General features: G+C 48.5%; 6 protein-coding genes across 12 annotated transcripts; 2 read left to right on the forward strand and 4 right to left on the reverse strand.

Annotated features, from left to right (window-relative positions):
- The first annotated feature begins 42093 nt into the window (after window positions 1–42093).
- ARAF (A-Raf proto-oncogene, serine/threonine kinase) lies at window positions 42094–52873 on the forward strand. Of its 2 annotated transcripts, none has more exons than XM_034649379.1 (16): window positions 42094–42225; window positions 43542–43696; window positions 43856–43959; window positions 44729–44831; window positions 44925–45079; window positions 45187–45285; window positions 47151–47292; window positions 47395–47422; window positions 47512–47657; window positions 47752–47954; window positions 49681–49857; window positions 49960–50006; window positions 50471–50589; window positions 50826–50957; window positions 51924–52058; window positions 52296–52873. In XM_034649379.1, exons 2-16 carry the CDS (start codon window positions 43601–43603, stop codon window positions 52428–52430), a joined length of 1821 nt encoding a protein of 606 aa, XP_034505270.1. In that variant the 5' UTR covers window positions 42094–42225; window positions 43542–43600; the 3' UTR covers window positions 52431–52873. The 2 variants fall into 2 exon arrangements, with proteins under 2 accessions (XP_034505270.1, XP_034505269.1); XM_034649378.1 differs by having other exon boundaries at window positions 42095–42225; window positions 43502–43696.
- An 844-nt stretch (window positions 52874–53717) lies between these two features.
- Window positions 53718–100222, reverse strand: SYN1 (synapsin I). 2 transcript variants are annotated; one of them, XM_002917774.4, is made up of 13 exons: window positions 99846–100222; window positions 88872–88929; window positions 88674–88765; window positions 86639–86795; window positions 86391–86480; window positions 58557–58619; window positions 57663–57805; window positions 57487–57561; window positions 57287–57389; window positions 56124–56270; window positions 55722–55809; window positions 55042–55627; window positions 53718–53965 (listed from the first exon to the last, which is right to left on the reverse strand). In XM_002917774.4, the coding sequence occupies exons 1-13, from the start codon at window positions 100220–100222 to the stop codon at window positions 53830–53832; spliced, it is 2115 nt and encodes a 704-aa protein (XP_002917820.3). In that variant the 3' UTR covers window positions 53718–53829. The 2 variants fall into 2 exon arrangements, with proteins under 2 accessions (XP_002917820.3, XP_034505262.1); XM_034649371.1 differs by having other exon boundaries at window positions 53789–53927.
- Window positions 62570–66366, forward strand: TIMP1 (TIMP metallopeptidase inhibitor 1). Its single transcript, XM_002917776.4, has 6 exons — window positions 62570–62834; window positions 63624–63752; window positions 64479–64558; window positions 64724–64850; window positions 65112–65236; window positions 66090–66366. The coding sequence occupies exons 1-6, from the start codon at window positions 62585–62587 to the stop codon at window positions 66258–66260; spliced, it is 882 nt and encodes a 293-aa protein (XP_002917822.3). The 5' UTR covers window positions 62570–62584; the 3' UTR covers window positions 66261–66366.
- A 4467-nt stretch (window positions 100223–104689) lies between the features above and the next one.
- Window positions 104690–114666, reverse strand: CFP (complement factor properdin). 3 transcript variants are annotated; one of them, XM_019798117.2, is made up of 11 exons: window positions 114346–114666; window positions 110703–110812; window positions 110209–110304; window positions 109975–110125; window positions 108384–108559; window positions 107757–107927; window positions 107425–107616; window positions 107058–107231; window positions 106634–106825; window positions 106358–106469; window positions 104690–104922 (listed from the first exon to the last, which is right to left on the reverse strand). In XM_019798117.2, exons 1-11 carry the CDS (start codon window positions 114633–114635, stop codon window positions 104757–104759), a joined length of 1830 nt encoding a protein of 609 aa, XP_019653676.1. In that variant the 5' UTR covers window positions 114636–114666; the 3' UTR covers window positions 104690–104756. The 3 variants fall into 3 exon arrangements, with proteins under 3 accessions (XP_019653676.1, XP_034505268.1, XP_002917843.2); XM_034649377.1 differs by having other exon boundaries at window positions 113325–114473; XM_002917797.4 differs by having other exon boundaries at window positions 114273–114472.
- A 30-nt stretch (window positions 114667–114696) lies between these two features.
- Window positions 114697–129276, reverse strand: ELK1 (ETS transcription factor ELK1). Of its 3 annotated transcripts, none has more exons than XM_019798118.2 (6): window positions 129103–129276; window positions 121101–121374; window positions 118031–118480; window positions 116942–117388; window positions 116167–116268; window positions 114697–116081 (listed from the first exon to the last, which is right to left on the reverse strand). In XM_019798118.2, the coding sequence occupies exons 2-6, from the start codon at window positions 121308–121310 to the stop codon at window positions 115983–115985; spliced, it is 1308 nt and encodes a 435-aa protein (XP_019653677.2). In that variant the 5' UTR covers window positions 121311–121374; window positions 129103–129276; the 3' UTR covers window positions 114697–115982. The 3 variants fall into 3 exon arrangements, with proteins under 3 accessions (XP_019653677.2, XP_034505271.1, XP_034505272.1); XM_034649380.1 differs by lacking the exon at window positions 129103–129276 and adding an exon at window positions 126027–126255; XM_034649381.1 differs by lacking the exon at window positions 129103–129276 and adding an exon at window positions 121969–122003.
- A 1178-nt stretch (window positions 129277–130454) lies between these two features.
- UXT (ubiquitously expressed prefoldin like chaperone) lies at window positions 130455–138393 on the reverse strand. The gene is made up of 7 exons (XM_002917772.4): window positions 138273–138393; window positions 137989–138095; window positions 136920–137001; window positions 136713–136780; window positions 136327–136434; window positions 130760–130823; window positions 130455–130554 (listed from the first exon to the last, which is right to left on the reverse strand). Exons 2-7 carry the CDS (start codon window positions 138084–138086, stop codon window positions 130501–130503), a joined length of 474 nt encoding a protein of 157 aa, XP_002917818.1. The 5' UTR covers window positions 138087–138095; window positions 138273–138393; the 3' UTR covers window positions 130455–130500.
- Window positions 138394–140563: the final 2170 nt, after the last annotated feature.

Below are 140563 nucleotides of genomic sequence, written 5' to 3' on the forward strand. Positions count from 1 at the left end.
CCACGGAAGGATTACCAGGCCCAAGGGCATAACCTCCCTTAAGGTTTCTTATCTACCTGCCAAGAGAATATTCTTTTCTTTCTAAGGGAGTTGTTTTATACTCCCAGCCTGCATTTTACTCCATCTTCAGCCCCAAATATCATTATTTCTAATTAATGCTACGTTGACATTTGAAAATGATTGTTTTCTGGTGGTGGTCATTTTCATTTCTTTTTTCACTTGTAAGATGATTATTTTCTCATGGCCCAATACTTGTTTCTTTGATCACGCCCTTTGGCTCTTTACATTTGGGGTATCTCCTGGTATCTTTTTAAAATTCTGCTAAATTAACTTTTAATGAGTTCCTACATTGTGTCATTTAGGAACGGTGCAAGGCCACTATGGTATAGACATGAAGCCAACACTTGCCTGACCCTTCAGATGACACGCTTTATGGGAAAACAGGGCTCCTAACGAGATCATTTTAATACTGTAATACGATAAAGGTTTGCATCAGGCACAGGGAAGGGGAACACGTGCCCCTGAAAGAAAATACTGGAGCCAGGTACGGACAAAGTAAGAAGGAACCAGGGCATCTGGGTGGCTCAGTGGGTTAAGCGTCTGCCTTCGGCCCAGGTCATGATCCCAGGACTCTGGGATCGACCCCCACGTTGGGCTCCCTGCTCAGTGGGGAGCTCGCTTCTCCCTCTCCCTCTGCCTGCTGTTCCCCTGCTTGTGCTTTCTCTCTCTGTCAAATAGATAAATAAAATCTTTTAAAAGAAAAAAAGAATGAACCAATAGAATTCACAGACAGGACAGCAGGAATAAAGGCCCAGGGGCACAAAGAAGCACTAGGTAGAGAAGAGCCCACCAGCTGAGGGCTGAGGTCGGAGGGCAGGAGGGCTTGACCGATGAGGCAGTTGGGGCTAGGAGGGGGCAGAATATGAATGGCCTTGAGCTCTCCTTAAAGGAGCTTGGGCCACTTTTGGAGAGGAGGAATTGCTATTGGACGGCTTTTAGCAGGAGAATGATGGGGGAATATTTGTCTTGAGATCCGATTCCCTTGGCTGCAGTGTTGAGCATAAACAGGAGAGGGAGCCCAAATAGAAGGGCCTGTTAGTTTGCTAGGGCTGCTGTAACTCTCTGGGTGGCCTCGCAACAGAAATGTATTGTCTCACTCCCGGAGGCTGAAAGTCCATCAAGGTGTCAGCAGGGTTGCTGCCTTCGAGGTTGTGAGCAAGAATCTATTCTGTGCCTCTTGCCCAACGTCTGGTGGCTTGCTGGCGATCTTTGGTGTTCCTTGGTTTGTGGAAGCATCACCCCAAACTCTGCCTTTATCTTCCCACAGTGTTCTCCCTATATGCGTGTCTCTGTGTCCAAATGTCCCCTTTCTTTTTTTTTTTTTTAAAGATTTTATTTATTTATTCGACAGAGATAGAGACAGCCAGCGAGAGAGGGAACACGCAGGGGGAGTGGGAGAGGAAGAAGCAGGCTCATAGCGGAGGAGCCTGATTGTGGGGCTCGATCCCATAACGCCGGGATCATGCCCTGAGCCGAAGGCAGATGCTTAACCGCTGTGCCACCCAGGCGCCCCCAAATGTCCCCTTTCTATAAGGACATCATATTGGATTAGATAATAACCTCATTTTTTCAAAAGATTTTATTTATTTACTTGAGAGAGAGAAAGAGAGAGCACGAGGGGGGGCAGAGGCAGAGGGAGAAGTAGGCTCCCCACTGAGCCCAGAGTCTGATGCAGGGCTCGATCCCAGGACCCTGAGATCATGACCTGAGCCTAAGGCAGAGGCTTAACCCACTGAGCCACGCAGGAGTCCCCTAATGGCCTCATTTAAACTTGATTAACCCCCCCCCGGGGGGGCAGGTCGGGGAGCCTGGCTGGCTTAGTCGGAAGAACATGAGACTCTTGATCTCAGGGTCGAGAGTTCAAACCCCATGTTGGGTGTAGAGATTCCTAAAAAAATAAATAAACTTAAAAAAAAAAAAAGAAAAAGAAAAAGAAACCTGATTATCTCTGTAAAGACCCTATCTCCAAATACTGTCACATTCTGAGGTACTGGGGGTTAGGGCTTCAACATGTGAATTTTCCAGGGACACAATCCAGCCCATAACAAAGGGGGAGATAAATTAGCAGCCTAGGACTTGAACTAGAGCCATGGAGGGACAGACAAAAAAGGAGGGACTAGAACAGAATTTACCTGTGGATGTAAGATCCACAAGTCTTGCTGATTTTTGAAATGTGAAGGAAGAAGAATTTCAGGGTTATCTGGGTGTTAGTATCAGAGGAGCAGGGGGGAAGGGAGCAGAGGGGGTTGGGCTGTAAGGCGACAAGATCATTCTCGATTTACTGGACCTGAAAGGTCTATGGGACATTCCCATAGGTCAAGCAGGAGTGAGATCAGAGCTGGAGACTACATTTGGTAGTGAGAAGCGTGTAGGTTGAAGTTTAAAACACGGAGCAAGGACGCGAGTGCCCGAGGAAAGCAGGTAGAGAAAAAAAACAAAGGGTCAAGAACAGAAGGTTCAGGAACCCACAGCTATAAAGATTCGTATAAATTTATCAAAAATTCCAACGAAAGCTACCTTTCATGGGAATGTTGGATCCATGGGAAAGCGGACTCTGTCTGACTTGCTTGCTGCTATGTATTTAACTACCTAGAACAGTGCCTAATACAGAGTAGCTTTCCAATAATTATTTGATGAATAAAGTTTTAAATGAAGTACTGAGAGATGTATGAAAAATCAAGAGCTCAGTGCCCCAGAGCCTTGGGAGTGATTCTATCACCTCTACCATACCTAACTTTAAAAATACTCTTATGGGATGCCTGGGTGGCTCAGTGGGTTAAGCATCTGCCTTGGGCTCAGGTCATGATCTCAGGCCCATGTCAGGCTCTGGGCTCAGGGGGGAGGCTGCTTCACCCTCTCCTTCTGCCTGCTGCTCCCCCTACTTGTGCTCTCTCTCTTTCTCTCTCTCTCTGTCAAATAAATAAACAAAATCTTTAAAAAATAGTTTATTAAAATAAACAAAAAACCAAAAACACTCTTATATGTTATTGACTTCAGTGACTTTCAAATATGAGCCATTTGTAAAAGGTTTCTTTTTTTTAAGTTTATTTATTTAAGTAATCTCTACACCCCATGAGGGTCTTGAACTCATGACCCGAGATCAAAAGTCACATGCTCTTCCGACTGAGCCAGCCAGGCGCCCCAAGCTGTTTGTAAAAGGTTTCTGAACTTGATCTGTAACATCATAAAACACTTCAACAGAAAATACTTGTGCGTGGTGTTGGCATAGATGGTATAAATAAACTCGATATCATCCTTCAAATGCAAGGTCTTACTTGAATGATCAGAGCAAAAAAACGATTATATACTCCTTGGTATACAAATGTTCATAGCAGCTTTATTTGTAACAGACAAAAACTGGAAATGACCCAAATGCCCATCAACAGATGAGTGAATAAACAAACAGTGGGAGAGCCATACAATGGAACAGTGCTCAGCAATACAAAGAATGAATAGTGATACACACAATGGCATTGATGAATTTCAAAATAATACTGCTGCATGAAAGAAGTCACACAACAAAGAATACGTATTGTATGATTCCATGTATATAAGACACAAGCTAATCTATGGTGACAGAAATCAGATTAGTGGTTTCCCAGTTAGGGGTGATGGTTGTGGGGACAGGGAGGAGCAGAAGGCAGTGATTAAAAGGGGGCATGAGACGCCTGGCTGGCTTAGTCAGTACAGCACGCAACTTTTTTTTTAAAGATTTTATTTATTTATTTATTTGAGAGAGAGAGAGGGAGCATGGGCCAGGGGGAGGGGCAGAGGGAGAAGCAGCCTCCCCGCTGAGCAGGGAGCCCGATGCGGGTCTCAATCCCAGGACCCCGGGATCATGACCTGAGCTGAAGGCAGATGCTTCACCCACTGAGCCCCCCAGACGCCCCTCAATGTCATGACTTTTGAAATGGGACCCCCAATACTGTTTATTCAATCGTGGTATCTTTACATAGTTTTGTTTCATTTTTTTTTTTTTTAGTCCCTTAATGATGGTAGTCTGGTTTGCCTGGCAACAGGGGGAAACGTGGGTTGGGCCAGATGCAGTGTCCACACAAACAAGGCATCTTATTCGGGGTGGGGGGGACCCAATATCATCAAATTGCCAATCCCTCACTGGCTGGGAACTCCAGTGATGGCCCCAGATTCTTTTGGTAGTTGCCTTGGGTGTTGTTTAGAGCACACGGGACATATTGCTGCGTTAAGCAAGTCACCGTACTTCAAGGGCAATCTGGCATCCTTGGCAACACACCAACCTACTCGGGCACCGGGGTGGCCACTCTTTCTATGCACCCGACCTGCCGTATCCACTGAAGGGTCAGTAGCTGGGGCTCATACCCGTGCTTAGGGCCCCAGCTTTCTCGTTGCCAGCGGGGTGTCCGTGCCATGAAAAAGGGAGGGCTGTTTTAGGGTCTTACAGGCAAACTCGAACGTCTTTTCACATACATCCTGACCCCACGAGGGCTTATTTATGATTATTTACCCCTTGGCTTTCCACTGGCCAAGATGTAGAATTAATCCCTTTAGAAGAGCCCAACAGTCAGGGCAAGGAGTTAACGCAGTGGGGGGGAACTCAAGAGTGATCGCCGGCCAAAGCACTCGGAGCCCAGCCCATTGGCTGCTGCACTGGCTGCCGTGTGAGGGGTTCTCCCTGGAGGAGCACTGTGTACCCTGCTAGGAGCTGCTGCACTGTGGGGTATATGGGCTTTCTGCCCCCTTCCAGAGCTGGGACCAAATCCTAGGGGTCCTCTCCCCTCCTGTTGTCTGCACCGTAGTGCCTGACCCAAACCTTCTGGGGTCACAGACACATCTAATTCAAATGGTTGCCCTGCTCGGGAGATGCCCAGAGCTTTAATCTCTTTTGAGAAGGCATTTGTGCCTTCTCCGAGGTGGCTTACCGCTCTGATCCCCAGTCCCACGTGGGCCCTTTCATCACCAGGCAGCATAATGGATGGAGTCACCGTGCCAGGTGTGGAATGAAAATCTTCCCAGACCCCAAAATCCCTACAAAGACTTGCACCTTATTAATCATAGCTTTAGGGACAACGTGAGTCTTACTTGACCAGATGACACCCAAAGTCTTACAGCAGTGTCTGGGCCTTGAATTTTCTGTGGGTTCACTGCCCATCCTTTCCCTCTCAGATGCCCCAGCAAAACCTTCAGGGCGTCCAGCAGCAGAGGCAAATCTTCACATGCTAACATAATATCATCAATGTAATGGACCCATTTTATGGATGTGGGGAAGAAGAACAAGGACAGGTCTCGGGCTACCATCTCATGATATGTTGTGGGGCTGTGCGGGTAACCTTGGGGACGCACTTGGGAGGTTCATTATTCCTTGCCACATGAAGGCACATTGAGCTTAGTTATCAGAAACTTGTCAAAGTCTTTTCCGTGAATCTCCTTAACGATGAAGCACTTTTGCAAAAATGTTTTCTGCCAAAGCATCAGAGTAAAACGGTAACTCTCTGCAAGTGACAAAAAACTTACCATGGCCATGGTCAAAGACCCGGTGAGAATTCATGATAATGCAACTGACAAAAGAATTTGGGTATTTCTGTGATGTACATTTTAAAATTATGACTGATAACACTCTATCAGGACAGGGGCGCCTGGGTGGCTCAGCGGTTAGGCGTCTGCCTTTGGCTCCTGTCATGATCCCAGGGTCCTGGGATCGAGTCCCACATCGGGCTCCTTGCTCAGTGGGGAGCCTGCTTCTCCCTCTGCCTGCCGTTCCCCCTGCTTGTGCTCTCTCTCTCTCTGTCAAATAAATAAATAAATAAAATCTTTTTTTTTAAGATTTTTTTTAAAATTTATTTATTTGACACAGAGAGACAGCCAGCGAGAGAGGGAACACAGCAGGGGGAGTGGGAGAGGAAGAAGCAGGCTCCTAGCGGAGAAGCCTGATGTGGGGCTTGATCCCAGAACGCTGGGATCACGCCCTGAGCCGAAGGCAGACGCTTAACGACTGCGCCACCCAGTCGCCCCAACAAATAGAATCTTTAAAAAATTGTATCAGGACATATCCAATTTTAGGAATTGCATACAAATATGTCCTTACAAAAAGTTCAGCATCCTTTTTTGACATGCTTCCCATGAAATGTAACATATACAAAAAGTTGCATAGTTGTAAAAAAAAACTTAGCTCTTTGAATAGAGACGACTCAGTTTTTTAAGTAATCAAAGACCAGAAAAAGACAAAACAGAATCTTTGTTTTTCAAGCAGATTATATTAATGGTAAAGAAAAACCGTTGTTTACAGTTTCTTTTTTAAAATGATTTTATTTATTTATATTATTTTAGAGAGAGAACACACGAGGAGAGGCTGGGGGGGCAGAGGGAAAGAATTTCAAGCAGACTCCCCGCTGAGCACAGAGCCCGACATGGGGCTTGATTCCATGACCATGAGATGATGACCTGAGCTGAAACCAAGAATCGGATGCTTAACCCACTGAGCCACCCAGGCGCCCCTACAATTTCTTAAATCAGAACAGGCAGTAATCTAAGAAGACTTTGTCCTCTTAACATAGAGAAAATCAAATTCTAATTTGGCACCAGTGTATTTTGATACTCTCCTTATTTTTTCTTTTTAACTTACATAAGTCCATTCCAATCTCTTAGCTTGACTACACATAAAATTCCTTTCTCTATATTCCTTTTCTGCAGACCTTCTGAGACTTTCTTTAAAAAAGATTTTATTTATTTATTTAGCAGAAAGCATGAACACAAACGGGGGGAGCGGCAGAGGGAACGGGAGAAGCCAGCTCCCCACTGAGCAGGGAGCCCAATGCGGGGCTTGATCTCAGGACCCCAGGATCAGGAACCGAGCCGGAGACAGACGCTTCACCGACTGAACCACCCAGGTGCCCCTGACCTTCTGCAGCTTTCTATCCATTCAGTTCTCACCCCAAAGCTCTAACCACAAATCAGGTACCCAGTCACACAGCTAAAGCTTTTTATTGATATTTGTGACCTTATGGAGGCTTGGAGTGAATTTGGGGCAAGGGAACTCCTGCAGCGAAGTGTATTTTAAAAAGCCTCCCCTTTCTTTCTTTGGTCTCTGTGGTCAATGTTTTTGTTATCTCCTGGGGTGTTTATGTTTCAAAGACATGATACAATTTACAGCTTCCTGGGACAGAGAAAGAATGCAAGTCTTCTCCTAAGAGTGTTGGGGTAATTACTATTTAAAATTTTCCTTGGTACAAGGGGTCAGAAGGCACGGAGCATTCCATGCATTTCTGCATCAATCACCACTCCATCCTCCTCTTCTCTTTCCTAACTTTCCCAGAGATTCCACCTCCTAGCCTCCTAATCAGGCTTCGCCGCAAGTACCCAGATCGTAATCTGAGGCACGTTAGGCTCTCCTAGCTTTGCCAAACGGCACGCAATAAGACCTCTAACTCAGGGCTCCTGGCAGGCTCAGTCGGTGCAGCATGTGACTCTCGATCTTGGGGTCGTGAGTTCGATCCCCATGTTGAGTGCAGAGAGTACTTTTAAAAAAAAAGACCTCTGACTCCTTATTCCGTTCCCCCACCTGGTCTGCCAGCCCTGAAGCTAGCAGAGCAGCGCACGGCCATGCGCCCCTCTCTAACCTCAGCTCTTCTTCTAACTCTCTAACCTGAGCTTCCGTCTTTAGCTGGGCATCGGCGGCCAGCCAAGCTGCCCACAGGAGAGGCCAGCCCACTGTGGCAACCATGCATTTCCCGTCTTTGCTGCCGTGTGCTCTGCACAGTTCCTCAAACAAACCCCTTAAAGCAGTCAACGTTTTCGGGGTGATCTTGTAGTCAGGTGGCGGTCCACAGCATCTGACCCCTCCCCACGTAGAGGTCAATGGCCAATTCAGGATTACCCCATGGAAGCCTCCTTCCCAAGGAGCTGGCTCACCAACTGTTGGTTTATAAGCTCCTTGGGAGGTTCCCAGGTGTAATCTGAAACTGGCTCCCAAACGGGGAGGGCAGAGAGTGACAGAAGAAAGAGGTGGGCCACTCCAGACTGGTAGGTGACAGGTTTAATAAAGAAAAGGAGCTTACATACCAGGTTTGTCTTGGGCTGCAGCAAATGAGTGGATCCCCACACCCACCCACCAGATCTTCTTTTTTTTTTAAAGACTTTATTTATTTATTTGAGAGAGAGAGAGAGAGAGAGAGAGAGAACACAAGCAGTGGGGAGGGGCAGAGGGAGAAGGAGAAGCAGACTCCCCGCTGAGCAGGGAGCCCAACTCGGGGCTGGATCTCAGGACCCCGGGATCATGACCTGAGCCGTAGGCAGATGCTTAACCGACTGAGCCTCTCAGGTGCCCCCACACACCAAATCTTAAAGTTTATACAGAGGCCTTAAGTAGGTTCAGTCTCATATGCCATTGCACACAGTCTCAACACCACATCACTATCTCAAGGGTGTGTCCTTGGAGCAGCCTCTGCAAGAAGGAAAGGTAAGGAGAGCCCACATTCCAAGCACAGGAGTGGGGGTAAGGAGCCTCCAATTGCCCAGGTCCTTCGACGGGTCAACTGGCAGTCATGTCTCTTCCATGGTCTTCCCCAAAAGACTGGGAGAAAATATTTGGAAAAAACATATCTGATAAAGGACTGCTGTCCAAAGTATACAATCTCAATAAGAAAATGAGCATCCTGATTAAAACATGGGCAAAAGATTTTTTTTAAAGATTTTAGGGGCGCCTGGGTAGCGCAGTTGTTAGGCATCTGCCTTCGGCTCAGGGTGTGATCCCGGCGTTCTGGGATCGAGTCCCACATCGGGCTCCTCCGCTGGGAGCCTGCTTCTTCCTCTCCCACTCCCCCTGCTTGTGTTCCCTCTCGCTGGCTGTGTCTCTCTCTGTCAAATAAATAAATAAAATCTTAAAAAAAAAGATTTTATTTATTTATTTGACAGAGACAGCGAGAGAGGGAACACAAGCAAGGGAAGAGTGAGAAGGAGAAGCAGGCTTCCCGCCAAGCAGGGAACCCGATGCAGGGCTCGATCCCAGGACCGATGCTTAACGGCTGAGCCACCCAGGCGCTCCTGGGTGAAAGACCTTGAACAGACATCTCAGCAGGGAAGACATGGATGGCAAATCAGCATATGAAAACATGCTGCACATCATGTGTCATGAGAGAACTGCAAATGAATGCAATAAGACACCAGTACACACCTATTAGAACAGTGAAAATCCAGAACACTGACACCACCAAATGCTGGAGAAGATGTGGAGCAATGGGAACTTCCATTCATTGTTGGTGAGAATGCAAAATGGTACAGCTGCTCTGAAAGACAGTCATTTAATTCAGTGGTGGATACATGTCATTATACATTTCTCTAAACCTATACAATGTACAACACCAAGAGTGAAGCCTAATATGAACTATGGACTTGGAGTGATAATGATGTGTCCACGTAGGTTCATTGATTGGAACATGTACCACTCCAGTGGGGGCATCTTGTTAGGGAAAGAGGTTGTGTGTGCGTGGGGGGGGGGCAGGGGGATATATGGGAATTCTCTGTGCTTTCTCCTCAGTTTTACTATGTTCCTAAAACTTCGCCAAAAAAATAAAGTCTATTAAAAATATATATAGCGGGGCGCCTGGGTGACTCAGTCGGTTAAGAGTCTGCCTTGGGCTCAGGTCATGATCCCAGGGTCCTGGGATCGAGCCCCATGTCAGGCTCCCTGCTTCGCGGGGAGGCTGTTTCTCCCTCTCCCTCTGCCACTCCCTCTGCTTGTGCTTGCTCTCTCTCTCTCTCCCTGTCAAATAAATAAATAAAATAAAAATGAAAAATAAAAATATATATAGCTTCTACAATAGCAGTCCAAAATATAAGAACCTATAACTAAATCTAGGAAAGAATCACGAAAATAATTATAGCAACTACCACATGCCCTGCACAATACCAAGTACATTACACAGATTACGCGGTCCTATGACATAAGTAATGGTGTTATCCCAACTGGTAGGCGATGATGTTATAACCCTGAAAGCTTGAGTAACTTTCCCACAGTCAAACATCCGAGCAGAGTCAGGATCTTGACTCACGCAACTGTCTCCAGAGTCCACTTTGAAGGCCAAATTATGACATTTTCTGGAGAGACAGAAAAGGGGACCCAAATAAATGAAGAATAACACCACATTCATCCACAGGACTTCACGCCAATAAGAGGTTGAGACTCACCAAATTAACCTTCCGTTCAATGCACTTTCAGGCAAAATCTTAAAAAGTTTACCTGAGGACATTTCAGGCTCTTTCCATAATTTTTGTATCCTTTGGGTAAGTAGAATGATGAGTGGAAGAAGTGGTATGTATATGGATATACGATGGAATATTACCCAGGCATGAAAAAGGATGAAATCTTGCCATTTGCAATGATGTGGATGGATCGAGAGTGTATTATGCTTAAGTGAAATAAGTCAGTCAGGGAAAGACAAACACCATATGATTTCAATCACATGTGGAATTTAAGAAACAAAACAGATGAATATAGAGGGGAAAAAAAAGAGAGGCAAACCAGGAAACAGACTCTTAACGATAGAGAACACAGTGAGGGTTGCTGGAGGGGAGGTGGGCGGGGCAAGGGTGAAATGGGTGATGAGGGTTAAGGAGCATGCGTGTTGTGACGAGCACTGGGTGTTGTACATAAGTGAGGAATCACTCCATTCTACCCCCGAAACTAATATTACTCTGTATGCCAACTAACTGGAATTTAAATAACACGTAAAAGAAGAGAAGTTTCCCGAGGACCTTCACAAGCAGACTTTAGAATTTACATGGAAGTGTAATGGCCTCAGACACTCTTAAAAAAGAATGAGATGGGGAAATTGCCCAACAGATTTCAAGATTATAAACATGTAGTAACCCAGGCAGTGTGATAGTGTTGAAAGGAAACACAAACATCCCAAATAAAGGACAATGCCCAGAAACAGAACTGTCTAGAGCCGTTTGACTTATGACAGAGCCAGACAGCAGATCAGTGGGGAAAGAATGGATATCTTAATTAACAGCTGGGATAATCAGGTCTCCATATGAGGGGGAAACATAGGAATAGATCCTTACTTCACATTTTACATGCAAATCAGTTGTAGAGGGATTGAAACCTAAATGTGAAACCCAAAACTTTAAAAATTAGAGTAGAAGTTATAGGGGAATACCTTTAGAAACTTACAGTAAAAAGAATTTCTTTATTTTTTAAGATTTTATTTATTTATTTGAGAGAGAGAGCAAGAGAGAGCATGAGCCGGGTTGGGGGGGTGGTGTGGATGGGGCAGAGGGAGAAGCAGACTCCCTGCTGAGCAGGGAGCCCAATGCAGGACTCGATCCCAGGACCCTGGGACCATGACCTGAGCCAAAGGCAGATGCTTAACTGACTGAGCCACCCAGGCGCCCCCAAAAAAGAATTTCTTCAATTAGATATAAACACACAAACTATACAAGAAAGATCATTTGATTCTCTGATTTTCAATTTAAAAATGTTTGTTAATCAATACATACCACTGGGGCGCCTGGGTGGCTCAATTAAGCATCTGACTTTCGCTCAGGTGGTGATCTCAGGGTCCTGGGATCAAGCCCTGCCTTGGGCTCGGAGCTCCACATGGAGTCTGCTTCTCTCCCTCTCCCTCTGCCTCTCCCATTCATGCTCTCTCTCCCTCTCTCTCTCTAAAAATCAATCAATAAATCTTTAAAAAAATCAATACATGCCATTCAAAAATGAATAATACAGGGACACCTGGGTGGCTCAGTCGGTGAAGCGTCTGCCTTTGGCTCAGGTGGTGATCCCAGGGTCCTGGGATGAGCCTCACATCAGGCTCCCCGCTCAGCAGGGAGTCTGTTTTTTCCTCTGCCCTTCCCCCCCAACCCATGCTCTCTCTCTCTCTCTCAAATAAATAAATAAAATCTTTAAAAAATGAATAATACAACCTGTGGGGTGTTATTTGTACTAAAACCAAGAAAGGTGTAATCTCTAGGAAATATGTTGAGAGGAATAAGGCACATCGCCTAAGAACACATGCACTGACATCATTTACATAACGTTTAAATACTTGCAGAAATACTCTTAAGTTCAGGGATTTTTCTTAAAGATTATTTATTTATTTATTTATTTGTGAGAGCGAGACCTAGAGAGAGAGAGAGAGAATGAATGGGGGAAAGGGCAGAGGGAGAGGGAGAAGCAGGCTTCCCGCTGAGCAGGGAGCCTGATGCGGGGTTCGATCCCAGGACTCCAGGATCATGACCTGAACTGAAGACAGGTGCTTAAACAACTGAGCCACCCAGCTGCCCCAAGTTCAAGGATTCATACATATTTTGTAAAAACGTAAAAAAAAAAAAAAAGGAATGTAGAAAAACAGCAACTTTAAGAGTTAAGTCTGTTCTTAGGAATGTGCCCCCCAGGCAGATGTCCAGGAAGGGGTATGGCAATCTCCAATGGAGTCAGACCCTTGTGACCCCCCAGCCTTGGCAGGCCCAGGTTCCTCAAGGTTTTTGTCATGGGCTGCCCAGGAAGGCCCAGAGATGGACAACGTGGAGCCATGTTGACCTCACTGGGAGCAAAGGGGCCTGGGTGACCCCAGCCTATGTTTTGCTCCTTTCTGTCCTCCCTCATCCCCTCCCCATCCAGCCCAGGAGAACCACTTGCTGTGTATTCGGGGCACCCTCTCCTGATCCGGGCTTCGCCAGGAGCTGCGGGACTTTGGCCAAATCCTTGAGCCGGTCTCTTCATTTTGAAATAAATGCCACGTGCTAAAGAATGGAATTAGCCTCCTATCTTACACCACCCATGAAAATCAACTCAAAATGGATTAAAGGCTTAAACGTAAGACGTGAAACTGCAAGATTCCTTAAAGAAGACATAGGGGAGAGGCTCCTTGACATTGGTGCTGGCAACGATTTCCTAGATTTGACACCAAAAGCACGGCAACAAAAGTAAAAATAAACAAGTGGGACTGCATCGGGCAAAAAAGTTTCTGCACAACAAAGGAAACAATCAACAGAGTGAAAAGGCAACCTGTGGAGTGGGAGAAAATACTGGCAAACCATCTATCTGACAAGGGGTTAATATCCAAAATATATAAGAATTTAAAGAAGGGGGGGCACCTGGGTGGCTCAGTCAGTTAAGCGCCCGCCTTTGGCTCAGGTCTTGATCTCAAGGTCCCGGGATGGAGTCCCATGTCGGCGGGCTCATCAGGGAGTCTGCTTCCCCCTCTCTGTCCCTCGCCACCCCCATAGCTCGTGCCCATCTCGCTCTCGCTCTCATTCTTGCTCTCTCTCAAATAAATAAACAAAATCTTAGGGGAAAAAAAGAATTAAAAAAAAGAGTTTCCTACAATTCAATAGCAAAAAACTCAAATAACCCAATGTAAAAACGGGCAGGACTTGAACAGACATCTGTCTAAAGACATACAAACGGCCAACAGGAGCCCAAAAAGATGCTCAACGTCACTCATCATCAGGGAAACGCAAATCAAAACCACAATAAGATATCACTGCACACCTGTCAGGATGAATATTATTTAAAAAAAAGATAACAAGTAAGAGTGAGGGTGTGGAGAAGTTGGAGCCCTCGTGCACTGTTGGTGGGGATGTAAACTGGTGCAGCCACTGTGGAAAACAGTACAGAGGCTCCTCAAAAAGTTAAAAATAGAACTACCCTGTAATCCAGCAATCCCACTTCTCCGTATTTATCCAAAAGAACTGAAATCAGGATCCTGAAGAGATGTCTGCGCTCCCATGTTCATTGCGGCATTACTCACAATAGCCAAGTTACAGATACAACCTAAGTGTCCACGGACAGATGAATGCATAAAGAAAATGTGGTATAAGCGGGTAGTTTTGGGGCACTTGGGTGGCTCAGTCGGTTAAGTGTCTGCCTTCGGCTCGGGTCATAATCCCAGGAACCTGGGATCGAGCCCCACATCGGGCTCCCTGCTCAGTGGAGAGCCTGCTACTCCCTCTCTCTCTGCTGCTCCCCCTGCTTGTGCACTCTCTCTCCTTCTGTATCAAATAAATAAATAAAATCTTTTAAAAAAAAGAATTTAAGAAAGTGGTGTATACATACAACGGAATAGTATTCAGCCTTTGGAAAGAAGAAAATCCTGCCGTTTCCGACCACATGGATGAACCTAGAGGACGTTATGCTGAGTGAAATAAGCCGCTCACAAAAAGACAAAGACTGCGTGACTACACTTACAGGAGGCCTAAAATAGTCAAGCTCATAGAAGCAGAGGGTAGAATGGTGGCGGCCAGGGGCTGTGGGTGATGATGAGGAGGAAATGGGGAAGTGTCGCCCAATGGGTATTAAATTTCAGTTATGCAAAGAGGAGTAAGTTCTAGAGATCTCCTGTATAGGTAACTATATATGTCATATATGGTTAACAATAAGGTAATGTACACTTTAACCTATATTCAGAGGAGGGATCTCATGTTGAATGGTCTTATCACCAAAAACAAAAAACAAACACACACACACACACACACACACACAAGAACACAAGGAAACATTCGGAGCCAACGGCTATGTTTAGCATGTTGCTTGCAGCGATGGACATCACGAGCGCAAGCGTATGTCCAAACTCATCAAGACGCGTAGGTTGAATACGTGCAGAATTTTGTAGACCAATTCTACCTCAATAAAGCTTTAAAAAAAAAAGAAAGAAGGGTAAATATATGAGACTTCATGAGGTTTTAAAGGACAGGACTTGTATCCGCAGCGTCCCTGGTGGCCGGCGCTCAGTAAGCAATCAATACTGTCTTGCGTATTAACAAGGGGATAAGGGTTAACTCTGCATCCTCGCAGCTCCCTGAAGCCCCCCCCCCCCGACAAGCGCCGCCCTTGTCGCCAAGAGCACAAGTGCCTCAAATGTGCCTCCCGGGCTGCGGAGTCTGTCCCCGCGGCGCCAGCTGCACCAATGAGAGGCACACGAAGCGGGGCGGCGGGGGGGGGATCACGCAGGGCTGGGGGAGACCTAGGAAGGAGAGACTGGGGTGGGACGTGAACTGAACAGCGGCCGGAGGTGCCCAAGGAGACCCGAGAGGCTGGGAGAGAGGGATGGCAGAGGGGCGGAGGGTGGGGGATGCTGGAGCGGGCGACAAGGCTCCAGGGAGGGAACACCCCACGGCGGGGGTGCCTGGCTGTTCCAGGTCAGACCCTCGGGGGTCCAATACCCGCAGTCACTTGACTGAATGCCAGCTTCCAACCGGGCGAAACGGAAATGCACCAATGGCTCGATCAAGCAGCCTCCTTGCTCATCGAGTAAACCAACCCCGCCCCTGAGCAAACTAAGGCATTCGTTCGTTCAGCCCTTAGATCTTTCCAGAACCCTCCAGCTGTGTCTGGGATTGGCCAAGCGCAAACTCACTCCCAGAGCCAAAGCCATACTTCCTTAGCGACCAATGCCAGGGCGAATGGAGATGGAAAGCCGGCGGGGGCATCAGGTGCTGCAAGAGGAGTATTTCCTGTGATAGGAGGCACATCTAACCTTGGCCTTCGCACACCTTCTAGCTGGAAAAGCCGTGTTGGAGCTCCAGGGGGATGAAGGGGTGTCTGCTGCCCCCCCCCCCCGTTAGTGGTTTCTAGTGGATCCTAAATGGTTTTGCTCTCTGCAAAAGGATACAGGGCTTTTTGGAGAAATCGCTTATTCTAGGGCTGAGCAAGGGAAGTACAAGATGAGCTTGGAACATCTTGTGCCAGAAAGTAAGGGAATGCTCAGGAATGCTGGGGACATATCAGAATGATACGGGAGGCAGCTCGAAGGGGCCCGCACTGGGTCAAATCTGGACCATTTAAGCGCCAAAATAAATAATATGACTTCTAGTTCCCACCAAGTTGGAGTAGCCCCATTCCTCCCTCTTAGAACTAAAAACCCCTGTAAGTAACAACAAACATAGAAAGACTCCGAACGGTGGAAAGAAGACAAAATTCTTAGGGAATCCAGGGCTTGATAAATAACGCAACCGTGAATTTCTTCAGCTTCCAATTGCCACCTGTGGATCCTGGACAGGGGTTCCAGAAGCCTCCAATTCCCAACTCCCAGCAGGCACTGAGGAGAAATAAAAAATGAAAAGCTACAAGGAAAGCTGGTTCGCCTTAGCCATAGGTCCCGGAAAACAGGTAGAGTAACAACAGAAAACGTTTTAGACAATACCAGCCCTGCACCAGCCAAACACAATGGAAAATCCACAGCACCGCCCACCCCTCGCAAAAGCCAGATTTCCTCATTTCATCAGGGGACCGTGGAGCTAATGCTGCACCCCACCCCCCAACAGGAGGAAGTGACCTAAGTCTCTGTCCCCACCCACCTAAACAGATGTGAGCGAGGTCTGATCAGGATTCCACATTCCCCAAACCTCTGGAGTCTGCAGGCAGGTGAGCTCACAATCCCACTCAGAGATAAGGAGGTGGTGCATGTCTGTGCCCTAACTTGGCTGGCGGCAAATTTCCTGCCGAGGAGGAGGTAAGTCTTCACCACACTCACCTACTTTGGAGGCGGTGTGCGTAAATGCTCCACCTTTGCTGGGCACTTGAAAAAGAATGAGTATTCTGCAGGGTGTTGGGTGCGTCACATCATCCATATACTTGCTGAGTTCTTGTCTACTAGTTTCGTCAATTGATTAAGAGTGGGTGTTGAAGTCCTCAGCTGTAACAATGCATTTGCTTATTTCTCCTTTCAGCTCCATTGGGTTTTATTTTGTTTTTAAAGATTTTATTTATTTATTTGACAAAGAGAGACAGTGAGAGAGGGAACACAAGCAGGGGGAGTGTGAGAGGGAGAAGCAGGCTTCCCGCTGAGCAGGGAGCCTGATGCGGAGCTCGATCCCAGGACCCTGGGATCATGACCTGAGCCAAAGGCACATGCTTAGAGACTGAGCCACCCAGGTGCCCCCCATTGGTCTTTTTAAAATTACTATTGAAGTATAGTTGACATACAATGGTACATTACTTTCAGGTGTACGACATAGTGATTTGACAATTCTATACATGCTGCTGTGCTCAGCACAAAAAGCATAGCAACCATCAGACACCATACGTTATTACAATATTATTGCTTATTTCTCTCTGCTATGCTTTTTAACCCTACAACTTATGTATTTTATAACTGGAAGTTTGTACCTCTTCATTCCCCTCACCTTTCAACCGTCTCCCCAGCCCCCCTCCCCTCTGGCAATCACCAGTTTGTTCTTTGTATTTATGAGTTGTTTCTGTGTGGTGTTGTTGTTTGTTTCTTTTGTTTTGTTTTTTAGATTCTGCATATAAATGAAACCATATGGCATTTGGTTTTCTCTGTCTGACATATTTCCCTTAGCATAATACCCTTTGGGCCCATTCATCTTGTTGTGAATGGCAAGATTTCATTCTTTTTATGGCTGAGTCATATTTCATTGTGTGTGTATATCTATCACATCTGCTCTATCCATTCATCTATGGACGGACACTTGGGTTGCTTCCATATCTTGCCTATTGTAAATAATGCTACAGTAAACATAGGGCTGCAGGTATCTTTTTGAGTTAGTGTTTTTGCTTTCTTTGGGTAAACACCCAGTAGTGGAATTACTGGATCATATGGCAGTTCTATTCTTAATTATTAAAGAAACCTCCATACCGTTCTCCATAGTGGCTGCACTAATTCACATTCCCACCAATAACGGATGACAACACTAGTTATTTCTTGTGGTTTTGATACTAGCCATTCTGACTGGTGGGCATCAGTTTTTGTTTCATGTACTTTGAGGCTCCTTTGTTTGGTACTTTCATATTTAGGATTGTTTTGTCTTCCTGGTATATTGGTCCTTTTATAATTATGCAATATCCTTCATTTTTACTAAGGTTTTTTTTTAAATCTGATATTAATATAGCCACTCCTTTTAAAAAAAAATTAATGTTTGCATGGCATACCTTTTTCCATCCTTTTACTTTCAGTCTACCTATATCATTGTGTTTGTAGTGAATTTCTTGTAGATATTATCTGATGTGGTGCTCAATGTATGTAGAGAAAAGATTTAAGACAATTATATTTAAAAAGTGGGAAAGGGGGCACCTGGGTGGCTCGGTTAAGTGTCTGCCTTCTGCTCAGGTCATGATCTCAGGATCCTGGGATCAAGCCCCACGTCAGGCTTTCTGCTCAGTAGTGATTCTGCTTCTCTCTCTCCCTCTGTGCTCACTCTCTCTCAAATAAATAAATAAAATAAAATAAATAATAAAAAAGTGGGAAGGGTGAAAGAAGTAAGGTTTCTATACTTCATTCAGAGTAGTAAATGCTGATACCAATAGATAAGTTACATACCTACTGGTTACCTAGAGAAACCACTAAGAAATCTATACAAAGAGATATACTCAAAACACTATAAATAAATCAAGTTGGAATCCTAAAACATGTTCAAGTAACCCACAGGAAAGTAAGAGAAAGAAATAAGAAACAGAAAACACACAAAAAACATATTAACATGGCAGACTTAAACTGTAACATATCTACAATGACCTTAAATGTAAATGATCTGATTCATCAATTAAGAGAGATTGGCAGAGCGGATTGAAAACATGATCAAATAACATGCTAGAACATACAAAGAACTCTCAAAACTCAACAGTAAAGGGGCACCTGGGTGGCTCAGTTGATTAAGTGTCCAACTCTCTTTTTTTTAAAGATTTTCTTCATTTGTTTATTTTAAAGAGAGAGAGAGAAAGAGTGTGAGCTAGCGAGGGGAAGAGCAGAGGGGGAGGGAGAGGGACAAGCAGACTCCATGCTAAGCGTGAGCCCGTTGCGGGGTTCGATCTTATGAACATGAGATCATGACCTGACCGAAAATCATGAGTCAGATGCCTAGTCAGCTGAGCCACCCAGGTGCCCTAAGTGTCTGACTCTTGGTCTCAGCTCAGGTCTTGGTCTCAGGGTCATGAGTTCAAGCCCTGTGTTAGGCTCCACACTGGATGTGGCGCTTACTTAAAAAAAAAAAAAAAGCCTCAACAGTGAAAAAAAAAAACAATCCCATTAGAAATTGGGCAAAAAGTATGAAGAGACATTTCACTGAATGGGATATGCAATGACAAATAAACACATGAGAAGTTGTTCAATACCATTGTCCATCAGGGAAATGAATATTAAAACCGGAATGAACTATCACCACACAGCTATCAAAACGGCTAAAATAAAAAATAGGAATACCAAATGTTAGCAAGTATGCAGAGAAACTGAATCACTCATACACTGCAGGTGGGAATATAAAATGGTACAAGCACTCTGAAAAACAGTAGGGCAGTTTCTTATAAACTAAACATGTAATTACCATACGACCCAACAATTGTACTCTTAGGCATTTATCCCTGAGAAACAAAAACTTATGTTCACATGACAAAATTGTACACAAACGTTCACAGAAGCTTTATTAGTAACAGTGAAAACGTGGAAACAATTTAGATGTCCTTCGACAAGCAAACAGGTAAACGAACTGTGGTCCATCCATATTATGGAATACTACAGAGCAATACAAAGGGACAAAATGTTCCAAAAGGAAAACACAACTTGAATGGATCTCCAGGGAATTATGCTAGATGAAAAGAGCCAAACCCAAATGGTCATATACTTTATGATTCCATTTGTATAACAGTCTCAAAAATGGCAAAATGATAGATGTAGAGAACAGATTAATGTCAGGGGTTAGGGACATGGAGGAGGGGATGGAGGGTGAAAAGGTAGCGGATGTGGTTATAAAAGGGCAGTAGGAGAGATCCTGTGAATTATATCACTGTCAATTCCCTGGTTGTGATATTATACTATGGTTTTGGGGGGTGTTACTATTGGAGGAAACTGAATAAAGGATCTCTCTGTATTATTTCTTGCAATTGCAGGTGAATCTATAATGATCTCAAAATAAACAAGTTTAATTTTTAAAAATGCACAGCTCACATTTGATGGTCATGTATCTCTGGTCATGGCTACAAAGTAGTAACCAGAGGGTAGTGAGAATAAAGTGGGGAAGGCAGAAATCTTCTAGAAACAGCAGAGAAAAACAAGCAAGCACGTGGTGGCAGGAGCCACATGGCTTGGGCTAGAATCTTGAGTCTGCCACATACTTGTTCTACAGCCCTGGCTAAGTTACTCCCTCCTCCATGCCTCAGTTTCCTCATCATATAAAATGTAAATGAGTTAATATGGGTAAATCACTTAGAACAGCACCTGATACATAGTTAGCACTCAAGGATTTCTTATTATTTCTATTATTTCACTTAGGAAGGATAATGCTCAACTTCTGACATTGATTCTCCAGCCCACTAAAAAAAAATGCTGGGTTACATCCTAAAATAGTACCATAAAATCACATCACGTGAATATGTAACTTATGAGAATTTCATTATTCATGCTCTGGGGATAGCTAACATATATTATATATAACCATTAGTATGACTATTCAGATTTGCTGTCTTCTTTTTTTTTTTTTAAAGATTTTATTTATTTATTCGACAGAGATAGAGACAGCCAGCGAGAGAGAACACAAGCAGGGGGAGTGGGAGAGGAAGAAGCAGGCTCACAGCGGAGGAGCCTGATGTGGGGCTCGATCCCATAACGCCGGGATCACGCCCTGAGCCAAAGGCAGACGCTTAACCGCTGTGCCACCCAGGAGCCCCTGCTATCTTCTTTTTGTATTACTTCATTCTTCCCCATCTTTATCCTAATTTGTATAATAAAAACAATATTAAATTTAAAAAATCAAAATAAATACAAAAGTAACATAACTCATAGAATAAAATAGGGCATCATGAGTCGATACTGATATAAATACATGAACAAATTAAATATTTGATGAGGGAGAGGATATCTGCATGATCTCAAAGTGACTCTCCATAAATTATGTATTAATTACAAAGCAGAAAAGAGTAGCTTTACAGTGGAGAAGACTGACAGATCCATTTTATTTTATTTTTATTTTATTTTTTTTTAAAGATTTTATTTATTTATTTGACAGAGATAGAGACAGCCAGCGAGAGAGGGAACACAAGCAGGGGGAGTGGGAGAGGAAGAAGCAGGCTCATATCAGAGGAGCCTGATGTGGGGCTCGATCCCATAACGCCAGGATCACGCCCTGAGCCGAAGGCAGACGCTTAACCGCTATGCCACCCAGGCGCCCCGACAGATCCATTTTAATCAAGCAATTGCAATAAGTGTTATCGGTAATGGGACAAATTGGGGACAAAAGGGACAAATTGACATTACGTGCCACCTGATTGGATGCACGCAGGACACAGCATCGCCTCTGTGCTATCCCTGACAAAGATACATAACTTGAACCTGATCATGAAGAAACATCAGACAAATCCAAATGGAGGGACATTTCACAGAATAACTGCCCTGTAATCTTCAAAAGGTTATGAAAGACAAAGACAGACTAGAGAATTAGTCTTGATTGAGCAACACCAATAGACATGAACACATACTCCTAAACTGGATTCATTTGCTCTAATGAACACTGTTGGAACAATAGGTGAAACCTGATGGGGTTTGAGGATTAGATAGTAGGAGTGTTAATTTCTTAATTTCGCTGGCTGTCCTATGGTTATGTAGGAGAAGGTCCTCGTTTGTAGAAAACACTGAAGTATTCAAGGACGATGGGGCATCACATTGACAGCATACTTTCAAGGGGTTCAGAAAAAAAGTCATTTTTATTGAACTTGCAGCCTTTCTATAAGCTTGTGATGGTCTTGGAAAAAAAACTATTACAACAAAGCAAAATAAAATCTATTCATCTAAACACCATCAAAAAATGAAAAGAAAAGCCACAGACTGGGAAGAGATATTTTTTATGCATCTCACGGACAAAAGATTAGAAAATATCCAGAACATAAACTGTCATTAAGAAAATAGATGGACAAGGGCACCTGGGTGCCTCAGTCGGTTAAGTGGCCGACTCTTGGTTTCCGCTCAGGTCATGATCTCAGGGTGGTGAAATCGAGTCCTGCATTGGACTCTGGGCTCAGCACACATTTTGCTTGAGATTCTCCTTCCCCCTCCTCCTCTGCTCTTCCCCTTGCTCACGCTGGTGCTCTCTCTCTTTCTCTCTAAAATATACAAATACAATCCTTAAAAAAAATAAAATAAAAAAAGAAAAACTGCATTAAAAAATGAACAAGAAATTGAAACGGGCAATTGACAAGAGAGGCAACTAATCGTATAAGAGATGCTCAGCCTCAGAGAGTGAAACCTCGTGCAGAACCAGGGTTGGGAGTCAATTATCCTATTAGTCCAATACTGGAGATTCTGCAATACCATGAAACCTACTAAATAAGAAAGGATTATTTTTATTATCATACATATAAAAATGATTCATAATTAGCATATTCAATGTCATATATGAGTAGATGTAGCTACAGTGTCTGACAATAGTTTAATCTTCATAGTGATTCAAACCCGTCCAGCAATATGTTTTTGTTGTTTCTCTTTTATTTTTATTTATTTTCCCTAGCTGTATTGAGATATAATTGACACGTGACATTGTGTAAATTTCAGGCGTAGGATGTGTTGATTTGATACATTTATAAATTGCAAAATGATGATCACCTTGGTATTAACTACGACCTCCATCCCATCACATAGTTACCATTTCTGTTTTGTTTTGTTTTTCTACCATTTCTGTTTTGTGGTGGAAACATTTACAATCTACTCTCTAGGCAACATTCAAATATGTGATACAGGATCATTACCTTGAATCACTATGCGCCACCTTACATCCTCCGACTGTTAATCTTATAACTGGAAGTTTGTACCCTTTGACCAATATCGCCCCATTTTGCCCGCCTCTCTACCCCTGGTAATCAACACTCTATTCCGTTTCTCTTTGTCTTTTTTTAGATTCCACATATAAGTGATATCGCAACAGTATTTGTCTTTCTCTGTCTGACTTATTTCACTTAGCATAGTACCCTCTAGGTCCATCCAGGTTGTTGCAAATGGCAGGATTTCCTTCTTGGCTGAATAATACTCCATTGTGTGTGTGTGTGTGTATTTTTTTCTTTATCCATTCATCCACTGATGGACACTTAGGTTGCTTCTATGTATTATAAACAATGCCGCGATAAACATAGGGGTACATAACTCTTTTTGAGTTAGTGCTTTCATTTCCATAGGATAAATACCCAGAAGTGCAATTGGTAGGATCATATGCTAGCTCTATTTTTAATTTTTTGAGGAGCCTCCATGCTGTTTTCCACAACAGCTGCACCAATTTATATTCCCACCAACAGTGCACGAGGGTTCCCTTCTCTCCACAGTCTTGCCAACACTTGTTCTTTCTCGTCTTTTTTGGTAATAGCCACTCTAACAGGTGGGCGGTCATATCTCATTGTGGTTTGGATCTGCATTTCCCTGATGATGAGAGATGCTGAGCACCCTTTCACGTACCTGGCAGCCACCTGGATGTCTTCTTTGGGAAAATGTCTACTCAGGTCCTTTGCCCACATTTGAATTGGATTGTTCATTTTTCCCTTTTGAGTTCTAGGAGTTCTTTATGTTTTAAATGTTAATCCTTCATCAAACACATAATTGCAAATATCTTCTCCCATCCCATAGGTTGCCTTTTCATGTTGGTGGTGGTCTCCGTTGCTGTACAAAAGCTTTTTAGGGGCGCCTGGGTGGCTCAGTCGTTAGGCGTCTGCCTTCGGCTCAGGGCGTGATGCTGGAGTCCTGAGATCGAGCCCCGCATTGGGCTCCATACTCCCCTGGGAGCCTGCTTCTTCCTCTCCCACTCCCCCTGCTTGTGTTCCCTCTCTCACTGGCTGTGTCTCTCTCTGTGTCAAATAAATAAAGTCTTTAAAATAAAAAAAATTAAAAATAAAAATAAATAAATACAAGCTTTTTAATTTGACGTAGTTCCACTTGTTGATTTTTCTTTGTGCTGTTTGTGCTTTTGGTGTCATATCCAGGAAATCACTGCTGACCAATGTCAAGGAGCTTTTTCCTGGTGTTTTCTTATGTGAGTTTTATGGTTTTGGGTCTTAAACTTGAGTCTTTAATCCATTTCGAGTTCATTTTTGTGAGTGTTGTATGTCCAGGAATATTTTTTTTTTTACCCAACAGCTTTACCTCGCAAATGGGTAAAGGAAACACATATGATAGTTAGTGGCCTTCCATTCTGTTGGTTCAAAACCAGATAGCAAAACTTACTTGGACTATTACTTCAAATGACTCTTCTCTTATAGACTCAAGATGAAGGCAATGAAAGCCTTTTTCTGCCTTACCAACTTGGAGATTTTGATGCCAAAATAGCATGTATTGGGTGCCTGGGTGGCTCAGCCAGTTAAGCGTCTGTCTTCGGGTCAGGTCACGATCCCAGCATCCTGGGATTGAGTCCTGCATCGGGCTCCTTGCTCGGCAGGGAGCCTGCTTCTCCCTCTGCCTGCCGCTCCCCCTGCTTGCGCTCTGGCTCGCAAGTTCTCTCTCTCTCTCTTTCTCTGACAAATAAATGAAATCTTTTAAAAAAAATAGCATGTATTGCCAGGTGCTGTGGCTTTTCCCTACTCAAGTAATGTTCTGACATGCTTCTATTTTGGGCGGTGATTAATTTAATTGCCTGTTCTGTGGGATTTCTTCCTCTGCATCTCACTGCTTATAAAACAGCAAATATTCAAAGGGTTCTGAGAATTTTCTTTGATGAAAAGTCTTCACTGTTTTCCCTATATGCTATTTTCTGCACAAGTTCCAATGAATTTCAAATATTTCTAGCGTATGTAGTAGTTATTTGGGGGGAAAAATGAAAACTCAAGATCTATCTTAATCCACATACCAACAGAAATTCCGTTGGGATAGAAGCTTTAAATGCTAAAAACAAAACAAAACAAAACAACCCAGACAAACCTAGAGAAAAAAAAACCACATTGGAAGTATTAAATTAAAACAAAGGCGAAGATTTTTATAACTGACAAATCAGATGTCATGAAAGAAAAAAGATCGCTAAATTAGGCCTCCTAAAAATATAATTGTGTATGCTTCTGAGCATTTAGCTGTTCTTATACCAACATAATTTTTTTAAAGAAAATGAGATCAGTGAATGCTTATTGCTTTGCAACTTATTTTTATTCACTTGGCAATAAAATAATGACGTCTTTCCAAGTTAGGGCCTTTGTTTCAATGGATGTAGAAATATCTCATTACATTGAAATCGAGAATGTATTCTCTTTCATATTCTTCTCTTTTGTTAATATCTTAACTAACTAGGTTACAGGAGAAGCAAAGAATAAGCCTACACCAATATTTATAATGCCTAGAGAGTCTTACCAAAGGGTTTCAAAGCACCTAGTCCAATGGTTTTGTGACATCCTCTGCTCCTGTGCATGGCCGGAGATAAAGGATTCTGAAAAAAAAAATGTTGACAGTTACAGAACATATATTTTTTTCACCACCCCCAGGTGGATATGAATTTTAATATTTAAAAAATAGTAAGATTCTGAAGACAATAAAGTTGTGAATATTGGAAAATTTCATAGTTTTGCTTTCCAGAGTGATGATAAAAGTGTGCCATTTTAGTTACTAACTTTGAAAAAGAAACAACACATCAATACATGTCAGGTGTTGCTAACAAAAAGGAGAGAGGGAAAATGAGCTAACTTTATGATCTGAATATTGTATTCTCTAAGCAGTTTTCAAAATGCTAGCAAAGTCAAACGAATACCTCGTTGTTTTCTTTGGGTCTCAGGATTTTTCCCTTACCCTGGCCATGGCCAGTTTCTTTCCAGAAAATTCCCTGGATGGGATTTTGCACATAGCCCAGTAGAGGGCCGGGTGTTCTGAGCCGCTATCAGGCCTATATTTAAGACACTGCAGACACCAGTTAGGAACTCAGGAATGAGGGCTTCTAACCTCCCACACTCCACCCACGGGGCTATCAGTTTTCAGTTCCAGCTGTTCGGCTAACAACAGATGGCTTCTGCGCTTCCTTTTAATCAAGGAGGCAGAAGAAATGGTTTCTAAAAATAACTAGCAGCTTGGGAAAATATCCCCATAATGTGAATTACCATGCAAGTATTTTATATTGCAGCTTTTATTCCCCTAAGATTCCTGGCCTCATTTTAAAATGTATTTGAAAGCTATATAGACACATAATATGAATGCTTAGGAGAAATACATTAAAAAGGAAGACATCACAATGGTAAATGATGGTCATTACTGAAGAGATTATGGCTGATTTTGCCACATTCTTTTAGTTTCCTGATTTTAAAGGTAGCACATTTCTTTTGTTTTGAATATTCCATTTTCCAAAAAGAGAACACAGAAGAAGGAAAAAAGCAAGTCAATCTTCTCAAAAAGATTCAAGGGGTGCCTGGCTGGCTCAGTCGGTACAGCATGTGACCCTTAATCTCAAGGTCATGAGTTCAAGCCCCAGGCTGGGCGTGGAGCCTACTCCAAAAATAATAATAATGAAATTAAATTAAATTTAAAAAATTCAAAACATTTAGATTAACTTTTAAAAATGTTTATTAAAAGCATTTTAAGAACAGTATAATATACTGCACATGAGAATGACTCGTTTAGCCTTTATTTAATTGGCCGTTTTTAAATTATTTATTTATTTATTTCAAAGATTTGTTATTTGTTTATTTATTTGAGAAAGAGAGAAGTGCAGAGGGAGAGGGACAAACAGACTCCGTGCTGAGCACTGAGCCCTACCCAGCTTCATCCCAAGACCCTGAGGTCATGACCTGAGCGGAAACCGAGAGTCCGCCACTTAACCGACTGAGCCACCCAGGCGCCCCTAATTGGTCATTTCTATCCTTTCAGCAAAAAAGTGGAAGAATGTGCTTATGTGAAGAAGGCATGGATCACTTTTCCAGAAGGACATTTTATCTTGATTTCAAGGAGGGGGGAAAAACTGTCTGAGGACTTTCTGTCGTTTAAGTATGTTTTGAATTACAGGATCATTTACTTATTTTTTCCACAAATATTCACAAATTCCTTTTATGTACCAGGGACTTTTCATTCCATTAATTCTCTCCCTACCCCCACCCCCAAAAAGATTTGCCTGCCTAATCGAGATCACAAGCCTTACTTCTCAGGAAACTAGCAGTTACTATTTTCACTCCCTCTGGTAGATCTTCTGTCCCCCCAACCCCAGCTGTCACTTGGCTAAGGCCCCTTCATTCCTTAGCTCTTCAACTATTCTTCAGGGAGAACTCCTCATGTCTCCGTCGCAGCTGGCTTCTGCCCTTCAGGCACTGGCTTTCTCAGTGCGCCTGGATAGGTGCCTTCATCAAACTCCTTGCAGACACCAGGTCTTCTGCTTAACTCTGGGCACCAGGAAGGAAGGCCGGGAAACCCTGGAGCCCAATCTACTGATATGGAAGTCCCATGAAGACATAGGTGGGCTGTACTTATAGAATAAGTAGGTTTGTAGGCATTCCCTAGTTCCAAGATCAAATAGTTCTTGTCCCCACCATATTTTATTTTACATTTTTTTAAAAAGATTTTATTTATTCATTTGACAGAGAGAGAGACAGCCAGCGAAAGAGGGAACACAAGCAGGGGAAGTGGGAGAGGAAGAAGCAGGCTTCCCAGCGGAGCAGAGAGCCCGATGCGGGGCTCGGTCCCAGGACCCTGGGATCACGCCCTGAGCCGAAGGCAGATGCTTAACGACTGAGCGACCCAGGTGCCCCTATTTTACATTTTTAAAGAAGATTTTATTTATTTATTTGAGAGAGAGAAAGAGAACGAGCCAGGGGGGAGGGACAGAGGGAGAGGGAGAAGCAGGCTCCCCACTGCACAAGGAGCCTGATGTGGGGCTCGATCCCAGGACCCCGAGATCATGACCTGGGCCAAAGGCAGATGCTTAACGACTGAGCCACCCAGTCGGGTGCCCCTATTTTACATTTTTAAATGTTTATTTTGGAATGATTTTAAATTTAACAGAAAACTTGCAAGACTAGTACATAGACACTTTGATGACAAGTAGGATGTTTTGTAGACTCAAACTCCTCCCTCCCATTTAGTATTCATTGATTATTCTTGCATATTTATTTAAATTTTTGGTTTGTGTTATACCTTTTCTTTTTTTTCTTTTTTAATTTAAAATTCAATTAGCCAACTTATAGTACATCATTAGTTTCAGATGTAGTGTTCAATAATTTATCAGTTTCGTATAACACCCAGGGCTCATCCCATCACGTGCCCTCCTTAATGCCCCTCACCCAGTTCCCCCAACCCCCTACCCACCTCCCCTCCAGCAACCCTCAGTGTGTTTCCCAGAGTCAAGAATCTCTCATGGTTTGTCTCCCTCTCTGATGACTTCCCCTTCTGTTTTCCTTCCCTTCCCCTAGGGTCCTCTGCCCTGTTTCTTATATTCCATGTATGAGTGAAACCATGTGATAATTGACTTTCTCTGATTGACTTATAACTTTTAAATATCCATGTGGCCTGTTTTTGCATTTTTGCTTTAGGACCCGCTAGGAGTGGGCTTAGATTGTATAGATGTTCTTCTTGAAGATGAGCAAGTTTGGAAGACTTGTTCCACCAGGTGTCAGAATGTATATAAATTAGGGCAGTGTGGTAATGGTGCAGGAATAGACAAGCAAATAAACGAAGCTGAATGGAAAGCGAGGCAACATGCCCAGCATAGAACCTTGATCTGTGATCAAGGTGTTACTACAGAGCATTGGGGGAAGGTAGGCCTTTTCAATAAATGGTTCTGGGCCAATTGTGTGTCTATATGGAAAAAAACCTGAAATTGGTTCCCTATTTCACACTATCTGCCAAACATCAATTCACAAGGCATTATAGATCTAAATAAGGGGGCGCCTAGGTGGCTCAATCAGTTAGGCAACCGACTCTTGATTTTGGCTCAGGTCGTGATCTCAGGGTCACAAGACAGAGCCCTGCATCAGGCTCAGCGCTGACCGTGGAGCCTGCGTGGGATTCTCTCTCTCTGCCCCTGCCCTTCCCCACTCATGCTCTCTCTCTCTAAAACACCCCCCCTTCCAAAAAAAGATGGTAACTATGGAAGGTGATGGATATGTCACATAGCTTGGTTGTGGTAATCATTTCATAATGTATATCAAATCATTACGTTGTCCATTTTAAATATATATAATTTTTATGGTCAATTATACCTCAATAAAGCTAGAAAAAGTCCCCAACCCACCTATGCTGGATACTCTGATGTGTGCCTAGATGTCCCTTCAAGCAAGAACTTGTGGCCCCAGCCACTGGGAGCACTGGGTGCACAGTCCTCAGCCAACAGCCCCTGCAAGGGTGCTCATGGCTGCAGAGAGCCACCTTGCGCAAGGCCATGCCCTCCCTAGGGCTGTCCACACCCAGTCACTGACTAATGAGGGGGTAGAAAGGCCTGGCTATCTTCCGCCCAGCTCTGGAAATCTCTGATGGGCCACCCTCCATCCAGAGCTTCCCTGCGTGATCAGCCAAGGCTGTCCAAGGGACTGCACATAACGGCTCAACTTGTCCTTCAGTCCAATCCGGCCTCTCCCATCTCTTCCATGTGCACCGATGCCAAGAACATTCGCTGAACTCCACAGCAAGGCCTGTTTATTGGAAAACCCAACTTGCAAGATCACTTTTCGATCTTGCGGCCTATGCTGTCAGATTTTAAAGGAAAGGACAGACATCGTGACTACCTGATCAGATGGACGAGTCCTTCGCTTCAAAGTATATGGTTTCAATAAATTTCTGTATATAATACAGTTAATATTGTGTATCTAGATTGAACCTCAAGCTGCAAAGCTTCAGCCTACTGTGAAATGTGTGCATTTTGAAAGAACACATAAATGGAAAAAATCCTTTAACCTAGTTTAGATTAATATTAGTTTGCACAAATACTAAGGCACACGGACTCTTGGATTAAACATGAAAATTTGCCTGCTAATTGTGAAGAACATTGGTGCTCTAGAAACGTTTGTAAGGGTTTTATATGAATTAAAACCTCATATGGAGGGGGTCCTGGCTGGCTCTGTCGGTGGAGCACGCGACTCTTGACTCTTGATCTCGGGGTCGTGAGTTCAAGCCCCAAATTGAGTGTAGGGATTACTGACAAATAAAATCTTTAAGAAAAAGCCCTCAGGACGCCTGGGTGGCTCAGTTGGTTAAGTGTCTGCCTTCAGCTCAGGTCATGATCTCAGGGTCCTGGGATCCAGACCTGCTTCTCCCTCTCCCTCTGCTGCTCCCCCTGCTTGTGCGCTCTCTCTCTCTCTGTCAAATAAATAAGTAAAATCTTTTTTTAAAAAAAGAAAAAACCCTCATACTGAGGATAAAAGTGGTTTTCACCGTCTTAGCCTTTTTTGTTTCTTATTCTTTTGTATGACATAAAATTTAAAATTACTCTGAATAGAAATGTTTAATATCAGAGTAAAATATTTGCATCTTCTTGAAATTGTATTTGAGTACAATACACATGCAATATAAATGACATCTTTCGTGCAATATAAATATATATTTATAAAAATATAAATTTTTAGTGCAAGTCTCTTGAAATCTTTCAATAGTGCCACTAGAGGGCCTACCCTGAAGCAAACATTTGGTACCATAAACGTTGATAGGTTTAGCAATTGCTGGTTTTAAGAGCCTTAAAAGCTTTTTTTTTTTTTTAAAGATTTTATTTATTTCTTGTTTATTTGAGAGAGAGAGAAAAAAAGCACAAGCAGGAGGGAGGGGCAGAGGGAGAGGGAGAAGCAGACTCCCCACTGAGCAGGGAGCCCAATGTGGGACCCAATCCCAGGACCCCTGAGATCACGACCTGAGCCCAAGGCAGACGCTTCACCGACTGAGCCACCCAGGCGCCCCCTTTCTGAATTTTTCTAATAGTACTTTTTAGAAACTTTATAAATTTTTTATAAGTTTTTAATTCCAGTGTCATTAACACACAGTGTTATATTAGCTTCTGGTGAGTCAACGCTTCCATACAACACCCGGTGCTCACGGCGAGTGCGCTCCTTAATCCCCACCCCCTATCTCACCCATCCCCCACCCACCTCCCCTCTGGTAACCATCTGTTTGTTCTCTATAGTTAAGAGTGTTTCTTGATTTGTCTTTTTCCCTTTGCTCATTTGTTTTGTTTCTTAAATTCCACATATGAGTGAAATCATGCTTATTTCAATTAGCATTATACCCTTTAGCTCCATCCATGTCGTTACAAATGGCAAGATTTCATTCTGTTTTACGGCTGAGTAATATTCCATTGTATCTATGCCACTTCTTCTTTATCCGTTCATCCATCAATAGACGCTTGGGCTGCTTCCATATTTTGGCTACTGTAAATAATGTTGCTGTAAACACCACGGTGCGTGTATCCCTTTGAATTAGTGTTTTTGTATCTTTGGGTAAATACCCAGTAGTGGGATTGCTGGATTGTAGGGTAGCTCTATTTTTAACTTTATGAGGAACCTCCATACTGTTTTCCGCAGTGGCTGCACCAGCCTGCATTCCCCCCAACAGTGAGCGATTGGGAAACTCAAACCTTTAAAGAGAAAGTTTTGACAGAAACTCGTCCTTCTGAGGCGTTCTCAATAGCTTTGGCACCATTTGTCTTTAACACCAATTAAAATTCTTCTAATATTACAATACAAATTACATTACGTCGGGAGCAATACTGGGAATAAAGGAGTGGACACACATTTAGAGACCTAGGCTCGGCTCTACTGGGAAAGGCAAGTCTAGGTCCCCTCATTCTGTCCTTGGCAAGTTCAGCTTCCTTATCCTTGAGACCAGGGAGGGAAGAAGAGGGGTCTGATTTTCTCACTTACCTTTGCCGGCCTCTGACTGGACTGATCCCCAGTTGGGACATCTCACTACATTAATGCCGCAAGACATCTCTTTTCCTTCTGTATTGGAAAAGGGTGCCCATGAGATAGAATGACATTTAGACTAGAAAAATAGGCATCATCTATAAAATTGTAAAGATTTTCAAATGAGTGTGCATTTGTGAGTATCAAGAACATGTTCCTTTTTAGTGATTTCCCAAAAGAATCACTGATAAAAAGACGTTTTGAATAGTTTCCTTCCATGCCATTTCATGATATTGTCTTTGCTCGTGTAGGTATTGGGAACGTGAGTCTGAAACAGGAATGTGTAATCTAGAGGAAAGAAATGTTCCCAGATTCCTATCCTTGGATGAGAAAGATGGTGTATCAGTCTTCTGGAACCGCCATACCAAAATACCACAGATTGGGGGGGGGGGGCTTAAACAACAGAAATTTCTCTCTCATGGTTCTGAAGCCTGGAAGTCCAAGATCAAAGCATTGGCAAGGTAGGTTTCATTCTGAGACCTCTTCTTATGGCTTGTAGATGGCAACCCTCTCATTGTGGGCTCACAGGACCTCTTCTTTGTGAAGGGGGAAGAGGGAGGCAGGAAGGGAGGGAGGGAGAAGGGTGGGGGTGGGGAAGAGAGTACATGAGTGTTCTCTGGTGTTTCTTTCTTCCTATAAGAACACTAATCCATCAGATCGGGGCCCTACTCTTACGACCTCACTTAATCTTAATTACTTCCTTGAGACCCCATATCCAAATACAGCCACACTGGGGGTTAGGGCTTCAACATATGAATTTTGAGAGGACACAACATTCAGTCCAGGGCATACAGTGGGGATGCCCACATTCTCTTCCATAAATAGGTCAAATGTAGTACACGTGTCTGCTCTCCATAAATAGATTGGTAAGTCTCTTTAAATATTAAGGCTGATGATGGAATTCCACAACATGGGAAAATTTTTTTCAGAAGGTTCAGAGAGTATTCATTCTATGCCTAAAGGTATTTGTATTTCAAAATTGCTGATGGACAGAAATATTATGTGGAAGCCTATGGTACACCTAGACTATTTCTTTCTTTTTTAAGATTTTATGTTTAAGTAATCTCTACAGTCAACGTGGGGCTCAAATTTACAACCCTGAGGTCAAGAGTTGTACCCTCCACTGACTGAGCCAGACAGGTGTTCCTAGACTATTTCTATATCAAACATTAAACTGTGAACACAGCATTAAACCCAGGGATGACAGACAGGTCTTCTCAAGAGGAAGAATGTCCTGTGTAGAGAAACTTCTGCCAGTGGGGGGTGGGGAGAAACAGTTTCGGGGAAACAGCAGCTTTTAAAGAAACTGAAGCCAGTTATATCATTATTTTGGAAAAAGCACCCAAGCTCTTGGTTTTGGGGATTGTGTGGAGTCATTAAGAAAAGGAGTAAACACCTCTGTTTCCAACCAAGATGAAGTAACAGGGAATAAATATAACCTCCCATCTGAAAGAACCAAAAAATCCCAGACGATATAAATAAAACAATGGTTTTTGAGATACTGGACATCACGAAATGAAGGACAGTGATCCCCAAGAAACAGGAAATAAACAAGGTGAGCCCTGTGATTGCCCCAGTTTACTGTCTTGAGAGTTTCCAGACCCAGCAAAGGGCCAGGGAATGAGATGGAGCCCAGTGGACTCCTTGAGCTGAGGAGATCTCCTGCTTGCGGCAATATACTGCAGCTTTGCAAGATGTTACCGTTGGGGAAAATTTGGAAAGGGGAACACAGATCTCTCTGTATGATTTCTTACAGCTGCATGTGAACCTACCATTATCTCAAAATGAAAACCTTAAAAAAAACCTTAACTTTAAAAGTAGGAAAGTGGGGGGCGCCTGGGTGGCACAGCGGTTAAGCGTCTGCCTTCGGCTCAGGGCGTGATCCCGGTGTTATGGGATCGAGCCCCACGTCAGGCTCCTCTGCTATGAGCCTGCTTCTTCCTCTCCCACTCCCCCTGCTTGTGTTCCCTCTCTCGCTGGCTGTCTCTGTCTCTGTCGAATAAATAAATAAAATCTTTAAAAAAAAAAGTAGGAAAGTGGTGTCTAGGTGGCTCAGTAGGTTAAGCTTCCGCCTTTGGCTCAAGTCATGACTCCAGGGTCCTGAGATCTGAGCCCCACATTGGGCTCCCTGCTAAGCGTGGAGTCTGCTTCTCTCTCTGCCACCCACCCCCGGCTTATGCTCTCTCTCTTAAATAAATAAATAAATAAATAAATAAATAAATAAATAAATAAATAAATCTTTTAAACAGTAGGAGAAATAAAGTTGCTTTCAGATATACAAAAGCTGAAAGAATGCATCACCAGCAGACCTTCAGTACAAGAAATGTCAAAGGATGTCCTTCAGGTAGAAAGCAAATGATACCAGATAGAAATCAGGACCCACACAAAGGAATGAAGAGCACTAGAAGTAATGACTATATAGGTAAATAAACAAGATTTATATAGTTAAATCTCTTTAAAATGTAACTTAAATCTCTTATTTTTTTTAAAGATTTCATTTATTTATTTGATGGGGTGGTGGCAAAGGGAGAAGCTGGCTCCCCGAGTGGGGAGCCTGATACAGGACTAGATCCCAGGACCCTGGGATCATGACCTGAGCCAAAGGCAGACACTTAACCGACTGAGCCACCCAGATCCCCCTACTTAAATCTCTTTAAAAGATAGTTGCCTGTTTAAAAATAATCATAGTAATGTGTTATGGGGTTTTAAACATATGTAAAACTATAATGAATGACAGGAAGAGCATAAATCTCAAGAGGGGAGTAATAGAAGTATCCTTTTGTGAGGTTCTTGTACTGTATATGAAGTGGTATACTGTCACTCAGAGGTAGATGACGATAACTTAAATATGTTTATTATAAAGCCTAAAGCAACAGCAAAAATAATAAGTTCATAAGTCTGCAAAGGAGACTAACATGGAATCATTATGAAAATACTCAATCCATGGGGCGCCTGGGTGGTTCAGTTGGTTAAATGGCCAACTCTTGGTTCCAGCTCAGGTCATGATCTCAGGGTCATGGGATCAAGCCCCACATCAGGCTCCGAGCTCAGTGGGAAGTCTGCTTGTGGATTATCTCTTCCTGACCCTCTGCTCCTCCCCCTGCTCATGCTTTCTCTCTGCCTTTCTCTAAAATAAATAAATACATAAATAAATAAATAAATATTTAAAAAATACTCAATGTGGGACACCTGGTTAAGTGTCCAGCTCAGGTCATGATCTCATGGATCATGGGATCGAGCCCCCCAGTCAAACTCCAGACCCAAAACTTAATGTTTCCCCAACTCAGTACTTTCTAAGCTTGTAAGATTTCTAGAAACCTGTGAGGCCAAGGATACCTATAATTCTTGACTTCTCCCAAGCTTAAATCCTTCCGTTCTGCAAGGAAAGAATCACTGCTCTCAGAGACCCAGTCCCAAGTCCTCAGAGACCCAGTGTCCTTGGATCTACAAGATACCTGCAGCTCTCCAGACCCCAATACCCAGAGTACCCTAGTATCCCCCAAAATGAGCCTCCAAAACCCCTTGAGACCCAGAATTCCCTCAGCCTCCCAGCTCCGGCCCCCAGATCACCCCATTCCTGTCCCTCCAGATTATCTTTAGGGTGGGCCGTGGCTATCTGTCCCCAGACCTCCCCTCACTTGCTCTCTCTCACTCTCTTGAATAAATAAATAAATCTTTAAAACATCTTGAAAATATTCCTACAAGGAAAATTCCAGGCTCAGGTGGCTTCACTGGTGAATCTACCAAATATTAAAGAGGAAACAATAATTCTACGCAAACTCTTCCCCAAAATTGGAGAGGTGGCAAGACCTCCCAACTCATCCTATGAGGCTGGCGTTACCCTCCTACCAAAATCAGACAAAAACATTACCAGGAAAGGAAAAAAAAGAAACTACAGACCAATATCCCTCATTAATATAGATGCAAAAATTCTAAACAAAATTTTGGCAAATCAAATTCTATAATATATTAAAATGATAATACATTATGACCACGTGGGTTTTATCCCAGAAATGTAGAACTGGCTTAGCATTTGAAAATCAGTGAATGGGGGTGCCTGGGTGGCTCAGGTCGTGATCCCAGGGTCCTGGAATCAAGCCCCAAGTGGAGCTCCCTACTCAGAGGGGAGCCTGCTTCTCCTTCTCCCTCTGCCTGCTGCTCCCCTTGCTTGTGCTCTCTCTATGTCAATAAATAAATAAGTAAATAAAATCTTAAAAAAAAAGAAAATCAATGAATGGAATGCACCACAGTAAACACAATAGCAAACTAAAAGAAAAAACCATATGGCAGAAAAGCATTTCACAAAATCTAACACTTATTTTCATAAAAACTCCCAGAAAATTAGGATAAAAGGGAATTTTATCAACCTTCTAAAGGGTATCTTCCAAAAGGAAAAGGAAAGAAGAAATGGAGCAGACCTTCTCAAGGCTGTAGCACAGGCTGAGCCAGTTACCTGAAGGCCCCCAGAATGGCTCAAACGTCTGTCAATGCTGGAACTAAGCTGTCTGAAATGAAACTAGCATTCATATTGGATTCTTTCGGATGTTTAATCTTCTGTAATCCTGTCAGCATCCTTGAACTTGGGTCATACAAGTTCTGCCAGGGGACATAGATCTTTGCTTTAATACGTTAATAATACTGATGGTAATGATAGTGATAACAGGAATAGCTAATAATTACTGCTTAGTCACTGTACATCGGGTACTGTGTAAAGTTTGATATAGATTAGTTCACAGAGGCTTACAACCTATGACAGAAGTACTTAAAAAATATTCAAGATAAGGCTGAGACACATGGAGAGAGGAAACAACTTGTCCAAGGTCACACGGTTACATAGCAGGACATGGGGATACTGGCACGCTCTAACTAGACAAGTGGTCAAATCCTAAGGCATTCTAGGTAATTCTAGAATTGATTTTCTCAGACCACATGACCATTACATACATACATAACATTTACGGAAGTGGCATAAAAGCTATGAGGAATTTTTTTTATATATGGAAAGGACTATATATAATATGCATATTATATATAGTATATATATATACTATATCAAGAATGATATAGTAAAGACCATATATGGGTCATTTAATGAATGAAATAATGAAAACTTACTTGGAGTACATTTGTGTGAAATCTCATTTACAACAGTTTTAGATATTGACTAGAAATTTATTAAATATGTGTGATGTATAATATCATTATATTAAAAATTTTTTCCACCTATGATGGGCTGGTAGGTCAGTGTATATGTGCTTGAAATAAATGTATTAACCTTGAGAAAATTTTTTCCAGATGCATTTCTGAAGAAATCCAAAGTAGACACTTCTGAACCACTTCCTTTGGGGAAATTAATTTTTGTTTGCTCCTTCTTTGCTTCTTTAATTAATTAAAAATTTAAAAATAATTGCCAACCATTTTAAACTGTGGTCCCTACCTAGGGAGCTACCAAGGAGGACCAGAGGTGTATGTTACTGTCCATGGCACCTCTAAAGGTGGTTCCATCGCTCAGTTTGTAGGTTTATATTGATCCTTTTGCTTGACTACTAAATATTTTCATACTTGACTTTTGTTTTATTTCTAAGAAATAAACACACTGACCAAAGGATTCCCTCATCAGAGTAAATTTTTAATAACAATTACAGGACTCTTATTTGCTTTAATTATTTTCCCCCTCTTTATCGAGAACTAATTGACTTTTTTTTTTTTACTCCTCTGATCCTTAGCTTTGGAGATTGAAGATACACAAACCTGCATGTTTGCTTAATCTTATGAAATCATGGAAATTCCATATGTAGCATATAATGAACTCAAAAATTGTTTTTTTTAAAAGATTTTATTTATTTATTCAACAGAGATAGAGACAGCCAGCGAGAGAGGGAACACAAGCAGGGGGAGTGGGAGAGGAAGAAGCAGGCTCATAGCGGAGGAGCCTGATGTGGGGCTCGATCCCATGACGCTGGGATCACGCCCTGAGCCGAAGGCAGATGCCTAACCGCTGTGCCACCCAGGCGCCCCCCAAAATTTTTTTAAACACAAGAATCCTGTGTTGGTTTAATGGTGTGTTTTTCATCAATTTGGATCATAGGGATAGCAAATTCAAATTCCTGCTCGATGCATTTTGTTAGAATTTTTAATGAGGAAAATTTGTTAGAAGTAATGTTTTGGTTCACAGGTAAATTCCCCACGCTTCTTACCCCTGGGCTGTATATTAAAAATCTCTTCAAGGAATATTCGCAAGTGGAAACTTCCACACTCTGCTTAAGATGGACCGATTACAGCTGCATTCAATTACAGCTGCATAGCCATTAATTTAAAAGTAACGTGAAGTTGCTGGTTTGTAGCAAGTCTCGGGTTTGCATCACCTCCCATTGGCTGGGATGGCCCAAAGCCCACCTCCTGGGCGTGGCTATTGGTTTGTCAATGGCACCTCGGCGTCCGGACGTCCCCTCTCTTCTCATTCTTAAACGCCCGGGGTTGCGGTAGAACCTATCAATGCCCGCGGCATCCCAAAGCCCACCCTCCTCTCCATTGCCATTGGCTGATCTCGACGCCTGCCGAGGGCCTGGAGCGCCGAGTGTGCCCCGCAGACCACCAGTGGCCTAGGGGAGTCGGTAGGTGAGGGTCCCGAGTTAGGCCTGTGGGGCGCCTAGCCAAGTCTCCCTCCTCAGTGAAATGTGTATATACGTGGTCATCTCTTCCGAAATGGATAGCTGAGAGGGAGGCATTGCGATCGGGTCTCAGAGATGGCATTCTCCAGGCGGCGACAGTGGGGGGGGGGGCGGAGGGTCAAGGGCGTTGGCTTTGGGAAATGGGCGTGGCAGGTTCTAGACACGGGCCTTAGGCCGTCAGGACTGCTGGGGTGGATCCAAGATTCCTTAAGGAGGTGACCCTGACCTGCATCCCTGTTAAACAGTTTTTATCAAACTTGAATTCCTGGACTGAGCTCTCCTCCCTCTCCCTCCAGTTAGGGCGGTCTGAATGTCAATTTGCTCAGTTGGAAAATGGGTAGCATTACAACAGCAGTTGGTGAACACTTCAAATTTTATATATAGTTTTATTTTTTTTTAAGATTTTATTTATTTATTTGAGAGAGAGCACAGAGGGAAAGTGAGAGGGAGAAGCGGACTCTCTGCTGAGCAGAGCCCCATGTGGGATTAGATCCAATGACCCTGGGATCATGACCAGAGCCGAAGGCACACGCTTAACCTACTGAGGCACCCAGGAGCCCTGTGATTTTATGTTTGTAGACACGTTTCTAAGACTTCTAAATCAACAATAATAAAAACCAACAACCACTTTAAAATCGTTTAAAATTTCTAGCTGGATAATTTCAAAAAAATCATAATCAGTTCTGGTTTTAATTTTTGTTTTAACACATGGTGCTTCTGATGGTTTTAAATGTATGATGACGGTGATGTGAAAACCCCTAATCACTTTAAAGGCCTTCATGGCTTGTCAGGTACCTGTGAAATACTTGGCTGAAGTCATGCCGGTTGGGATGGGTTCGAAGTGAGTCTATGAGTCCTTGGGAGAGAAAGGATTGCCCTTTTTCCACCATCCGTCTCCTCCTCCCCACCTCCCCCCAGAGCCTGCGCAGTGAGTTTACGGAGGGATTTTTTTTTTTTTTTGCAAAGGTCGTGCAACACAGCGAGAAGTCTGTCTTCAAATACTGTCTAGAAATGAACATTTTTAAACAAATTAAATAATACATAACAATAATATTTCAATGAATTGAAATTTAAAATGTATTCCCGGGGCCCTGGAAATTATTCTTAGTTGGAGTGAGTATTTTGGGCTGTGGCACTGAGGTGGCTACCAGGGCTCTTGCCCTGAGAAATGGAGATTGGGGCCCAGGGATTCAATTTCAGAAAAGAGAATTTTAAAAAATTTCTCTAACCAATAAGAATTTGTAAGAAATCAAGATGCTTGGAATTATGTTTGAAGCCACTTTTTGCCATGCGTTTTTTATGAGGTATGTTTTACATACAATAAAATGTCCCCAGTTTCAGTACAGACTTCAACGAGTTTTGACAGATGCATACTGAACAGTCCAGTCACCTCCAAAAGTTCCTTCCTGCCCTTCCCAGTTTTTCTCCCCTAAGACAACAACTAGTCTGAAATCCCTCATTATGGGTTAGTTTTGCTCGACTTAGACTTTCATACAAAGGGAATGATACAGTATTTCTCCTTTGAGTCTGGATTCTTTCACTCAACTCTATGTCTATGAGATTCGGAGACATAGGAAGTAGTTTGTTTCCTTTCACTGCTGAATAGTATTCCATGATCCCATTGTTGCGTTTCTTGTCAATTCTTCTGTTGCTGGACACCTGTGCTGTTTCCAGTTTTTTGTTATTATGAATAAGCTAATATGAACATCTGAGTGCAAGTTTTTGTGTGGGCATATTGCAATCACATGCTGTGGATGGCTTGAGCCGATTTTGCAAATCTCAGCTGTGGTTCAGTGATGTCATATTAGTAGCTTGAAATAAGTCATGGTGGGAGTGTTTACACCATAGTTGGCAAATGCTACAAAGCAGAAGTTTTTTTTTTTTCCTGGAGAGCTGGTTGTTAAACATTTACCAACACATCACTGGACATATGTTCTTATTCCTTTGACTACCTAGGAGTCAGATTGCTGGATTGCATGTATTTACCTTTATAAGAAGCTTCCGATCTGTTTCCAAAGTGGTTCACCATTTTACACTCCCAATAGCAATGCTTGAAAGTTCCAGTTGCCCCACATTCTCAAGGACATGTGGTATTTATTGTCAGTCTTTTTTATTTTTGCCATTGAATGGTGAAAATCCAAATAGAATGGGGTGATGGGAAATGGAGGTTATATGACAGCCCAGTAAGCCAAACTTTTGTCTCTCTCTTTATAGGCAGAGAAACATTAAATACACATTGAAGCATGTTGACGTCTCCATACCTAGTGACTTTGCTCTGCTCTTTCCCATTTCACCACATAAGGATGCTGAGGCTCCAGATAGGACAATGTAGCCAGTTCAAACACCACAGGCCGTTCTCTCTGTCGGGGAAATGATTAAAAAATTAAATCTTGTGCCAGCCTGTGAATCCTCTCCACAAAGGTAGGAAAGAAGGAAACAGTTTTATTTTCGAATAAACACTAAACCAGACTGCAGCGTGCAACTCAAGCAACGCGCTTAGGAGCTTTCAAAGACAGAAAGAAACCTTATCTTTTACGCAGTTGGGCAGCTATAACCCGTTATATACATGTTCTCAAGAACGACAATAATTTGTCCTCGAGCAAGAGAACTTGATAGCACCATTTGCTATACATGGTTCATCTCCAATTTACCTGGAGATCGGGGTAGCCATCTGCCTTGACCCAAAGGAAAAATAAAACACCTATCTCTTCGACAAACAGGTAACAACTCGGGGCCAAGAGCCTAGGTCAAATTCCTACCGAGATGGGGAGATGAGGAGATAAGGGTGCTAGACTAGTTGATGTTTACATTTCAAAGAGATGGCTCCAAGGCCCTTCAGAACAACATTCCTGGGTAGTGAAACCGACTGGAGGCCTATTAAACTTTTACAACATTTACATACATCAGGAAGGGACAGGGAAACTTTTTACAAGTTTTCTAAAGGAAATGCTCTAAGGGAGGATGGAAAGCCTCGTTCACTTTTGACACCAGGGAAAATTCAACTGTTGAAAAATTTGTTTTGCCCTACAATTGCCTTCACACATTTCCCTGCTCGGTGCCCTATTCCAGGTCCACACTTCCCTCGCCTCTTGAATAGGGTCATCTATGACTATAGGCTCTCAAAATCCTTACCAACTCCATTCCTAAAGTAAACTGCCCAGAACAGCAGGCCGCTCCTCCCAGGGCCAGACACTCCAGCCCCGGCCCCACCAGAGGCCCGCTGTTATCAAAGGCTATGACTACAAGTTTCTTAGAACTGGCAGACGTTGCAGTTCTGCGGTCTAATTGTTACTCATTTCAAATATGGTAAAACCGACACACAGGAAAAGCCCAAATGGGTACCTAGGGCTTCGGGTCCCTGGCCAAAAAAGGGCACTTAAGGATTCCCCGCCCAGATTCAGGAGCCCCTCAAGTCAGCCCCAAGTGACTGAAAAAAAAATTCCTGCTTTACTCCCCCACGGTAAGGTTGGGGTTAAAGTCCGCGGCACGCAGGTCTCCACCCGACTGCGCCTGCGCGAGTCAGGACGTGCGAATTCGCCTCCGACCCTGACTTTTCAGGCGGCCCCTCCTAATCCGGAACACGACCCACATTCCGCCGGTCCTGCCTTGACAGGCGTGACCTAACCCAATAAGGATGGAGGGCTGAATCCAGCGGAGCCAATGGTGAACGTCCGAGGGGCGGCGGAGGCGGACTCTGCAAGGAAACAAGAAGACAGGCCCAAGATGGAGGCGGCGGTGGCCGTAGCGGCGTGACAGGTGAGGGCGGGTCCGGTGGGGTTGGGTTTCTGGAGCGACCGCCGGGCACGGGCAGGGAGCCGGGACCGAAAGCTTAGCCCCAGGATGGCTTCGCCTGGGCCCCGGCGCCCCCCGCCCGGAACCGGAGGAGTGGTTTGACCCGGGGCGAGACCATCGTCGGCAGCGGGGGTGGGGTGGGTAGACAGGAATAGGGGTGCAAGGCTGCGGGGGATGGTTTCGCCCGTCGCGTGTGGCAGTGCGCCTGCGCAGAGCTGGAAGGCCCTCGGTAGGCGGGGCCGGGCTGAATGGGGCCTGGGCTGTGGTGTGGTGCCCGGTCTCCCTCTAAACCTCCCTGAGGTCTCTTGATGAACCTGCCTTGCCGGCAACGGGGAGTGCGTGGAGCTGTGGTTCGCTAGTCGCGACCCATTAGGAGAATGTTTGAGGATTCCCCCATTACTTCTCTTTATCCCTCCCCAGCCTCCTTCCATTGTCACCAGTAATATGTCCGTGACCCCTTCGTTAGTTAGGGGGGATTTTCGACCCCTCCACCCCTGCTTCAAACCTGTTTATCTCACCTGGACAGTGTTCGGTAATGCACCATTACCCTCCATTCACCCGTGACAATGTCTGGTGATCTCCATTATCCACTCTTCTCCCCATTACAGTCCCTTCAGCACAGTTTCTGCTGAGTCCCTGTGAAGTCCCCATCACAGTCTGGTGACTGTCGGTAGCCACCTAACACAGTGTTCCAGAGCCTGCCATCGTGACAGCCCAGGACTTAGGGATTCCTGCAGGGCCCTTAAGAACACTGGTGCAATTCCCATTTCCCCCCAACTAAGGGCAGTATCTGATGATCTTCCGTTTCTTTCCCATCATCCGGCTGTGACTCCTCCCTCACCACAGTATCTGGTAACCACCCTTTCTCCATTAAAAACCCAGGACAGCCTGTTCGGGTCCTTTCTGTATCTAACACACCCAATTGCAGTGTGGCTTGACTCCCTTGTTATCCCCCAGCACAGAGTCTTGGTACTCCTGTGCCCTCCAGGACAGTGTGTGCTGCCTTTCCTTATGTCGTTACTACCCCCTCCGCTGCCCCCACCCAATCAGCGAATCCTAGACCTTGACCCTTAAGAGTGAGACATATAACAGGAGAGGCTGAGCAGAGACTGGATGAGTTCGAGGTGTTTACAAGATCCCCTGGCCGTTGTGTGTAGATTGGGCAACGGGGGTGGGGTGGGTGGGTAATGTGGAGCCTGGAGATTGAAATTTTTTTTTGTCCCCGCCACTTTGCTTCCAGACTTTCATTACTGGACCTCTGAATTCCTCCTGTGTTCTAGGAGCCCCATGGCACCTGCTAAGCCCCGCCTCAGCCCATCTTGACAAAGTCCTAGGCTCCATGGAGCCACCACGGGGCCCCCCTGCCAACGGGGCTGAGCCGTCCCGGGCAGTGGGCACTGTCAAAGTATACCTGCCCAACAAGCAACGCACAGTGGTGAGTCTGACGGGGACAAAGCTGGAGGGGGTGGGGATGGACCCAGTTCTAAGTCTTGGATCAGAACACTGACTGGGGGTGGGGAGAGGAGGCTTTTACAGAGGCCCGGGAAAGTCAGTGTTGGGCACTGACCGCCTGTCTGCACACACAAACGCACAGGTGACTGTCCGGGATGGCATGAGTGTCTACGACTCTCTAGACAAGGCCCTCAAGGTCCGGGGTCTCAATCAGGATTGCTGCGTGGTCTACCGGCTCATCAAGGGGTAAGTGTACCCCCCTCGCCACTTCGCCTCCCTCCACTGGGCACCCAGCCTCCCATCCCCTCCTCAGAGGCATCTGACTCCTTCCATCTGTCGTGCGGTTTCCCTTAGTCTTCCCTTAAGCTCAGGGAATCCATGAGTGCATGTAGCTTTTGTTTCATGAGTTTATTCGTTCATTGGCCTTTGAGGCCAGCAGCTCATCTCTCCTTGGCCCTCAGGTCCTCGCCCTGCTCCCGCACCTCATGCTGGAGTTCATCTGTGGTGTTCTTTCACGATTTCATCCATTTGCCAGCTCTCTGCACCTTCCGCTTCCTCATTCTTGGTCTGCCGAGCTGGGCCACGCTGGCCTTCCATTTATTCCTCTGTCCTGGGCTTCCTTAATTATTTTATTCAGCGCACACGTGGTTTTTTATTTGTCGTCTCAGGGCCGCGTCAGCCACTTTTTCAGGGGCTTGCTGAGTGCTTCTGAGATTTCGTGGTTTATTCGCTGTCTCCTTTGCTTCTCACCTTGTGGTTAAGAGCATGGACTCTTAATGCTGGCCAGCCACTCAGTCCTTTGTGGTCTTGGGCCAGTCACTTTATCCCTCTGAGCCTCAGTTCCCTCATTTGTAAGTTGGGGGCCAGGGTAGTAACTAGTTCCCAGAGTTGCCATGATGAAAATTAAACACGTCAGATGTTGCTCCATGGATGGTGGGCGTGGAGGGACTTTTGGGGGTTCCCTGCCTCCCATGATCCCTGTCCACCCTCTCACTCCCTTCCATGCCTCCTATAGGCGAAAGACAGTCACCGCCTGGGACACAGCCATTGCCCCCCTGGATGGAGAGGAGCTCATCGTAGAGGTCCTTGAAGACGTCCCACTGACCATGCACAATTTTGTAAGTGTGGGGTGGAAAGTCGGGGCAGACTGTGGGCATGGGACAGGGAGGGTCCCTGACCAGTCCTCAACCTTCCCTGCTCTGTGGCAGCAGGTACGGAAGACGTTCTTCAGCCTGGCGTTCTGCGACTTCTGCCTTAAGTTTCTGTTCCACGGCTTCCGCTGCCAAACCTGTGGCTACAAGTTCCACCAGCATTGTTCCTCCAAAGTCCCCACAGTCTGTGTTGACATGAGCACCAACTGCCGACAGTGAGCCTGGCCTGGTGTGGGTGGGGCAGTGGGGACGACAGAGGCCACAGGGTTCTTATAGACAGCTGACCCTTGTCCCCTTGCTGTATCCCCTCAATGTCCTCAAGGTTCTACCACAGTGTCCAGGATTTGTCCGGAGGCTCCAGACAGCACGAGGCTCCCTCGAACCGCCCCCTGAATGAGCCGCTAACCCCTCAGGGTCCCAGGTAGGGATGCCTTAGCTGAAGGCCTGTTGTGGGGAGAAAAAGATCTGGAGGCCTTTGTAGACCACAAGCCATACTTGATTCTTTTGTTTATTTGCACACACTTATTGAGCACCTATAGGTGTGGAGCTGTGGGACCTTGGCAAGTCACCTAATCTTTCTGGGCCTTTGTTTTCTCATCTACAGAGAGGGGATAATAATACTTTTTCCACATAGGGTTCTGGTGAGAATTTAAATGTGTTAAAGTATATCCAGTGCTTAGAATGAGATCTAGTGCAGAATAAGAAGTCTTTATTAATTACAAGTACATATATATAAGTATCTAACTGTTGCGTTAATTCTTGCAGTATGACCATGCTCAAGCCTTTCCATTTTGAAATATGTATTGTTTCATCATAAATTGTTTTTTATTTCTCCTTTATGTTAAGTATTATAATACTGTAGTAGTTCTATATTAAAGTATATTATTGCTCTAAGATAGCATAGGTTTATAAAATATGCATTTTATCTGTCTACGTGTTGTAGAATGTATACGGTACATTATATCACTACATCATGTGTTCTATTTATCCTATTTTTTTTTAAAGATTTTATTTATTTATTTGACAGAGATAGAGACAGCCAGCGAGAGAGGGAACACAAGCAGGCGGAGTGGGAGAGGAAGAAGCAGGCTCATAGCGGGGGAGCCTGATGTGGGGCTCGATCCCATAACGCCGGGATCACGCCCTGAGCTGAAGGCAGACGCTTAACCGCTGTGCCACCCAGGCGCCCCCTCTTTATCCTATTTTTATATAATATAAAACACATTTTTATGTAACATAAAATGGTAAAGTTAGGGTATTATGTTATTTTTAATTATGGGCATATGTGGATTAATTGCATACGCATTTCAGGATAGTGAAAGGTACATTTAAAATACATTTGTGACATTAAAGTATATATAACATATATCTATATATTAACATGTACAGCTATGTATAGTGTATACAGTTGACCTTGAACAACATGGGCTTGAACTACGTGGGTCCACTTACCTGTGGAGTTTTTACATGCAGTACCATAAATGTATTTTCTCTTAACGATTGTCTTAGAAACATTTTCTTTTCTCTAGCTTATTTTATTGTAAGAATACGGTATATAATAACCTAGAACATACAAAATATGTGTTAATTGTTTATCGATAGAGCTTCTGGTCAACAGTAGGCTCTTAGTAGTTACGTTTTTGGGGGAGTCAGAAGTTACACATGGACGTTCAGCTGGGCAGGGGGTCGGTGGTGCCCCTCATCCCTGCGTTGTTCAAGGGTCAGCTGTTTAATAATATTAGTGTAATATGCATATTCGGAAACGTTGGCATTTTAATACAGATAATATGTTGTATATTCTGTAACAATATATTTGAGTAGTACACACAATTAGAAGATATTATGTATAATTCTTTCCCCCACTGTCTATGTGGCTTGCTGTTCCTCCGTTAGGTCTTTATGCAGATGTCCCCTCAGGGAAGCCTTTCCAGACATCACCCGTGACGCTTTCTGTCTCCTTGTGTTGCTTTATTTTTTCCTTTATTGCACTTGTCACCAACGGACATATTAAATGTTCTTTGGTGTTTTTTGGCACTCTCTCCTCACTGGAACATCAGCCGCACGAGGGCAGGAACTTGTTTTCGCTTAGCCCACAGTATTAGTTCCACTCCGTAGAATGGGCTCTGCCACAGGGCAGGTGCTCCGTAAGTGTTCCCTGAGGAAGTGAATAGCAGTGATAACAGCAGACAGTGACTCTGAGCTAAACATACATTTACCGGGGTGGGGGGTGGCTTTGCTTGTTCTCTCCTTTGTTCGACAGTGATTTCACAGCCTTTCCCCTGCCAGCTCCTGCACCCTGCACCGCGACCCTGAGCACTTTCCCTTCCCTGCCCCTGCCAACGCCCCACTCCAGCGCATCCGCTCCACGTCCACTCCCAACGTCCACATGGTCAGCACCGCAGCCCCCATGGACTCCGGCCTCATCCAGGTTGGTGTTGGGGGGTCATTCCCCGAGGGCACTGGGCAGAGGGGAGAGCCGTTCCTCTTGGCTCCCGTGTCCCCTCTCTGACTCCCGTCCGTCTTCTTCCAGCTCACTGCCCAGAGTTTCAGCACTGATGGTGAGTCCACCCCCCACCCCACGCCCGGGCCCTACGCCCCCTCACGCCACCCCCCCTTGCCTCCACTCACATCCCCTCCATGATTGCAGCTGCTGGCAGTAGAGGTGGTGGCGATGGAGCCCCCCGGGGGAGCCCCAGCCCGGCCAGCGTGTCCTCGGGGAGGAAGTCCCCCCACTCCAAGTCTCCATCGGAGCAGCGGGAGCGGAAGTCCGTGGCCGATGACAAGAAGAAAGTGGTAAGCCCCGGGGGAGCCTTTGGCGGGGGGCGCCGCAGGCCGAGTGATGAGAGAAGCGGGCAGGCCTCTGAGACACCGCCCGTGTGGCCCACAGAAGAATCTGGGGTACCGGGACTCGGGCTACTACTGGGAGGTGCCACCCAGCGAGGTGCAGCTGCTGAAGAGGATCGGGACGGGCTCGTTCGGCACTGTGTTTCGCGGGCGGTGGCATGGTGATGTGGCCGTGAAGGTGCTCAAGGTGGCCCAACCCACAGCTGAGCAGGCCCAGGCCTTCAAGAACGAGATGCAGGTGCTCAGGTGAGGTTGCACGTGGGGGGGCGGGGCGGCTTTGGCGCCTCCCCGGGGAAAGGCCGCGCTCGGGGTGCTTCCCGCACAGGAGTCGTGTTTGTGCTGTGTTACAAGCATCATTGAGAGCTGTTTCTCAATCGGGGATGTCCCTTTCCCCTCTGGGAAATGGCTCTGTTTAGAGGCCCTCTGATGATACTGTTGTTTGGGTTTGGGTTGATACTGATATTAATTCACGTCTCCGCCTGCAAAACGTGGGTCTTCTCATTTGCCTGGCATGAGGTGGGTATGGCCGTAAGACATTGATGTTACTGCGTGCCTTCGCATTGACAGCATGCTGTTACCTGCAGTGCCGGGAAGCCTCCGCTCCCTCCTTCCCCTCTGCTTATATTACATCGTTAGTATTAGGCTTATCGCGTTGGATTCCTGTTATTAATCCTAGTAATGCCGTGATTCAAAGAACAGTACTATTTAACGTAATTGAGTCATTGTTTAATTAACGGTTGTAGTTGCTCTACTTAATACATCGTTAATACTGTATTAGTTAACTTGCACTGAGAAACCCCAGTGTTCCTTTTCTGCCACTTTAGTTACTACCACTCCTGGGGTTGCTGACGTGGACTTACCCTCTGACAAATGGGCACAATTATGTTACAGAGTTGATGTTATCATAATTTCTTGTGCTATTTTAACATTTATCCTCGTTATGGACACTGCAGTAAGAAAACTTTTATTCTCTGTTCCTCTCTGAAATTATTTGAGCACGCTGTTAGTTTGCATTCTATTAATATTTTAACCATAATCGGACCACTGTGAAGAACGCTCCTGTCCTCTGTTACCCACTCTGACGTGAGCAGAATTGCAGAGCATTCTTGATGTTGTTTGCATTTGTGTTACCATTATACCTGCAGTTACTCTCCTGTAAGGAGGAAAGGTTTTCTTCTAAACCAGAGGGGGATCTGTTCACCCGTGACGGAGTTTCTGTGAGGTAGCCTTAGGTACCCAGTAGCGATAACAAGGACAGTGACATTTTCAGGGTGCTTAGCTGTGGTAGGTGCTGTTCCAAGTGCCTTGCGGATTATTTGGTAACTGTTCTTGCCAACATCCCTGTAAAGTAGCTAATATAATGATCACAGTTTTGCAGTTGAGGAAAATGAGGCACAGAGAGGTTCAGCGTCGTCCCTGAGGTTGCACAGTGAGTACCTGGGGAAGCCTGGCTTGGAATACAGGATCTAATCTGAGTCCTAACTCCAAGCTCTTTACCTCTGAGCCTCTCATGGTGATTAACAGGATATAGTCACACGTCACTGGTATTTTTACCAGCATCTGTCAATATTAGGCTGCTGTATCAGTGAAGAAGGTTGGCGTTCCACTTTCTTGTCTGTAAAATGGTCACAGGCCCAGGTCATGGTCAAGGTCAGATGTTGGCAGGTGTTGATGATGGAGAGCCACTGGTCGGTAGAGGGGTAGGGGGCGGTAGTCTCTCCCTCCTGCTTTTGTTGGGAGACTTGGCTGAGGAGGCTGGGGACATAAGCCCCCGGGACGGAATCCTAGCCCATCAAACTTATCTCACAAGTGCATCGAGTCTGGCCGCGGTCTGGCCCTGAGCCTCCTGAAAGACAGGACAGAAATGACGACAGAAGGCAGCAGTGAACAGCACCATTCCTGATGCTCTTCGAAAATGAGTAACAGTTGCTCCTTCTCCTTCCTGCCCTGGTACCCCCTTCCCTGCCTACAGGAAGACACGTCATGTCAACATCCTGCTGTTCATGGGCTTCATGACCCGGCCGGGATTTGCCATCATCACACAGTGGTGTGAGGGCTCCAGCCTCTACCACCACCTGCATGTGGCTGACACACGCTTCGACATGGTCCAGCTCATCGATGTGGCCCGGCAGACTGCCCAGGGCATGGAGTGAGCCTCCCGGCCTGGGGACAAAGGGAGGGGGCCGGGAGGCTTGGGGTGGGGAGACGAGGTAACACCCGGCTGATTTGCCCTCTGCTTCCACCCCTACAGCTACCTCCATGCCAAGAACATCATCCACCGAGATCTCAAGTCTAACAGTATCTGCTTGTCCCCGTCTCCGGGCTTGGGTGGGGCGGGGGCTTAGCAGGGTTGGCTCTTGTTGGGGCCTTCTGGAGATGTATGGGGAGGGGCAGGTGTCACGTGACTTAATAGTGGCTCTAATGAGGGTCTCTTGGTCAGGACTCAAGGTTGTGGCTGGTTCGGGTGCTGTTGTTGGGGACTTTGGTCAGGGTCCGAGGTATGGAAGCTGTGGAGGAAGTGGCAGGCCCGGGTGCCACTTAAGGGGCTTCCTGGTCAGGAGTCCCGGGGTGGGGGCAGGCGTAGGGGGCATTAGTTGGAGTTCCCCACCTAAGTCAGGATTGTAGCTAGTTTGTGCGGTACTGGGGGGGCTTCTGGTGAGGGTCAGAGGCACGACTGGTGTGGGGACATCAGTGGGAATCGCCCAGTCAGGATGGGAGATGTGGCTCTTGGGAGCTCCTGTAGTGGCCCTTGACCCTGGTGGACATCTTCCTACATGAGGGGCTCACAGTGAAGATTGGTGACTTTGGCCTGGCCACGGTGAAGACACGGTGGAGTGGGGCCCAGCCCTTGGAGCAGCCCTCAGGCTCCGTGCTGTGGATGGTGAGTTGGGCCAGGCTGGACTGGGGCCATCTAGATAGGGGCCTGGGTGGCTGGGGCGCGATGTGGGGAGCTGAGTGGGGGTGGGGATGCTTGGGCCAGATGGGGGTGTCAGACGGCTCATGTTTTACCTCACGCGGGTGCTCTGAGTTGTACCCAGTGTGGCTAGTGGGATCTGGGATGATGGCTGGCCATTTGCTGACTTCCATGGTCCCCCTGCCTTGTCTTCCCTATTGAAGGCGGCTGAGGTGATCCGTATGCAGGACCCGAACCCCTACAGCTTCCAGTCGGATGTCTACGCCTATGGGGTTGTGTTGTATGAGCTCATGACCGGCTCGCTGCCTTACAGCCACATTGGCAGCCGTGACCAGGTGAGCCCCACACCTTACGCACAATCTCCCAGGCAGAGGGATCCCTTCAGCCTCCAAACTCCACATTGCCTCCTTTGTAAAGACCAGAAATGGCACACTTCCGCCAGAAACCCAAACTCTTCTGGGCTGAGAACTCTCAGAATTCTCTGGCCTTCCCTACCTAGAATCCCCTCCTTCCCTGCACATCTGCAATCCTCTGGGTCCTTGAAGTCCAGAATCTCCTGAATCCCCTCTACCCAGAATCCGCCATGGCCCCCAAACACCAGAAGCCCTCTGGAGCTCTAGATACCTACCGTCCTCTGGCCTGGGTACTCAAAATCCCCCAAGCCCCAAAGCCCAGAATCCCGTTTGTCCTAGTGACAGAAGCCATCTGTGCTTCTGGAATACTCACAGATACCCACAGTCATTCAGGCCTTGGGTATCTGGCAGGCTTTGGGGGCCCCGGAACCCATGATACTCTGGGCCCCAGGCTCTCCTAGTTCTCCAGGTTTAAGGCATGGAGTCTTCCAGGCCCTCAGAAACCTGGGATCCTCTAGGGTCTGAGCACTCACCATCTTACAGGCCATGTGGACCCATAGTTCTCTAGGCCCCAGAGCCCTAGAGAAATATGAGCCCCTGAGGTTTAGAGTCCTTTAGCTCCTTCCAGACCCAGAACTTCATGTTTCCTCTGACTTAGTACTTTCCAGGCTTGTAAGCCCCCTGTGAGGCCAGGGATACCTATAATTCTGGACTTCTCCCAAGCTTCAGTCCCTCTGTTCTGCAGAGACTCCCTGTCCTCAGAGACCCAGTCCCAAGTCCTCAGAGACCCAGTGTCCTTGGATCCACACGATCCCCGCGGCCCTCCAGACTCCAATACCCAGAGTACCCTAGTTTCCCCAAAAATGAGCCTCCAGAGCCCCTTAAGACCCAGAATTCCCTCAGCCTCCCAGCCCAGGCCCCCAGAACACCCGATTCCTGTCCCTGCAGATTATCTTTATGGTGGGCCGTGGCTATCTGTCCCCGGACCTCAGCAAAATCTCCAGCAACTGCCCCAAGGCCATGCGGCGCCTGCTCTCTGACTGCCTCAAGTTCCAGCGGGAGGAACGTCCCCTATTCCCCCAGGTGGGCCGGGTAGGAGGGCTGGACATGCTGGGGAGGGTGAGTCTGAGGAGGAGGAGGACTCCGAGATGTCAGTGGGAATTGTGCGAGTTCAAGGCTCAGAAGTGTACTGTGTGACGGGGTGTGTGTGTTTGTGTGTGCGTGCGCGCTCGTGCGCTCTTCCCCCATAGGCTGGGGTTTGTGGGTGTCGGGGTGCCCATGTGGCTCTGGACACCCCCCCCAACCTGCCCCTGCCCCCAGATCCTGGCCACGATTGAGCTGCTGCAGCGGTCACTCCCCAAGATTGAGCGGAGTGCCTCCGAACCCTCCTTGCACCGCACCCAGGCTGATGAGTTGCCTGCCTGCCTACTCAGCGCAGCCCGCCTTGTGCCTTAGGCCCTGCCCCCCGCCACCAGGGAACCAGTGTCAGCCTGCCACGCCAAGGAGCCCTGCCCACCAACCAATCAATGTTCTGTTTCTGCCCTGATAACTGCCTCAGGACCCCCATCCCCATCCTGGGAGATGAGGGGGTCCCCATGTGCTTTTCCAGTGCCTCTGGAATTGGGGGACCCCCAGAGACCAAGACCCCTGCTTCCTCCATAATTTGGTTTCCTCTTGGCTTTGGGGATACTTCTAAATTTGGGAGCTCCTCCATCTCCAATGGCTGGGATTTGTGGCAGGGATTCCACTCAGAACCTCTCTGGAATTTGTGCCTGATGTGCCTTCCACTGGATTTTGGGGTCCCCAGCACCCCCTGTGGATTTGGGGGGGTCCCCTCTGTGTCTTCCCCACCATTCAAGGACTCCCCTCTTCACCAAGAAGCACAGAATTCTGCTGGGCCTTTGCTTGTTTATTTTGCTTCCCGACTCTTCTCATGGGGTTCAGAGCCGCTGAAGGGTGGGGGTGAGTCCAGGCAAGGAGTGGTTGGGGGGAAGTGCGGACCACACAAACAGCGCCACTGCACGCATCACCACAGGCGGCACGATGAACGAAGACCACATATGCCAAGCACGGCACGAGAGGAGGCCACGTCAGTCACAGACACAGACATCACGGCAAAGGTGGGAAAGTGGAGGACTGCTGGCCCTCCGTGTGCAAAGGATTCTGGGAGGATGGGTGGAGTTTGCATATTTAAAGATAGCTGTCAGAGGCAGGAAAGTGGGAGTATGGGTCCCTGGGGAACAGAAGGGTCCTAGCAGTGGGAGGACCTCCCAGTGTGTTGAATGCGGTTGGGGGCGGTTTGGAGAAATTCTTGGGCCGGATATTGGCATCTGAGGAGGTGATCTCCAGAGATTGGAGGTCCGTGGAAAGGGGCTCCAAGGCAGGGGTATCTTAAGGATTTCGGAAATTCTGATGGGGAACAAGGTGTACTTGAGAGATCTGGTACCAGGTGTACGGTTTTCCAAGAATTTCGGGGCTCCAGGAGGGGACTCGGTGGTGGTAGGGCCAGGACGGGTTGCCTGGTGTTTGGGAGCTTCTGGGAAGGAAAGTGCACTCTGGGGGGCCAGGAGTAGAGGTCTTCAGGAATTTGGAGGTTCTAAAACTGAAAAGTAAGTCTTGAGGTGGCCAGGAGTGGGCTTTTAAAAGGACTTGGGAATTCCAAAAGTGAGAATTGGATTTAGGACCAGGATTGAGGTTTCCCCAGGGACTTGGGCATTCAGCCTCGTGAGAAGAGGGATCTCGGTGGACCAGGAGAGGGCTTCTCAAGGGATTTGGAGACTCCAAAAGTGAGAAATGGATTCAGGGCCCAGAGAGGGGTTTCCCAGGAGGAATTAAGGGTTCTCAGGGTGGGGTGTCAGTCGGAGAAGAGGCTGGCGAAAGACTTCCTCAGGCTGCGGATGGTCTCAGCTTTCACCTCGTCCTGGCTAAGGCTGGGCCTGGGCGGGGCTGGCTCTGGAAGGTTGAAGGCATTGGTCAGAGACTGGGATTTGCTAGAGAGAGACAAGGTGGAGGCATGGGAGGAAGGGGGGGTGGAGGAAGGGAGGAAGGGGAGAGAAACATAATGTTACCCCAGGCCCGGCCCAGCCCTGCCCCTCTAGTCCTGGGGCTGTGCCTGTGACCCTCCCACCCACCATCACAGGCCTGGACCCTGATGGATTCTCGGGTGGAGTGGGGGAGCCCTGGGCCAGGCTGGGAGGACTGGATCCAAGGTGAAGCCTGGGCTTAGTGGGCAGAGTTCCGGGCTGAACCTCCTCTGCACGTTCTAGGCCGGACTGGGAGGGGTGGGAGGTGCCGGTGAAGACGGGCGGGGGGCTTTCCAGTCTGGGCGAGGAGTCTCAGGGGCCACAGTGGGGTTTGCACCCAGGACAGGCTGGCGGAGGGCGGGGGGCAAGTCTAAGGGGGAACAGTTGGATGTGGTGGGGAGGACTTTTGAGCTAAGGTGGGGGGAGGTCTGGAGGGGACCAGAAGAGGTAGAGAGGATGGTGTGATGAACTGGGGGGAGACGGAGATGGCCCAGAAAGGAGCCTAGGCTGTAGGGAAAGCGTGAGGGCAGCTGGGAAGAGTGTGAAGTGACAGGAGGACTGTGAATTGGGCCGGGAAGAGTTTGGGGGTTCGGCTGGGAGGAGTCCGTTCGGGCAGGAGAAGGGTGCGTTGTGCTGGGAAGGCTCCAGACGGGCGGGGAGGAAGATGTGCTGGGCAGGGCGGTACTCAGGGAGGGTCAGCAAGGCACCTGGGTTGGGCCAGGAGGAGCTGGGGAGGGGGCTTTCCCAGGGGCCTGTTTGGAGGACTCGGAACTAAAAAGGGGTTTCTCTGGGATTCTGGCATGAGTCTGTGGGATGGAGGGCAGGAGCTTCTGTGAATGGGGGCGGTCGGCCGGGGGGGAGCTGTGTGTGTGTGTGGAGGGGTGGATAGCTCGGAGGAGGGTTCTGCCCAGACTGGAGATGGAGTTCTTGGGACTCCAGTTAGGGGACCTGGGTCCGAGGAGCCTGGGAGCTGGGGCCACTCTCCTGGTGCAGGAGCCTGTTTTGTGAGCAGCAAGGCGAGGGCTGCCGTGGGGTCCTCTTACTTGAGCTGGGGGTGCGGGGGTCCCCCGGCAGTGGCGGGTGGCGGCACGTCCTGGCTGGGTTTCTGGGCCAGCTGTGGCTTGGTGGGTCGTCCAGCAGGGCCCGGGCCACTGGGCCGCGGCTGCTGCGTGGTGGGTGGCCCAGTGCGGGGCATGGGACCCGCCTGGCTGGCCTGGCGTGTGGGGCCGGCAGGGCCCGGGGGTTTCTGGGGTGGGCCCTGGCGCTGCTGACCGCTCGGTGGGGCTCCCGAGGCCTTTGGCGGAGCCTGACCGGAGACGGATGTCTGACGGGTAGCCTGTGGGGGGCCTGCCTGGCGCTGGGGAGATGGGGAGGCTGGTGGGCGGGCTGCCTGAGGTGCCCCAGGTCCTCCTGCCACCGGCCGGGATTGGCGGCCTTGACCCTGGGTCAGCGGTGGGGCCTGGGACACAGGCTGCTGGGGCGCCGATGTGGGACTTGGTAGGCGCTGGGGCAGGGGACTGCCAGCTGGGGGTCCAAGGCCCGAAAGGTGCTGTTGGCCCTGCGGGGGCGGGCGCTGCTGCAACGGGGGTCCCTGGCGTTGGGGGCCTGGGCCCGGCTGTGGAGGGCCACCTGACGGACAGAAAAAGCACACACGTGAGAGGTGGGGGGTGAGGGTAGGGTTGCCAGTCCAGTAGGAGCCCAGGAAGCTGGCCCCCCCACTTACCCTGTGGTGGGGGTCGTTGCTGAGCCGGAGGCCCCGAGGGCTGCTGGGAGGTCTGGCGGCCCAAGGGCAGGGCCCCTGGGGACGGAGTCTGCGGCAGAGGAGTGGAGCAGGAGAGGTTAAAAATAGTCACCGGCCCGCCTGAGCCTCGGCCAATCAAAATGACCCGGGCTGCCCTGTGCTGGGTGTTGCCGCCTCTGTGGCTGTGCGGAGGGGCTGTCAGGCTGGGTGTGGGGCAGGGGGGACTAGTTCCCAGGGGTGGTGGGAGGCACTCTGGGAAATCAGGAGAGCGGCCGTTTGGTAATCGCCGCCGCACGTGTGGCAGGGCAGCGCCCAGGGCCTGGCCGGGGCCACCCCGCTAGCCTCCTGGGCCGCCTGGGGCCTCTCTCTGCACGGGGGGCTGACCTGGCTGTGGGAGCCCCGGCCGGGGGAGGCGTCCCGCTGCCGCTGCCGGGGCAGGGCCTGGGCCATCTTGTTGACCACAAGCTCCACGATGAGCTGCTTGTCTTCATCCTGGTGGTCCCCGATGAGCGGCATGGAGGAGCCCACCACCTGGGGGAGGCAAAGGGGTCCAGTGAGGCGAGAAGCGGGAAAGGTGCCCGGGAGGGTGACCGTGGGGAGGGGGACCGTGACCAAGTGCCTTCAGTTGGGGAAGGGCATGGCTGCTGCCAAGGAAACGGAGGCTCAGCTGGAGAAGCAGCAGTTCTGCAGTGAGAGGAAGGCTTGTCCTTCACAAGGTACCTTACCGCTCGGGAGGGGGTCCCCAGCTTAGAGCAGCGTTCCACGGATCAGGGCTGCTGGGCCGCATGCGGGGTGGCCCCTGAGCTAAGGAGTGGGTTTTACATTTTTTTAACTGGTGGGAAAACAAAAGAGCTCAAGCCACGTGAAAATAGATGAAGTTTAAATTGTTATGTCCATACGGTTTTAGGGGAACACAGCCATGCCTTTTTTTTTTTTCTTTAAACATCATGTCTTTGGCTGCTCTTGCCTAAAGCGTGCGCTGTCTGGCCCTTGACAGAAACATTTACCAATCCCTGCTCTATAGTTTGCTAAAATAGGTGCTCTGTAGTTCACGAAGAAGTTTGTGGCTTATGCAGTACTTGACAGTTCACAAAGCTCCTGTCCTTTTTCAAGGGACTAGGGGATATATGGTGTGTTTAGAGTTTGGAAAGTGCTTTGCTAGGGCACCACTGTTTACAAAATGCCTTATCACATATAAAGCGCTATGGGTTACCAAGTACTCCGAATTTTCAAGGCACTTTAGAGTTTATAAATGGCTTTACTGTTTCCCGGGGGCACTGCTGTCTACAAAGAACTTTGGAATGTTGAAAGTGCTTTGCTTCGATAACAGGGACCTCCTGGTTTACAGAGCTCCTTTTTGTAGAAAAAAAAAATTTTATAAAGCACTTTGCCATTCACCCAGCACTCCCTGCTTTAAAGGTACTTTACAGTGCACGAAGCCCTTTAGTAGCCACCTTCTGCGCCGTGGAGAGTGGCACAGTTCCCCGCAGGTCGCTGCCGTGCACCTGCCCCTCCCTCCATACCCTCCGCTTCCTGAGTGCTCCCACCTCAATGATGTGATCCCTTCCATCCTTGCCATGCAGCGCTTCCACGGCGCAGATGTCCAGTCCCCCAAAAATCTCTGAGCAGGTATCCACCCACAGCTTGTACCTGCCGACACGGGGCAAGGCAGCTGGTCAGCGCCTGGCTTGGGGCGTGCCACGCTTCCACCTGACCTCCCCTCCGGCCGAGCCCGGGCCACCCCCACCTGTCAGACATGGCAATCTGCTCGAGCATCGCAGAGCCGGTGTTGGTCTTCCAGTTTCCCGACACTGACGTCCTCCTGCGGGGAGGGGGGTAGAGCAGAGAGGACCGAGGCTCAGGGGAGCCTGGGCTGCACAGGGCAGGGGACCCTGACCCTGGCCCTGGTCTCTCTGCACTCACATGTAGGCTTTGTAGTTCTGCCCAATCTTCTGGACACGCACGTCATATTTGGCATCGATGAAGGGCTCGGCGGTGGCATACGTCTTGGTCAGGGCCACGACACTCGCGATGTCCTGGAAGTCGTGCTGGTTGTCCACCTTGACCTGTGGGGGTGGGACAGGGATCAGGGCCGGCTGAGGACAGGGCAGCAGCGGGCGGGCGAGGGGGGGCTGGGGTGGGGGCATCCACACCGATGACCCAGGGGAGCTGAGGACGTCACAATTCTGTGGCACTCAAGCATGCAGGAGTCTGGTCTCCTGGTTTTCACATGGACACAGAAGACACGTGGGGGGGGGTGCAAGTTGGAACACAAACGACTGAATTGTCCACTTTAAGTGGGTAAGTGGTATGGGAGGTGAATTGTATCTCCATAAAGCTGTGGAAAATGGTGTGTACACACAGTCTGCATGTGAGCACGCAGACCCGAAGTCGGTGGTACACACCGTAGGAAAGCATACAGAAGCACAGACACAAACGTACACATTCCAAGTCTGCTTCCTACATACACACAGCCAGCATCGGGGGGCTGGAGAGCATACAGGACCGCAAGAGCCTTGAACATCAAAGATCACATCGTGTGTGTTCAACACAGAGCCATGCATATACACAGACACCATGCCGGATACACGAACAAAATAACAGGACACACAAAACTGGTTGAATGTGTGGCAGAAAATTGGGCCAACAGAATCTAAGAATGTGAGGGGAACAGTATATGTCGATAAAGATGCCCCAGGACACACAATCATACAGAATGACAGGTGTGTGTTGAAGACGCAATGTACACGTACTCACGCTGCCAGTAGCATGCACCATTTACACACACACGCACACACACCTCATCTGGGGACTCACCTTGCCCATCCCGGAGTGCGCATGCCCCATCTTCACCACCACAGGGTACGTCGTGCTGCTGAGCTGGTGGGGGGAAAGGCAGAGCACGGTCAGGGCGGGAGGGCCGATCGCCAGGGGTGGGGATGGTGCTGAGAGAAGCCCATCCAGTGGGAGCCACATCAGGAGCCATTTCCCAGAAGAGGTGAGTCAGAGACAGACAGCAGCGGGGAGTCACACAGCGTCTCTGAGCCCAGAATCGAACTCAGAGCTCTGCCTGCCTGTCCCCCCCTCCACTGCCCCCAAGTGCCAGACATCCGCCTCTGCTTTCCCGGGCAGAGGCATGGGATAGGGGTGGGGGACTTTTCCGGAAAAGGGAAAGTTTGTTTAGACAGTGAATGGATGATAGAGAAGTGAGTGTGTGCCTGTGTGTGCATGGGGGTGTGGTGGTGAGCACATAGTAACCGGACCCCTCAGCCAGGCCTCGTATGTGAGCCTCATTCATACACATACACAGACACAACCTACAGACCTGCACAAACCCTCAGAACTCAGCCCTACACAAGCAAACCCAGAGATTCCCACGCATGTCAAGACCCACAAGATGGAAAGACCCACAACCAGCAAGGCTCAGAGCACACCCTGCTCTCCAGCTGCAAAGATCCACACAGTCGTTCAGCCAGCCAGGTGCTCGTGGTGTGGGGCAGGGGCCGGGGCTCGTGGCCAGCCTCATTGCCCAGCAGTGTACACACACACACACACACACACACACACAGCCCCTTTCCTCTCGCCCAAACCCACATGGCAGAGGGACGCAAAGCATGGAGGATTACCCATGCAGTGCAGAGACACCCCTCAGAGGCACGGCCACAGAACACAGAAGTACACACGACTCTCGGCAGGCATGCGGGACAGAACTGGGCATGCTCAACACGGACGCACATGCAACACTCCGAGGCATCCGCACAACGACCAGGACTCACGCCACGTGCAGAGGTACCCACGCTTCTAGGTGTTCATATAACCACCACGACCCACAGCACGCACACAAAAAGTACATCTAGGGACACACACACATACACAACATGCCTTGCACACACACAGCCAGAGACGCCCACAACCTGCCTAAGTCGAAGACAACACTCCTGGGTGTGTGTGCACGCGCGCACACACACACACACATTCGGGTGTGGGGCTACGCGAGGGCCTCGCGACCCTAGGTGGGGGAGGGGGGGCCGAGTGCCCCCAGCCCCAGCGCGCGCCGCCCCCTCCGCGCAGCCGGCGGCCCCGCGGGGCAGAGATGGCATTCCCGGAGGGGCTGCTGGGGCGGCGGCGGTTCCCAGTTCCCGACAGGCACAGGAAGCCCGCAGGCTCAGGGTGACCGTTTGACCTTCAGGCCTCACCCTCTCTCTCCGCACCCCCACCTTCCTCATTTCCCAAATGACTGGCGTCATGACGGGGCCCTGAGAGGCACGGTGTCGGCACGGGGGTTACGGGGATCCTCTGCTTAGCATTCCAGGGCGACAGTGCAGAGGCGGCGCTTGACGCAAGGCTCGGCGCGCACGCAGCTCAGAGGTGAACAGCACGTCCACAGTTATACGCGCGACCTCGGCCCGCTTTGCAGAGACCGACATGCAACTACCAGGAGCGGCACAGAACACACAGGGCGACACCCAAGCCCCAGGTACACACGTGCACCACGCAGAGGGGCACACACCACCTAAAGGCGCGCGCGCGCACACACACACACACACACACGATTCTCCGAGGCAGAGACTCAGGAGAGCTGCGCACTGCCCCCCCCGGAGGTTTCTAGGCCCCTCTTTTCATAAACACTCCTCGTTTCTGCGGGACCTCAGTCTGAACACAGCCCCGTGTGTATGTGTGCGATTGCGCCCACGCATGTGTGCAGGCGGGGAGCTGTGCACTCTCTAGGATCCCCTGGAGAGCCCTAGGTTTGACCCTGGGCCTCTCCTCTTCCTCAGGCCACGTGGAACCCCAGGCAGGTCGCTTAACCTTCTCTGGGCCTCAGTTTCCTGATCTGTACAAAGGGCACCACGAGGCCCAAGCACTTGGCATGCTATGGAGACGGTCGGGCCTCTGCTCTGCACACCCAGCCGGCCCCCACGGTCCCCCACAGCACCCCCCCCACTGCTCATCCAGGTCCCCAGCTGGTCACACATCTGGATACCCCTCCTCGACACCCCACCAGTTTTGAAACCTGCACCAAAAGCCAGCTGCACAGAACCCCTCACGTGCGGACAGTCAGCCCAGCCCGGTGCTGACTCAAGCCGGGGAGTCAGAGCTGGCCTGGGAAGCAGGGTCCGAGAGGGGCTTTCCCTTCCTTGCGAGGCTCCCTCGGCCAAGCGCCGACTTACTCAGCCCCTGCCTCATTCACTCTCCCTCCCCACTTTCACAACCGGCTTCCCCAAATTCCTGGTTTACTTCCCATCCCCCCATCAGGGTCATTTGTTCATTCTCATTCCTGGGCTGGTGGCTCTTGACCCCTTGGTGTGTCGCACTCTCCTCATCTGCATGAGGAGATACGCAAGTCTCTCACGACCGGGCAGTGGGGAGGAACACACGATTTATTTCAGGGAAAGAGCTTCCCGCAGTATCGGGCACACAGGAAGCCTCCAACCTCAAAACGTGCGGGGAGCCGTTATCAGCGCGGGCGCAGGCGACAGTCATTACCAAGGAGGCATCTGGGATTGGCTGAGAGATTAAGGCACTCACAAAGATTGGAGAACAGGGTTTGACACCCGTAAGAGCTGCTGCTGCTGGTAGTGAGCGAGCCAACCTCCCTGAGTTCAGCAAGCTTCGGGAGCGGGGGGGGGGGTCATGAAGACCGAATGGGAGAATCTACATAAAGAATATAGGGCACGGCGCGCAGTAAGTGCCCAGTAAGTGGCTGCTAGCATCGCTCCCATCACTGTTATTATTGGTCTGCCTTCCCTGAGTAACAAAGGATGTTAATGAGCCCTTAGAGCCCTTTCCCAGGACCCCAAGGAAGATTCAGGCAGCATCTGGAAGCTGGTGGGCAGGGATTGCCTCACCAGCCCCCCCCACTCCCTCCCGTCCAGAGGTGTGGGAGGGTTGGTGGGGAAGGGGCAGGGCAGGATGGGAGGGGATCTGTTTTCTACTGACTCACTGCCCTCTTTCCCTACCAGTGAACTCCCCCCCCACCCCAATGCTCACTAATTCACTGGCACGTTCCCCACTTGCCAGGGCTGTGCCACACCTGAGGGTAAGATCCTGGCACCAGTTAGCCTGGGTTCAAATCCCAGCTGTGCCCTGCGATCCTGGGAAAGTTCTTCAATCCCTCTATGCTCCTATTTCTTCGTCTGTAAAATGGGAATAATACTGGTACCCTTCTCAGAGGTGTGCTGTGAGCTTTAAGTGAGAAAAAATGTGCCGAGTGCCTGGTACACAGCTGGTGCTATATAAATGCTGACCGTTTGCCTGTGTGTTTTTTTTTCTTAAAGATTTTATTTTAAGTAATCTCTACACCCAACGTGGGGCTGGAACTCACCACCCCGAGGTCAAGAGTCACAGTTCTGCGTACTGAACCAGTCAGGCGTCCCTGCCTGTGTTTTTTGAGAGGGGTTAAGATCCAGGCTCTGGCTCCAGGCCACCTGAGTTCAAATCCCAATTCTGCCACTTACTAATGGTGATCTGGGCTTAATCGCTTAACCCCTCCGTGCCTCAGTTGTCCCACCTCGTACTCCTCCTCCACTCACCTGCCTTACCTCTCTTCACTGCTCCTACTCAATTTGTGTCCTCTCTGCCTCGCCCCCCCTTCACGGGACTGTCAGATCTCCCAGGAGAGGGAATTCTGTGTGTGCTTGGCACACAGTAGGTGCACAAACAATGTTTATTAAAGGGACGAACTCATTCGGGCTTCAGCCACAGGGAGCTGGGGGGGGGCGCGGGTGATTGGATAGACCTTGGAGAGAGTTCGGAGACTTCAGGGAATGGCCCTGGGTGGGGGGTAGTCCTGACTCTAAGCCCTCCACAGAGGCTGCCTGGAAGGACTGGTGACTGATGTGGAGATGGGGGTGGGTGGCCAGGGCGAGGCCCAGAGAGAGGGAGAGGAGGAGGGTGCATCTCCTTTTCGGCAGCCCTCGGCCCGCCCCTTGGCCTCCACCGAGGGTGGGCGGATGAGTAATGCATCCAGGAAGCCTGGAGGCCTGCGGTTTCCGCACCGCTGCCACCCCCGCCCCTCGCGTGGACATTTATCCCCCGCTGCTCGGGCCCTGCCGCCATCGCCGCAGACCCAGCGCCCCGAGAGATACGCCGGAGGTAGGCTGGGGCCCCGGGCCGCCCCGCAGGGCCTGGAGCCAGGCCGGAGCTTTCCTGCCAGACCTCTGGCTGCTCAGCCGGCCCGGCGGGTTCCAGGATCCTGGGCTGGTCAAGGGGAGGAGGGCGGGAGGGTGTTCCCCGATACCCGCACTCCAAACTGCTTGGAACCCCGACCTCTATCCCAGACTCCTCCGAACCCGTGAGCGCCTAATAGCACAGCTGCCTTCCAGGCCGCCAACTCCTCTAAATTCTGCTCCCCCCCAACCCTCCAGACTCCTAAATCCACAACTCCACAACTTTCTCTGCTCCCAAATCCCTCAGGCACCCCGCCCCCTTAAGTCCCCAAACTCCCTGAACCCCCAACCTCCTCCCAACTCCTCCAATTCACTCCCCATCTCAATATGCACAACCCTGAAACCCCAAATTCCTCCACCTCCCCAAACCCCAAATTCCTCACCCCCAGCTTCTCGACATTCCAACTTTGCAATGTCCCTAAATCCTGCAACCTCTCTGCCCCCTTATTCTTCAAACACCACCATCTCGTGGCCTCCCACTCACCCGGTCCCTAAAATTGCTCAGGTTCCACAACTCCTAGACTTTCCCAACCCCCAGCCCTCTCAGCTCCTCTGGGCTCCCAAATCCCCACCCCTCCTTAAAGTCTCCACACCCCCCCAATCCCTCAAGCCCAGAGTGCAGGGGCTTAATCCCCTTCCAAGCTGGCTGTGGGGTGGGGTGGGAGCGCTGCCCACGTCCACAGAGGACCACTGATCCCTCCTCCCCGCCCCGCAGAACCCACCATGGCCCCCTTTGCACCCCTGGCCTCCTGCACCCTGTTGTTGCTGTGGCTGACGGCCTCCAGCAGGGCGTGTACCTGTGCCCCGCCCCACCCGCAGACAGCCTTCTGCAACTCCCAGATCGGTGAGTGCACCCCACTCTGCCCCGCACACTCTGCGCTCTGCTTTCCCCTCAGTCCCGCGCGGTTCGCAACGGTGCCCGCCTCTAAAACGATCCCACTCAGCCCTGCACTGACTCTGCTGCAGCCACACCGGCATCCTCGGGCTTCCTTGATTACTCCAGGCCCAGTCCCACCGCAGGGCCTTTGTACTGGCGGCTTCCTCGGCCTGGTACACCCTTCCCCGAAGGTGTCCACACGGGAGGGTGGCCTCGAATGTCAGGATGGCCTTCCTCGACCACCCCGTTCGAAATTTTAATCCCTATCCCCCGAGTACTCCTGATCCGCGTCTCTAAAATTGCTCATCACACTGGATACCTTGTAACATTCCATATACTTATTTATACTTATTGTGTTGAGTCTCCTCCTGGTTAGAATGGGAGCTCCACAAGGGAGGGGGGCTTCTGTGTTTTGTTCACTGTTGTGTTCCTAACACCCAGAACAGTGCCTGGCACACGGCTGGGCTCCGAAATATTTGTTGAGCGAATGAACACACGAGGAATATATGAGAAAGGCTTAAAGCAGCTCCTGGCAAAGAGTAGTCACTCAATATACAGATTAATCAATTAGCCAGTGTGTACGTCGCTTAGCGTGCCGTCTGGCCTTCCGGCGATCCCTATTGAAGTATGTGCTTATTTTATTTTATTGGCTCATGCAGTCCATTTGACTCGTCTTCTCTCCCCCCTCCGCAGTCATCAGGGCCAAGTTCGTGGGGACGGCAGAAGTCAACCAGACCGACTTAAACCGGCGTTACGAGATCAAGATGACCAAGGTATCCCTCCTGCCCCTTCCGCAGCACTTCCTAACCTCTCCCTTCTCGTCAAAGTCAAAGCCGAGGAAGTGAGCTGTGACGTCAGGATGCTAGCGAGGACTTCAGGGAACAGCGTGGAGTGGGAGGGCAGTGTCAGTAAAAGAGACTCTTGCCCTCATCCGACAGATGTTCAAAGGGTTCAACGCCTTGGGGAATGCCTCTGACATCCGGTTCGTCGACACCCCCGCCCTGGAGAGCGTCTGCGGATACTTCCACAGGTCCCAGAACCGCAGCGAGGAGTTTCTCATCGCCGGTGAGGCCCCGCCCCTCGCCCCGTGCCACGCCAGCCCGTCCCTCTGACGCTGCCGGGCGCCCAGAGGGGGCGAGGCTCCGAGGGGCTGGTCCCAGTAGAAACGGGGACCGCCCCGATTTCAGCCTACCAGAAAAGCCGGGGTTTGCCCAGCGGGGGTCAGTGCGCCCGGAAGGCCACTCAGGCGCCGCCCTGCCCCCCCCCCCCCCGGCCCAGCCAATCAGCTGCTGTCTCTTGCCTGCCCCCTCCCCGGCCCCTCCCCAGGAAACTTGAGGAACGGACACCTGCAGATCAACATCTGCAGTTTCGTGGCTCCCTGGAACAGCCTGAGTAGCGCTCAGCGCCGGGGCTTCACCAAGACCTATGCTGCTGGCTGTGAGGAGTGCACAGTGAGTGCCTGGGCCCTGCCCGCCGCCCGACAGCGCTCCTCGGGCTCTTCCCCAAACCGCGGCTTGTTTCTTGCTCCCTCTGGCCATTCCTTGTCCCTGTGGCTGCTCCCCCAACCCTAGTGCTGTCCCTGATCTCTCTTGCTGTTCCCCCGAAGCTGACACTGTTCCCTGGACATTCTCGTTGTTCTTTGCTCTGTCTGATTCCCGGGGATTCCTCGTCCCCTGGACTTTTCGGGCTGCTTCTTTCCCCCTCTAAATCCCCCTCGTGACAATTTTCTAGTTCCTCTGGCTATTCCTGACCCCCCCTCCCCAGGGATTGTTTCTTGGTTCCCTAGAATGTTCTCCAAGAACTCGAAGTGCGGATCCCCCAACCCACTGACTCTTCCCCAGCACATCCGATTCTTGCTCTGCCTGCCTCACACACAAGGGTGTGGTACTTTGCCCCTGTGACTATTTCAAGGCTGTCTCCTGATGGCCCTGAATGTCCTCTGGTCCCAGTGGCTGTGTCTGAGCCCCACGGCTCTTGCCTATGCCTAAGTCCCCCCCTGGCCAGCTGTTCCCTATCCTATGGGATAGGTTCCCTGGAAGCCTGCCTGCCCCCCCTCCATGACTGTTCCCCAGCCAGCATTCCAGGAAACTGATCGCAGTTCACTGGATTACCGTCACCTTGCCAAGCCCAGTGACTGTTCCTCCAAGGGAGGGGCTGTTCTTGAGCCTCTCCCCAGGTGGGGCAACCCCAGGTCTCCCTAGCAGTTCAATGTCGAAAACTGAGGAGGGGGAAGGTTGTGCTGTGTGAGGGAGGTAGGGGCAGGGGGAGAGGCCCTCAGAGTTGTGCCTCCCTCCCCTCCCCTAGGTGTTTGCCTGCTCATCGATCCCCTGCAAACTGCAGAGTGACACTCATTGCTTGTGGACGGACCAGTTCCTCACAGGCTCGGACAAGGGTTTCCAGAGCCGCCATCTTGCCTGCCTGCCAAGAGAGCCTGGGCTGTGCACCTGGCAGTCCCTGCGGCCCCGGCTGGCCTAAATGCCACCCCCGGCGGAAGCCGAAGCCTGCACAGTGTTCACCCCATGTCCCGCTCCTGTCTTTCTTTATCCCACAAGACCATGAAATAAAGAACTACCATCCAGCAGGCGGTGTCCCTGTGTCATGTCTGGGAGCAAAACCATGTCGTTGATGGCCTGGTGGCAACACCCGGGGAACGAGGCTGAGGGGGAGGGAGGAAGGATGCAAAATGTTGGCTTTTTGATTTTCACCTAAAATTTCAGGTATTGGTAATCACTCTCTACACTGGCATTAGCGTTGGTGGTCAGCCGCATGGGCGAGGGCCATTCGACCTGCATTAATCCACCACAACGTATGGGCTAATCTCTCTGCTCGATACTTTAGAACATTTTACCAGACTAATTTATGATTCTTATTTGCGCAGGGCTCTCTAGAAAATTATCCCACTACTGACAAATCACTATCTCACTGGCAAATGCCTCTATTCACAAATCCCTCCAGTTGACAAGCTCGCAGACAGATGTCTTATCTGTTTGGCAAACAGCTCTCTTCCCCGGGGCACTGTCCTGCTGTCATCCTGGAGGCTGTCCTGCTCCATCCACACCTGCAGGTGTTACTGTCCCCACCTGTAGGTTTTGTACTGTCTGACTTGAGTGAAAGAGGAAAGCTCCAGGGGGCTCAGAGTGCCCCCCTTTCCTCTCCCCTCCCACCAAATAACCCAGCCAGAGACTCTGGAAAAAGGGGTAGCCCTGGCTCCCCACCCATGGCCTGCTGGAGATTCCTTGGAAGTGGCTGTTTTGGAGAGATGAGGAGAAGGTGTGATCTGGAAATCCCCAAGCTCTGCCCTTCTCCCCCTTCCCCTGCCTCTCCTCCCCTCCCTCCTTTTTTTTTTTTTAAGATTTACTTATTTGAGAGAGAGAGAGAGCAAGAGCAGGGAGCAGAGGCAGAGGGAGAGCGAGAAGCAGACTCCCCTCTGAGCAGGGACCCGATGCGGGGCTCGATCCCAGGACCCGGGGATCATGATCTGAGCTGAAGGCAGACGCTTAAGGACTGAGCCGCCCAGGCGCCCCTCCCCTCACTCCTTCGACTAACACTGAAGGCAGTAGGGCAGTGAAGCGCAGATAGCGTTCAAAGTCAGGACCAACCAGGTACGTCAGCCTACACGGGCCACATACTTCCTACACTGCGGTTCCCTTGCCCAAACTGGGGCCTCTAGACCCAAGCCTCACCTTTCTGGTTCATCTTGCCCCATAAAACCTGCGTCACAGAGCCTCCAAACACTCCCTTCCTCAGGCCTTCTTGTTCCCCAGCTGGGCCCTTCCCAGTCCCTGCCTTCTGTCCCCTGTACCCCAAAGATCCTGACTCAAGCGAGCCCCTGGGAACCAGAACCTCAGACTGGTGCACACATTCGACAGAACACTCGAGCGTCCCGTTGACCTGAACCTGCTTGCAAAAAGCCTCCAACGCATCTTCTTCGGTGAAGGAAAGAACCCCCAATTCCCTCCCATCAGACTGCCCACCACTCCTCACAAGAAGCCAGGTCTCCTCCAGGGAATTCCGGGTCAACGACCTGCCCCCCCATCCTCTGGGGCCCTGTCCTCTTGCACTCCTGGGAGATGCCCCCAGGGCCCAAGCTAGGTCCTAAATCTGGATGGGTAGATTTTGAGGCCCATCTCTCCGCCTGTGCAGGGGACGCCCACTGCAGCGACGATTTCTGTGTCACCATCTACACCTTGGCGGTGCCCTGGCAGGATCTAAACCCGGTCCACTAAAAGGGGCAAATGGCAGCCTTCGCTGGTGGGTGTGACCGTAAGGGCCCTGCTGGCCTTGTTGCTATTGGCTCAGCTCACCAAATCCTAGTAGCAGCTCCCTGCATTCTTACGCTGCCGTTCCCGGACCCCAGGGCCCATTCTCTGAGCCGTCAGCTACTTTGATCCCTGGGAGGAAGGTGAAGCAGAGTGAGGCAGTGGAAAGGGACGGAGCCCAGCGTGGAGGCCGTTCTCCTGCCGACCTGCCCACCAGCAGGTGGTGCCCTGGTTCGAGAGGTCAGTGCTTCAAGGACAGGGCTGACCACCAGGCCCTACTGAGGCCAGAACAGCATACAGACCCCGGCAGGAGCCCCTGGCAGGATTTCTGTAGTCCTGGGGTCACTACATTCCCCCCATCGCTCTTCTAGAAAATCTACTCAAGTGACTAAAGTGAGTTACCAACCCCCCCCCCGCCCCCGCAGCATTCCATGTGAATCTCTGCTTGGGAGAGACTGATGGCTGAGAGGAAGCACGTGGGGGGGGTGTGACAGCCCTGTGAGGTGTACAGCAAGGGGGGGCAGTCCAGCTCAATGGGTGGCCTGGGGACCGGTCTTTCCCTCACCTGAGCCTCCATACTTCTCCCTGAAAAATGGGCCTAGCAATCCCGACCCAGAATCCTTCTGAGGTCCGTGCTAGGGTTGGAGGATGATTAATGGGGTGTGTTTGTCCCTTGTATTTTTTCACGTCAAAACACAAAACTCTCATAAATAATAACTTCACGGGTAATATTACTAACAGTGACTTAATTTCTAGACAGGTGACATGTGCGGTTAAGAACATAGGGATGCCTGGGTGGCTCAGTTGGTCAAGCGTTTGCTTTGGCTCAGGTCATGATCCCGGGGCCCTGGGATCGAGTCCCGCATTGGGCTCCCTGCTCAGCGGGGAGCCTGCTTCTCCCTCTCCCCCTGCCCCTCCCCCTGCTTGTGTGCTCTCTCGCTCTCTCTCAAATAAATAAATAAAATCTTTTTTAAAAAAAAGAACATGAATGTTGGAGCCAGGTCATTTGCATTCAAGTCCTGCTCCTTCCATGTACTAGCTCTGTGTCCTTGGGGAGATCACATTACCTCTTTGTGCCTCAGTTTCCACATCTGTAAAATAGGGATAAAAAGAATGCCTACCTAGCAGGGACAATGTGAGCAATAAATGAGGTCGTACATGTATAATGCCTGGAACGGCGCACGGAACACAGCACCTACAAGTACTAGTTATTATTAGTAGCAGTATGATAAATATAATTTAACATATAACGTTAGTAGTGATAATTCTTATCAGTAGTGATTGTTTATAATATTGGAAATAATGTAGAATATCAGTAGTAATAATTTAATGCACTCTGAAAGCCTTAGTTTAACTTGTGACCCTGAGAATCTCCCCCAGAAATGTTACAAATATTTAGTATGCTCATTTGTGATGTTTTTCTTATCACCCTGAAACTTGTATACTTTTTCCCAGTGTCCAAGTCTCCCCAACTGAAAAACACCAACATTTTCGAAGACTTCTAAGGAAACCCCTCTCCCCAGTGATAACGTTCCCCACTACGAAGTCCTCACTGTGGGTGACGAACCACCACACTTACAAATCTCTTCTGTTGCCAAGACTGCAGGTGACGAATTTCTAAGTCCTTGGTAAATCTTTCCTTGGAAAAGTTCCCTCTCCTCACTGTACAAATCTCCTCTTTCACAAATACCCCGTAATAAATACCTCTGTTGAGCTACTGCCTTAGTCATAAATACCGCACTGACATATCCCCACTGATGACCCCCATTGGCAAATCTCCCCATTTACAAATACCTGGCAGCAATCTGTCACCCAGTGATGGATCCCAGTGACAAATATCTCTCTTCATAATTACCCACCGTTTGCCTATCCCCTAAAGACCACCCTGTTGACAAACCTATTCATAAATGATATATTCCCTATTTATGACATAATTCCTATTGACGATCTTTTTTTTTTTTTAAGATTTTATCTATTTATGTGACAGAGAGACAGCCAGCGAGAGAGGGAACACAGCAGGGAGTGGGAGAGGAAGAAGCAGGCTCCCAGCGGAGGAGCCCGATGCGGGACTCGATCCCGGAATGCCGGGATCACGCCCTAAGCCAAAGGCAGACGCTTAACGACTGCGCTACCCAGGCACCTCTGACGATCTTTTTTTTTTAAAGATTTTATTTTGGGACGCCTGGGTGGCTCAGTCGGTGAAGCATCTGCCTTTGGGTCAGGTCATGATCCCAGGGTCCTGGGATCGAGTCCTGAGTTGGGCTCCCTGCTCGGTGGGGAGCCTGCTTCTCCCTCTGTCTGCCGCTCCCCCTGCTTGTGCTCTCTCTCTCTCTCTCTCTCTCTCTCTGACAAATAAATAAATAAAATCTTTAAAAAAAGGATTTTATTTTAAGTAATCTCTACACCCAACCCGGGGCTTGAACTTGCAACCCTGAGATCCCAAGTCGCACATTTCATCTCCTGAGCCAGCCAGGCACCATGGCCTGTTGACAATGTTTATCGACAACTCACCCTATCCCTGTATAGGGATATCCACAGACATAGCTCCTCCTTCAGACATGCCCGTCAAAATGCTCCCACTGATAAACCCCCTTGTCAAATCTTCCCATTCAGAAATACCCACCATTGATACCTATCTCATTGATAAGCCTGTTTGAAAATCTTTCCATTCATTGAACCCCATGCCTCCATATAGCCCCCCATTGATCGACCCCCACTGAAATCTCCCCATCCTTAGATATCTCCAGTTGGAAAATCTCCGTGCTGGAACAGCTCCCAGTGTATTACCATATTACCATATACGTTGAAACATCTTTCCCCACCCCCCAATGACAGATGAAGAGGTAGGTATCTTTTTTTTTTTTAAGTAATTTCTACACTCCACCTGGGGCTTGAACTCACACTCCACTGACCGCACTGACTGAGCCAGCCAGGAGCCCCAGATGAAGAAGTAGAGTTCTATAATAAGACCAGCCCTTTGTTTTTCTTGGGAGTGACTGGCACCTATGTGTCACTACCCGGCCCCGGACATGGCCTATACAGTAGGAGTGAAATCTGAGGACCAACTCCCATCGCACGGTAGCACTCCCGCCAAAGCAAACAATTAGGGCACAAGTTGTCTCTCAGTGTGGGAGAGACGGTGGAGCTTTTTTTAAAAAAGAAGATAGACTGAAAGTCTGTATAAGAAGCCAGCAGAGGGGCGCCTGGGTGGCACAGCGGTTAAGCGTCTGCCTTCGGCTCAGGGCGTGATCCCGGCGTTCTGGGATCGAGTCCCACATCGGGCTCCTTTGCTATGAGCCTGCTTCTTCCTCTCCCACTCCCCCTGCTTGTGTTCCCTCTCTCGCTGGCTGTCTCTCTCTCTGTCAAATAAATAAATAAAACCTTAAAAAAAAAAAAAAGAAGCCAGCAGAGCCTCAGATGCACTGCCCAACTCCTAATCCCCACTCCAGTAGAGGGCTGGAGGTACGCTCCCCTGAAAGAATAAAACAGGGTTCACGTGGGCGGGAATGTCCGCACCCTATCTCCTTCTTGTTGCCTATTTATCTGCCCCTGAACTTGGGCCTCTTGCTGAGACTTTGTGGAGAGCTACAGCTCTGATGGACGGAGGTGGGGCCATTGGCCAGAGGCCCAGGCTCAGCATCCTTTCCCCCCACAATGGGGGCCTCCCCCTGACCCCAGGCCCCTGGAAAGCAGTAGTGTTAGACAGATGCTCCCTGAATCCTCTCCTGATTAGAGGTGAGCTGGACCAGAGAAAGGCCATTTTTCAACTTCTCCCCCCAGCCCATGTCGCTTAGGCTCCTGCCATGAGTCCTGCCTTCCCTCTGCTGGTCCCTGCTTTGTTCCTGGCTCTGTCCGTGACCACCCTTGGGCAAGCCTTTGGATGCTACCATCCATACACGCGTGCTATTTATTGTAACTCAGACATGGATAAGTCTGGGCAGACCTCGGAGAGGCCTCCAACATAGGGGCTCACGGTGAGGTTCCAGAAGGGCAGGTAAAGCCCCCTGAGGAGGTAGAACCTGGAGGGGAGGTGCTCTGCAAACTTTTTTCAGGCGTCTTAGGGATGGGGGAAATCTTGTCTCCACCCAAAAGGGTTCCCTGACACATTTCTCCCATCCCTAGTTCTCGTGGCTTAATTCCTGGGGTTCATCCTCCTCACCGAGACCATGAGGCATCATGAATTCAAATCACCCAGGGACTTTGCCAACCTCATCCTCACACCTGTCTCCCCACCAAAATACAAGGCCCTGACCCTGATCTGGCTGAGGAAATGGGGTGGGTCTCTGAGACCCAAAAGCTACTGATGTGATACTAAGCCCTCGGTCCCTCACCCCATAAATGCTCCTCAGTCTCAGTGTACCTTGCCCTTTCCTATTTCACAGACAATCAAGCTTCCTAAAGGGACCTTGAAGCTCTGGTTCGCAGGAGTACCCGAATGTAAAGAGCAGTGTGGTTCTATCGATCTCCATGCCCACCAAGAACAGCTGCGGGGACATCCATGAGGAGAGTCTCTACCCTGCACGGACTCCTCATCCTCAGGCTTCTCCCAGTCTCAGCCCTGGAGCCAGGTATCCCCTCCCCAGGGTATTTTCCCACAAGTGCCCCACCCCCCAGGGTACTGTGCCCCCAGTTTAGGCCAATCACTGCAAATTCTGTCCCCAAACCATAGTGTTCTGAATCGTTGGGATTGACCAGTTGCGGATCATGGTCCCAGCCAAGGGACATCTGGTCACACTTGACTGACCTCCAGGAGTCCGGCATGGCATCTGTCCCCTCTAGGCTCTTTGAGAGATGGCAACTTGCACTTCAGGAAATGAGTGTTGTCTCGTTGGAAGGGGCTCCGAGAGGAGCCTGTCAGGGAGGCTTCCTGCCCGGGGTCTTGAGTGGGCCTCTCAGGTATACCTGAGGCCACAGCGCCACTCTTCCTTGTCCTTTCTGCTCCCTGCTCCCTCCCGCCATCCCCTGCTCCTTCGCCCTGTTCCCCATGTCTCCCCCTGCTCCTGCTCCCTCTCCTTGCTCTCTTCTTTCCACCCTGCTCCCTGCCCCTCCCTGTTTCCTCGCCAGGAGCTATTCCCTTTCACTGTTCCCTGGCCCTTCTGCCCATCCTTAGTGCCCGCCACCCTTCTCTCCTTGGAGCAAAAGCTATGAGAGGAGGTGCGAGGAGCGGTGCTTTGTCCAACCACTTCTACGTGCCTTCCTGCCCCCGCCCCCCCGCAAGATCAGATCACGATCCCAGGGTCCTGGAAGTCCGCTTCTCCCTCTCCCTCTGCCCCTCCCTGCTGCTTATGCTCTCTCTCTCTCCTCCCCCTCTCAAATTAATAACATCTTTTAAAAAAAAGAACATGAAGCCATGAACTTGGCTGCCTTCCCCGGTGACGCAATATCTGCTCTTGAATCCTCATGCACGACAGCTTCCGGACTTGGACTCAGACTTCTACTCAGCCACAGTGAGTCGGGTCTCTCCACCCTTCTCAAACTCGTAAGTCTCCTCAAGCCCACCAACTTCCCGCAACTGGCCCCTCAAGCCTCCCTAAGACCTTCAACTTCTAACTGCGCTGGGGACCGACCCATCGGGTCATGTCGTGTTTCTTGATCTGGATGCACGCAACAGGAATGTGTTCACTTTGTGAAAATTTAAGGAGCCGCACCCTTGGGATACATCCTCTTTCTTGGACTTGTTATATCTCAATGAAATTTGCCCTTGAAAAGCAAAGTCCCCACCCTATTGACGCGTCTCCCACGCTCCTTCCTTCACTTGCTCGCTTACTCCTGCCCTCTCTTTTTCACACAATCCCCACACCCTTGACTCTCTCGATTCTCACTCCCAAGCACCCTCTCTTTCCCCGTGGCATGGGGACCACGAATCCCGGGCCCGGAGAAGGGACTGGATCCTGAGGGGCCTTGGGCTCAGACTCCACCTGTTCCATTGTGAACCCTCTATGAATATCTGCCCAGCCATCGATCACCTAGAGTGTAGGAAGCAAGGGAGGGGAAGTCCCCATTCCTGCAGCAGCCCCCACCCCTGGGTCTGCACCACTAGGCTGATGTAAGCAGATCACCACGCGCTAGGGAAGTTGGGGTGAAAAGAAGTCAGCCTGTGCTTAACAGAGCCCTCCCATGTGCCCCGTGCCTGACTGGTGACTATTTAGACACGCTGAGCCGAGCAGCCCTGAGGATTCCTGGTGGCCTGCAGCCTGGATGGGAACAGACAGGGGAGCAGAGCCAGACAATCCATATGGGCCTCCCACTGCATGATGGAGGTTGGGCAACCTTCCCACCAGAGCTTCAACACGCAGGGTGGGGGAAGAATGCTTCCACAAATCCAGGCCTAGCTGATGCCCCTCCATGCTGCACAGTGGGGTGGGGGACAAAAGAGGACACGTGAGTGGCAAGCTGGCCAGCGGGAAGTCGAAGGCCCCTGCCATCCAACCGCCCCCATCGCCCACCATTAGCTCTGTCTTCTTCCCAGCCTCTTCCGTCCTGTTCTTTCTGCCTCCATTCAGCCACAGAACAGCCAGGAGGTGTGACTGCCCTACCGCGTATCAGTAGTTACTCAGAATGTATAGTTATTAAGATAGTACTGCATTAGTACAGGTATAAAGAAAGTGACCAATGAACCAGACCTTGCCCCATAAATACATGAGATTTTAGTGCCCGACAGTGGCGGCATACCGGATCGGTGGGGGAAAAAAGGAAAAAGATGAAACTGGATCTCAACCGACTTCACACTGTATATGAAAGTCATTTCCAAAGAACACATGTAATAAAGGTGTTTGTAAGAGTGCTACTTGTTTGCTATGTTAAGAACAGTGTTACATAAGTGAATGGACGTGACAGCCGTTCTGTCACGCATGTAGAGAAGTGTTCAAGAACACATGGAATAAAGATGTCTGTAAGAGTGCTAAAAAAAGAGAAAAAAATCCATTTCGGATGAAGAATTTAAATGTCAAAAACAAAGCTTGCCGTTTTGATCATCCACTAAGTTTCCATATGTACATGGATCCTATCTGGACTTTTAATGTTTCTTTCTTTAGTCTGTCAGACTGCCTAGTCATGTGTCAGCATCATACTGTTTAAGTTACAAAACCTTCACAAAATGTTCGCTGGCAGAGGAGTTAGATTCCATGTAGGCTGTTAGGGCTAACCCCACCCCCCCCAACTTATAGCTTTTCTTTTTTTTTTTTAATGGATATTCTTCCATGTTTGCATTTTCTTGTGAAGTTCACTGTCAACTTTTATCAGTTGCAGATAAAAGCTTATAGGTAAGGGATGCCTGGGTGGCTTAGTCATTAAGTGTCTGCCTTTGGCTCAGGTCATGATCCCAGGGTCCTGGGTTCGAGCCCTGCATCGGGCTCCCTGTTCAGCGGGAAGCCTGCTTCTCCCTCTCCCTCTCCCCCTGCTTGTGTTCCCTCTCTTGCTGTGTCTCTCTCTGTCAAATAAATAAAATCTTAAAAAAAAGCTTACAGCTATGTTTTTGGGGATCACGTTGCATTTATAAATTAAGACTTGAGAAGGAAAACTGACATCTTTATGATACCAATTCATCTTATCTGAGAACAAGGAGTGTCTTTGCTTTTGTGTAAGTCTACCTTTGTGTCTTCCAGGAGTGTTTTAAACTTTTCCTCATACAAGTTTGCATTACCCCTTGTTGACTTTATCCTGACATATCTTATCCTTTTTTATCATAAATGCAGTTTTTCTCTTCTATTATACATTATCTCTGGTTCTTTGTGTATATGAAAACTAATTTCTATATGTTGATTTTATATTCTGCTACACTACTGAATTCTTTATCGTTTGAATTAGCTTTATTATTGGTTCTCTTGGAAATTTCCAGGTATACTATTGATATTGTCTTAAATAGAGATATTTTGGGGGCACCTGGGTGGCTCAGTCAGTTAAGCGACTACCTTCAGCTCAGGTCAGGATCCTGGAGTCCCAGGATCAAGTCCTGCATCGGGCTCTCTGCTCAGGAGGGAGTCTGCTTCTCCCTCTGACCCACCGCCCTCTCGTGCTCTCTCTTTCTCACTCTCTCTTTCTCACTCTCTCTCTCCCAAGTAAATAAATAAAATCTTTTAAAAAATAGAGATATTTTTGTGTCTTCTTTACCCATTCTTACAACTATAATTATTTTTCCTAGTCTAACTGCATTGGTCCAATACCTCCAAGTACAATGTTGAAAAAAGGAGTGGAGACAGAGGGCATTGCCTTGTTTCTGGTCTTAGTGGAAATGCCTTCCATGTTGTCCCATTAAGCTGATAACTTTTGGATCGAGGTATACAAATTTTATCATGTTAAGAAGTTATCAGTAGATTTCTATTTTTGAATGATCATATCAGATTTCTGCCAAAGTCTTTTAAAAATATCTATGGAAATGATCATATGATTTTCTCCTTAGATCTATTACTATGTTGTATTATATTAACACATTACCTATAAAGAACCATCCTTGCATTTCCAGAAAGAAACTCACTTACTTGGTCATGCTACATTAATTTCTTAATGTAGTTTTGAATTCATTTGCTAAAATTTCATTTAGGATTATTGCATTGCTATTCATGAGTGAAAATAGTCCATGCTTTTTTGAGTGCAATTAATGTTATAATTGCTTTAGAAAAACCATGTGAAAATTTCTTTTCATTTTCTGTTCCCTGGAACAATTTATTTGGCATTGGGATTAAGTGCTCTGTAAGTTTGGAGAATTCTTCTGTAAAACCATCTGGGCCTGATGCTTTTTTATGAGGTAGGGTTTTTGTTTTTTTTTTTTTTTTACTCACTTTGTCTTTTGTTTTATGGAAATTGGTCTGTTACGCTCTAACGGGGTCAATTTTGGTAAACTGTGTTTCTCTAGGAAATTATTCATTTCATCTTGGTTTTAAATTTTATCCATGTATGCCTTTTTATATTTTGACTTTTGGAATCATGCTAATGTCTTATGTGAAAAAATATATAATTAAGTCATAGATAGGGAAAAGACTAAAACTTAATTCAAAGAGAAACAAATTATATTTGAAATAAAATGAATCATGTAATCACACTGAACAAAAAATAAAATGAACTAAACCAAGAAACTTTTGAATACAGTACTTTGACTGTATATCCCCATCTACAGACCTAAAAAGGGCAAACAAATCTCAAGCCCTCCCTTACTAAGTTTGTTGTTCATAGTGGTGTGGATGGTGAAATTCTAAAAATACATTCTGTGTATTGTAGGACTGAGCGAATGAGTAAACACACTGATGATACCAGAGGCTAGGGTTCTCCTTGTTATAGAAGAAAACTGTTAAGTACAGAATGGGGGAAAGCTCCTGTGATGTGTTGGATTAGAATTAGAGGTATCAGTATGAACACATGAAACTCCACATATAAAAATTTCTTAGCTCTATATTACGAGAGGGCCTAGAAGCAAAGATATTCCAGTATCAATGAGTACGTCTAGCTCCCATACCCTGGCTTAGAAATACTATTATTTTAGGGCTGGGGCTGGGAAAGAGGAAGATATGTCTGGAAGTGATGTCAGTGGAAATGCCAGAGTAAGGGCCAATAAAAATCTTCTCTTCCATAAAAGCAATGGCAAAAATTGTCAAAATTAATTTTTTTTTAGAACTCTAGAAATTGACCAAAGGTTTATAACAATTCAGGAAGCATCTATTCAAGAAAAATGGCTGGATCTCAGTAAGAACAGTATGCTTTGTGGCATTTGAACTTTCTCTGTTTACATCCCCTTCTCCCTCCCTACACAACAGCCTTGAAAATCAACAGCCTTGTAATCCTGATGAAAACCAGCAGCCTAGATGCCAGAGGGGGAGGTAGAACAGGGTTGGAGTCTCCTCCAAAGTCCCATTCCTAGAGATCTATCTTCATTTGACCTGTCTGGCACTTTCCTAGAAAACTCCATTCACAGGGCTTGTCTATTTGATTTGACTCAGAGTTCACCCAGTGTGAAGAGCTTTCCCTGGGTTGCTTGGTTTGTTTTTCAAAAACAATCAGTAGCGATTGTTTAACATAGCAAGTGCCTGAGGCAGTGGTTATAGTTAGGACATACATTACAAGCTGACCGAAACACCTAACAGGAAAAGTTGGGTAAGGAGATCTTCACAGGAGGCTTTGAAAAGCACTGACAAATTCCCAGGAATCTAGAAAACCACAAATATGCATAGGCTGTGTGCCGCTCAGGATCTCTGGCTGACCTTGAGGCTCTGCAAAAGCAGGAAGTAAAGGCTAAGGCAAAGTTGTAAACTGCCTGCCAGAGCTTTTGAAGGCATGCCCCCACAGGTGCACAGGGCCCGTTAGCAAAAGCTTGGAGACCTAATGGTTCTAGATGTTTATTTTTTTAAATTTTTTAAAAAGGTTATTTATTTATTTATTTGACAGAGAGACAGCCAGCGAGAGAGGGAACACAAGCAGGGGGAGTGGGAGAGGAAGAAGCAGGCTCCCAGTGGAAGAGCCTGACGTGGGGCTCGATCCCAGGACTCTGGGATTACGCCCTGAGCCGAAGGCAGACGCTTAACGAGTGAGCCACCCAGGCACCCCGGTTCTAGATGTTTAAAGAAATATCTGTCATTCATTGTCTGACCACAAAGCTAATGAAGCGGAAACTTCAGTGGCCATGCAGGACAAAGAATACAACCTTTACAGTTTAGGAATGTCACTGAAAAAACAAAGAGCAAGAAAAATAAACCCTGGAATAGGGGACAGAATCTGATCTTCAGAGCTACCATGTAATATTATTTACAATGTTAAGTTTTCAACAAAAATTTATAAAACATGCAAAGAAATAATAAATTATGACCCAAACAGAGGAAAATGAGGTAGCCAATAGACATTGTTAGATATTGAAATTAATAGACAGACTATAAATCAGCCATTGAAAATATTTTCAAAGAACTAAAAGAAATCATGTCTAAAGAACTAACCGAAAGTATGAGAATGATATTCTAACAAATAAAGACTATCAATAGAGAGAATGATAAAATACTAGAATTCCAGAATCGAAAAACAAAATAACTGAAATTAAAAATTCACTAGAGGGGCTCAAGAGTAGATTTGAGCTGCCAGAGGAAAGAATCAATGAATTTGAAGGTAGGTCAACCAAGATAATCCATTGTGAGGAACTGAAAGAAAAAAAAAAACAAATGAACAGAGTTTCAGAGGCCTGTGAAACACCATCAAACATATCAACACACACATAATGGGAGTCCCAAAAGGAGAGAGTAGAGAGAAAGCTGCAATAAAGAATACTGAAAGGAATGATGGCTGAAAATTTCCCAAATTTGATGGAAAATATTAATCTATACGCTCAAGAAACTCACTGAACTTTAAATAAGATAAACTTATAGAGATCTACATTTAGACATATCATAAATAAACTTATGAAAGTCAAAGACAAAGAAAGAATCTTGAAAGTAGTAAAAAGAAGGTGGGTCCTCACAAACAAGGGATCCTCAGTAAGATTAGTAGCTGATTTCTCATCAGAAACCTTGGAGGACAGAGGCAGTGGGACAACATATCCAAAGCACAGAAAGAAAAAGAGCATCATATAAGAACTCCACAACCAGGACGCCTGGGTGGTACAGTCAGTTAAGTGTCCGACTCTTGGTTTTGGCTCAGGTCATGATCTCAGGGTTGTGAGATCAAGCCCTGTGTCTGGTTCTGCGCTCAGCACGGAGTCTGCTTGAGATTCTCTCTCCCTCTCCCGGTGCACCTCCCCCCAACACTCGCTCTCTAAAAGAAACAAATAAATCTTTAAAAAACATTGAACAGCTAAATAAAATATTGAGCATAAAAAGCAGATATAGACAGAATGGATGAAAAATGTGACTTGATCATATGCTATCTACAAGAGACACACTTTAGATTCAAAGACACGAATAAGTTGAAAGTAAATGGATGGAAAAAGATTTGCCACGTAAACCATAACCAAAAGAGAGCTGGCTATAGAGCATCAGATAAAATAGGCTTTTAAACAGAAATTGTTACTAGAGGTAAAGAAGGACATTTTAAACTGATAAAAAGGTTAATCTATCAAGAAGACATAACAATGATAAACACATATGTACCTAAGAACAGAGCCCCAAAATAAATGAAACAAAAAGACAGAACTGAAGGGAGAAATAAACAATTCAACAATAGTAGTTGGAGACTTCAATACCTCACTTTAAATGATGGAGAAAATAACTAGACAGAGGATCAACAAAGAAAGAGAAGACTTTAAATAACACTATAAACCAACTAAAGCTAACATACATCTATAGAGCAGTCCACCCTACAACAGGAGAATACACATTCTTCTCAAGCGCACGAAGGCAGAAACAAGTCCCAATAAATGTCAAAGTACTGAAATCGTGCAAAGTATGTTCTCTGACCACAACTGAATGAAATTAGAAACTCTAAACAGAAAAAAAATGGAGAATTCCACAAATATGTGGAAAGTAAACAACATGTTCCTAAATAACCAATGGGTCAAAGAAGAAATCACTAGGGAAATTAGAAGATACTTTGAGATGAATGAGAAAACACAACATATCAAAACAGCAGCTAAAGTGATGCTTATAGGGAATTTCATAGTTATAAATGTGTATATTTAAAAAGAAGAGAGATATCAAATCAATAACCCATTCTTCCATCTTCAGAAATTAGAAAAAGATGAGCAAATTAAGCCCAGAGCAAGCAGAAGGGAAGAAGTTATAAAGATTAATACCTATTCTTGTCAAGCTATCCCAAAAACTAGAAGACGAAGGGAAGCTTCCAAATTCATCGTAGGAGGCCAGCATTATCCTGATACCAAAACCAGGTAAAGACACAATGAAGAAGAAAACTACAGGCCAGTATTTCTGATGAACATAGATGCATCAGTTCTCAACAAAATATTAGCAAACCAAATTTAACAATACATTAACAAAATCATGCACCACAATCAAGTGGGATTGATTCCAGGGGTGCAAGGTGGTTCAGTATTCACAAATCAATGGGTGTGATACATCACATTAACAAGAGAAAGGATAAAAACCATATGATCATCTCAATAGATGCAGAAAAAGTATCTGACAAAGTAAAACCAACACCTATTCACGATAAAAACTCTCAGCAATGTAGGTTTAGAGGGAACAAACCTCAACATAATTAAGGTCATATATGAAAAACCCACGGCTAACATCATACTCAATGGGGAAAAACTGAGAGCTTTTCCTCTAAGATCAGGAACAAGACAGAGATATCCACTCTCACCACTGTTATTCAACATAGTACTGGAAGTCCTAGCCACAATAATCAGACAATAAAAAGAAATATAAGGCATCCGAATTAGTAAGGAAGAAGTAAAACTTTCACTGTTTGCAGATGAAATGATACTATATATAAAATGTCCTAAAGACTCCACCAAAAAAAACCACTAGAACTGATAGCTGAATTCAGAAAAGTCACAGGATACAAAATCAATGTACAGATATCTGTTGCATTTCTATACACTAACAATGAAGTAGTAGAAAGAGAAACTAAGAAACTAAGAAAAATTAATAATCACATTTACAATTGCACCAAAAATAATAAAATACCTAGGAATAAACTTAAGCAAGGAAGTGAAAGACGTATACCCTGAAAACTATAAAACACTGATGAAAGAAATTGAAAATGACACAAACATATGGCAAGGTATTCCGCGCTCATGGGTTGGGCGAACCATTACTGTTAAAATGCCCATATGACCCAAAGCAATTTACAGATTTAATGTAATCCCTATCAAAATACCAACAGCATTTTTCACAGAACTAGAACAGATAATCCTAAAATTTGTATGGAATCACAAAAGACCCCAAATAGCCAAAGCAATTTTGAAAAAAAAGAACAAAACTGATAGTATCACCGTCCCAGATTTGAAGATATACTACAAAGCTGTAGAAATCAAAACAGTATGGTACTGGTACAAAAATAGACACATAGGTTAATGGAAAAGAATAGAGAGTCCAGATATAAACCCACACTTATACGGTCAATTAATCAGTGAGAAAGGAGGCAAGAATGTACAATGGGAAAAGATAATCTCTTCAAAAAATGGTGTTGGCAAAACTGGACTGCTACATGCAAAAGAATGAAACTGGACCACTTTCTTACACCATGCACAAAAATAAACTCAAAATGGTTGAAAGACTTAAATGTGAGTCCTGAAGCCATAAAGTTCCTAGAAGCAAACACTGGCAATAATTTCTTTGACACCAGCCATAGAAACTTTTTTGTAGGTATGTCTCCTCAGGCAAGGGAAACAAAAGAAAAATTAAACTATTGGGACTACACCAAAATAAAAAGCTTTTGTACATCAAAAGAAACCACCAATTAAACAAAAAGGCAACCTACTGAATGGGAGAAGATATTTTCAAATCAGTAGGGGTTAATCTGATAAGGGTTTTATATCCAAAATATACAAAGAACCCATACAACTCAACACTAAAAAGCCCACAAATAATCCAATTAAAAATGGGCAGAGGACTTGAATAGACGTTTCTCCAAAGAAAACATCCAGATGGCCAACAGACAAATGAAAAGATGCTCAACATCATTAATCATCAGGGAAATGCAAATCAAAACCAGAATGAGATATCACCTCACACCTGTCAGAATGGCTAAAATCAAAAACACAAGAAATAACAAGTGCTGGCGAGGATGTGGAGAAAAAGGAACCCTCGTGCACTGTTGGTGGGAATGCAAATTGGTGCAGTCACTGCGGAAAAGAGTATGGAGGCTCTTCAAAAAATTAAAAATAGAATTATCATGTGATTCAGTAATTCCACTACTGGGTATTTACCCAAAGAAAAGGAAAACGCTAATTCCAAAAGATATCTGCACCCCTCTGTTTACTGCAGCATTATTTACATTAGCCAGGATACAGAAGCCGCCCAAGTGTCTATCGATAGATGAATGGATAAAGAAGATATGGTATCTATTTACAATGGAATATTACTCAGCCACAGAAAAGAAGGAAACCTTGCCATTTGCAAAGACAGGGACAGGGCTAGAAAGGATAATGCTAAGTGACATAAGTCAGAGAAAGACAAATACCATATGATTTCACTCACATGTGGGATTTAAGAAACAAAACAAATGAACATAGGGGAAGAGAGGGAAAAATAAAATAAGACAAAATCAGAGAGGGAGACAAACCATAAGAGACTCCTAACTCTAGGAAACAAACAGGGTTGCTGGAGGGGAGGTGGGTGGGGGGATGGGGTAACTGGGTGATGGACATTAGGAGTGCACTTGATGTGATGAGCACTGGGTGTTATATGCAACTGATGAATCACTAAACTCTACCTCTGAAATTAATAACACACTATATATTCATTAATTGATTTTAAATAAAAATAAGAAACAAAAAAAGAATAAAGGGGACAAACAAAACACCCCTAGGGACCCCTGGGTGGCTCAGTTCATTAAGCACCTGCCTTCGGCTCAGGTCATGATCCCAGGGTCCTGGGATTGAGTCCCAAGTTGGGCTCCCTGCTCAGCAGGGATCCTGCTTCTCCTTCTGCCTGCGGCTCCCCCTGCTTGTGCTTTTTCTTTCTCTCTGATAAATAAATAAATAAACAAAATCTTTAAAATTGTTCATAATTTAAAAAAAAAACCACCCTAGACTCTTAAATACAGAGAACAAACTGGCGGTTTCCAGACAGGAGGTGGGGGGGATGGACAAAATAGATAAAGGGGATTAAGAGTACACTTATCTTTGATGAGCACTGAGAAAGGTACAGAATTGTTGAATCATTATATTGTATATCTGAAACTAACACGTAACACTGCGTGTTAATTATACTTCAATAAAAAATAAGTAATAAAGATTAGAACGGAAATAAATGAAATAGAGAATAGAAAAACATTAGAGAAAATCAATGAAAACACAAATTGGTTCTTTGGAAAGATCAACAAATTGACAAACCTTTAGATTAAGAAAAAAAAGAGAACTAATTATTAAAATAAGAAATGATGGGATGCCTGGGTGGTTCAGTCAGTTAAGCAACTGCCTTCGGCTGAGGTCATGATCCCAGGGTCCTGGGATGAAGCCCCACATTGGTCTCCCTGCTCAGCGGGGAGCCTACTTCTCCCTCTCCTTCTGCCCCTCCCCCTACTCATTCTCTCTCTCTCTCTTTCTCTCTCTCTATCAAATCAATAAATAAAATCTGGGGCACCTGGGTGGCTCAGTTGTTAAGCGTCTGCCTTCGGCTGAGGTCATGATCCCAGGGTCCTGGGATGAAGCCCCACATTGGTCTCCCTGCTCAGCGGGAAGCCTGCTTCCCCCTCTCCCTCTGCCCCTGCTTGTGTTCCCTCTCTCGCTGCCTCTCTCTCTGTCAAATAAATAAAATCTTAAAAAAAAGCAATAAATAAAATCTTTAAAAAAAGGAAATGTTCAGGACTAGATGTCGATGTCTTTACCAGTGCATTCTACAAGTATTCAAAAAAAAATTAACACGAATCTTTCACAGCTCTTTCCTAAAATAGAAGAGAAGGGATCCATCTCATTTTGTGGGGCTACTATTACCCTGATACCAATACCGGACAAAGACATCATAAGAAAACAATAGATCAATAACTTTTCTGATTATAGATACTATAATTCTCAACAAAATACTAAAAAACTGAATCCTAAAAAGGATTATACCCCAGACCATGTGAGACTTGGTCCGGTTATGCCAATGTGGCTCAACTCGCACGGAACTCAAGTAATGTGATACACCATATTCATAGAATAAAGGAAAAAACCCCACATGATCATATCAATAAATATACGAAAAACATTTGACAAAGTTCAACATCCCTTTCATGATAAAAGCGCTCCACAAATTAAGAACAGAAGGGAACTTTGTTAACACTTAGAAAGCAGTTAATATATGCCGGATGCACTGTTCTTACCACTTTCCATTCATTAAATAATTTAATTCTCACACCAACTCTGTGAGGCAGGAACTATTATTACCTACGTTTTGCAGGTTGGGTAAACTGAGGCACAGAGCATTAAGTAACATCTTCTACGTTAGGAAGCTAATAAGTTGTAGATCTAGGATTCCAATATAGCAATTCTGGCTAGAGTCCATGCTCTCAATCAGTCAGCTACTCTGTCTCTCAGAGAACGTGGAATAATAATAATGATAACCAAATTGGGTTTCCTAAGAACTAATGATTTGATCTTCATCCGTAAGTAAACTTAATTCATAACACTTAACTTATATCAATGACCATAATTTGTGATGCTAGTAAGAATTTTTAATATTAATACCAAGGTTTATCTAACCAAGTTGGTAATGTTGGGTCAATATTGACATTTAACTGTAATTTAACTCCCAAAAGTGGTGATGATTATTTCTATAAGCAAACATAATTTATAACACTGTTAAAAATTTATGAAGTTAGTTGTAAAATTTGATGGCATCACTAATGGTGATTCAATTTCTATCTGCAACTAAAATTTGATTCATAACTGTGGTACTCCTAATTTATATTAGTAATCATAACTTTAATATTAGTCATTGTACATAATATAAATTGGAGTGTTAACCATATTAATGATGATTTCTATTAGAAGCTATCAGATAATTCAAAACATAATTACTCATAATTTATATTAGTAATCTTAATTTGTAACATTGGCAATAATTTGTAATATTAGTTGTAATATTTGATGGTATCAGTAATGATAATGCCACTTCTATTAAGGATAGTATAATTCAAAACAGAGACTTATAATTTATACTAGAGCATAATTTATAATAATAGTTATAATCTTCAATGACACTAGTAATGATCATTCAATTTCTGTTAGGAACTGCAATTTGACTCATAGCATTGATAGTCATAATTTACATCAATAACAGTAATTTGTAGTATTCGTGATAAGTTGTAATATTAGTGATTATAGTTTATAATAATAGTAACCCACAATTCAATTGCTATTGGTAAGCAATTTAAGTTGTAATATCACTACTGATGATTTTCATTGTCAATCCTAATTTGCAACATTGGTGACATTTCTATCAGGAAGGATATTTGCTAATATTAGTAATGATGACTTGATTTCTATATGTAATATTATCTGATTCATTACATTGGATCTGTTCATTTACAGCAGAAGTCGATTTTTAATACTGGTGAGAAAAGATACTACAAGAAAGAGGATCGATGATTGAAATCACACTTGTAAGCACATCAGTAAATTCATGGTATCGGTAAGCCCTGTCTCGAAGCAACTTCAGCCCCCACAGGCACACACCGGCTGCAATTCCATTGCTAACACACCCACCGGCAATAATGTCGCAGTGGGCACGATGCTTTCCCCTCCTGCCCATCCTACGTGCCCCAGACTCACCATCTCTTTGTGATTGGGGTAGAAGGTCTGATCAATAAGAGGGAATTCCTCTGTCCCCAGTTTCTTGTGCAGTCGAACCATCTGGGCGAACTAGGAGAGCCAGGAGAGATGGGTCAGCACGCCCTTCCCTGGGACAGAGTCTCCAAGTGGGGATTCTCAGTTCCCCCGAATCACAGTGATTTCGAGCTCCCACATGCATGCATGCATGAGCTAGTCCCTCCGCCAGCAGCGCCCTTCCCGTCACTTACCACCCAGGGCTTGTCACAGAAGTTGTAGACAGAATGCAAAGAGTTCACGCTGGGGATTCCAGCATACTGCAGCCCAATGACCAAACTGCGGTAGTCTCCGTTCCGGGCCATGCTGAAGGCGTGCTGGCGGATCAGCACAAAGTCCGGCTTCAGAGACCTGGGGCGGCAGGAGGAGAGGTGGCGAGGATGTCCCCCCCAGAGCTCCCCACCACCCTTAGAACAAAAACCAGGTTTCTAAATCTCCGCAGCTCCTAGAAATTGTGAAGGGGTTGCTCAGCTCAGCACACACGCACAGGCTGTTTCCTCCCACACCAGCATGCTTCCCACCGTTTCCCTTGGTCTGGCGATCCCCGGGGCCTGGGATCAGCTCGGTATTGAGCTCCCTGCTCAGCCGGGAGTCGGCTTCTCCCTCTTCCTCTCCCTCTGCCCCGCCCCCCTGCTTGTGCGCGCATGCGCACGCGCTCTCCCGCGCTCTCAAATAAATAAATACATAAAACCTTTAAAAAATGTCTCTCACAATATAGGTCTTCCTCATGCAAATTGCAGACCCCTCCACCATCCAACGATTCCTTTATCCCTTTGCTGCTATATATTTTTTCTTAGCACCTTTACATTTTCTGATTTGTTTATTGTACGTATACCACAGTAGAATATAAGTTTCATGAGGGCAGAGGGATTTGGGGGGGGGGCGCAGGCGCTCTTATTGGGGGTCGGTTTTGTTAACTGCCCCGTCCTCAGCATGTACAAGAGGTCCTGGTGCACAACAGGTGTTCAATAAGTATTTGTTGGATGTAAAATGCTGAGGGCACCAACTGGCATACAGCAGATGCTCAAGAAGTAACTGCTGATTTAATAACTGAAAAGTTTGGCTTGTGGTCTGCTAGGATCCTTGGCTCTGCAGAAGAGAAGCTATCTTCCCACATTCTGTACCTAATTTTATTTCATTTTATTTTATTTTTAAGATTTTATTTATGTATTTGACTGAGAGAGAGCATGAGCAGGGGGAGCAGCAGAGGCAGAGGGAGAAGCAGGCTCACCGCTGAGCAGGGAGCCTGATGCAGGGCTCGATCCCAGGCCCCCAGGATCATGCCCCGAGCTGAAGGCAGACGCTTAACTGACTGAACCACCCAGGCGCCCCCCTAATTTCTTTTTAAATTGACATATAACATTGTGTAAGTTTAAGGCGTAAAACACGGCAATTAGACACACTTACATATTGTAATAGGATTGCCATTGTAGCATTATTTAGCACTTCTATCGTGCCACATAATTATCATTTCCTTTTTGTCAGTGAGAATAATTAAGATCTGGTCTCTTAGTAAGTTTGGTAATTATGATACAATATTGTTATCTATATTCACTATACTGTGCATTAGATCTCTAGGACTTACTTATCTTCCAGATGCAAGTTTATACCCTTAAACATCTCTTCTATCTTTTTAAAGATTTTATTTATTTATTTTGAGAGAGAGACAGAACACAAGCAGGGGGAGGGGCACGGGGAGAGGGAGAAGGACAAGCAGACTCCCCACTGAGCAGGGAGCTGGATCCCAGCACCCTGAGGTCACGACCTGAGCCAAAGGCAGAGCTTAACCGACTGAGCCACCCAGGCGCCCCTAAACATCTCTTCTATTCTACCACCCCTCAGCCCCTGGTAACCACCATTTCACTCCCTGTTTTTACGACTTTGGCTTTTTTAGATTCCATAGACAAGAGATATCCTACAGTAGTCGTCCTTTTCCGTCTGACTTATCTTACTTAGCATAATGTCCTCAAGGTCCATTCACGTTGTTGCAAATGGCAGGATTTCCTTCTCTCTCGTGGCTAAATAATATTTCATAGTGTATACAGACCACATCTTCTTTATGCATTCATTCACTAATGGGCACTTACGTTGTTTCCATACCTTGGCTATTGTAATATACCCAAGTTCTTGCTCACAGAAGGATGGGTGGGGAGGTGGGGGCCTCTCCCTCAGCTCTAAGGGAGTCCTTGTGCCCCTCCCATAACACCAAGTTAACCTCTGTCTACTTACCGCATGACCTTCACCCCATTCCGAAGAACTTCCATGTCCACAGAGAATCCACCGTTGGCGTGAGCCACGAGGTTGAGATCAGAGAACTCAGCCTAGGAAGGAGAAAAAAAAATCGGTGATTCACCCACATCACACAAAAATGACCATCCAGTTTTCGGTCTGGATGGCTGACCCCCAGGTCCATCTGCCCCAACTAACCTGTTCTACTTTAATGTCAATTTCTCCATGGATCTTTTTCCCTTTGAAGTATTTCGCCCTGGAGAGAAAAAGCAGAGCACAGCCATCAATCTCAGGAAGACAAAGCCCAGGCCAGTCCTTTGTCCTTTGACCCTTTCCCCGCTTCAGAGCCATAAAGTGCTCTGTGCTTGTTGAAACACTTCGCAAAGCTCAACAAGTCTTTGGGTACAATACGGTCTGTTGTGATGGCTCACGGAGGTGTGTAAACATCAGAGGACACTGTGAACCCTGAACTAAGTCCTCAAACCACACACGGCAGGCAGGCATTCCCCAGAGCGTGGTCTGCCCATCACACCGCTACCATAAATGTGTTTGACAAGTTGTGTCAGGTGAGGAGTGCTTCGTAAGTACTCTGGAATTGCAAAAGAGGTTCGTAAATGGCCGAAGACACAAAAAAACACAAAAACCCGTAGAGAATACATATGTATGAAGCGTTGCCCGGGTATGTCTCAGTTGCCTGTGTCTGCTTGTGCAGCCCGAACCACCTCTCTGCTTTCTGGCCCTTTCCCATGGAGGATCAGACTTGGCCACGCGTGGCTGTGCGCTGTGAGGGACACAACTGTGGGTGGGCAGCTATATAAAAAAAGGAGGGGCAGATCGAGGGGGGCGGGCTGGCTGTGGTTCTTCGGAAGCCCCAGAGCCAGCAATGGCGGCGGCGGGGAGGGGTGCGCTGAGGGCCAGCGGAAGCCATAGGAGGGAAGAGGGGGTAGGAGCAGCAGTAGTTGTAGCGTGAACTGCGCGGTCACCGTCCCTGGGCCCGGCCCCAGCTGGGCTTGCTTTCCAGAGGCATCCTCTCCCCGGCCCCGGGATTCCTAGCGGGCAGGCTTCTCCACACACAGAAGCTCACCTCCAGTCAGGTTTCTCATACAAGAGGCATGAGGAGAGGGGCCGCTCCCAGGCTCGCCTCTGACACAGCCGCCAGCACAAACAGGCCCTAGCGACTTCACCGAGGAACCCCAAAGACCCCAAGCACAGCCATTTTCTCCTCTCCTTTCTCTCTCCCCCCCCCCCCCCCCNGGAAGAGAATTTCTCTGAGACCTGCACATTTTTCATTTATAAAATAATGATGAGTGTAGACTCTATCATCGTATTTCACACTTAAAAAAAAGATTTTGTTTATTTATTTGAGAGAGAGAAAGACAGAGAGAGACAGAGAGCATGAGTGGGGAGAAGGGGGAGAAGCAGGCTCCCCGCTGGTCAGGGAGACCCATGTCGGGCTCGATCCCAGGACCCTGGGACCATCACCTGAGCCTAAGGCTGACGCTTCACCGACTGAGCCACCCAGGCACCCCATATTTCAAACTTTTTTGACCGTAAGTTACAGTGAATACTGTGGCTCTCTGCTCAGATGTCCTCTTCATGGCCAGTGCACCCTGAATGTCAGCCGTTCGCAGCTGAGGGTCATGTCCCACTGGGAACTGTCTTCTCCCACAGAGAACCACCTTGGCCAACGTTACACCTACTCAGGCAGCCCAAGTCTTGTATCTGGTCTATGAGCGAGTGCAAAGGCTAGCCTCTCTGCCTCAGTATAGGCTGACTCTGAAGGACCATCCCACCCCCAGAAGTCCCCCTAGGATCAGCCAAGGCCTCTGCTGCAACTGCATTGTGGACCAGCTTCCCCCCTGCCCAACCCTGCCCTCCTTACAGTCATTGATCCTAAAGGCACTCCCCCACAAGCCTCCCGCATACAGATGCCTGCCTCAAAATCTGTTTCCAGAGAACGCAACCTAAACCAGTATGCCAGAGATGGCAAACCACAAAAAAGACTCTAACACCGTTCTGGAATTGGGGCACCCAGCAGCCAGCAGGCAATGAGGAACCATCATTTGTGGGGGGTGGAGCATGGGGAACCCCCACCATGCTGTCGCCGCATAAAGCACTCAGCAGCCGGTCTGCGCGCTGTGGTACCAGCAGGATGCCCCTTGAATCATACGATCTGGCAGATTCCATGATACTGGACATGTCAGTGTGGGAAAAGATGCAGCGTGGAGTTCATTCCCACGAGTGTGAGAATTACAGGGTGGGCCCCTGGGGTGTGGGGGCAGCAGTAACTTTTACTGAGTGTGGACTGTAATGAGTTACTGGCGGAAGGGAATGCGCCAGTTGGTGAAATATCCCTGGGACTTGAGAGGCGTGAGGGAAATAGGAAGCAGATGCGGGTGACTTTTTGCTAAATGCCATTGATTAGCTGAAGAAAGATCTGACACGCTCAGAGTGAGTAATCTCTAATCCAAAGCAAAATGTGAAAGCCAGAGGACTCCCTTGGCTACATTTAAGGAAACCCCAATCTTCTGCAACTGAGGGACAGACAGGGGGGAGGACCAGGGGCTTAGGGCATAATCTAAGTGTAGCAAAACTTCAGAGAAGGTTGAATTCTCAGGCCTAGCACATCTCCTATGCTATGATCAGGGCCTTAATAGGACAAGAGTGAAGCCCTTAGACCTGGGGTAGGGATATCTGGGAAGATGCATGTAACACCTCGAACGTATTGATTCACCTGAATCCACTGGGCCTGCAGAAGTAGGCCCCTCCTCCTTGTGAGAATATAGACCTTCCCTGTGCTTGAAGGTAATACAGAGGCATTGAATGAAGCAGGTGCTTAATCAAACAATGCTTGCCCCTTTCAGAACCTACCCCCCCTTAGCAACCAGATCAATAAGCTGGGTCAAATCCTAGCATACCTGATTGGGGAGATTCTAAGCCTGCAAAGGAAGGAAAGAAACACGACACAGAAGCTGAAAAGTCTGGCCAATATGTACTGACAGGAGCTGTAAAAGTATGCGTGAACCTGGGCCCCAAGGACAATGGACCAAGGAGGTGGAACATGAAGTTGGAACAGTCTCCCAGGACCCAGAACTTAAAACCCTGGCCAGGACCCTAGGAGATGTTGCTGATACACTGTTGGGTGACTTGCGGAAGCTTGGAGAAAACAGCGGTCCACACCAAGTATAGCAGAAATGTCAAATCTTCCGTGGCAGACTGTGGAAGAAAGGATCAAGGGACTCAAAGAAGCAGACCTGTTAGAGAAGATACACTACGTAAGCCTAAGAAATTCATCAGCTGACTCTGTTCGATGGGAAGGTCCAGAGGCTCTACCCAACTTACAAAATCAATAAGGAATATGCTGGTAAGAGTGGCACCAGCCACGCTGAGACGCACAGCAGGGGTAAGGTGGTAAACGAAGTCCTGTCCCAGGTCCCGTTCGCAGTGGGTCCACTGGGTCCACAGGTCCACCCCGTGGTCACTGCCCCAGTCTGCAAATGCATAATTAAAATGGACATATCTGTAGTTGTCAGAACCCCTCCGTGGGTTTCTTGGCTTGTGGGGTAAGAGCTATTGTAGTGGGGAAATCCAAATGGATACTTCTGGAACTACACCCCCCTCCTCTGATCAAATCAGCAAATCAAAGCTAATATTATACATATCCCAAGGGTGATGGTGGAAACTAGAGCTACTTTGAAAGATCTAAAAGATGCAGGGGTATTCGTCCCGTCTTTTCTCCCACTGAATTGACCAGTTTGGCTCCTGGAGAATGTTCATAGACTCCTGCAAGCTTGACCAAGAAGTGTCCCCAAGGCAAGCAGCTATACTGGACAGGCTGCCATGGCTGGAGCAGACCTCAGGGACGGCAGGTGGCCGCTGACTTACTGAACGCACTCTTTTCTATTCTGGTCAGAAAACAGGATCGGCAACATTTCACGCTCACACAATATTTGTTGATGGTCTTGCCATAGGGCAATGCTGTCTTTCTCACCCTGTGTCATCATATGGTCCAAAGGCACTGAGCCATCTGGACATCCCACAGAATGTCACACCGGACCACTACATCAAGGACATCATATTGATTGGGCAAGATGAGCGAGAGATGAGTAACACCTTGTCTTGATAAGACGCGTGCACTCCAGAGGGGAGGCGATCAACCCTACAAAGCCTCGGGGGCTTGCCACATTAGTGAACGTTTTAGGGATACAGTGGTCCAAGGCAGGCCCAGGACAGTCCCTCCAAATAACAGCACAAAGCGTTGCATCACACACCTCCCACCATGAGGAAAAACGCACCACACTTGGTAGGCATCTTCAGGTTCTAGAGGCAGCCTATCTCACACCTGGAGATACTGCTCTGCTTTGTATTTCAGGTGCAACATAAGGCTGCCATCCCTGAATGGGGGCCAGAGCAGAAAGGGCCCTGCAGCAGGTCCAGACTGTGGTGCAAGCAGTCCTTCCACTCGGGCCATATGACCTGGCAGACCCTGTGATACTGGATAAGTCAGTAGTGGGAAAGATGCAGCATGGAGCTTTTTGGAAGTTTGAGTGGGAGGCCCTTGGGGTCTGGAGCAAGGCCAGGCCATCTGCAGCAGAGACTGATGTGACTCTTGAGAAACGCTTCCTGGTGCAATACTGGGCTCTGGAAGAGACAGAATGCTTGACTATGGGGCCCTGAGTGATTGTGCATCCGGGTGCCCCTCGTGAGCTGGGTCCTGCCAGGCCCACCAAGTAATAATGTCAGATGGACCTAGCAGCTGGGATCAAGCTCAAAGAGGACTGAGCAAGCTGCTTGAGCAGGTAGTCCAGATGCCCGTATCACCCACACTGATGCTGGCCTCCGCTCACTGAGGGGATCCCTTACAACCAGTGGAAGAGAAAGCCTAAGCCTGGTTCACACATGGACTGGCTTGGTATGTGGGGGGAGAAGCCAAAAAGGGACAGTGGCTGTCCTATAGCCCCACGCGGAGCGGTCCTGAAAGACAGTGGCAGAGTTCCCAATGGGCAGAGCTTTGGGCTATGCCCCCCGGCAATCTACTTAATAGGGAAAGGGAAATGGCCCAAGATTAGAATATATATTCACTGATGGGCAGTGGTGGATGGCTTGGCTGGTCAGCGGCCTTGAAGGAAAAATATTCAGAGATCAGGACAAGGGGTATGATGCTAAGCGAAATAAGTCCGTCGGAGAAAGACAAATACCACATGATTTCACTCATAGGTGGAATTTCAGAAACAAAACAAATGAGCGAAGTGAGAGAGAGAGAGGCAAACCAAGAAACAGACTCTTAACTATAGAGAACAAACTGATGGTTACCAGAGGGGAGGTGGGTGGGGGTGGGGGATGGGTGAAATAGGGGGTGAGCACCGGGTGATGTACGGAAGTGTTGAATCACTATATTGTAGACCTGAAACTAATATTACACTGTGTGTTAACTAACGGGAATTTAAATAAAAACTTAAAAACAGAAGATCAGGACAAGGCAGTCTGGGACACAGAAATGTGGGTGGACAGGAAAGTGGGCAAAAAGTGAGGAGTGAAGATCTTTGCATTGTGTGTTCACACCCACCCGACAGCATCCACAATGGAAGTGGTGCTAAACAAGCAGGTAGACAGAATGAGTCAGCCCGATGATGTCAGCCGGCCTCTCAAGTCAGCCACCCCAGCGCCAGCAGACGGGCACATGAATGAAGTAGCAAGGGGAGCAGAGATAGAGGCTGTAAGTGGGGCCTGTGGCATTATTGCAAAATGTCCAGTCTTCCAGCAACAGAGACCAATGTCGAGCCCGTGACACGGCACCATCCGTTAAGAAGCCCAACCAGCCACTTTGTGGCAAGCTGACTGCATTGGGTCCCTTCCACCCTGGAAAGACTTTAATGAGTCATTTTGACTGGAATATTCTACATGGGGGTTTGCCTTTCCTGACTGCAGGGCCACGGCCAGTATCACTGCCCAAGGGCTTACGCAGTGTTTGACCCACCGGTACGAGATCCCTCATAACACTACATCAAACTGAAGGACACGCTTGACAGCAAAGGAGGTGCCAAAGTGGGCCCATGACCATGGAGTCAGCTGATGATGTTACACACCACAGCACGCAGAAGCTTTTGGCCTGGAACAACTTGTAGCCACAGCTAAGATCCTAGCTTGGACATGATACCATGAAAGAATGGGGCACCATCCTCCAAAACACCCTAAATTAGCGGCCCGTTCTTTGTGCTGTGTTCCCAGTAGGTAGAATACATGGGTCCGGGAACTCGGAGGTGAAAGTAGGAGAGGCCCAGCTTACCATCAGTCCCAGTGATCCACTTTTGGAATGTGTGCTTCCGGTTCCCTCAAGGCTCTGCAAGGTTAGAGGTCCTGGTTCTCCAAGGGGAAACCCTGCTACCAGGGGACACAGCAAGAATCCTATTACATCCTAAGCTACGGATGCCACCTGGACACCTATGTTTCACATGCCGATGGATACCAAGAGGAATGAATCACTGTCTTCGCGGGGGTACGTGACCCTGAACATCGGGAGGAGGTAGGGCTGCTATTCCATAGCGGGAGCGGGCAGGAGTCTATCTGGCACCCAGGCGATCCACCTGGCCGTCTGTGCGTACTCCTTGCACAACTCTGCAGGGAAATGAACAAGGACAGCGGCCACAGCCTGGGAAGGGCATGGGGACCAAGGGCTCAGGGATCCCTCAAGGATGATTGAATGGATCACTCATCAGGGAAGCCACTGAGACCACGAGAGGCACTAGCTGAGGGTGAGGGGGATCTCGAATGTATAGTAGAAGAAGAAGGAGATGACGCGTATCACTTATTTCTGCCGCTTTCATCAACGGCAGCAGCAGAGGCTGTAGCTCAGCCCACTAACTGTGCTCTTTCAAGCCTCCCCCGGAAAACCAGACCAATTACAATCCCGGAATCCTGGAAATGCTGTGCCCGGATGGGGCGAACTTACTGGAAGAAGTAACTGAATCTGAGCAGTACAAGGAGTGGACTCGGTACTCGCCTCTGATCCTCACCGCGCTTCCCCCCAACCCCACCCCTGCTCACCTTCAGGCCTTCATATCTAGTTCCCAGTTTCTGGGGAGATTCACTGCTGAAGGCTCACGCTGCTGTCCCACCCTGGGAATTGCTTTCTGCAGCAGGGATTTGCCTTTCCCAAGATTATGCCTCCTTCCGGGGTGGGGGGCAGCCTGTGCCTAATGACTGACTGATGTAAGAATACAAAGGCCTGGATACCCCACCTCAATGAAGGTAACGCTGAAGGTTCATCCTAGCTCCAGAGCTCCCCAAGAGGATTGGCTGAGGCTTCTGTTGTGGCTGCATCATAGCTCAACCTTTCCCTCTGCTGAATCCTGCCTCCCTCACTCCTCCCCCGCAACAGGTGTTGGTCCCAAGAGCTCTCCCCAATAAATCTGCACACAAACCTCAGAGTCTCAGGGCCTGCTTCCAGGGAAGTCTAAGAAAAGAAGCCACAAGAAGAGATAGAGTTTATATAACCCACTATATACATAGATACATAATAACCTACCCTATATATGTAATATATATTATATGACACCTCTAATGTTATACAGCAAATATAATATAGCATGGCTTATGTAACATATAACTTATTGCATATTACATACTAAGTGTATCTGCACCTAGAAGGTATATAAACATACATATATAATTGGAATGAAAGTCTCAGTAAATGATTACCTTTACTATGTGCAACAGAGTCTGATATTTCCTATTCTATTTTATTCCACTCGATGAAGAAAAACAAACACATTTATATTATTATATACTATAAACCTATTATATAGCAAATGTATGATAGAGCATATGTCATATATAATATATGGCATACATTACTGATTATATTTCTGGGAGTAACGGTTCCACTAAATAGTAATAATTCCACTTACTATGTGTCATATATTCTTGTTAGATTCTATTTTCGTTTATACTACTGCATGAAAAAAATGAAATACTGGTCACAAGCCAATAGGTGACCCACGGTTTGAACTAAACACTGGGCTAAATTATCTCTAAAAAGGGGAGATGATTCTCAACTAGGAGTTCGCAACCGTGAACCACAAGAGGACTTGAGACCCAGGAAAGAGTGAGAAGGGTGAGGTTTGGTGGAAAAGGTGTCAGACTCTATCGAGGTGTACTATCCATTACGGAGTTTGCACAACACCTCCTTTATTCCAGGCTGAGATCCCCGGAGCTCGGATGGTGCTCGTAGTATCTGCAGGCAGGTGATGCCGAGGTCTCCGTTCCCCTGACACTGAGCCCACTGTGCGCACACTGGCCCTCTCCCTTTGTCCATCCCACCCATCTATGGTAGACACTAAATAAACATTCGCTAGATCGACTGGAAGAAAAGACTAGAGCAGCTGCTGGGATAAAGGGGGGGTTTCTGAGATGCAGAAGGGGGAAGGGAAGACTTTTTCACTGAATTTAACAGGTGCTCAATAAATGCTTGCCGGACAACTTAGAAAAAAATGGAAAACGCTGGAGTTGTAATTGTGGAAAGGGGGAGGGTCTTGTTAGTAAAGGAAAACGCAGCAAAGAAACTTCCTGGAGTGTAGGAGTGGGGAAGGGAAGTCTAAAGGAGAGTGGTTACCAATATACAGCAGGGGCCCCATTAAGGTTCTTTGACTTCAGTGGAGCAAATTTCGCCAAGAAGATGGCTCCTGTGTGAGTGGGTGTTGGTGAAGGAATTATAATACATGTTCAAGAACTGCTTTACAGATTGATGGAGAAAAGAGGGATGTAGTTGTTTGAAAAGAATATAGTCAGAGATTGAAAAATGCTTTTGGATTAAATGGGGGGAGGGGGAAGCAGTTGGGAAGATGGCTTCCAAGTAGGGGAGGGGACCTGGCCAGAATACAGTAGGTGTACATTGTGAGCTTTCCATATTGCGTAGTGGCAAAGGTCAGATGGAGATCGTCAAAGGAGGAATTAGGGCTTCAAGAGGGGGAGGGAAAGAGGCATTCAATATGGGGTCCTTAGTATACAACAAGTGCTCACTAAAGGATTGTGGGGTTGAATGGAGAAAAAGGTATAGAGAATCCAGCTGGTGGTTGGGGTTAGAAGGAAGAGGAACTGAAGGAGGGCTCTTGCTAGTATACAGTAGTGCTAAATGGATGTCTCCCACACTCTGACACATGGAAACTAAGCAATAAATACCTGTAGAATGAATAAATGGCTCTGAATAGAGAGAAAGGCTTCTGGATAAAGGCTCCTGGGGGGAGGGGTGATCTCGCCAGTAAAAAGCTGGTACTCAATAAATGTAGGCTGAGGTAGACACCTGGAGAGAAAGGTCTTGAGACGGGGCAGCAACTTTCAGGCTTGGAGAGAAGACGTTGAGGATGGTCCTTATATAGTAGGAACTCAGTAAGTGTTTACTGGCTTAGGTAGAAGAAAGACCTTTTGGGGTACAGACTTAAGATTGGGAGAGGGAATCCTACAGACACTGAGGGGAGTAGAAAAGGGGTAATCCTTATAAATTGGGCTCTAGATTTATCAAAAGAAGCTTAATGACCTGCACAGTTTCTTCTAGGGGTAAGGAAGGGGTGTCTACTCTCTACACACAGCAGGCACTGTATATATGCTTACCGGATCCACTAAAAGAAAAAGACTTTGGGAAGAAGGTGTGAACATAGAGCACACAAAAGGCACTCCATAAATGTTCACAGGAGCCATTGGAGGAAAGGGCCTATGGGGGAAGGTGGTTAGAATCGAGCACCTGGCAGACAATACCTACCTAAATGCTCACTGGATCCATTAAAAGGAAAGGTCTTGGTGGGAGGGGGGCTAGGGATGGGCATACAATCACTGGATCCATTGGAGGAAAAGTCTTCAGGGAAGGGGAATGGGGATGCAGAAGCTTGATCTACGTAAGCTTGATTCTCCATCCATGAAAGGAAAGGCTTTTGTGGAGAAGGCACAGAATCAGGCACACAGTGGTACTCCACAAATGCTCCAAGGAGTGATTAAAAAGGAAAGGCCTCTGGAAAGAGGATTGAAATGGTGCATACAACAAGTGTTAGATATTTGATCACTGTATTAACTGGAGGCAAGCCTTTATGGAGAAGGTCTAAGGTTGGTTCATGCAGAAGGTGTTCAACACATGCAGACTGAAGCCGCTGGGGAAAGGGTACGGGGATGGGGTAAATAGCAGGCACTCAATAAATGCTTGCTGAATACACTGGAGGAAAGAAGCTTTAGAAAAGGCTCACACGGCAGGCAGACAGGCGATAAATGCTAGGTGCGTTCATCAAAGGAAAGGTCTTTGAAGTAGCTTGAGAATGGAGGATAAATGAGGCACTCAATAAATGCTTTCTAGATCCACTGGAGGAAAAGGATTTGGGGGAGAGTCTGAAGATGAGTCACACACAGAAGGTTCAAAAATGCTCATGGGACTCATTTGAGCAAAATATGTTTGAGAAAGGGGTTTGGAGATAGGGCATACACCGGGCACTTAATAAATGCTTTCTAGATCCTTTGGAGAAATAAGCCCTTGGAGAGGGGACGTAGAGTTGGGACACCCAGAAGGCATTCAATAAAGGCTCACAGGATCCATTAAAGGCAACACTTTCAGTGAGAAGAGGGAATGGAATACGCAGCAGGCAATCAATGTTCACTGTATAGCTTAAAAGGTCTTTGGGGGGTAGGGTTGGGATGGGGCACATACCACACTCTGGATACATGTTCGCAAGATCTATTAGAGAGAAGGCCTTAGGGCAAGGTTTGAGGGGGACAAGACACATAGCAAGCTCTCAATGAATGTTCACAAAATTCATGGAAGCCCAAGGCTTTGGAGAAGGGCTCCCCGATAAGGCACACTTCAGGTACTTGATAAATGCTCACAAGATCCATTAAAAGACAGGCCTTTGGGGTGAGGGTTGAGGAGGGCAAGGCACATTAGGCTCCCGAATTCTCACAGGATATAGGAAGGAGGTACACAGCTGGCGCCCGATAACTGCTCCCTGTATGGATCGAGAGGGCCGGGTGGGGGGCAAGGGCGGGGCACACAGGAAGCACCCACCTTAATAATTTAAAGGAAAAGGGTTTGGGCTAGGGGGCCAGGTGCCTGGCACACAAGCGGTGCTTGGTAAGTGCTCTTGGTGGAACTATCTGGGGACCCAGACCCGCGGGAAGACGTCCGCGGCAGTGGCTTACCAGTCGGTGTGGGGCTCGTCGATGACCAGCAGCACCCTGGCGGCAGCGCCCCCACGACCTGCGCCCCCAGAGCCGCCGCCCACCTGTTCGCTGAAGGTGGCCGCCGCGGCCGCCGTGGTCTGCTTGACCGCGTTGGACAGCGACGAGAAGAAGCCACCACCCCCCGAAGACCCGGGACTAGGGGCAGCCGGAGAGGCCACAGGGGCGGACCCGGAGGCCCTCTCGGCAGTGGCAGTCGCGGGACCGGGCGTTGCTCCGGGGCTGGGGGCAGCAGGCGGCGGCGGGGGCGGCTGCGGGCGCTGCAGGTCTGTCATGTACCCATTTGGCAGATTGGCCATGAAGTTGCTGTCCGACAGGCGGCGCCGCAGGTAGTTCATGGCTGCGGCGCGGGGCAGAGGGTCCTAGGAGCAGTCTTGTCAGGAGCCGCGGGGGCGGACCGCGCGGGGCCCAGGAGCACAGCTGCGCTCTCGGGCACGACGCGACTCTTCGGTTGCCCGCTGCAGACTGAGGCAGCGCTGAGTCGCCGCCGCCGCAGCGCGGATGGTCGCGCCCGTACCCCCCTATCTCGCGCCCCTCGTGGTGCTGTCCAGCTGGGCCGGCGGCAGCACGGACGCGACCAAGGCGACCGGGAAGGGGAGTTTGGGGAGGAACGGCGAGTGACGTCAGCGCGCCTTCAGTGCTGGGGAGGCGGTGGCACGCGCCGGCAGGCGGGGGCGAAGGAGCTGTCCGTGGTGCTGAAGGCGGCAGTGCGCACGCGCCACGCCGCATCCTGGTTCCCCTCCCCCTCGTCCGATAGGGGATGCGCAATTTGGGGAGTGGGGGCGGGGTAGATACTTGTCGGGAGGGTTGGGGTGAGTGGTCAGGCAAGACCCCCACCCAGCCAAATTCTGCTCTTCACACCCAGTCGCACCCACACGCAGGATTCTCTGCAGATACTCAGTTTCCAGGGTCGATATTCACCACAGAAGGCATGTGGGGGGGCTGGGGGGGGGAATGGAGGCACACGCAGAGACTTAAAAGTAAAGAAATAACCTCCTCACCGCGACAGATGGGGGTCACAAGCAGCACCCTGTGAGGGGAGATCAATTTCCCATATCCATACGGGCTCAGCTAGTCAGAGAGAAGGTGCGGGGGCGGCACAGTCAGCATCAGACAGGCTGACTTGGACACTTGGGCGGGGTACACACCCTTGCCCTGGGTTGCTGGGGCCTGGAGGCATACAGGAATGACACAAACGTGGAGATACATATAAACACACACAAAAATAAAGAAACACATGGAGGCACGTACAGACAGAGAACACACGGATCTAGGTATCTATACGGACATACACAAGCCCAGGGTAACACATATGGGCATGCATGCATACACACGTGCATATATGCCTATACACACAGGAGCCACACCTACACACAGAGACCCAAGGAAGCTCACACGAACATGCACACCCAGACAAATCACCTACCCACAGACGATCACGATAAACCTAGATCTGCCATACAGACACATTCTCTGAAGCTCCAGACCTGATGTGTGTGTCCATCTCCGTTCCCCCCACCAGGGCCCTACACACACACACACACACACACACACACTCAATCTATATGCCCCTATCGCTCTGCCCTGGATAACCCAAAACCCACCATAACCACCTGATATTATCAGTGCCCATGACTCTGCAAAGGGGAACTTTCCACAGACAGAGGCAGACCCATCCTAGGGTATGCACACAGTAAGTGCCAAATAATGTTTGCCTCATGAGCAAATGACCTGTATGGTCCTGGCAGAGGGAGGCTGTGGAAGCCATGCTGTCAGCTCCTATAAGATCCTGACTGCAATGAAAGCACGAATCCATTTAAAAACAATCATTTGTTGACAGCACCCAACTAAGCTGCTTAAGTGTATTGTTTCATCCAACCCGTACAACAGTACTATGGGGTGGGGAACATTCCCATTTTACAGATGAAGGAATCCAAGAGCTCCAATTTATTCCCAAAGGGCCATGTTCACTTTGTGATCCATGCATTTTTTTAAAAAAAGAATATGCTAGAAAGAGGTGCCAGTGTGGCTGAAACAAAGTGAGCAAGGGGGATTTGTGGCAGGAGATGAGTTCAGAGAGGTCAGCAGGGACCAGACTGAGCAGGTCCTTGTGGGCCATAGTGAGAGAGGTTGGTGGACCAAGTGAGGTAGAAGAAGACATAGTAAGAAACAGGCAGATTTGGAGTCTCTTCTGCCGGCAGGGTTTTCGGGTGAATCATCCACTTATTCATTTGTTCATTCTTTATTCATTAAATCCTCGGCCTGTTTAAACAAGGTAGTAAAGGTGTGGAGTCTAGAGTCAGAGTGCTTGAAGTTCAAACTAGGCCTCCACCATACCCCTGGGAAAGTGACTTAACCCCGCTGAGACTTGGTTTCCTCATCTGTCAAGATGATCACGACCCATCTCTAAGGGTGTGTTGGTGGGGAGAGGAGACAACCTCTATATTTTCACCTGTGCTGTGACTTCTGCCAGGAATGTCCTTTACCTTCTCTCAAGGATCATCTTTGGCCAAGGTCTCCAGGAAGTCCCCTTCCCCAGGACTCACATTCCATCCCCTCTTTCCCCTAGCCTCCCCAGTCCTCAAGTCCAATACTTCCAAACCATTCTCTACTCCCTCCTCCATGCCAGGCAGCTTCAGTCCCACCTCCAGGCCTTTGTTTTGGCCTTTCCTTCCCTCTCTTTCCTGGCTGCTCTTTCCAGCATTCCATATCTCAGTGTTGCCCAGATGGGGAACTCTCATGAATCACGTATTTTCCAACATTTAGAAGTCTGTGCTTCTCAGTTTTTTGCTCAGTAACTGAAGTAAACAAGCTGTGCTGGACGCATGGTGCCCTCTCCGGGGGATAGGAGCAGCTGCAAGTCTACAGACTTCTCTGGTTCCTCTGGGAGCCAGAAGTTGGGCTCCTTAGGAATCTGTCTCTAGAATGCCTCTTCCCAGGGCCCCCATTCCCACGTTTCTAGTACTCATGACCCCCAACATCATTCCCTTTCTCCAGGTGGCTCGGTTTCCAGAAATTAATGTTTTGGAGACTGTTCTGCAGAAGAATGAAGATTCCCCTCAGGAGTGTCTCAACTCCCTGAGGCAGAGGTAAGGCTCCTCTGCACTTTCTCTATCTTCTCCAGCAGGAATGAATGAACAGAAAGGGCTCCAGGAGTGATTTTCTTTGTTGTGCATCGGTGAGCAATGACTGAAACACACACCCCTGACATATGCTTGTAATCGGTATTGTACCCACGTTTATAACTCACACATGTATACCCACGACACCTTAATGCACATGTACACAAACACACACACACACCTGTAACTCAGATTGTTATGGTGCACACATGGTTGTAACTTTACACGCACTCCACATACACTCAATACATCCTTAATTCTTGCACAGACCCATAGGTCTGCGTATCACACATACACAAAGGTATGTGTCTCATGATGCACAAAGTTCCACTCTCTTGTAGACACATACCTCTCGTAACCTGTGGTAAACAACCAGAATCACTCCCTTCAGCTCATTCTTCCCAAGATGGCTAAAAATTCATCTTTGTCTTTACTTCAACCCATCAACTGACCCGTTTTATGGGGGGAAATCGACCCAGAGAAGTGAGCACCTTGGCAGAATCCAGGTGTCACTCATCTCCCATCTGAATGCTTCCACAGAGGGGTCCCTCCACTCACAGCAGACACTACTTCAAATGTCCAGCCCACTACCTTTCTGTGCCTCAGTTTACTCCTTTGTAAATGGGATAATGATAACAGTGACCCTCCTAGGCTTGTTGTGGAGTAAGTGAATTCATGCTGTGCAACCTAAAACACTACCAGGCACACAGCAAGTACTCTCTAAGTATTAGCTAATACCATAATTATGATGATTCTTCTGATTTGTCTCATCACCAGGGGCTCAGCATTCAGTAAATGCTAATTAGTGCAACACTGAATGAGCAAATGCTAACAGCATCAGTGTCGGGGTTTGTTCCCTTCACTGTGGAGACACGTGCTGTTCTGACTCCTCTATTCTCCGTGATGTCCAGCGCTATTGTTAGTATACAGTAGGCGTTGATAAGTGTTGAAAAAAAATGTTCAACGAAAGGATCGCATATTCTGAGTTTGTTCCCTCGCTCACATGTCCTCTCCTTCTACCAGTCCTCCTCCACCCCAGATGCCCAGACTTCGTTCTAGTATACAGTAGACGCTATAAAGTGTTGAATGAATGCACCAATACTAAAGGAATCTGTGTCTGGGTTTGTCTCGGGGGCTCCTTCTGGCAGGTGCTGACTCTGGCTTTTCGCTCCCGCCCCAGCTCAGAGCACCTCATAGGCACTTCCTCGGTCCACCCCCGGCCAACTGCCACCCCCCTTTCGGTCTCCGCTAATTGCGGCATTGGAGCCGGGCTGTTGGGAGTGGGTGGGTGCAGGTGTTCGCGCGGCTGGGTGCCAACCCCAGCCACGCCTCTGCCGCCTCTGCCGCGGCTCAGTGCCGGATTGATGCGGCACCCACCAGCCGGGAGGCTCCGGCGGGTGGGAACCTAGGCACTCCAGCCAATCAGAAAGTGCCGGCCAGGGCGAGTAGCCAACCAGAAAGCCCGTAACGCGGAGCTCTGCAGAGGGACGTGCTGGAGGGCCCCGGGACACTGCGCAAGGGGTGGGGGGCAGACACGGGGGCTAAGGCAGCGGCGAAGGGACGGATACTCCCCTTGGCTTCTGCCAAGCTGTGACCACGGTGGAAAAGACTGTTTTCCACAACGAGCCACCGCGACTCTGCCCCGTGCCGTGCCCTTTGGCCTAGAAGATGCTATTGCCCCACTCCTGGGGAAGAGGCCCATTTATTGAGGTCTGGGGGGTGCAGGGGGTCGGAGTGGGAGAGGGAGGTGTTAGTGCTTCTCATCCTCAGGGTCTTGGCAGACAGGCACATGTAGACATGGCAGTTTCTCCTCCACCACCAGCTTCTGCCCCTGCAGCGCCTCGCACCGTGGTGACGGTGTCCCCCAGAAGGTCACGTTCTTCTCACCCTGACCTTCGACCACGGTAATGGTGGGCCTGGGGCATTAGAGGGGGAATGGAGGGGAGAAGCTCAGGGAAGGCAAGAATGCATTTGACAAACTCTTATTGAGTGCCTACTGTGTGCCCAACACTATTTGTCAGCTCTGAGATATTGGGCAATCTCTTTATCTTCCCTGTGCTCATCTGAAAAATGGGAATAATTGGAAGAATAGTAATGCCCACCTTACTGGGCTGAGTGAGGATAAATGACTTAATTTTGGTAAAAGGCTCAGAGTGGTGTCTGGTACACAGTAAGTACTCAAAAAATGCTAGTAATTGTTACTCATTGACAAAAGCTACCTTCTCTTACCTCCAAAACCCTTTACGTCTCTCCCCACTGCCCAGTGGGGAAAAAAAAAAACACCAAAATGCCTTGCCCTGATATTCAAGGCCTTGTTTCTGGGTCTGCATGCCTGCCCCAAGCCAATCTCTCTCTTCCACTTTATCCGGACTTAGTCCCACGTCCAGAATGGTTTTTGCCTGGCTTGTTCCTCCCACGAGACAAGCATTCCATTCATTCACTCTCACCCCCGTTCCCTCAGTCAAATCCATTCATTTCCCTACTCTGTCAAGTGCTTCCTGCCTCCACTCAACACCTCTAACTCATCTTCAAGACCCACTAGAAACCCCAGAGCTGGAGACCATTTCCCAGATGGCAGGCCTTCCATGAGTTGAAAATAGCCCACTTCCTCTAGTGGCTCGATGTATGTGGAAAGAAAGAAGGGGGGAGTGAGTGTTTTTACCCTCTCTAACACCTGGGCCATCAGGAAACCAGCTTTGGGCAGCTGGTCACCAGTGTCCAGGACTCTGCTCACACAGTCTTGACACTGGGAATACCTTTCCTGACCCCTTCCTGCCTGGTGAGACCTGACCAGCTTCCTGGACCTGGGGCAAGGTGTCAGTCCCTTTTCCATGTACCATCTGCTCTGCCTCTGCCTTCTGTCAGGGCCCTGCCGACCTGGATCCCTCGGGGGACCCACAGGACCTGGGTTCTGTGTGTCTGCAAGTGTTGCCGAAAAGGCCTCAAGTGTCTTGGGGCCATGAGACATTGAGTGAGATGTGGGTGGCTGAAGGAATGAGTAAGTGGATGAAAGCCTGAGTGACTGAAGGAGCAAATGGAAGTGTGGGTAACCGAGAGGGCCGAGCGCGTGGTCACAGGAAGGACTGGGTGAGTGGCCGGGTAGCTGAGGGACTGAATGAGAGACGGAAGCACATAGAGGCTGCTCATTCTCCCCTCAGGATCCTCTTTCTTGGCTGCTTCCTTAGTGTCTCTCCTCTTCCGGCAGGAGGGAGATGACACTCATCAAGGCAGGCACCTGAGACCCAGAGGTGGCTGCCCTGCTTGTGGGGAGCTGAGCTGACTCTCCCACCCTCACTGCCCACATATGGATATCATGACCCCCTCCTGGGCACGCTTTGCTCCCCCACTCACGAGAAGTTGGGGAGCTGGGCCGTGCAGAGGCGCTGGCGGATGCGGACGGGGTTGGGGCCACAAGGGGGCATGCACAGCCCCCAGGAACTCCACTCGGACCATGAGCCTTTCCCTGCAATGAGTCAGAATGAGAGGTCTCAGTGGGGTGGTGAGAGACAGAGAGAGACAGAGAGGTGGCAGGGTCACGGGGTCCAAGGTGGAGTCAGAACCCCCCCCCTCACTGCACAAGCTGCCCCATCCCCACAGTGAGGTCTGCGGGGGGTGGGGGGCACTCACAGCCACAGCGCTGGATGTTATAGCAGTGACGGATATCTTGTTGCTCCCCGAGGCACCGCCGTCCATCAAACTTGCGGCCCTTGCAGCTCCTTGAGCGTGTCTGCTGGCCCGGGATCTCCTTACAGTTGATACTGTTTATGTTCCTACGGATGCAGGGGCTCCACTCGTCCCAGGACCCCCACTCTCCATCCACTGCAGAGACAGGGGCACCCAGGGCTTGCACCAAAGAAGGGAGCCAGCGAGGGGATTCAGAGCAAGGAATGGCAACCGGGGGAAGGAGCGGTGGTGATCAGAGGTGGGGCGGAGGCATCAGGGCCAGGAATAGGGGCATCCGAGGCAGGAACAAGGCATTAGAAGCAGGAATTGGGCAGCAGGGATGGGGGAGGGGCTTAGGCATGGAGATGGTGCATCTTGAGGTACTGACCAGGGCAGGGCACAGCCGTGTTGCAGATGTGGGTCCGGGTGGCCTCGCCAGCACAGGGGGGACCCCCATGCTGGGGCACAGGGTGATCGCACTTCCGTCTTTCCAGGGTCTGGCCCAGGCCACAGGTCACAGGGCAGGGGGTCACAGGACCCCATGCCCCCCAACCCCCAGCCACTGTGGGGGTGAGAAGAAAGGAGTGAGAAGAAAGGCCACCTCCATCTCCCCCTCGGCCCCTAGACCCTTGAGGTGGACTGCCCCCAAATGAAGAGCTCCATGGTCACATGGTCTAAGGTCTCTGTTCCCTGAAATGGCAGAGCATCTGTGCCTGAATTAAGAACAGCATGTCAGGGGCCCCATCCCCGCGTACCTGGGCAAGGTGGCAGGCCGGAGCAGGGCCGGGTTTCGTGGTCCAGCCCCGGGCACGGCTTCCCAGGAGGTTCCTTGGAAGGCTCAGGTGCAGAACACTTGCGGCTTCGTCTCTGGGTAGGTGCACTGGGTCCACCGTGGCAGGACCCCGAGCAGGAGCCCCAGGGACCCCAAGTGGCCCAGGCCCCGTGTACTGTGGTGCGATGGGGGTGGAGGGACACCAAGTATGGTCACGTGTGCCGAAGTCCTCCCACCCTGGAAGTTCCCTGCTGTAACCCCCCAGCCCCACCCTGGATGCCCGCCTCAGTGCCCGCATCAGCGGCCTTCACTCACTGGGGCAGACCTGCTGGGTGTCACAGGCCTCGGACTCCCGTGGCTCTCCTGGGCAGTGGCCCCCACACTTGGGGGTGGGTCGATTACATGTTCGCTGACGGGTACGGGTCCCTTTGGAACAGGTGACAGAGCAAGGCGTCCAGTGCTCCCAGTTGGACCAGCCACCCATCTCTATGGGAGAGAGGTGAGGGGGACAGGAGGGAAGCGGGGGCATCATTCAGGGGTCCTCACTTCCTTATGTGCCCCACGTCCTCTGCCACACCCGGTCCACCACTGTTGCTTGTCTGGAAGACTGCAGTAGCCTTCACGCTGGTCCCGCTGCTTCGGCGCTCACCACAGACCATCCGCCCTCCTCCGGACAGCAAGAGGGATCTGTCACACCCCAAGTCCGATCACATTTCTCCTGCCCACAACCACACAATAAAAGCCAGCATCCTCACCATGGCCCACAAGGAGCGGGACCCCTTTGGCCTTGCTTCCCACAGCTCTCCTCCAGCCACACGGGCATCTTCCTTAGCACCTCACAAACATCAGGCGCGGTCCTACCCTCAGGGCCTCTGCCCTGCCTGTGTGATCCCCGGGGCCAGGCGACAGGCTGTGCTCGCCTGCCTTGCTGAGCCTCCTCACCAGGACAGCACTGCTGGTCCTCACAGGCCTGCAGCTGCCATTCAAGGGTCCCAGTCTCCACCTTCTCGGCACACTGCCCATCATGGCCTATGCAGCGCCGGTGCCGCAACTGGGATCCCTCGGAGCAGGTCACTGAGCAGGGGGCCCACGCAGACCACAGGGACCACCGTGGGGACCTGTAGAGAGGAGCACACGTGTCCTACCCTAGCTTGAGCTGGCAAGGATGGGGTGGACTGGACTGCAGGGCGAGGGCAGGCACAGACAGGGGTGCAGGATACATGTACGTGGGATGGATTGATCAGAGTACCTACCCCTTGGGGATGCTGAGGATTGAATGGGACGAGGAGCGCACACAGTAAATACTTAATAATATCACTGACCTTCATGATTGGGGATCTGGAACACTTTGAAGTCCCCCAAGGCTAGTGCCAGACATTCAGTAAGCAAATGTGTGGCCTAAGGGCCCAGAACTGCTTCAGAAACCTATCAGGCCACCACCATGCTCGGTAGCTAGCAAACAGAAAGTTCTTAATAAATAGGGGCTATCGTCCCAGTTAGCTTAGAGACCCCATCAGAGATGCCCCAGATCTGGGGCGCCCGGGTAACTCAGTTGGTTAAGCATCTGACTCTTGATTTCAGCTCAGGTCAGGATCTCACGGTCATGATCTCGGGGTCGTGAGATCGAGCCCTGCGTCAGGCTCCACACTGAGTTTGGAGCCTACTTAAGATTCTGTCTCCCTCTACCCCTCTTCCTGCTTGCAAGCTCTCTCTCTAAAAAAAATTTTTTTTAAAAGATAAATACTCCAGATCTATCCCCAACCCCAAATTGATGTGAATGGTTGACATTACTAGGGTCCCAGAATGGCCTTCAAAAACCCTCAAGCTCCCCATCCCCATGGTGTATCTGGGATATATGCTAAGCTGTTAGGAAACATGTCTGGCATACAGTAAGGGCTCATCACATGTAAGCTGGAGTCATGATTAGGAGACTAGAGTCACCCTCAGAAATCCTCCAGCTACCCCTGACCTCTGCAATGCATGCAGTAGGCTGGAAGTGATCAATGAACGTAAAGCGTCATTATAATTAGGGGGCTGGAGCTGCCCTCAGAATTTCCCAAACTCTCCCACCCTGACATATCTGTATGCAGTAAGCACTCAAGGTGAGCTGGCATCACAATTAGGGGACTTGAGCTACCTTCAGAACACACCTGACCTGTATCCCACCCTCCAATGCTTCCAGCACACAGGAGGTGCTCAGTAAACGGAAGCTATGGCAGTGGTTCCAACCAGGGGCGATTTTGCCCCTAGGGGGACATTTGGCAATGTCTGGAGGATTTTGGTTGTCGCAATTGGTTGGGGGGAGTTGCTACTGGCATCTAGTGGGAAGCCAGGGATGCTACAAAACCCAGGTTTTGCAATGCACAAGTCAGACCCCCACAACAAAGAATTTTCTGGCCCCAAATGTCAATAGAGCTGAGGCTGAGAAACCCCAAGCTATGGTCATGATCGGGGCCTTGGAGTCACCCTTGGAAACCCCAGAGAAGGAAAGAGCCCAGTTCTGGGTGGCCCTGTACCCCAGGCTCCCCCTCACCTGCATGCGTGACAAAGCTTGCTGCCAGGCTTCTGAAAGCCATAGGCAGGGTTGAGACAGCAGTCTTCCACACTGACACCTCCTCCCAGGAGGCCCTTGCATTTGCCGGAGGATTCCTCATACTGGGTGAAGCAGAGTACGGGGACTGAGCCTGGAACGGGGAGGGGGGGGCTCCGTCAGCAGTGTGATGGATCTGGGCACCCCTGTGGGCCAGCGGGGCCCTCCCGCACTCACCTGTGGCCGGCAGCAGGGTAAACAGCAGCAGCAGCAACTGAGGAGTCTGCCCTGGGGCACGCATGTTGAGCACTGCACCCCTGCAGTCCTGCCGCCCTGCCAGAGAGGAGGCCTGGCTTTGTATGGGCTGACCTGGCTCTGGGATCAGTGGCAAAGAGGAACCGGGCCAGGAGGAACTGGGCGGGTAAAGGGCTGCGGGGTGGGGTGGGGGTGGGGGGCGCAGGGTCTCTGCAGTTCCAACTTCTCTACTGGCACCTTTGCCCTGGAGCCTCCTGCCCCTCTCTCCCCTCCCTACTTCCTGTCTCACTCTTGGTCCAGTCTTGCTTGTCACTGTATCCCCAGTAACTCTTTAGCACTCAATGCTCCCTGGACACATTCTTACTGAGAGGAAATGGAGCATAAACTTCCTAGCTGTGTGACCTTGGGCAAGTCACTTGAACCCCTCTGGGCCTCAATTTCCGCCCCCCCCCCGCCCCGTAAAATGCCGTCTCTACCACAACGATGGGTCAATCTCATGCGGATGCTGAACGAGGGTGAAACGAGCTCCGTGTGTCCCTCTTCATTGAGTGGAGCAGGCATTGAGATAATTGCTTCATCCTTTTTCCTGAAAGTGAGGTTGCCTGTGGTCAGCAGGGGCAGGGGAGGTCAGCAGGGGGGGAAGTGAGAAGGGGAAGTGAGAAGAGTGTGGGGAGAAGGGTTTGAGAGGGAATTGGGGATATCGACTACCCCAGGGCTCCAGCTGGGAACACCCCCCCAACACACACTGGCCCCAGGGGAGGGGGTGGCTGGGAGGGAATCAGCTTGGCCATGTTCTATCAGAGTAACTGAGGTAGGTGACAACCCCCTCCCTGAGCCTACAACATAGAGTTTGTTGCAAAACATTGGGAGTTTAAGATTTTTAAAAGTCCTCAGAATAGTGCCTGGCATACAGTAGGTGCTGTTTGTTAAATACATTCATTCAACATTTGCTAAGCGCCTATTGGGTGTCAGATGCTGTTCCTGGCACTGGACAGAGCAGAGAGTAAGACAGCCAGAAACCCTGGCCCTCGAGGGCCTTATGCCCTAAAAGAGGAGACAGATCAAAACCGTCCTCTCTCACAGAAGCCTTCCCCAGCTACCCTTTCTGTACGGGACCCCTGTCATTCTGTAGCCCAGGGGCTCTCAAACCTCACTGTGCCTGAGAATCATCTGGAAGATGTGCTCAATCCTGTTTCTGATTTCGTAGGTCTGGGGTGGGACACAAGAACGAACATTTCTAACAGGCTCCCAGGTGACGCTGCTGCTGCTGGTGTGGGGAGCACACTTAAGAGCCATTCTAGCCAGTGACATCTCTTTTTCTTTGTAGGTGTCATCTATAAAAATAATGCTACGTGCTCCTTCTTTTACTGTTAAGTCCTCTTCAGCCCCTTTTCTGTGCAGGTAAAAGGTAAAACCAAGCTCCACGGACCCGCTTTTTTTTTTTTTCCTTTTTTTCCTTTTTAAGTAATCTCTACACTGAACATAGGGCTCCAACTCACAACCCCCGAGATCCAGAGTTGCATGCTCTTCCAACTGAGCCGGCCAGGAGCCCCTCTTTCTTTGTTTCTTGTTAGCCCTGATGAGTGAAACTCCAGAGCTCACTTTAAAAGCAGGAATCTCTTTAATGAATAAAAAGGAGTCTAAGAAAGGAAGGCAAGGTTTCGTTTCCTCTGCATTCGTGGAGGGAGAGGTACCATTCTGCAAATTCGCACAACGTAATAGAATTTGATTTGGTCAGATGTTAAAAGAGAACTTTCTCAAGAATGTTGGTCTTGTGTTATGGGGCAATAAGGTGTGTTGACATCTGTATCGTTCACACATGTATTCTGTTTCCTGATCATACAGGCCTGTCTTTGGAAGTATGCTTTGAACAAAGGGGTTCTGTTAAGATTCCAAGACGTCAGACATCAGCGCTGTGTTACCCCATGGAAACAAACTCCCCCGGAAACCTGTGATTCTGGTTGGCTGTGTTTTCTAATCACCGGCTGCCCCGGTAATAGTGTTATAATCAATACTTCCTTTGTGCCTAAACCTTATATTCTGAGGACGTCCTGTGGGAAGAGGTCTGTTGGTGCTTTCTTTTCCCACGTTTGTGCAATAAAATGACTGCAGCTTTCTTATTTAAACAGAGTGAAAAGTCTTGTCTCACGAAATTATTGCGCTGCCACCTGATGATGATGTACTTATCTGTTTCTTGTCCGTCGCCCTCACTGAAATAGCTGCTCGCCGAAGGGCAGGGATTTGTGTCTGGTTTGCTAACTGCTGTTGTCCGCAGGGCTCATAAACGGACGCCGAACGGATCAATCAACTGTCCAAACTCTAGACAGAGCCTGACACGTGCGATGAAGGGTCATGGGGGTTGGAGGTAAAAAATGTGGGCCTCACCAGTGGGGGGGACTGAGTCGTGTCTCGAGTGCCGGGACCGGACCAGAGCACCCTGGAGCGGGCTTGTGGGAAGAGGGAAGGGAATCCTAGGTGGAGCCCTGGGAAACTCCAGAATTTCAAGTTTTGGAGAACTGGGGGCAGATAGCACAGGGGAGGGAGGCGGCGAGACCAGTGCAGGAAATGGCTTTCTCCCACGCCTGGCACATTCGATCCGTGGTCTCTCATACCGTCTCATCTGGTCTTCGTCGTTGTCTCCGACTTTTTTTTTTTTTCTTAACATAGTTACACACACAGTTCTGATCTGCAGCCTCTACTAGGAAACTCTTAGGAACAGGCTCACACACGTACTCAGTCCCACAGCCTCTTGGCCTTGCCCTCAGTCACACACTCGGGGTCATTTTTTCTGTCATGGATGCCTAGTGTCCTACTAACAGTGTGACACACATACACATCTCAACAGCCTCCCTCATTCGGCCACGGTCACCAACGTTTCCACTTGACCAGTTTTGCACATACACACAAACGCAGTCACGCCTTTAGCTGTTGCTACCACCCAGTCCCTGATTTACAGCCCCGGCTGGTCTCTCGGGAACTTTCTTGCACACGAACTCAATCAGCACCTCTCCCACGTCTTCTCGCCCACAGTCCCTGCTGGTGGCTAAGATGCACACACACACACCATCACACGCTGCCTCGGACGCTGTGTCCGTCACCTCGTGTCCCATCTCAAGCGGCGTGCGGCGTGCCCAGGCTCCGTGCACGGCCTTTCCTTGTGTCTTGCAGAGACGTGGACACAAACCCCGCCCAATCCGTTTCCCAGCCGCCGGCCCAGTCGCCCACGGACCGTTGCGGTCACTTGTCCTCGGTCCGCCTCTGCCATCTGTGGTCACTAATCCCCACCGGCTCTGAGGCTCTCGACGTGGTGACGCGGTGCGCACACGGTCTCCCCCGGCCGCCTTGGTCCTTTCCGCCACCGTTCGCTTAGCAGGGACACTCGGGCAGGACGATGGCCCCGGCCGCTTCTCCCACGCAGCGATGCCCCCGATCCCACGGCCCGGCTTCCCCTCTTCACACACACAGAGCCTCCAACTGCAGTCCCGCGGGAGCTGCTCCGCACCCGCGCACACGCGCACCCGCGCACCCGCTCGCGCACCGCCCGTTTCGCCGCGTGGCGCCATGTTCCTCTCGCGGGCTGTGTCAGTCGCTTGGCCTCACCGCCCTTTTCCCTCACGCTGTCCCAGTCCCTGAGCCTCCGGGCCAGACGGGAGTAGTGACCGTCATCAGTCTGCCGCTCATCTCGGGTACACACACTCACACGTGCACGCTTGCAGTCTCAGACTCCCCCAGTCGGAGCCCGTTTCTCTCACAGCCTTCGCCAGTCTCACAGGAACGGTGTCCTCAGCTTGCTCTCGCGTTCTTAGAGCTCGCGCCTCACAGCCATTTTCCCTCACGCGGTCCACTCTTTTTCACCAGGCTTGCAGGACTTCAGCGGCCACGACAGCCTTGCATGAAGTTGCACACACCGTCCCCTCCCGCCACAGTCCTGGTGCTTCCGTACAGGGAAGCTCGTCGCCCGCGCCCAGTCCCCGACCCTGCCCGCCCCACCCGCGCGCCCGCACAGGCTCGCGCGTCGTTTTGGTCACTCGGTCCGCCGCGCTCACCATCGTCGGCCTGTCAAACGGTGCGGGAGGTGCCGTCCCTGCCACCCGGGCCTGTACAGGACGTCACGCGTACCTCCAGGCTCTCGTACAGTGCCTTCCCCCGTACTCGCTCTCACGGTGCTTTCCTGGCACACCGCCGCCGTTTCCGACACAGGCACGGTGTCGTCTGTGCTTCCGGCTGCCGCTCTCTCGCACACACGGCTTCACCCGCGTACACACGCGATCGCAGCTTTGCGCACTCTGTCTCGTCCCCACACACCCGCTCGCCAGCCCGCGGTCTCCCCGCTGCTTCCAACACACACCGTCCTGCGCTCTCTCACAACGGTGCCTTTCACACCCTTGCTGCCCTGCGACTACAGTCATGCCTGTCCCAGTCAGGCCCAATGGCTTGGGGTGGGGGGAGAAAGGTTAGCGGCCTCCAGCATCACCTTTAAAAATATATATTTACAGGAACGATTCCCCATTCTCTGGGACTCTTAGAAAAAAAGATCCATTTTTGGGGAAGTAAAACAAACAGCGGAGACAGGTGTAGCACCGTCCCCCATATCACCAACCCCCAGGTCCCCAGGCCCGGGCTGGGCCGGTGCTGACAGGAGGTGAGTCCAGGAGTCCTTTGAACCCACCCTCTCCAGCCTGGAATTCAGATAAGACAGGCTTAATGTCCCCCATTCCTCCCTCCCAACTCCAGGGACACTTAAAGGGTCCTTTGTACCCGCCCGCAGGAAATTGGGGGGCTGGGAGGGAGGGAGCTGAAAATACACGTTTGGTATCAAAAATAAACACTTGGGGGTGGCAGGAAGATCCCCCCCCAAATCCCTTCCTTCCCACCCACCCCATCTCAGATATAGGAAGAGATGCTCCCCTCTCCCCTATTGAAAAGCCCTGTTTAAAAATAGATTATACTATCAAAATGACAGGGGGTGGGGGACATGGAGACCTGGAGTACTGGCTGGAGGGGCCCCCAAGACGGGGACCACTCCCCCAAAAAACCCTCCATTGGGAGGTAACAGGCAGGACCCCAGGAGTTTGGCAGACACAGGAATGGCTTCTCAGGGGGAGAAGAACAAAAGGGGCATTCCTCCCTGGCCAAAAAGGTGGTATCTGAGAGAAAGGCTGGGGAGGTGGAAATTCCTATTTCAAGGGTGTGAGTCTTTCCTTGTCCAAGATTCCCAAACCGTTAAACGGCACAAATTCTTCCTGGACCCTTGGGTATGGCCAGGAATAATAAACTACAACAAGCTACCTCTTCTACTCACACCCCAGAATGGAGACAGGGCTCCCTCAGCTTCCCAAGGGCAGGCTGAGAAATAAATAAAGGTCCTTCTCAAGCCAGGCCCCGATTGTCTCATCTTGGGGAGAAAATGTGGAGATGGGGGAGATGTCCTCACCAACCCCCCAAAAGGGTTGGGCCAGGCTCCTCCCAGTGGCCTTCAAAAAATAAATAAATAAACCGTCTCCACCACTGCAGTAGGAGACGTGTAAGGGCGGCCACTGGGGAACTGACCAAGAAGAGAGAAGTTGTATGTTTCCTGTGGAAGGGTTACTGTGAGATCTTTCCTAAGAATCCCTACCCCACCACAACTAGAGCACAAGTCTGTCAGCTGAACTATGTTTCTCCTTGAGACGGCTGGCTGGAGAGAAGTTCAGGGCCATGGATGGAGTGACCCCAGAAGGGGGTGGTGGTGGTGGTGGTGGTGGTGGTGGTGGTAGTCATGGCTTCTGGGGCCCTGGGGAGAGCACCACGGGGGTTGAGAGGCCATCCACGCTGATGGAAGGGATGTGCACCTGGGCGCTGCCACTGGACGGAAACTGGGGACAGAAATAGGGAAAGATCATGGATGGGGGCCATGCTAGGGTCTCTCACCCTCTCCGAGGTGGGGGAAAGGGATCCTACCTGAAAGGAGAGCTTGGCTGGGCTACGGGGTGCAATGGGACTCAGGGTGCTCCAGAAGTGAATGCTGGGGGGCAGCGAGCTGGGCGTCAGCAGCACCGGGGTCTGTGGGGAAGGGGTAGTGGGAGCTCAAGTGATTAGAGGGCAGGTGTGGAAGGATGGAAGGAACTCGGCTCCAGTCCCACCAGATCTCCCACTCAGACTTCTGAGATAACCCTCCCAAAGTGTACAGGCTTACCCACTAACTGCTAAGGTCAAGCCCATGACACAATGTTACAGACAACGCCTCCCAGCTCCCAAGAGCCCACCTCCAGCTTCACTGGGCAAGACCACCTACAAGACCCCATCCACAAGTCGCTTTCAAACCTCACAAGTCACTATCCCATCAGCTTAGGATCAACCTCCAACTCTTACATCCCACCAACCCATATACCTCACAGGAAACCCACTAAGGAAATCCCAGACCAAAAAGCCCCACGCAGGATCCCCAAGCCATGGCGCAACTCAGAAAAGTTTCCCCAGAGTAAGGCCTCTCAGTCCCCGCCNAAATCCCAGACCAAAAAGCCCCACGCAGGATCCCCAAGCCATGGCGCAACTCAGAAAAGTTTCCCCAGAGCCCCCGAGACCTGCCCTTCATTCCAACAGCCCAACCCTCAGCCCCGTCCCTCCAGCCAATCCCACTCGAAGGCTCCACCCTCCCGCTCACCCAGAGATAACCATACTGGCCCTTGCAGTCTAGCTCCTCCCTCACCCGCCCCACCCCTTCACAGGCACTCACCAACGTGTGCGTAGGTAGCAGGGACGGGGTCAGCGCTGGCCCCGGCGCCTGCAGCCCGGAGCCGGTTCCCGATCCTGGAGTCCGTTCGGGTCCTGGCCCACCCAGCAGGCTCGGGCTGAGTGGAAGCTCCAGGTCCCGGGGCTTCCGGCCCTTCTGGGGTTGGGCGATCTCTGTGCTGGAAGCAGTGGAAGCCGCGAGGCCGCCCCCCGGTGCTGCAGTCTCCATGACGACCGCGGGCAGCCGGGCCGGCGCGCCCTCCGCAGGAGGGACTTCCGGCCCGGCCTTAGCGGCTTCCTGCACAAACCCCGCCTCCCCACCGACTGTGGCTTCCAACTCTTCCTTGGGCCTGTCCACTTTCACTTCTGGGGGCAGTGGCCTGCCCAACCCGGGCTCCACATTCAGCTCTTCTGATTTAGGGTTCTGGACCTCGGGTGGGGTCAGGATGACCTGGGAGAGGAGGGGGGCGGGCAGAGGGGGGTGCGTAAGGATTGCTGGGCTAGTGAAGCCAAGGACTTGTCTTGAAAAGCAGGGCTTCGTATGGCGGGGGTGGGGGGGCTTGACTACACATTAAGGCAGGTCCACCAACAGGACGTGAGACTTTGCCAAGGATGTGGGGCTACTCCTGGGGAGGCTTCTCTCTGGGAGACAGGGCTTCCCCTCAGGGTGGGGCTCCTGGGGATACCGTCCTTATTCATGAGAGCAGTGGTTCTCAACAATTTGCTTTAGGGACTAGCAGCGTGTCCCTCATCTGGAAACTAAAGAAGCAAGTTCTCGTGCTCATCCCCCGATCCACAGAAACAGAAACTCTAGGGGGTGGGCCCCAGAAATCTGTCGCTTAAAAAGCCCTCCAGGTGATTCTGATGAATGCTAAGCTGAGAGAACCTATGCATTCAGCAAATACATTCTGGGCATCTCGCATAGCTTCGTACTTGCATGGCTCTCCTCCCCCACCCTTTCTCCCAGGGAACTTCTGTGTCCCTCCTTCCACCACATCTAAATAGGATGTTTATGTCCCTTCTACCAGCACCCCTCCTCATCTAGGAATTGTACACCCACCCTCTTACTGAATTTCCATATTCCAGTCCTTACCTGCAGAGGCAGGCCAGCCTCCTCAGCCTCCAGGCAGGCCTCCAAGGGGCTTGGACTGGTGCTCCTGCTCCCAGATGGGGGCACTGCTGCTCCCGATGGGGCGGTGTTGGGGAGCACTGAGGCAGGCCGAGGATGAGGGGGCGGCTGTGGCTGTGGCTGCAGGGACTGGATGGTGAAGGTGGAATAGAGGCCTGAGCGCATGTACTCGTTCCGGCTGCTGCGTGCCAAGCCACCCGGGCCTGCCATTCCTGCTCCCTTCGGTGTGCCTGGTTTCCCAGAGGCAGTGTCCCCGGGGACAGCATGTACAGCAGTAGGGGCCACATTTGCCACAGTAGAGGTGATAGACACCTCGGGCTGGGGCGGGCAGTCCTCAGTGGAGCACCTCGCGACTTCGGGGTAGGACACAAACTTGTAGACGAACTTCTGGCCGCTCACTTTGCGGATAATGTTCTGGGAAGGGAGGAGATAGGATAAAGGGCCTCAAAAGAGAGGGCCTGAGTGGAAGGAGGGCATGGATGGGGGGGTGGAGGGGTGCTTCTCCTAGGGTCCTTCTTGCCCCTCTCCTGTCATTTTACATATACACCATTCTACCTCCACGTCTGCCCCCAACTAGGTACCCCCCCCAGCCCACTTCTCACCCGGGTCTTTCCCAATGTGGGGGCTCCTCCCTTCTTCTCCTTCCGTTTCTACCTCTCCTCCCCATTGTGATTCTCCTCTCTGTATTCTTCGCAGTTTCTCCCCTTTCCCTCTTCTCCCTTCCACAACTCTTCCTTTAGTCTACTGCCCTTCTCCCCTGTCTCCGCTCCGTGTCTCCTTCCCATCCAGCCCTCTCTGCGTCTCCCTATCACTCTGCATCTCCATCTGTCCAATCCCCCCACCCCCACCCCCACCTCAGAGACAAACACCCACACCCCATGGCACCTCTCCACCAGGGGGCCCACCTAGCAGAGTCGATGCAGGAGCAGGCTTTCCTCCTGGCTCCCGGAACCAGGGTGTCTGTGGGCTAACAGGGCCAGGCCTTGGGGGTGGCTGCCAGGACAGCTGGGGAGTGGCTGATGCAGTAAGATAGGAAAATGAAGTAACTGATGTCATTGTTGGAAAAGACTAAATTAATATAGAAGAATGTGGCGAGGAATTATTAATACAGAGGATTATTTAAAGCTATCAGTGTAGATGGAGAACAGGGCAAGGTCACTAGGGAGAACAGGCTGAGGAGCGTCATTCTTGTTTTTGTTTGGGGGCTTTTTTTGGTTCTCATAGTTTATTTCTTGACTTAGCTGTAACTGAGGAGTCTCATTATTAATACTGTGGTACAGGTTTAAGGGGTGCCTGGGTGGCTCAGATCATGATCCCAGGGTCCTGGGATTGAGCCCCACATCGGGCTCCCTGCTCAGTGCAGAGTCTGCTTCCTCTTCTCCCTCTGCCCCTGTGCACCCTCGCGCTCTCTCTCTTGCTCTTTCAAATAAATAAAGTCTAAAAAAAATACTGTGGTACAGGTTTAAGCTAAGGCAATTAGAAAATCAAGTGACTGCTAGCAAACAGATAAGAGCATTAAAATACTGGTGTAAATATGGGGGGGGGGAATCTCAAGGCTGGCTGGGTGGATCGCAGAACATGTCTGAAATATTTCAGGATAGGTCTGGAGACCTCCCTCTATCTCTTGCTCTTTCAAATAAATAAAATCTAAAAGAAAATACTGTGGTACAGGTTTAAGCTAAGGCAATTAGAAAATGAAGTGACTGCTAGCAACCAGATAAGAGCATTAAAATACTGGTATAAATATTGGGGGGGATCTCAAGACTGGCTGGGTGGATCGCAGAACATGTCTGAGATATTTCAGGATAGGTCTGGAGGGTCTCAGGGATGTTGTGGTGGTCTCAGAGCACAGAAGGAAGCAGCCTCAACATTGTTTTGGAGGCTTCAGCAAAAGGAATAAAATACGAGAATGGAATAAATGCTATAATTTATGGTGTGCAGCACAGGTCCAGGGCTGTTCTGGGGGACAAAAGGCACCTGGGGGCACTAAGGTATCCTAGAGACATCTTAATGCTGGTCAGGTATGTCACAGGGTGGGTTTGTGTTTCTCTGAAAAGGGATACTCAATACTGTTTTGGAAGTTTCAGATACAGAAGAAAATGAAGTAACTGGTATATTGTGAGGGATGGGAAATCCAGCACTTCTCTGGGAGTCTGAGAGGATGAGAAAAATTGAAAATTTTAGCTATAGGAATACGATGATAAAATAATAAATGCTGGGGTGGACCAGTGTTGCTTTGGGAATGCACGAGAGTGGGGTGTGGAGCTCGCATTACACGTGTTCTGGAGGCTTTAGCTAAAGGAATGAGAGAAGAAAAGAACTCACAAAGTGTTCAGTATCCTAGAGGATAAGGTAAGGAAAGGTTAGTATAATATTGCCATGGCCCTTTTCATGCTAGGAATAAGAATATTCTGGAATTCTTATTCTGGATTAAGAGCAGATTATGAAATAACTGAGGAAGTCCAGGACTGGTCCAGTGCCAGAAGACAGGATAAGGAAGTCATTATTAATACTGTTTTCCAAATTTTTAGCTATAGGAATAAGACAAGAAAATGAAATGCTGTGTGGGGTGTAGTGGAACAGCATGACCTTAGGGGCCTTAGAAAGTGGGTGAGCAGGGTATTAGTATTACTATGAAGGTTTCAGCCTTAAAGCAGCAAGACAAAGAAAATACCTGAGACAGGGGAGCCTGGGTGGCTCAGTTAGTTAAGTGTCTGCCTTCGGTTTAGGTCATGATCCCGGGGTCCTGGGATCAAGCCCCCTGTCAGGCTCCCTGCTCAGTGGGGAGTCTGCTTCTCCCTCTGTCCCTCCCCTTGCTCGTGCTCCCTCTCTCTCTCAAATAAAATCTTAAAAGAAAAAGAAACTACTTGGGATAAATGTTTGGGGTGCCCAATATCGGTCTGAGAGTACGAGAGGATAGGGTAAAAAATAGTAAATTCTGTTTTCAAAGTTATAGCTGTGACAATGAAGACATGAAAATGAAATAACTGACATAAGTGTCGGCGGTTCCCAGTCCTGGTCCCAGAGGCCTTACCTTGTCATAGTAGTACCGCAGGGCCCGGCTGAGCTTGTCGTAATTCATGTTGGTCTTGTTCTTACGCAGCCCCCACAGCCGGGCCACCTCCTCAGCATCCACCAGCTTGAACTCACCGCCATCCCGTGAGGTCCAAGAGATGATGTGGCCATTGCCTTGCTCTCTCAGCAGCTGCAGCAGAAACTGCCACAGCGTCACAGAGGGGTCCATCGCTGGGGGAGTGCTCACGCCATCCCAGGGGTACCTGGAGGGCAGATGGCTCAGAGCTGAGAGGCTGTGAACGCAGAAGGAGGCAAAGGTCAGCAGGAGGAGGATTCTTTTCTTGCCATCTTGTCTCCACCTCTATTCCCAAAGCCCACCGTCATTCCCTGAACACCCCCAGACTACATTCTAAGCTCCTCAGCCTGGCTTTGGACGACTCCCCATAATGGTAGGAGCCTTTGGGGACAAGAGGATGCTGTGAATGTATTTTGCGTGTGGGACAAATGTGAATCTTTGGGGGCCAGAGGGCAGACTGTGGTAGGCAAAATAATGCCCCTCTCAGAAACGTCCACATCCTCATCTCTGGAACCTATGAGTATATTATGTACATGGCAAAAGAAACTTTGCAGGTGAACTTAAGGTTACAGTAGTTCCCTCTTATCTGCAGGGGATATGTTTCAAGACCCCCAGTGGATGCCTGAAACTGGACAGTACCAAACCCTATATATACTATGTTTTTTCCTATTCATATATACACAATAAAGTTTATATTATAAATCAGGCACAATAAAAGATTAATACTAATAATAAAACAGAACAATGATGGCAGTATATTAGAATAGAAGTTATATGAACGTGCTCTCTCAAGATCTTATTCTATACTCACCTTTCTTCTTGTGATGATGTGAGATGATTAAATACCTATATAATGAGATGAAGTGAAGTAATGATGTAGGCACTGTGACATGTGTTAGGCTGCCACCGACCTGATGAGAGGTCAGGACGATCATCTTCTGCTTGACCGCGGGTAACTGAAACCGCGAAAGCAAAGCTGCAGATAAGGGGGGGGGGTACTACTGTATGGACCTTAGGGATATTGTTCTGGATTATGTGAGTGAGCTGAATCTAATCACAGGAACTCTTCCTAAAAAAAGCAAGAGGCGGAAAGAGAGCTGGGAGAGATGCAGTGACAGAAGAGGCAGGAGAGATTCAAAGCATGAGAGGTACTTGACCTGCCATTACTGGCTTTGAAGATGAAAGAACGGCGCTGGAGCCTGGGAATTCAGTGTCCTCATAAAGGTGGGAATGACCCTCCGCTGATCGTCAGTAAGGAAGCAAAGACCTTAATCCTACAAACTCAAGGAACTGAATTCTGTCAGCAACTCGAAGGAGCAGGAACCAGACCCTGCCCTGGAGCCTCCAGAAAGGAATGCAGCCCTGCCCACACCTGGGTTTCAGCCCGGGCGAGGCTGTGCTGGACTTCTGACCTCCGGAATGCCAAGAGAATAATTTGCATTGTTTTAAGTAGCTATATTTGCAATCACTTGTTATAGCAGGAGTAGAAAACTGGTATAGTGCCCCTCACCTGAACGTTTTCATTTGGATTCTCTGCCACATCAAATATTAAGTTTTCCAGGAGGTTCCTTCTGCTAGCCCCTTGCAAAAGCTGTTCACGCTGTGTGGGGCTCCCTTCTGCCTAGAAGTCTTCCCCGTCATCCCAGTCCCAGCCACAGGAGCCTTGCCTTTCTGAAGCCTTCCTGAAACTCAGTGCCTGCTCTCTTCGGTCTATCTTGCACTCCTTGGGACTTTTACTGTCCCTTTGTGTTCTCCTTCTTGGTAACAGCAGTAACTGACATTTGCTGAGTTCATAATACTTGGCTGGCATTGTTCCAATCAGGCAATACGGCCTACCAGACAATCACCCAGGCTCTAGAGCCAGATTGCCAGGAATGGAATCCTGGTCCTGCTACTTATTAGCAGTGTGACCCTGGGCATATTCTTTAATGTCTTTGTGCCTCAATTTTCCCATCTGTAAAATAGGGATAATAACATGCTCACCTGTGATATAGGGATAATAATAATACCAAGTTCATAGAGTTATTGTACATATTAAGTATCACGTGGTTGGAGTATGGTAAGCTTTTAACAGATACTAGTTTCCAATTTGTTCAAAATTCTTTACCTGCTATTCCAAAATCCAAAAAGCTCTAAAAACAGAAAACTTCTTGGGGCGCCTGGGTGGTACAGTCAGACAAGCACCCGACTCTTGGTTTTGGCTCAGGTCACGATCTCAGGGTCATGGGATCGGGCTTTGTGCTCAGTGCGGCATCTGCTTGGGGATTCTCACCCTCCTTCTCCCTCTGCCCCTCCCCCCGTGCACGCACGAGCTCGTGCTCTCAAATACATCTTTAAAAAAAAAAAAACCCAACCCCACCCCCAAAACAAAACTTCTTTATCACCCTTTGGGCAGCAAAAGCAGATTTGAAATGAACGAGGCCTTTTCTGGTCCTTAGCGGTCCTCACTTAGTGTGACTGTTCATACATTCTGCTACAGAAATCTGAATGTAGCTGATTACTGAGCCCACTGAGGGCGTTATGTAACATTTTGTACATGCACCTTGTTACCTTTCTAAAATCTGAAAAGTCTGAAATTTTGAAACATATCTGGCCCCAAGGGTTTTGGATCAAGGCATGCAGACCTGTACTGCTATTTTTATAGGTACTGACTCATTCATCTTTCATCACAACTCTGGAAAGTAGGTGGTCTTTATCATCGCTAATTTACAGAGGAGGAAGCTGAGGTACAAAATGTCCAGATGTCGTCTATGGGCCACAGAGCCCAAGTGGCACAGCCAGGATTCGGACCCCACGCAGTCAGATTCCCGCTAAGCATGTGAACCATTAGGCTAACCACCGGCCCCGCGCCGCTCCCTTCCCCGCCCCCCACCCCATAACTGCCCTCCTTGCTGAATGGGAGGGAAAACTGGAAATCAACATGAAGCTTCCTCTTCCTTAAGGAAGGAGCTTTCATCAGTCAACTGCTCACTGGCTGGGACTGCTGGGTTAAGGGTAAGACCTTCCAAACCAGGTTTTAAAGAACCTTCCCTCATTCTTTAATGTATAATGAAATGTACAGTACATATGATCCTCTCGTGTCTGAGCTGGTTTGAAGTTTGTTGGGTGGACACGGTTTTAGGCTATTATACAAGTCACAAAGCCATGAAGTGTCCATGTGTGAGAGTCCTGTCATCAGAGACTTCACTGAGTTGGCTTCAAAGACTTGCTTGTTTCAGAGGCGCAAAGAGTTCAGTGTGACTCCTGGTGGTGAAGACAGACAATTCTGCCAGTTCCTCTTTGAGCCGCGATAGAACCTATTAATTAAGGTAAAATCTGACCGTTTGCTCCAAGCCTCAACAGCACACAGCGTTTCACATTGTGTTTATTATCGTATTTCCCACTTGACCCCCTAATAAGAGGCCTAGTAATTTGCCTTGCTCAGGTGTGCTTACTTCTCTTCGTCTCCTTCATTTAGCAAGCATCTATTGAGAGCCTACTGTGGGCCAGGGGCTGGGGATACAGCAGTGAACAAAACAAAAATCTCTGCTCTAGTGGAATTCACATTTTCGTGGGGGAAGACAGTTAAGAAAGAACATAAATGAGTCAAAGAGTACGTCAGATGGTGAGAAGAGCTATGGAAAAAATGAGGCAGGGAAGGAGTTGTTATTTTTGACAGGGTAGTCAGGGGAGGGTAGGCACCAAGCAGGTGACATTTGAGCAAACACCTAAATGAGGTGAGCGAGTCAGGTCCGCGATGACCCGGAGAGCAGGTCAATCCAGGCAGAGGACGGCCAGGGTGAACAACCCTGAGGCTGGAGAGCGCTGGGCAGGTCAGAGGAAGAGAAAGGAGCCAGGCAAGGTCAGAGAGGGAGTAAGGGTACAAACAGTAGTAGGGAGGTGAGAACAGAGGGGCCATGGGGGCCAGACCAAGTGAGGCTTTTTCGGGCCCTGCAAAGACTCTGAGTGAGAGAAGAGCCACGTGAGGGCTGTAAACAGAGGGGCAACAGGCCATGACTTGGATTTGAACAGAATCCTTCTGACTGCTGTGAGGAGAACCAGCGGGAGGGGCCTGAAGAGGCCACCGCGACAGGCCGAGTGAGTGATGGCGGCGGCGGCAGGGGAACTGGGGAGGAGTGGCTGAGTTCTGGATAAAATGTGAAAACAGAATGAGCAGGATTTGCTGACAAAAAAGTATGGGGAGGGTTGTGAGAGAGACATCAAGGGTGATTCTAGGTTTGTGGCCCAATCACCTGGAAGGACGCAGCTGGGACCGACTGAGATGGGAGCACCCCAGGAGAGCAGGTTTTGAGGCAAGATCAGGAGGTCAATTCTGGAGATCGTCTCAGAGGCCTGCCAGACACCTATATGTACCCTATGAATAATACTAATTTTTAAAATAGTCATACAACCCTTACTGTGTGTCACACGCCGTTTTAATCATTTAACTCATGTAATCACCACAGCAACATGTTATGATCCTCCCATTTTCCAGATGAGGAAATAGGGGCAGAGTCAGTCACTTGCCCGAAGTTACGCAGCTGGAAGTTGGCAGAGAGGGGGTTCAAGCCCAGGCAGTCTGGCTGCAGGCAGCGATCCCAGTGCTTTACAACTGCAGCTCTCTATCAAGAGAGACCGAGAGGGAAGACCCTAGAGGGTGACAGGGGTGGTATTTCACACGGGGTGAGGAGGGAGGGTTCCCCGAGGAAGTGATGCGCAGGCAGAGACCTGAAGGAGGGGAGGTAGCGAGTAATGTGGACATCTGTGGGAAGGGTCTTTGTACAAAGACTCGAAAGTGCCCACGAGCTTGGCACCCTACATCATGGGCACTGTGAGTTCACCCAGTTCCCACCTCTGAGGATATGTATGTACCCTTCCCCCTTCTCACACCTGATAAACTCTTTATTATACGTCATCAAGTTCTGCTATCTCCCGGGCAGAATGAATTCTTCCTCTGTGTGATCCAGTGTGCCGAATAAACCTGTCTGTTCTTGCAAAGCTCTTCTCTCTGGGTCTTCAGTCTCCTACTCCTCTGTCCTGTTCTAGCTGTGCGATCTTGAGCAAGTTACTCAATCTCTCTGGGTTTGTTTCTGCATCTGCAAAATATCCTCAAAATACACTGTTCTCAAAAGCTTTTGTGAGGATTAAGTGCCAATATATGTAAAGGACTTAGGAAAGTATCTCTGGCATGTGGGAGACACTCGAACAAATGTTAGCTCTTAGCTCGTGTATCAGCCTTCTCCCTCCCCCCACTTCCCAACCTTATGTATCACCATGGACTACAGCATCTGGCTCCCATCACTGCTCTAACCTTGCCTCCTACCTGCCTCCCTCCCACCCTCCCTCCACTCTGCTCTAGCCACACTGGCTTCTTTCACATTTCTTGAATGCACCAGGCACAATCCCACCTCAGGGCCTTTGCACCGGCTGTCCCTTCCACCCCTAAAACACTCTTCCCCTAGACATTACGGCTTCCTCTCCAATCTCCTTCAGGCCTTAATTCAAGAGTCACCTTCTAAGTGAGGCCTGCCCGGTGCCTATGATTTCAACCACCCCCATACTCTCTCCCTGTCTTCCCTACTTCATTTTCCCCCTTAGCGCCTGTCTAACATACTCTCTAATTTTACTTACTGTTTTATTTATATAGTCCGTCTCCCCCACTTTTAGCAAACGTCTGCTCCACAAGGACAGGAATTTCTGCCTCTTCTGTTCCCTCCCCTATCCCCAGCACCTAGAAGAGTGCCTGGTACTCAGGAGGTGCTAAGTGTTTGCTGAATGAACAGTCCCAACTAGCTTCTTTAACTAGCTCTCATATGCCCTCTTCATCTCCATGTCCCCCCCATCCTGATTTGTCTGAAATAATATTTTTCACATTCATTCATGCAATAAATTCTTACTGGGCACCTACTATATACTAGGTATATTTACCCAGCAGTAAGTAAATGAACAAGAAACTGTAAGCCCTCATGGGACTCCCGTTCTAATGGGGAGGGACAATAAACCGGTAAACTACACAGTGTGTCTGATAGCAACCGAGGGCAAAGGGACCAATAAAGCCAAGAAGGGACCTGAGGCCTGCTAAGTATGCAGGTTCAGATGGTCAGGGACAGGCTGACATTTGAACAGAGCTCTGAAAGGAATCATGCAGAGATCAGGGGTAGAGTGTTCCAGACAGAAAACAGAGCCGATGCAAAGGCCCTCAGGCTGGACTGTATCTGCTGTGTTTGAGGATGAGTGAGGAGCTCAGTGTGGCTGGCACAGAGCTGGGGGGGATAAGGTGCAGGAGGTGAGGCCAGGGAGGTGCCTTGCTTTATTAACTCCCAGGGATGCTTCACACTGGAGGGGATTCTAGTTCTGATTCCTCCATTTTACAAAGGAGGAAGCAGGGGCAGAGACAGTGGTTAAATCACTCAGGTCATACAGCTGCTGTGACTGGGGGTGGATGGGTGCTGAGACAAGGTGTGGAATGGAGACAGCTCTGCAGGCAGGGGGAGCGGCAAACACAAAAGCTTGCAGATGGCAAGTAACTGGGTGTTTAAGGAGCGGGGTCTCCTGTGGGATGGGATGAAGGGAGAGAGGGGAGCCTCAAAAATTACTCTGTGTTCTGAGGGGCAACCTAACTGGGTACTTACCTCCGAATAAGGTATTGAACCTCCTATGCTGAACTTTCCTGAGTACCTCTCTCACAGGGTTGTGGTGAGGACTAAATGAGCTCACTGATATAAAACACTCTGCCAGGTACCTAGTAGGTGCTCGATAAACATTAGCTCCTGATGCATTATCATGATCTCCGAGGCATCCACTTACTGTAGTGAGGCAGAACGTCTTAGGGATTAATGATGTGTATGAGGCGGTGTGTTCTAGAGTAAAAAAGACCTGGGTTCAACAAGCACACAGGGATGATCCACTGCTAAGGAGGGAGGGGGGCAGGGAAGGCCAGGGACTGATCCACCACAAGGGAAGGAGGGACAAAATAAAAGCCCCTCCTGGAGGAGGGATTCCAAAGCACTGGACTCAGGGGAGGGCATGGGGGTGTGTGCCTGAATGCAAGCACATGGGTGGCAGGAAGGCCAATGAACAGATCCACCGCAAAGGCGGGGGTGGGGGGAGTGCAAAGGCTCATCTTATTTACGGGGGGAAGGAACGGGGGAACAAGCGGAGCAGGAAGGCATACTGACTGTACAACAGTAGATGGGGTGAAAAGCCATCACACAGACTGATTAAAAGGAGAAGGGAACAAGGCCATGGACTGGGCTACTGAAAATGGGGAGATAAAAAGCACTAAGCTGATCCACTATTAAAAGGAAGGGAGAAGCCCGAGGACTGGAGCAACAGTCTGCAAAAAAAAGGATAGGGCAATGGGCTGATCACTAGGGGGATGTGAATAGAAGCATTTAGACTGATACACTGTAAAACAGGGTGTGTGATAAAACCATGGACTGATGCACTGGGGGACTGGAGGAGGCAGGAATACAACTTCACAGATTAACTCACTGTTAAAAGGGGGTGGGGGGGTGTACAACGCCACGGATTGATTCACTACAAGGAACAGGAGTGGTGGAACAAACAAGGCCACAGACGGGGCCCTTGAAAGTTGAGGACGGGAGAAAAACAAACATTCAGATGCACCTACTGTCAAGGAGTCGGACAATGCCAGAGACTGCTCCCCTATAAGTGGGGGTGGGGGCAGGACCACGGACGAGTCCACTGTAAGGTGGGGTGGGGAGAAAAGACAAGCACGCAGACCGATCCATTATAAAACAGGAAGGGGGGTCAGGCCACGATCAGATCCACTACAAGGGGCGAAGGGAGGCGACAATACCACAGGCAGGTCCACCACCCCTGGTGGTGGCGGTGGGCAGTCGAACACCAGCAGGCCACGGGCCAAGCCACATCCCTCGCGCGGGGGCGGGAAGGATACGTGGGGTCACGGACGGGCCCTCCACCCTCCGGGCCCAGGGCTCACCTGTGTGCAGCGCAGCGGCAGTACTGGCAGCTCCGGGGGGCGGGGGCTCCATGCGCAGCCCCACCCCCCCAGGCCCGGGCTCCGAGGCGGCGGCAGCAGTGGCGGCGGCGGCGGCGGCGGCGGCGGTGGCGGCAGCACCTAGAAGCCGCCCCTGCGTTTCCTCACCGCTCACGTGGGCCTACGGAGGAGGAGCGGAGCATCCTGCCGCTCGTTGATTGGACAGAGCGCCTTGGGCTCGACCGCGCGGCTGCCAGGGTTGGGGAGGCGGGCCCTGCCCCACAGAGCTGCGCCGTGACTGGCCCAGGGGGAACTGATGGAACGCAGATGACCGCCCGGGTTCCGAGGGGGTGTGCTGGGCCCCATCGGTGCTTCACGCTGATTGGCTCAAGACTGACAGCCCGTGGGCGATTGACAAGATCCTGGGGGCGCCTGCCTCACAGTGATTGGCCTATATGGAAGACAACCTCGGAGGACAGGGGTGGATGGACTCTGCTTTCTGCTGATTGGTGGATGAGGGACTCCAGACAGCTGCCAAAACACCGACGGGGCGGTGCTGCATGCCACGCTGCTCAGCGGAAGCAGGACTTGTATGGAAGTGGGTGTAGCAGTAGGCTGGGAGGGGGTCGGGCCAGGGCTGTGCGTAGGTGGGCAGGGTAACTCTACAGTGATTGGCTAGAAGAGACATGTTTAGAATGGAGCCCAGATAGGAGGGTTGGACAGCCGCCAGGCACGCAAAGGAGCGTCGAGTGGCGGAAACTAAATGCCTACGAGGAGGTCAGTGTTGAGCAGCAGCCAGTTATAAAGGGGCGGAACCTGGCTCTGCATTGATTGGCGGAAGCTGGACTCAACCTAAAATAGGGGCCGGACCAGGGAGGGCGGGATCGGGCTCTGCGCCCATTGGTGGAAGCTGGAACCATTTAGAAGCGGGGCGAGACCAAGGTTGGGCCGAGACGGGCGTGGGTGTAATCTAAGGTACCCCAGTCATGATTGGGGTGGGGGAGACGGGCAAACCTTAGGCCAGGAGTGAAAGGCTACCTGTCTTGGGAACAAATCTCCACCCTGAACCGCCCATTCTCTATAAGTCAGAATTATGTCCAGGAAAAGAAATAGAAAAAAGAGAAGGGTCAGGTGGGAGGCTCAGGTCGCCAAGGCGACAAAAAAGAGGGCAGAGCGGAAAGTCAAGTGGCAAATGCTGCCAGGCAAGAGGCTGGAGGAGGGACTTCAGGGGTGCTTTATAGGTTCCACACAGAGACTGGATCTCTGGGGCGCCCGGTAACTTGGTGCTTTAGACTAAAACAGGGCACCTTAGCAAACAGCAGGGGTTGAGGTGGGGGAAAGAAGGGCCATGTGACTCAAAGGCATTCAGGCTCTTTAATGTCTGAGGAGGTGGGGAAGAAGTCAATGGTGAGGTGTCTCCGGGAAATTCTGCAGGCCTTGAAGTTCTCTAAGCCCCTGAAAAAGAGGACAGAACAGATTGAACAGAGACTGGGTCCAGGCCTCCACCCAGGCTTGCTCCAACCCCTCCCTCAGAGCCAGCTTGGCTCCAGCTTAGAGAGAAAGATGGTCCTTCCCGTCCCTGGCTCTCTCCCTTCCTCAGGTCACACCACCCTGAACACATTTGGAGACAGAGTCTAGGAGTGGGGTGAGCTGCTCTCACCTCTAGCAACATGTGGATGTGGGCCTTGATATTCATGGAGTCCTTGGTGAGGCTGTCGCTGAGCCTGGAGAAAAGAAACAAGAAAGGGCGAAGTGGGCCCCACTTACACTCATGAGGAGGATGCTTCCTCATTCCTTCCAGAACTACCTACGCCCTGGAGGGCTTCCACATGGCAGGTGGCAGGACATGCTACGGCCTGACCTGCTCCTGTGCACAGATGCCGGGCCACCATCTGGGCTGCATTGATTTGGAGACATTTACTGAATCCCTACTCTACGCCAGGCCATCTCAGGTACTGGGGAGGGAACAGCAAACACAATAAACAAAAATCTCAGCCGTATGGAGCTCGAGTTCTCGTTGAGAGGGACTAACGATGGAATAACATCGCCCGCACGTCAGACGGTTATAAGTAAAAAGAAAAAGTTAAATGATAAGAGAGGAGAAGGAGTGCAGGAGAGGGGGCCGCAATTCTAACGAGCTTACTTACAAACGGCTGCACTGAGAAGCATCTGAGTAACGACTTAAAGAAGTGGATCATGTGGATAGATGGAAGATGAATGTTCCAGACACAAGGGCCAGCACATGCAAAAAGGCTGGTGTGGCTGAAGAAGAGTAAGTGAAGGGGGAACTGTAGGAGCTGAGGTCAGAGAGGTAAGCTGGGAAGGCAGATCGTGTGAAACCCACAAGGCTCTGATTTTTACTCTAAGTGAGATGGGAGCCAAGGGAGGCTTGTGATCAGAGAAGGGATGTGAACTGACAGGGTGGTTTTTTTAAAGATTTTATTTATTTGAGAGAGAGAGCAAGAGCGAGCGCACGAACAGGGGGTGGGGCAGAGGGAGAAGCAGACTCCCCACTGAGTGTACAGCCCCTGATGCGGGGCTTGATCCCAGGATGCTGAGATCATGACCTGAGCCGAAGTCAGACGCTTCACTGACTGAGCCACCCAGGCGCCCCACTGACTAGGGTTTAAGCGGTTCCCTCTGGCTGCGGTGTGGATGACTGGGGATAAGGAGAGCTAGTGTGGAAGCAGGGAGTCCAGTGAGAAGGCTACTTTAACAGCCGGGGTGAGAGATGGAGACTCAGACCAGTGTCAGCAGCTGAGGTGATGATTAGTGACTGGATTTGGAATATATTTTGAAGGCAGAATCAACAGGATTTACCAAACGGTTGGATGTCAGGTGTGAGAGAGAGGATTCAAGTAAGATCCCAAGGCCTAAGCAACTGGGAAGCTGGAGTTGCTGGAAACCACTGTGGCCCTGACTGTGGAGTTACATAGACCAGTCAATTCCGTATATCTTCGAGGCTGACTGGGATCAGCCTCACCAAAAGAATCCTAATTGGTACAAAGAATCAAGGAAGGCCCTTCTGAAGAACGAAGAATGAGCAAGAGTTAAACAGTAAGAGACGGTCTTTTCCCCAAAAAGGCCAAGAGGCGGGAAAGAGCTGTTGGAGGAACAGTCAGGAAGTCAGAGTGTTAGGAATTAAGTGAATGGCGGAAGGAAAGTGGTACAAGAGAAGGTCTGAGAAGTAGGAAGGGGCTGGATCACACAGGGTCTTGATACTGTGATAAGGAATGCAGATTTTATTGTGCTGAACTATTTGTCAAAGCAGAAATCAATTTTAGACAAACTAGATATGGTAAGGAAAATAGAAGTTAACATCATAGAATGTTAAATTGGAAAAAAAATTCAGCACTATGAACCTGTTTATGTATCGATATAGCCCAAATTTGTATTTTCATTCCAGACCCCTCTCCTGAACTCCAGCGTTGGGAGTTTTAACTACATCTTCAAAACCTACTTCAGTGTTTAATAAGCACCTCATACTTAACAGGTCCTAGGCTGAAGTCTTGGGTCTTTCTCTCCAAAGCTGCTCCTTCTCTATTTTTTCCCCTCTCAGATAATGGCAACTCCATCCTTCCAGTTGTTCAGCCCAAAACTCTCACACCCCACATCCAATCAACCACTCTATTTAAAATTGCAACTGCTCCATCATAGGCAATGTTTCATTTCCTTTTTCAATTTTTTAAAGATTTATTTATTTGAGAGAGAGAAAGCAGGGGAGGGGCAGATGGAGAGGGAGAGAGAGAAACCTCAAGAAGATTCCCTGCTGAGCGTGAAGCCTGACGCAGGGCTTGGTCCCAGGACCCTGAGATCATGACCTGAGCCAAAATCAAGAGTCTGGCAGTGTAACCAACTGAGCCACCCAAGCACCCATCCTTTTTCTAATTATTAAAGTATAATTGGGGCACCTGGGTGGCTCAGACGGTTAAGTATCTGCCTTCGGCTTGGGTCATGATCCCAGGGTCCTGGGATCGAGCCCCGCATCAGCTCCCTACTTGGAAGGGAGCCTGCTTCTCCGTCTCATTCTACGGCTCCCCCTGCTTGTGCTCTCTCTGTCAAATAAATAAATAAAATCTTTACACAAAAAGTCTGACATGTAACATTGGTTTCAAAGGTACAACATAATGATTCGATATTTGTACACATTGTGAAATGATCACCACAATAAGACGAATTAGCATTTGTCATCATACAATGTTGCAAAGAATTTTTTCCCAGGCAATGTTTCTTCTCTGTTTCCTGCTGTTCCCTGTAGCACTGCCAACCTGTGACATACTACATCATTTACCTATTTTTTATTGTCTGGCTCCCCTAACTAGAATGTAAGCTACATAAAGGCAGAGAACAGAGACTGGTCTGCTTTGTTTCCTGCTGTATCCCCAGGATGCAAACAGTGTGTAGCACATAGTAGGTGCCAATGTATGTTGAATGAATGACTGAATAACTACTCCAGTCAAAGGAACCTGAAGTCCTCAGGAGACAGCTGAGTCCATGTTTAAAGGCAAAAAATCGGGGCGCCTGGGTGGCACAGCGGTTAAGCATCTGCCTTCGGCTCAGGGCATGATCCCGGCGTTATGGGATCGAGCCCCATATCAGGCTCTTCCTCTATGAGCCTGCTTCTTCCTCTCCCACTCCCCCTGCTTGTGTTCCCTCTCTCACTGGCTGTCTCTATCTCTGTCGAATAAAGAAATTAAAAAAATCTTTAAAAAAAAAGACAAAAAATCAAAGAAGCACGGTACTGCTGCCGGAGAGCAAGAATGCTTTCAAGACTATCTGGAGAAGTACTCAAAGAACAGAGTAATGAACCTGATCAGCTTCTAAGGGCAATCTGAACATCAATAAAGAGAACAAACTTAGCTAATGGTACACGCATAGTCTAGGAAAGGCTATGAGCCGCAACACATTTAAAAAAGGAGAAAAATACAAAGTCCACCAAATGCTAGTTGTAACACGAATGAGAGATGTTTAATTTTTTGCTACTGATTTAATATGTAAGGCAGTGTTAATAGTCAAATGGTTACTCTGTCTCTTCTCTCTCTCTTTTTTAAAGATTTTATTTTTAAGCAATCTCTACACCCAATGTGGGGCTTGAACCCACCACCCTGAGATCAAGAGTCCCATGCTCCACCGATTGAGCCCGCCAGATGCCCCTATTCTGTCTCTTCTATAGTTATGTGTCTGTGGATGTGTACTCCTTTCTGTAATCACACAGATCTGATCCTCCCACTCCCCAAAGAAATACGCTAAAAATAAGAAGGACTGATGGTCCTTTTGGTTGCATAAAATAACCTGAAAGTTAGTTCAAAGTGTGTCCCAAGTAACAAAGTATTTTAAAGAGGAGTGTGAGCTACCCAGACTCAAATCTTCATCTCCTAGCAAGATCAAACTTCTAAGAAGCCCTCCTAATTATAATAAAATAATAAGAGATTCAATCACATTTCTCATTACACTAATAAACCAGATAAATATATCAAAAGTATCAGACAAGGGGGCAGGCACTGACAATTTAAATATATTTCTGGGAAAGACACCAAGTCTCAAAAAATTAAAAATCTCTATCTGAAAGGGTTAGGAATCCTGTGACATAACAAGGAAAGTTTTGTTATAAAAAATGGAAGCAGTCTAAATGACCACTAGTTCAGAACTGTGTTGGCCCATGAAAGCAGGCCCCTTGACCCCTTCACCAATTGGTCTGATCACTAAGATTTAGAAATCTCAGCAGATCTGAGGTCTTTTGGGTCTACTAACACTGCAACCTTGGAGTGGTTTGAAAAGAGAAGAATTACTAAAACCATGAGAGAGGCAACTCTGGAAGAAATAAATGTAGGACTAAATATAACCCAGAAGGCATTTTACATCAGTGGTATTCATTCTTGTGAGATGGTATTCGTCTAAGTATATTGCTCGGTGTCCCCTCTGTTGGCATGTTTGCCTCTCTTGGCAATTCTGCTAATGTGGCAGTCACACCAGTTCCCTTGACAGGAATGCTCTCCCCAGATAGCCCCACTCGACCAAGAGACTCAAATGTCACTTCCCCTGGACGGCCTTCCCTAGCTACATTTCAAACCTCTCATCCACACTCCCAATTTCCCTTCCTTGCACAAAGCCTTAAACTCAATTGGAGCCCATACTTTCTCCCCACATTACCTTCCCCTGCACCACCAAAGATCTGTTTCAATTCCCCCTTCAATCTGGTTCCAGCATACCCTTTTAAAGTCATTCAACAAACACAGAGTACCTACTGTATTCTGTGTACTATTCTAGTCTCTTGGGGGCATAGACAAAATATCTCCCTTTGTAAAGCTTAACATCCTAATGGGCAAGGCAATGAATTTTAGAAAGAAGTGAATTACACAGTAAACATTAAGAGGTCATATGTAGAACAAGGGAGGGGAATGAGGAGTGAGAGGGGTTGCAATTTTTAAAAAAGACTTTACCCGTTTAGAAGGGGAGAGAGAAAGAGAGAGTGCAGGGAGGGGCAGAGGGGGAGGGAGAGGGAGAGAATTTCCAGCAGACTCCCTGCTGAATACAGAGCTTGATGCAGGGCTCTAGCCCAGGACCCTGAGATCATGACCTGAGCTGAAACCAAGAGTCAGATGCTCAATCGACTGAGCCACCCAAGCGCCCCCAGAGGTTGCAGTTTTAAAGTTAGGTTACAGAAGGCATCGTTGAGGAGGTGACATTTAAGAAAGACTTGAACTGAGTTAGGAGAAAGGAAGCCCTGTATGTATCTGGAAAAGTGTGTTATAGGCAAAGAGTACAGCCACTGCAGTTACCCTAAGGTGGTATCACTCTGGGGGTGTTTTGAGAAGTCTGGGAAGGTCAGTGTGGTGAGAGTACAGTGAACGAGCAGGAAAATTAGTAGGAGGTAATTCAAAGGAACTTGCTTTACTGTTACTGATTTATAGGTCAAAACTCCCAGGTCTGGTCAAGATTAGGCTTTCAAGGAACCCTTCTGTCTTGTTCACTACTGCCTCCCCACTGACAAGTATAGAGCTTGGCATAGAATAGATAGCCAACAAATGTGTGTGAATGAACACTACAAAGACCATTTACTTAGTGGATACTATGTGTTATACTTGGGGCTAAGCTTTGCGTCTCCCCCTAGTCCTGAGGAGGAGGGGAAATGGGCCCTGAAGTCTCATCCCAGGGAGCCATGGGGAAAGGGAGAAGGGTATTGCAAATGGTGGCATCTTTGACACTATCCTCATAGAATGGACTTACTCTGTGAGCAGATTGCTTTTACGATCAATGAACTTGAGAGCTTCTGCCAGCGTCAACTCCAGGAAAAAACCATATCCGAGGGCCACGTAGATTCGTGAAGTGTCTGGGCTGAGGAAACAATGGTTAGAGGAAGTGGGGGAAGTCCTTATCACTGTTTGGCATACTATACAGTTTATTGAAGATTTTTTTTTTTTTAGTCCACTCCTCCCACCTTCCCCAAATTGAAGCTCTGGGAGGGCAGGGATTTTGTCCTATTCGATTCACTGTCATATCCCCAACACCTAGCACAGTGTCTGGTACATAGCAAATACTCAAAAAAATATTTGTTGAATGAAGGAAGGGGGAAGCTGAGCCCTGTGGGCTCAGAGGGGCAGGCAGACACTCACACAACTGTGTCAACGAAGAAGTTACAGCCCAAATCCACCTGCATATACAACTCCGAGGGCTTAGCTTCCTGTGGGGCCAGGGAAAAAGAGGTAGGGGTCAGTGGTCAACTTTTAGGTCAGCTGACGGGTTTTGGTATGGGGTCTCTCCTCCCATCCCCCTCCCTTGCCCACACACACCAATATGGTACCTAACCTTGGTGTTTTTACCTGAAGTCGCTCAATGACATTTCTCAGTTGAAGGTATTTGGCCAGCTGCTCATATACCTTGTCGCGATGGTCCAGCACTTTTCTGATGGGACAAGAGGATAATGGTGACCAACAGGAAGCCCTGGCCCTCTTAGAATACCTCATATTATGACTGAGACCCCTTCATGTTGCCGTGCCCTAAAGAAGCATTTTAGTGCAGAAGTTAAGATTTGAATTGTGAGTCAGACTGCTTGGGTTTAAATCCAGGCCCTCTTTTTTACTAGTTGTGTGACTTTGGCAAGTAAGTAATCTCTTTGGGACTCAATTTGCCTGTCTATAAAAGAGGGATGACAAGTATTACCTCACAGAGTCATTAGGAGAATTAAATGAGTGTTTACTACAAAGTACTTATAATAGTGTCTAACCAAATAGTAAGCTCTATATATGTATTAGCTATCATTTTTTAGTACTATTATCACACTCTACTCCCAATGCCTCCCTCCAATCAGAATATCCCATTCTCAAAAAAAGTGTCCCATTCTCACCCTAGAAAAATCCTTCATCCCTTTTAGAATGTTCATTATCCTACTTCTGAACACTCTACTTCCTGCTCAGATTAATGATAGTTTTTCATACTCATTGAGCCCATAGTATCCATGTTAAATCCTTTTAAGGACTGAACACATTAAAAACTCAAAATCACCCCATCATGAAGGTTCCACCAATTTTCCCATTTCACAGATAAAAAAACCGAGGCACAGAAAGGTGAGGCAGGGTACAACGTCTTCACATGGATGGTGAAATGGCCAAGCCAAGGAAGGATTCAAACCCGAGAACTCCCGCTTTGGACTCTAGCTCATCCAGTGAGATGGGAGGCCGCACAAGCGCGGACACACCTTCCACTAATACCGCCCACATCCCAGTCCAAGTCGCACCCCGGATGTCGCCCCCCTCCTTCTCGCTGGGTCGGCGCACAGGGCCGGGCTCCGAACGCCTCCGCCACCAATCAGAAGACTAGACCCTGACTTCGAACGCCCCGCCCCCCCACGTGGAACGTTCCACACGCCCGGCCCTCCACGCTGTGACTCACCGCAGGTCCCGCTGTAGCACGTCACAGATGAAGGCCTCATAGCGCAGCACTTTCTCCCCCGTGGTTTCCACCGCCCGCCGTTTAGGGGGCGTCGCCATGATGGGCTCCTGAGGAATGGGGAGGGGGTAGACCACGGTGACCACTCAGTTTGGCCTCCGGCACAGTACATTTGCACCCTCTCAACAGCGGGAGTGGGCTCGTCCGGCTTCTGCCGGGGGTTCTGCCTTCTGCCCCTCCCAACTCTGGGACTCGGCCACCCAGGGACACCCAAACGCGGCCCTCACCTTAGAGCCGCCGGCAATAAGAACGGTTGCTATAAACCGTGGCTTCCGGGTGGCGCGGGTGAATGACGTACGACGAGGGCGCTGGCCAACCAAATAGCCAGGTGGGCAGGGCGGTTCTCAGTGGCTGAAAGTGGGCGAAGCAGAGGAGAGAAGGGCGGGGCTTCAGGGAATCTGAAGAGAGTTCGCGCGACTGCAGAGCGTGGGAGCGGGGAGGCGCGTGGAACCTGTGGGGACTGTGCGTGGCTCGCAGGGGCGGACTTTAATGGGATTTGGCGGGTTCTGGGGGAGGCGGGGCGTACAGGTGGAGGTAGAGAGACTAAAGATTTTAGTTTTTAAAAGAGCTTCGGAAGCAGACGGGCGAGGATTGATTATGGTTCTGGTTTGTAAAAGGGAGAGTACCTCCCTGTGAACTATCGCTGTGGAATTTGATTTTTCACACGGGAGAGTTCGGTTTGACTCCCGGTAATGGGAATGAATGTGAGCATTAAAAAAAATTTTACACGGAGACAGATTTCCTGAAAGTCATCTTTGATAATTCCAGTTTTGCAGCCTGCAATCCAAAACTAGGATCCGAACATGAGCGACAACGCACTATTTCTATTACCTTGTTTAATAGAGGCGTCAAGTGATGGTTACCAGAGGGGAGGGGGGATGGGTGAAATAGGTGAAGGGGATTAAGAGTCCACTTGTATTGATATGCACTAAGTAAATATGGAACAGTTGAGCCACTATATTGTACACTTAAAGCTCATATAACACTGTATGTTTACTACACTCAAATTAAAATTAAAAAAATATAAATAAATATCAATGTGACTCATGATGTCTTTTATGGTTAAAAAAGTACTTATTTCCTAGCTCTGTTTGTGGATAAGACTTAGAAGCAACGGTCAATGCAGTGGCATTGAGCATTCCCAGTATCTGGATGGGAGCCTATATACACCATTCCTCACTAAAAGCAACCAGGGAGTGATTTTATGACTGTAGAAGAAAGTGTATAAAGTGATATCGGACCATCATGTTATTCCAGCTGGCTAGGAAGCTTTCAAAGACTACTATTGTCATGTCAAAAGAACTCAGAAACCAATTGAAGAAGCTTCCACTGGTGAAAGATGGGACAATTTGAGCATCATTAGGGATAACTGCAGTGGATCAAAACACATTAAATATTTTATGGGGCGCCTGGGTGGCACAGCGGTTGGGCGTCTGCCTTCAGCTCAGGGCGTGATCCCGGCGTTATGGGATCGAGCCCCACATCAGGCTCCTCCGCTATAAGCCTGCTTCTTCCTCTCCCACTCCCCCTGCTTGTGTTCCCTCTCTCACTGGCTGTCTCTATCTCTGTCGAATAAATAAACAAAATCTTTAAAAAAAACACATTAAATATTTTAAATCCCAGAGTTCCTATTGATATAAAAACAACTCTTACGTTCCATTTGGAGCTGCTCGTAAACCACTTCTTTAATTTAAAATTTGCTTAAATAAAGGGGAAGAATCAAACATTGATTCTGCTTTTCTTGTACCAGTTTTGATTAAAGATAACTTAATAGTTGATGAGAGAAAGCTTTTCTTTACAAAAGTCATTTTCTAACAAGTGAAGAAGAGTGATAGAATATCATTATTTTGTAAAGCATTTTGACTTAGTGTAATTAGGCAATAACCACCAATTACTAATAAAATCACAAAAAATGACAGACAACCTAACATCCCAACCTGATGAAAGCGCGGTGGTCACAGCACCTCTGAAGCGCAAATGACATAAGTGACAAAAAATTGAAGCAGATTCTTAAAAATAGATCTACCCACCAATTGACCAGAAATGTAGAAAATAGAGGAACATGTCAACTAGCACCATGGGGTGCATTTGGAAATTCATTCCAAATACATTCCTTGAACTTCTTCATGCCTATCTCTTTTCATCAACAAATACATGCAAGGAGGGATAAAAGAGGTGGATAAGGAATACATAGATGAAGAAATTTAAGAAAGATATCAACCAACTATAACGTGTGGGACTTATTTGCATCATGATCAAACAATTCATTTAAAAATGTATGTTACAATTGGGGATATTTGAACACTAGATACTTACTGTAATCTGGAATTGTTAAATTTTTAGGTGTGTAATGATACTATAGTCATTATTTTCAAAGGCATTCCTCTTTGGGAGGGTAACATTAAACATAACTAAGAAGAAATTATAGGGTGTCTGGAATTTGCTTTGAAATAATCCAGGGTAAAGAAGTCAGGGATAGGGGCACCTGGGTGGCACAGCGGTTAAGCGTCTGCCTTCC

Source organism: Ailuropoda melanoleuca, chromosome X (assembly GCF_002007445.2).
Source record: "Ailuropoda melanoleuca isolate Jingjing chromosome X, ASM200744v2, whole genome shotgun sequence".
Taxonomy (NCBI): domain Eukaryota; kingdom Metazoa; phylum Chordata; class Mammalia; order Carnivora; family Ursidae; genus Ailuropoda; species Ailuropoda melanoleuca.

What these genes read in the sequence shown, in the direction of transcription:
- ARAF (XM_034649379.1), top strand. Translation starts at nt 43,601, where the DNA reads ATGGAGCCACCACGGGGCCCCCCTGCCAACGGGGCTGAGCCGTCCCGG. An exon ending in CCGATGACAAGAAGAAAGTG is followed by an intron (nt 47,658 to 47,751) that starts GTAAGCCCCGGG and finishes TGTGGCCCACAG; the next exon opens with AAGAATCTGGGGTACCGGGA. An exon ending in AACGAGATGCAGGTGCTCAG is followed by an intron (nt 47,955 to 49,680) that starts GTGAGGTTGCAC and finishes CCCTGCCTACAG; the next exon opens with GAAGACACGTCATGTCAACA.
- TIMP1 (XM_002917776.4), top strand. Translation starts at nt 62,585, where the DNA reads ATGGGGGTGGGTGGCCAGGGCGAGGCCCAGAGAGAGGGAGAGGAGGAG. An exon ending in ACGAGATCAAGATGACCAAG is followed by an intron (nt 64,559 to 64,723) that starts GTATCCCTCCTG and finishes CTCATCCGACAG; the next exon opens with ATGTTCAAAGGGTTCAACGC. An exon ending in CTGGCTGTGAGGAGTGCACA is followed by an intron (nt 65,237 to 66,089) that starts GTGAGTGCCTGG and finishes CCCCTCCCCTAG; the next exon opens with GTGTTTGCCTGCTCATCGAT.
- SYN1 (XM_002917774.4), bottom strand. Translation starts at nt 100,222, where the DNA reads ATGAACTACCTGCGGCGCCGCCTGTCGGACAGCAACTTCATGGCCAAT. An exon ending in CGCACTCCGGGATGGGCAAG is followed by an intron (nt 57,806 to 58,556) that starts GTGAGTCCCCAG and finishes CCACCCCCACAG; the next exon opens with GTCAAGGTGGACAACCAGCA. An exon ending in GCAACGACCCCCACCACAGG is followed by an intron (nt 55,628 to 55,721) that starts GTAAGTGGGGGG and finishes TCTGTCCGTCAG; the next exon opens with GTGGCCCTCCACAGCCGGGC.
- CFP (XM_019798117.2), bottom strand. Translation starts at nt 114,635, where the DNA reads ATGACTGTAGTCGCAGGGCAGCAAGGGTGTGAAAGGCACCGTTGTGAG. An exon ending in TACCCTGCTGCCGGCCACAG is followed by an intron (nt 110,126 to 110,208) that starts GTGAGTGCGGGA and finishes TCCCCGTTCCAG; the next exon opens with GCTCAGTCCCCGTACTCTGC. An exon ending in GGACCAGCAGTGCTGTCCTG is followed by an intron (nt 107,928 to 108,383) that starts GTGAGGAGGCTC and finishes TCTCTCCCATAG; the next exon opens with AGATGGGTGGCTGGTCCAAC.
- ELK1 (XM_034649380.1), bottom strand. Translation starts at nt 126,052, where the DNA reads ATGACGTATAATAAAGAGTTTATCAG. An exon ending in TGCGGTACTACTATGACAAG is followed by an intron (nt 118,481 to 121,100) that starts GTAAGGCCTCTG and finishes CTCCCTTCCCAG; the next exon opens with AACATTATCCGCAAAGTGAG. An exon ending in TGCTACCTACGCACACGTTG is followed by an intron (nt 116,269 to 116,941) that starts GTGAGTGCCTGT and finishes CCTTCCCCACAG; the next exon opens with ACCCCGGTGCTGCTGACGCC.
- UXT (XM_002917772.4), bottom strand. Translation starts at nt 138,086, where the DNA reads ATGGCGACGCCCCCTAAACGGCGGGCGGTGGAAACCACGGGGGAGAAA. An exon ending in ATGTCATTGAGCGACTTCAG is followed by an intron (nt 136,781 to 136,919) that starts GTAAAAACACCA and finishes CTGGCCCCACAG; the next exon opens with GAAGCTAAGCCCTCGGAGTT. An exon ending in AAAAGCAATCTGCTCACAGA is followed by an intron (nt 130,824 to 136,326) that starts GTAAGTCCATTC and finishes TCTTTTCTCCAG; the next exon opens with GCTCAGCGACAGCCTCACCA.